The sequence below is a fragment of the Erinaceus europaeus genome, chromosome 6 (genome assembly GCF_950295315.1).
Source record: "Erinaceus europaeus chromosome 6, mEriEur2.1, whole genome shotgun sequence".
Lineage (NCBI taxonomy): Eukaryota > Metazoa > Chordata > Mammalia > Eulipotyphla > Erinaceidae > Erinaceus > Erinaceus europaeus.
This window is the reverse complement of record NC_080167.1, coordinates 41,425,224-41,569,402: the sequence shown is the minus strand read 5'-3', so window position 1 is coordinate 41,569,402 and position 144,179 is coordinate 41,425,224. Positions and strand designations below refer to the sequence as shown.

Here is a 144,179-nt window from a genome sequence, read left to right as displayed (position 1 = left end):
AAACAAAATATTTTTTATTTATTTCATGTTATTTTTTTCTATTGTTGCTAGTGTTATGCCCAGATTTTTAGATCCCATTCCCGCAGAGAGGAGGCCAGAATCAGATATAAAAAGCAAAGAGCCTTTATTGAAGCAAGCTTAAGCCTGGGCTACATGCACTTCCCAATAGTGGCATGTGAGCCCTGAAATAATGTAAACAGGTTCTTTTTATACATGTTAGGAAGTGGGGTGTGTGTGGTCAGTTACAGAGTTCACTTAAAGTTCAGATCAGTTTGTCAGGGAGGTCTGGGACCACAGTCCTTGTCAGGGGGGGTCTGTGACACAGTCCTTGATCATACTTAATCTTTTGCTGGTTAAACATATTTTGGGTACTGAGGTTGCCATGACCCCAGTTTGCAGAATAACTGCTGACTAACACAGTGTTGTTTGTTCAAGGATATGGTGCAGCTGTATTGCATCTGTAATTACTAAGTTTTAATATGGAGGGAACCCAAGGACAATATGGAGTAACTGGCCCTCACAGCTAGGGTTTCATCACTGAGAAGTTATTTTTTTCCCAGTAGTGGAGTGGGGGTGGGGCGGTGGGGTCAGGCTTGAACTTCCATCATATGCATAGCAAAATGGGCATGCTCTCCAGTGAGCTATTCTAAAAGTCCTTGATTTATTTTATTTTTAGTATTTTTTAATTTTTAAAAATTTATTTCTTTATTGGGGAATTAATGTTTTACATTCAACAGTAAATACAATAGTTGGTACATGCATAACATTCCCCAGTTTCCCATTTAACAATAAAACCCCCACTATGTCATTTATCGTCCTTCATGGACCGGTATTCTCCCCACCCACCCACCCACCCACCCCAGAGTCTTTTACTTGGGTGCAATACGCCAATTCCATTTCAGGTTCTACTTGTGTTTTCTTTTCTGATCTTGTTTTTCAACTTCTGCCTGAGAGTGAGATCATCCCATAGTCATCCTTCTGTTTCTGACTTATTTCACTCAACATGATTTTTTCAAGGTCCATCCAAGATTGGCTGAAAACGGTGAAGTCACCATTTTTTTTTACAGCTGAGTAGTATTCCATTGTGTATATATACCACAACTTGCTCAGCCACTCATCTGTTGTTGGACACCTGGGTTGCTTCCAGGTTTTGGCTATAACAAATTGTGCTGCCAAGAACATATGTGTACACAGATCTTCAGGAATTTTCCATCTATTCCCATTTTTTGTAGTGTTTTGATCATAAAGGGGTGTTGTATTTTGTCAAAGGCTTTCTCTGCATCTATTGATATGACCATGTGGTTTTTGGTCTTGCTTTTGTTGATGTGGTGGATCACATTGATTGATTTACATATATTAAACCAACCTTGCATGCCTGGGATAAACCCCACTTGGTCATGATGAACAATCTTTTTGATATACTGTTGTTTCCAGTTGGCTAGAATTTTGTTCAATATTTTCGCATCTATGTTCATCAGAGATATTGGTCTGTAGTTTTCTTTTTTTGGTTGTGTCCCTGTCTGCTTTTGGTATCAGGGTGATGTTGGCTTCATAGAAGCTGGCAGGGAGTATTCCAGTGTCTTCAATCTTCTGGAAGACTTTTAAAAGTAGAGGTATTAGTTCTTCTTTGAAGGTTTTGTAGAATTCATTTGTAAAACCATCTGGTGCAGGACTTTTATTTTTGGGGAAATTTTTGATAACTGTTTCAATTTCATTAGCTATGATGGGCCTGTTCATGTTATCCACTTCCTCTTTACTTAGTTTTGGAAATTGGTAGGTATCTAGGAAATCGTCCATTTCTTCCAGGTTCTCTAGCTTGGTGGCATATAGTTGTTCATAGAAGCCTCGCATGATATGTTGAATTTCTGTGGTGTCTGTTGTGATAGCTCCTCTTTCATTTAGTATCCGATTTATTTGGGTCTTCTCCCTTTTTTGTTTTGTGAGTCTGGCTAAAGGTTTGTTGATTTTGTTTACTCTTTCGAAGAACCAACATTTACTTTCGTTGATCTTTTGTATGGTTTTCCTATTCTCAATGTTATTTACTTCTGCCCTAACTTTAGTGATTTCTGACCTCCTCGTTGCTTTATGGTTCCTTTGTTGTTCTTCTTCTAGGTCTTTAAGATGTGCAATCAGGCTGTTTATTTGTGCTTTTTCTTATTTCCTAATGTGTGCTTGTATAGCTATGAACTTCCCTCTTAGGACTGCTTTAGCTGTGTCCCAAATATTTTGATAGCTTGTGTCTTCATTTTCATTGAACTCTCGAAACATTTTGATTTCTTCCTTGATTTCCTCTTTGACCCAGAAGTTGTTAAGAAGTGTACTGTTGAGCTTCCACATTTTGGGACTATTACTAATCTTTTGTTGATTGCTAAGTGTTAGTTTAATTCCACTGTGGTCTGAGAAGATGCTTGGGATGATTTCAGTGCTCTTGAATTGGCTGATGCTGTCTTTGTGGCCTAACATATGGTCTATCCTTGAGAATGACCCAGGTGGATTTGAGTAAAATGTGTATTCCAGTTTCTTGGGATGAATGACTCTGAAAATGTCCAATAGTTCTAGTTTATCTATCTCTTCATTTAGTTCCCTTATGTCTGTATTGATTTTCTGCCTGGATGATCTGTCAAGTTGAGAGAGTGGGATGTTGAAGTCCCCTACTATGATTGTGTTGCTGTTAATATATTGCTGTAGCTCTTTCAATAGAAGTTTGATGTATTTAGATGGCTTCTCATTGGGTGCATACATGTTAATAATTGTTAAGTCCTCTTGATTGACTGATCCTCTGAGCATTAAGTAGTGTCCATTCCTATCTTTTTTAATCTTATCTATTTTAAAGTCTATCGTGTCAGATATGAGAATAGCTGCTCCTGCCCTTTTTTGTGGGCCATTGGCTTGTATGATAGTTTTCCATCCTTTCACTTTATGTCTGTATTTGTCTTGTTGAGTTAGGTGGGTTTCCTGTAGACAGCATATTGTTGGGTTGTGTTTTCTGATCCATATTCCTACTCTGTGTCTTTTAATAGGTGAATTCAGGCCATTGATATTTATTGATATCAAAGATTGAAGATATGCCATTCTTGTAGAGTTTTAGAGTGTTTTGATATATGTCCTATTTGTGGTGGTCTGGTTGTTTATAGGAGACCTTTCAGAACTTCTTTCAGGGCAGGCTTGGTGATGGTTGATTCCTTCAACTGTTGCTTGTCTGAGAAGGTTTTGATGCCTCCATCTAGTCTGAATGACAGTCTAGCAGGATATAGTATTCTTGGCTGAAAGCCTTTCTCATTGAGCACTCAATAGCTATCTTGCCATTCTCTTCTGGCCTGTAGTGTTTGTATGGAGACGTCTGCTGCTAATCTTATGGGTTTTCCTTTGTAGGTGACTCTTTGTTTTTCTCTTGCAGCCTTAAGGATTCTTTCTTTATCCTTATTCCTTTCCAATCTAAGTATGACATGTCTTGGTGTCTTTAGGTCTGGGTTAATTCTGTTTGGGACCCTCTGTGCTTCTTAAATTTTTATATCTTTGATGTTGTCTAGACTAGAGAAGTTTTCATCTACTATGGCCTGGAGAATGCTCTCTTCCTGTCCTTCTCTTTCTTCCTCTGGTATGCCAGTAATGTGTATATTGTTTCTTTTGAAGTCATCCCATAGGACTCTGTTGTTGTTTTCAGCATCTCTTAATCTCTTTTTGAGATCTCTTACTTCTTTTTTAGTTGTCTCTAATTCATTCTCAATCTTGCTAATTCTGTCTTCAGCCTCATTGATTCTATTCTCTCTGCCCTCTACTGTTTTCTGGAGTTCATCTATTTTGTTGCCCTGCTCTGATACTCTTTTAGCTTGTTCAGCTAGTTGCATTCTTAGCTCAGCGATTTCAGCTTTCAGCTCTCTAATAACCATGAGATAATTAGTATTTTCTTCCATATTCTCATTTGTTGTTCCTGCATTTCTGATTATAGTTTTTTCAAATTCTTTACTCACTCCTGTTATTATTTCCTTAGCTAATGTTTGGATGTTGAACTCATTGTTTTGTGCTTCACCCTCTGGAGGACTTTTAGCTGGACTCTTGTCCTGGTTTGATTCTCCAATATTTTTTCTTGTTGTTTTAACCATTTTATATATTATGTTATGAGTTCCCTTTATCAGTACTTTTCATATTATTGATCACTATTGCTTGGATTGACTTGTGTCTAAGTAAGTTAATTAAAGGATTCACAGTGGTGGAAGTTAACAGTTATTTTTATCCCTGAGTTGGAGCTCAGTGTGTAAAAGCCTCTTTCTTTTTTTTTTTTCCTTCCCTGTCGGCTATGGGAGCCTGAGGGCTTTTAAACTATCAATAGACTTCTTAGCTTAATCACTGATTCCTGACCAAGAGATAAAGCAGGGTGTGGCAGAGATAATCCAGTGGTTATGCAAAGAGACTTTCACAGCCCCTCAGCTATGCCACCGAGGTATAGGTCTTCTGATTTTCCTGGTTAGATCTCTGTCCCCTGGTGTCCCTTCCTGTCGCTGCTCCAGATTCTGAGGGTAGTAGCAATGAAGACTCAGAGTTACACTTGGTGAGTCTCTGGGGAGTCCTCTCCTCCCTTCAGCTGTCCCCTTGTTGGTGGAGCAGACTGGAGGTGTTGTCTCAACTGATAGACTGCTGAACTGTTAGCAGTCACTTAATCTCTCCTTAGTCCCCTCTCTCCTCTCTGTCACCAGCCACACGTGTTTGTACTTACCGGTGATTTACTGGGTTCCTGTGGTCATTCTAGTCCTGTCTTGTTTCAGTCCCGGGTGGTCTCCTTTGGTATTCCTAGTTGATCCGGGAGAGGAGAGGAGAGGAGAGAAAGCGATCTGCTGCTCGTAGCTCCGCTTCCGGAAGTTGAATCCCAATTTATTTTATTTTTAAAATAATTATTTTTTTATTTTTATGAGAGAGAGAGAGAGAGAGCGAGAGAGAGAGAAAGAGAGAGTGAAAGAGAGACATTAGTAGACTGCTCTGCTCAGTTCTGGCATATGGTGTTGCCAGGGATTGAACCTGTGACCACCAAAACTCTCACGCTTAAGTATCTCCCCAGCCCTATTTATACATTTAAAACATTTATTTCTGTGGTCTGGGAGGCGGGGTAGTAGATAGAGCATTGGACTCTCAAGCATGGGGTCCTGAGTTCAATCCCCAGCAGCACATGTACCAGAGTGATGTCTGTTTTTTTCTCTCTCTTCTTTCTCATGAATAAATAAATTCTTTAAAAAAATTATTTTTATTAAGGTTAAATTGGCTATATTGGGTTGTTGGAAAAACCATGATGCATTTTTGGTTTTCTATCCAAAAACATGTCATAACTTTCCCAACAATCCAATATATACACATATAAACACATACACACACATACACGTTTTGGGGTACAATTTCACCTCTCCAAATTTTGTGTTCTTTTGCCGACTCCTCACCAAGGAACCTTCCTCCACAGTCCATTTCTCCTCTTTCACACAAACGTGCATACTTAATTTTGCATCAGAATCTGAGGGCTTATTATTTTATTTTATCTTCCCTTGTTTCTTTATATCCCACTGATCAGTGAGATCCCCTAGCATTTGCCATTCCTTTTCTGACCTATTTCACTTAGCCTGACTCCCTACAGCACCATCCTTGTTACAGAAAAAGGCAAGACTTAAAAAAAAATTTTTTTTAAGTTTATTTATTTATTTTCTCTTTTGTTGCCCTTGTTTTTTTTTTTTTTTGCTGTAATTATTATTGTTGTTATTGATGTCGTCATTGTTGGATAGGACAGAGAGAAATGAAGAGAGGAGGGGAAGATAGAGGGGGGAGAGAAAGATAGACACCAGCAGACTTGCTTCACCGCCTGTGAAGCGACTCCCCTGCAGGTGGGGAGCTGGGGCTCGAACTGGGATCCTTACGCTGGTCCTTGTGCTTTGCGCCATGTGCACTTAACCCACTGCGCTACCGCCTGACTCCCTAGACTTTTCTCTTGTGGCTGAGCAGCATATCATTGTGTCCATGTAGACCACAGCTCCAATAGCCATTCATCTATCTTTGCACACTGGAGTTGTATCTATTGGCACTTGACTGATGTAAGTGGTGCTGCAATGAACACACATGTGCATACACCTTTTTGGATTAGTGTCTTCATGTTCTTTTTTCCTTTTCCTTCCTTCTTTCGTTCATTTCTTCCTTTCTCCCTCCCTCTCTGCCTTCCTCTCCCCATCTGTCTTTGCTCCCTTCCTTTCTTTCTCTTTCTCTCTGATTCTTTCTCTCCTTCTCCCACTTTTTTTTTTTTGCCTCCAGGGTTATTGCTGGGGCTTGGTGCCTGCACCATGAATCCACCGCTCCTGGAGGCTATTTTTTCCCCTTTTGTTGCCCTTGTTGTTTTATCATTGTTGTTATTGTTGTCATTGTTGTTGGATAGGACAGAGATAAATCGAGAGAGGAAAGGAAGACAGAGATGGGGAGAGAAAGATAGACACCTGCAGACCTGTGTCACCACTTGCAAAGCAACCCCCCTGCAGATGGGTTGCTGTGGGCTCAAACCAGGATCCTTACGCTGGTCCTTGTACTTTGTGACATGTACACTTAACTCGCTGAGCTACTGCCTGGCCTCCTCTGTGTTTAATTAATTAATTAATTAATTAATGAGACAGATAGGAGAGAGAAAGAACCAGACATTCTGGTACATGTACTGCTGGGAATTGAACTTAGGACCTCATAGTTAAGAGTGCAATGCCTCATCCATTGCGCCACCTCCCAGACCACTGTTTTTAATTTCTATTTTATTTGGCCAAACAGATACAAATTGAGAGGGAAGGGGGAGATAGAGATGGAGATGGAGAGAGAAAAAGAGACATCAATAGCACTGCTTCACCACTCTTGAAGCTTAGAAAGCAGGTGGGGAGCCGAGGCTCAAACCCAGGTCATTCTGCATGGTATGTGTATGTTTAAGTGGGTGTATAACCACTCAACTCCCTATGTCTTCATGTTCTTTAGATATGTATCTAAAGATAATTACTGGGTCATATGGTACAGCTACTATTATTTAATCTTATTTGACAGGATGAAGAGAAATTGAGGGGAGGGACAGAGAGAGAAGAGACACGTATGGTACTGACTCTTGAAACTCCCCCCCTGCAGGTAGGAACTGGGAACTTGAACTTGGGTCCTTGGATACAGAGTAGCATTGTGCACTGAACCAGTTGTGCCATTGCCCAGACTCCTATAACTTTTTATATTTTGAGAAATATTCATATTCTGCAAGTCTGCAGTCTCAACAACAGTATAAGAAGTTATTTTTCTCCACACCCTGGCAAGCACTTGGGTTTATATCAACCATTTTCACAGGTTTGAGGTGATACCTCACTGCTGACGTAATTTGCATTTTCCTGATAGTAAGTTGTGTTGAGTGTGTGTCTTCATGTGTGCTGTACGTCTCTTGAGTGAGTGTGCTCACTTTTGCTCCCCATTCTTTGATGTGCTCTTTTTTTTTTTGATTGTTGAGTTTTGTGAGTTCCCTGTGTTGTATATTAGCCCTTTGTCAGCTATATTTTGGATTATATGTGAATATATATGTGAAATATATATGTGAAAAAATATATATGTGAAGCTTTATCCAGACCCTCAGGGCTGGGCGAATAGCATAATGGTTATGCAAAAAAGACTTTCAGGCCTGAGACATCAAAGGTACCAGGTTCAATCCCCAGTGCCACCATAAGTCGGAGCTGAACAGTGTTCTGGTAATAAATAAATAAATATTAAATAAATACTATTTGAGGGGCTCTCAGTTCCACTTCATTGATTGGTGTATCTAAAAACTTCTAGTCTTATTGAAAAAATGTCTACACAAGGCCATCATCTCTATTTTGAAGTACTTGGTTACCTCAGTCTCAGAAGGGGTCAGGGGTTGGACCCCTGGTAGAGCACCAACTTGCTATGAATGACGTCCTTGGTTTGAGCCCTTGGCACCACATGGGGCACCATAGTTGACACCAAGGGAGCCCCATGGACGCTGGAGTGTCTTGTGGTGTCTCCCTCCTCTCTCTGTCTCTCTCTCTCTTTTTTTTTTTTTTTGCCTCCAGGGTTATTGCTGGGGCTCGGTGCCTGCACCACGAATCCACTGATCCTGGAGGTCATTTTTCCCCCTTTGTTGCCCTTGTTGTTTTATCATTGTTGTGGTTATTATTGTTGTTGTTGTTGCTGTCGTCGTTGTTGGATAGAACAGAGAGAAATGGAGAGAGGAGGGGAGACAGAGCAGGGGAGAGAAAGATAGACACCTGCAGATCTGCTTCACCACTAGTGAAGTGAATCCCCTACAGGTGGGGAGCAGGTGCTCGAACCAGCATCCTTATACCGGTCCTTGTGCTTCACACCACGTGCGCTTAACCCACTGCGCTACTGCCCCACTCCCTCCCCTCTCTATCTTTAAAATAATAATAATAAAAGTAAAGAAGGACCAGCAGAATAGTTCACTTGGATAATGCACTGCTTTGCCATGTGCACAGTCCAGATTCTAGCCTGGCCCCCATTGTATGGAAGGATGTTTTTGTGCTCAGGTCACCTGTATATAATAAAATTAAAAATTAAAGAATGAAAAACTGGGCAGGGAAGATCACCCAGCGGAACTGCATGTGTGCCAGCTCCCCAAGTTCATTCTTTAGCATTTTGATGAAAAAAAAGAAAGAAGAATTTTTTTAAAAAAAATAATTTTTATGTATTTACTTAGTCCCTTTTGTTACCCTTGTTGTAATTATTGATGTCATTGTTGTTGGATAGGACAGAGAGAAATGGAGAGAGGAGGGGAAGATAGAGAGGGAGAGAGAAAGATAGACACCTGCAGACCTGCTTCACTGCCTGTGAAGCGACTCCCTTGCAGGTGGGGAGCCCGGGGCTCGAACCGGGATCCTTACGCCACTCCTTGCACTTTATGCTATGTGAGCTTAACCCACTGCGCTACCGCCCGACTCCCAGAAGAAATGTTTTGTTCCAGATTAATAGCACTGATAGCACTAGTTGACACTTATGGGACATACATTGTGTGCCAGACTCTGTTCCAACACTTTTGTGAATCACTTCACCCATTAGTCCCCATGGTTCAGGAGCTGTCTTTACTGGCTTTGTGTTAGAAAAGGTAAACAGAGGGCAGAAATGGCAGCATGTAGCTGGGAACCCAACAGGAAGAAGCAGGGGAAAAACCAAGGAAGGAAAACAGACCATGAAAATCCATTTTACCCTACTAACCTCCTGTTTTTAAGACTTCACTTGTCTAGACATAAGATCAAAGAAATAGAATAATGGCCCTGACATGTACAGGCCTCAAGCCCACATTTCATGCCCTTAAAACAATCCTGTTGTCTCACATAGAAGCACTATGCTAATGATAGTAGCCAGAGTGAAGGGATGTCTGCATTTCACAGGAACTCCCAAATATATAGCTGACAAAGGGCTAATATACAACACAGGGAACTCACATATATATTCCCCTTCTTGCTGATAAATAAGGACCTCCCAGTCCTCCACACACAAAGCACAGAGACCTACTGCTGCTCCACGGGGTTCAGGTCTCCGCCCCCCCCCCCCCCACACACACACAATCACTCACGCTGCTTCTTTCTTCAATAAACATATCTATAGCACAAATATCTATAACCCATGTCTGAAATTTTTCCTCTTTTTTTGCCTCCAATGTTATTGCTGGGGCTCAGTGCCAGCACTAGGCATTCACTGGTCCTGACAGCCATTTCTCCCCCCCCCCCCATTCAGTAGGACAGAAAGAAATTTAAAGGGGGAGGGAGACAGAGAGGGAGAAAGACACCTGCAGACCTGCTTCGCTTCTTGTGAAGTATCCCTGTTGCAGATAGGGAGTGGGGCTTTGAACACGGGTCCTTGAGCATAGTCCCAGTCTGCACTTAACTGGGTACACCACTGCTCAGCTCCCCCATCCTCCATCATGATTGTGGGTAGGGAGCTAGCTGGCTATAAGCCTAGGCAAAATGAAGAAATTCAGATGTGCTGTGATGTGAATTATTGACCAAGCAGGGGGAGGATACGACTTTGGGATCCCAGTGAGCTAACCCAGTAATGAGGGAGAGACTCATTTGGCTGCCGGAAACTGGGTGTGGTGATTAGATTCTGAACCCCAGCAATTCTAGCCAGAACAGTGTGGTAGGTAGCTCCCCCCCACCCCCCACCCCCCAGTCTGTGCTCAGCCACCACAGTCTCAGGCTATTAAACTCAGCAGCTCAGCGGGCAGAGGGGATGCTGTGAGCTGGGCAAATGCTTTGCGATCACACTGGCTTCCAGGACACCACCAAGTTCCCTCCTTCACAAGGGAAAGAAGGTTCCACACACTTCCGAGTATGTGGGTTGTCAAGGACAGTGAGCTTTTTTTTTTTTTCCTGATGGGCAATTAAATGATTTGTAGGTCAGGTTGATCCTTCTATAGCCTGTTGGTAAGCGTTGTTAGGGCTGGTTCATAGTCACCTTTGCACAGGGGATGGTATGTCCATACCACTGTGGTCTGACCCCTCAGGTGCTACCTCACGTGATTAATGAGGGATTTCTTTTTTTTAAATATTTATTTATTATTCCCTTTTGTTGCCCTTCTTCTTTTTTATTGTTGTTGTAGTTGTTATTATTGGATAGGACAGAGAGAAATGGAGAGAAAGAGAGACATCTGCAGACCTACCTCACTGCCTGTGAAGCGACTAACCTGCAGGTGGGGAGCCCAGGACTTGAACTGGGATCCTTATGCCAGTCCTTGCACTTTGCGCCACATGTGCTTAACCCGCTGCACTACCGTCTGACTCCCTAATGAGGGCTTTCTAGTCTTACTGGTCAGACTCCATCTGTAAAGCTCTAGGAATTATTCAGTTTAGAGCTTCTGAGGTCTCTATTTGCTCAGATTTATGGAATTTTACCCTACACCTTTATAGGTTGGTATTCAGCAATCTCTCATGGGGACTCTGATGGAGAATTCTGGATCTTCTTTTCTATGGCTGAGGTAACAACTCTGCTCCACAATTTGTAACATCTTCTGACTTTCCAAACTGGGATTTAAAAAATTTTTTTATTGCCACTAGGATTATCGCTGGAGCTTGGTGTTTGCACAATGAATCAGCAGCTCCTGGTGGCCACTTCTCCATATATATATATTTCTTTTTTTTTTATTTGCTAGGACAGATGGAAAGTGAAAGGGGAGGGGAAGATAGACATGGAGAAAGAGAGACACCTGCAGTACTTGTTTCACTACTTGTGAAGCTTCTGCCCTGCATGTAGGGAGAGGGAACTTGAACCCGGGTCCTCACACATGGTAATGTTGTGTGCCTAAACTTCAATTTCTATCTTTTTTAACTTGGCAATTTGTGCTTTGATTGGGACCCTTCTCCCAACAGGACACTTCTCCTGTCTGGAATTTCAGATGGTACTTTCAAGCACAAAGTCAAGACAAATGGTCCCTCACTTGAGCCCTGATTCAATGTTTCTATAAGCTGAGACAAGCAGGCAGGGTCATTTATTGTCCTTGGTCTTTCTTTCCCTCTGCCCCCCCTCCCCTTAACCCATTCTTCTGAAAACCAGGAGTTTTTTTTTTTCCCTCTATTGGGGGGATTGATGGTTTATTTATTTATTTTTATTAGTGATTTAATATTGATCTACAAAATTACATGTCAACAGGGCTATAATACAACACTGTTCCCACCACTAGAGTTCTGAATCCCTGATCCCTCCATTGCAAACCACTGTGGTTCTCCCAAGGTTGCAGACATGGGTTGACTATCATATCTACAACTGTCTAGAGTTGTGTATATTCCCCCTTTCCCTTCCAGGTCTAGTCCTCTCTTCTCCAAGCCACTTATTGCTACATCCAATTTTCCCTCCCATTTTCCTCTTCTCTCTTGATGGAGCTGGAGTTCAGAGCCCACTTGCCCTTTTCCTATCCCTTTTCCCCCACTGGGAGTATGGATCAAAATTGTTTGTGGGGGTACAGAAGGTGAGAGGTCTGGCTTCTGTAATTGCTTCGCTGCTAGAATATGGGCATTGGCAGGTAGATCCATATCCCCAGCCTGTTTCTATCTTTCCCTAATGGACCAGAGCTCTGGAGAGGTGAGGTTCCAGGGCACATTGGTGAGGTCATCTGCTCAGAGAAGTCAGGATGACATCATGGTAGCATCTGCAACTTGGTGTCTGGAAGGTGGCAGGACATAAAGTGAGACAAAAAGGTTAATGAACAGGAAACAAAAAGTAGGAACAGGGAGTTGGGCGGTAGTGCAGCGGGTTAAATGCAGGTGGCGCAAAGTGCAAGGACCGGCGTAAGGATCCTGGTTTAAGCCCCAGGCTCCCCACCTGCAGGGGAGTCACTTCACAAGGGGTGAAGCAGGTCTGCAGGTGTCTTTCTCTCCCCCTCTCTGTCTTCCCCTCCTCTCTCCATTTCTCTCTGTCCTATCCAAAAACAATGACATCAATAACAACAATAATAACTACAACAATAAAACAACAAGGGCAACAAAAGGGAATAAATAATTTTTTTTTTTTTTTTTAAAAAGTAGGAACAGAGCAGAAAGCTAGGAAGTCCATTTTAGGCATGTTTCTAGGGGACCACAACTATGGTAGTTTTCTTGAGTTTGATATCTAGCATGAAGCTGGATAAAAATATTCTCTGAGAAAATGGTGTCAGAGTAGAGAAAAGGGCTAGAAAGTTGGATTAGGGCAGTGAGTAGCTCTCATTCTTGAAAAAATTCTGTGGATACAACTAACTACTTACCTCTATCCACCTGACCCAAGGCATATATATATAGCACCAGAAGGGATTAATGCTTTACAGTCAACAGTAAAATACAGTAGTTTGTACATGAGTAACATTTCTCATTTTTCCCCATTCAACCCCCTATAAATTCTCATATGTCATCATGTTCCAGGACCTATAACCTTGGTTTACAAAACTATAAATGTTTTAGAATTATAATTTCACACCTCTTCAAAATATGCTGCTACATTACACAAGCCACCAAAGCGCCAATAGATATTGGTATTCCACCAAAGTCCACTGGACACTGTCTAAAGTATTGCATTTTTTAATAGCTTTACTCCGTTAGTATTAACTTACTTATCTGTTTATTTACCCACTTTTATTGCTGCCAGGGCTATTGCTAGTGCTCGCAAGTGCCTGAACTGTGAATCTACCTTTCCCAGTGACCGTTTTTTATTTCTATTTTTAATAGATAGGACAGAGAAACATTGAGGGAGGAGGGGAGACAGAGAGGGAGAAAAGAAGGAAGACACCTGTAGACCTGCTTCACTGTTCACGAAGTGTGCCCTATGCAGACAAGGAATGGGGGTTCAAACCTGGGTCCTTGTGAATGGCTCTTTATTTCTTTGGATTCTCTTATGACTTTGCTCAATGTTCCTCTGACTTTGTTGAAGTTTTCTTGGTTGAGTTGAACTTCCTGTTTAATTGGATATCCTTGAACTAGAGTTTTGATGTCCTTTTTTAGGAATTTCATATACTTTATTGAATTTGGTATTTTCTTCCAGTTGCTGCCTTAGTGCAACAGTATGGAAAATTTCCTCTGTCTTCCTATTATGTCTGTGAATCTAGGTCTGGGAGTAAGTGATGGGGAATGGGCTCTGTGTTAGCACCTGGTTAGTGACCAGAAGCTTAAGCTTGAGAGTGCTTGCAGTCACTTAACTGCTGTGTGCAGTGATTCAGGCCTAATGTGCAGTGGGGAACCTCAGCCTAGACGGTGACAGTGATGCACATCCTTTGGGTCTGGCAGGGAGAAGATACTGACAGGTTGTTAGCTGGCAAGAAATCAGAATCTTTCCCCAGGTCCATTACTATGGAATTTGAATTCCAATGTGGTAGCCACAAGAGTTCCTGAAGACAACCATTGGGATTAGGGAGGGTTGTCACTGCAATATAGCTTCTAAATTAAAAAAAATTTTTTTTGTACTGTAGAGTTGTAGAAACAGAATTGGGTTGCTGGGATTTCAGTTTAGTCATCCTCCTCATCAGATTAAATTTCTGCACCCTATGAATCTCTTTTGCATGTGGTAGTTGGGCTTGCTATATTTTTATGTTTAGGTTCCTGATTATTTGAAAATCTGTTTTGCTTTATATCTTAATGCTTTTTCAGCCATAAAGTTCCAGCTGCTACCATGACACCAACCTGACTTCCCTGGGCAAATGACCTCATCAATCTCCCTAGAGCCCTGCCCCACTATAGAAAGAGTGAGACAGGCTGGGAGTATAAATTGACCTGTCAACACCCATGTTCAGCAGAGAAGCAATTACAGAAGCCCAGACTTTCCACTTTCTGCACCCCATAATGTCCCTTGGTCATACTCCTAGAGGGATAAAGAATAGGAGAGTTTTCAAGGGAGGGGATGGGATACAGAGTTCTGGTGGTGGGAAGTGTGTGGAATTGTACCCCTCTTATCCTGTTATCTTGTCAATGTTTCCATTTTATAAATAAATTAAAAATATTTTGAGTAAATTAAAAAAAAAAGCGAAAATATAGTTGCCATAGTACTAGCACAAAGCCCTAGCAATAAAAAAAAAAAAAAAAAAAGATTGACCTTTTTGTTGTAGAAACTGTTTCCACAGAGGAGTCCCCCCCCCCCCCCCCATGTACTGTTCTGTTTCACATCTTGCTGATTAATGATTACCATGTCTCAGGTCACTGTCCCCCTGTTCTTTCATAGGAAATCAGGAGATTTCAGATGTGGCTTCTTCACAGAATCAGAGCAGCTTCATGCTGACCCTTGGTTTACACATTTACAGTGAAGATGGTAGGGGCCAATGAAATAACCACTTGGATAGTGTGCTGCTTTGCCAGGGGTGTGACTCAGGTTCAAGCTGACCCCCAATAGCACTGAAAGAAGCTCCCATGCTGTGGTCTCTTTCACACTCTCCCTGCTTCTCTGTTACTATCTGAAAAGAAGGTACAATGAAGATGGTTGATTTTAGGATTCGACTTCTGGAGGCGGAGCTACGAGCAGCAGATCACTTTCTCTCCTCTCCTCTCCTCTCCTCTCCTCTCCTCTCCTCTCCTCTCCTCTCCTCTCCTCTCCTCTCCTCTCCTCTCCTCTCCTCTCCTCTCCTCTCCTCTCCTCTCCTCTCCTCTCCTCTCCTCTCCTCTCCTCTCCTCTCCCGGATCAACTAGGAATACCAAAGGAGACCACCCGGACCAAAACAAGACAGGACTAGAATGACCACAGAAACCCAGTAAATCACCCGTGAGTACAAACACGCATGGCTGGTTACAGAGAGGAGAGAGGAGCCTAAAGAGAGACTAAGTGACTGCTAACAGTTCAACAGTTTGTCAGTGGAGACACCACCTCCAGTCTGCTCCACCAACAAGGGGACAGCTGAAGGGAGGAAAGGACTCCCCAGAGACTCACCAAGTGCAACTCTGAGTCTCCATTGCTACTACCCTCAGAATCTGGAGCAGCAACAGGGAGGGACACCAGGGTACAGAGATCTAACCGGGAAACTCAGGAGAAGACCTATACCTCGGTGGCATAGCTGAGGGGCTGTGAAAGTCTCTTTGCATAACCACTGGATTATCTCTGCCACACCCTGCTTTATCTCTTGGTCAGGAGTCAGTGATTAAGCTAAGAAGCCTATTGATAGTTTAAAAGCCCTCAGGCTCCCATAGCCTACAGGGAAAAAAAAAAAAAGGTTTTTACACCACTGAACTCCAACTCAGGGATTGAAAAAACTGTTAACTTATATAAAATGGTTAAAACAACAAGAAAAAATATTGGAGACTCGAACCAGGACAAGAGTCCAGCTAAAAGTCCTCCAGAGGGTGAAGCACAAAACAACGAGTTCAACATCCAAACATTAGCTAAGGAAATAATAACAGGAGTGAGTAAAGAATTTGAAAAAATTGTAATCAGAAATGCAGGAACAACAAATGAGAATATGGAAGAAAATTCTAATTATCTCATGGTTATTAGAGAGCTGAAAGCTGAAATCGCCGAGCTAAGAAGGCAACTAGCTGAACAAGCTAAAACAGTATCAGAGCAGGGCAACAAAATAGATGAACTCCAAAAAGCAGTAGAGGGCAGAGAGAATAGAATCAATGAGGCTGAAGACAGAATTAGCAAGATTCAGAATGAATTAGAGACAACTAAAAAAGAAGTAAGAGATCTCAAAAAGAGATTAAGAGATGCTGAAGATGGTTGATTTTAGTTTTTTGGTGTCAGACTGTATAAATTACCTGTAATATGTTTTAATCAGGGGAGGGGATGGGATACGAAGATCTGTTGGTGGGAATTGTGTGGAGTTGTACTCCTCTTATCCTATGGTTTTGACGGTGTTTCCTTTTTATAAATAAATAAATAAATAAATAAATGACTATCAATCACTAAAAATATGTTTTAATCAGATATTTGTTTCTCAAGCTTATTAAAAATATCTACTTATTAATAAGAGAGATAACTAGAGCATTACTCGGGCATGTGTAATGCCCAGGATTGAACTTGGGACCTCATATTTTTAAGTCCAACACTAGCCACTTACTGGGTTGCTCAAGCCTTTTTTTTGTTGTTGTTTTTGAGTTTTTTCTTTTTTATGTTTTTATATTCCAGAATTACATGTCGACAGGGGTTTGAATCCACACCATTCCCACCACCAGAGTTCTGAATCTTCACTCTCCCCACTGCAATCCACCACAGTTCCCCTAAAGTTGTAGACATGGACCAACCATCTTCTCTACAACTATCTTTCCATATTTATACAAAGTTGTTCCATTCTTTTCCTGATTCAATCCTCTCTTTCTCTCTAAACCACTCATGACATCATAACTACCTCCATATGTCCCTCTCCTTTTCCTTCTCTCTCTCTGGGTGCTGAGGGAGCTGGAGTGCAGAGTCCTCTTATCTTCATCCTATCACTTCTCCCCCACTGGGAGTATGGATCAAGGTTGTTTATGGGGAGCAGAAGGCAGGAGTTCTGGCTTCTGTAGCTGCTTCTTTTTTTTTTTTTTTTTTTTTTTTTTGGGAGCCTGTAGCTGCTTCTTTGCTGAGCATGAGTGCTGACAGGTCGATCCATACTCCTAGCCTGTTTCTGTCTTTCCCTAGTGGACCAGAGCTCTGGAGATGTGAGGGTCCAGGACACATTGGTGAAGTTGTCTGCCAAGAGAAGTCGGGGTGGAGTCATGGTAACATCTGTAACTTGGTGTTTGGAGGGTGGCATGACCTAAGTTGAGACAAGATGGTTAATCAACAGGAACCAGAAAGTAGGATCAGAGCAGATGAGCTTAGTAATTTTAGAGTAGAAGAAAGCTAGGAGAACCATTTTAGGCATGTTTCTGGGGGCATACAACTATATTACTTTTGCTTGAGTTTGATAGCTAGCCTGAGGTTGGATGAGAATATTGTCTGAGAGAATGATGTCAGAGTGGAGAAAAGGGCTAGAAAGTTGGATTAGGGAAGGGAATAGCTCCCATTCTTATAAAAAAAAACACTTTGTGCCAGACGACCCCACCAATGTGTCCTGGAGCCCCACTTCCTCAGAGCCCTGCCCCACTAGGGAAAGAGAGAGACAGGCTGGAAGTATGGATCGACCTGTCAATGCCCATGTTCAGCGGGGAAGCAACTACAGAAGCCGGACCTTCCACCTTCTGCATCCCTCAATGACCTTGGGTCCATACTCTCAGAGGGTTAAAGAACAGGAAAGCTATCAGGGGAGGGGATGGGATACAGAGTTCTGGTGGTGGGAATTGTGTGGAGTTGTACCCCTCTTATCCTAAGGTTTTTGTCAGTGTTTCTTTTTTATAAATAAAATTATATTAAAAATAACAAAACAGAATTAAAAAATTTGTGGCTAATATTAACTACCTACCTCCATCCACCTGCTCCAGGGCCCACATGTAAATGCATGTTTATATTTAGCGCCAGAACCTGTGCAACCTCTAAGTCCCTATTGGTCTGAGCTTATAGCTCATGGTCACATCTGGGGAACATTGCAGGCTGCACTCATTTCAGGACTAGTGTTTTCCAAGTGGTAGGATACATCCAGCCTCCCTTCAGAGACTGCTCAAACCTATTTTTGTAAGTTGTATTTTTGTAGGAATTTATTGATTTTTATCTTATTTTTTCAAAAATAGTAAGGGAATATATATATATATATATATATATATATATATCCAGAAAAATGCAAAGAAGAACCACAACTATATGCCAATTTAGAGTGGAAAACATTAAGCAGTTAGTATCAAGTACTGGCAAGGATATGCGCAGTGGAAACAGAAAAATGCTGGTGGGAGTGTAGAGTGTTACAGCCATTTTGGAAAACGAATTGGATTTCCTAGGGTTGACAAGATGAAGCAGGGACTTCAGATAATTTTTTAAAGATTCACTTGGTTACTTATTGACATGTTTATTTACTTATTATGAGAGTAAGAGACCACAGCACCACTCATCTCTGGCACTTGCTGTGCTGGGGATTGCTCCTCAAGTCTCTGGGGCCTCAGACTTGCCAGTTCTATAATCTCACAGACTGAACTAGCCTCCTGGTCCAGATGATGTGTTTAAAAACTATCTTTAGCAGAAGGAGGGCCTTTGATTTTTTTTTTCTATCACACATTTGGGAGAAAAAGGAAAAAGAATCCTCTCCAACCTTCATGAATAATGAGATGTCATTTTCCACATTATAATTACATCAGTGAATTATCAGATTAGACAAGCAGGTGAAGGGAGGTTTCTTTGGGAGGCAATTTTCACATGGTGATTATTTTCACAGGATGTGGCAATAATTTCTAAACTCACAGGACTCTCAGAAAATCCTGCTGCTCAACTTGAGCTGTAAACATCGAATGATACTCCCAGGTGTTCACTTAACATGAGAACCAGACAGTCTACTGGAAGTTCTTTCTCTTCCCTCCTTCCTTCCTTCCTTCCTTCCTCCCTCCCTCCCTCCCTCCCTCCCTTCTTTCCTTCCTTTTTCTCCTTTTTTTTAAAAATATTTTTTTATATTTTATTTTCCCTTTTGTTGCCCTTGTTGTTTTACTGTTGTAGTTATTATTGTTGTTATTGATGTCGTTGTTGTTGGATAGGACAGAGAGCAATGGAGAGAGGAGGGGAAGACAGAGAGGGGGAGAGAGAGATAGACACCTGCAGACCTGCTTCATTGCCTGTGAAGTGACTCCCCTGCAGGTGGGGAGCCGGGGGCTCGAATCAGGATCCTTACGCAGGTCCTTGCACTTTGCGCCACGTGCGCTTAACCCGCTGTGCTACCACCCAACTCCCTTAAAAATAATTTTTAATTTTTATTTATTGGATAGAGACAGCCAGAAATCAAGAGGGAAGGGGGTGATAGGGAGAGAGACAGAGAGACACCTGCAGCACTGCTTCACCACTCGCAAAGCTTTCCCCCTGCAGGTGGGGACTGGGGGCTTGAACCCAAGTCCTTGGGCATTATAATAAGTGAGCTCAACCAGGTGCACAACCACCCGACCCCCTTTTCCTCCTTCTTGTCCTCTTTCTCCCCCGTCCTCATTCTGGGGCTTTACTGCTCTGGGATGATTTTTTTCAGATAGATAAATAGATAAGACAGACCGATAGACAGACAGATAGGGACAGAGACCACTGCACCGAAGCTTATTTCAATGTGGTGGGAGCCAGTCTCAAACCTGGATGGCAAACATGGCAAAGCCACACACTGTCCAAGTGAGCTATTTCACACCCCCAACCTAGGAGCTCTCTGAACCATGTGATCGAGACGTGATGGAGGCTTCTCCCACATGCATGGCCAGTAGTCCCCCTCCTTGAGCTCACCCAGTTGCCTCAACAGAACCAGAGATGCTTCTTCAACTCTTAGGGCTTGGAAAATGACAAGGTTTTGGCAGCTCTGTGTCCGGAACTGGAGCCAGAAAGTAACATGTACGCATAATTTTTATACACTCTCACAAATTCCACTATCCCAACCTACAGACTCACTTGGCTGTCGGCTCACAGTGTCTGTCCCTGTCACTCTAGGAAAGGACTCCTGCTTTTATCAAGGGCTAATTCCTCCCTGGTCACTGAGTTCTAAGATCTTCCTCTTCTCAGGGACTTAGCTCGAACCTCATTTCCCCTCTTACGTGCAATAGCAGTTTCTCTGTCACCACTGGCTCTTCCCTGTTGATGGCAAACCGATTCCCAGGCTTCTCAGCTGAAACCAGAAAGCAGGTCTGGATAACAACCCTTTATTTCTTATAGGGAATAGAGGTTCTTTGTCACAACAAACCTTGGTGTTCTCTCTCTTGTTCAATTTTTAAAAAATCATATCTCTATTGTGATATGTGTGTATGTATGTATATATGAAAGGTTATATGGGATATCCATGGACAGTTTAAACAGCATAAAATGAGGGACTGGGTAGTAGCTTACTTGGTACAAAGTACATGTTACCAGATGCAAGGACACAAGTTCAAGCCCCTAGTCCCCTTCTGCAGGGAGCAAGCTTCACGAGCGGTGAATCAATGCTGTCAGTGTTTCTTTTTCTTCCTGCCTCTCCCTCTCTAAAAAAAATTGCTGCCAGGAGTGGTGGCACTGAGTCCCAGCAATAACCCTGGTGACAAAAACCAAACCAAACCAAACTAAACTAAACCAAACCAAACCAAACCAAACCAAACCAAACCAAACCAAACCAAACCAAACCAAACCAAACCAACTAAACATTACTAAACCAAATAACCAAATAACTTCAAATAACCAAACCAAACCAACATTACTAAACCTACCAGTCATCTTAGAAAGACAGAATCTGGGAGTGGGGCGGTAGTGCAGCAGGTTCATCGCATGTGGCGCAAAGTGCAAGGACCGGAGTAAGGATCCTGGTTTGAGCCCCGGCTCCCCACCTGCAGGGGAGTCGCTTCAAAGGCAGTGAAGCAGGTCTGCAGGTGTCTATCTTTCTCTCCCCCCTCAGTCTTCCCCTCCTCCATTTCTCTGTCCTATCTAACAACAACAACATCAGTAACAACAACAATAAAAAGACAACAAGGGCAACAAAAGGGAAAATAAATAAATAAAATTACAAAAATAGAAAAGAATCTGAAGAGGTCCTACAAGAGGGCCTGCAAGCTCCCCACTCATTTCCTCTCCTCCCACCGCAGAGTCCTCATCCATAACGGTGTGCTAACATTTCCTTTTTTTTTTTTTTTTTTTTTTTTGTGTGTGTGTGTCCTTGACATCCTCCTAAGCATTCCTGACAACATATTATTTGGTTTTGCGTATTTTCAAACTTCAAATAACCAGAATCACATTACGTAAGTTCTGTGATTTCTCAAAATTCTGTATTAGATTTTTTAAAAAAGCTTCATTTATACTAACATGAGTAATTATCATTCATTCATTTTCACTTCTGTGTAGTTGTCTGTTGTGTACCAGTTTTTTTTTTTTGCCTCCAGGGTTATTGTTGGGGCTCTGTGCCTGCACTACGAATCCACTCCTCCTGGTGGCCATCTTTTCCCTATAGTTGTTGTTGGGTAGGAAGGAGAGAAATTGAGAGAGGAGGGGAAGATAGAGAGGGGAGAGAAAGATAAGACACCTACAGACCTGCTTCACTGCTTGTGAAGTGACCCACCTTCAGGTGGGGAGCTGGGGACTCAAACCGGGATCCTTGTGTCAGACTTTGTGCTACAAACTGTGAGCTTTATCTGGTATGCCACCAAGCCCCCACAATTTTATTTACATATTGTACTTTTAGCGGGCATTCGGGCAGTCCATTTATCACTGTCATGAACAATTCTCTGACTATTATAATACACATCTCCTGCTATGGGTATAAGGATTTCTCTAGGATGTAAGGAATTTCTAGGTTTTCAGGCTGTGTGTGTCCAACTTTATTAATGTAGGGAAAACAATGTATACTTCTTATTACCTTCTTCTGAATAGAATCCTATTCAGTCTACTTTCCACTGGCTAATCAAACACAGCTCTACTGGTTATTTTCTTATAATGAAATTTTAGAGCCTGGTCTTGAAAACCATTTTTTAATAACCTAAGGAGTTGAAGAGCTGAAAATTGTGCCCTGTTCCCTCACAGTTGTTGGGAGGGGTTAACACTCAACATCACAAAAGTGGTTCAAAGAATGATGTGGTTAAGGCTTTTATTTTTTAAAAATATTTTATTTGTTTATTAATGAGAGGGATAGGAGGAAAGAGAGGAAGAACCAGATTATCACTCTGGTACATGTGCTGCTGGGGATTGAACTCAGGACCTCATGCTTGAGAGTCCAACGCCTTATCCACTGTGCCACCTCCCAGACCACAGGGTAAGACTTTTCAATGGGGGCTGGATAGTGTACTGCTTTGTATGGTCTCTCTTTCTGACTCCGTTTCTATGTAAAAGACAACAACAGAGCTTCCGGGTTGAACACATCCATATGCCAAGAAGGTGATGAAGGTCAAGGTTAAGGGACCCTCGGTCAGATCTGGATTCAGAGTCCAGAGTGTTAAGCATTACACCATGGGACCACCCCAGGTCAGATCTTTTAGTTAACTAGAACCTGAGAGTGTTTTTTTGAGTTCTGTCAGCAACTCTAGCACATTAACGGAGTCTGAGGAGAAGTCACGGGAACATTTGGTCTGTAAGCAAATTGGACAGTTGTTAGTAACTGGCAGTCTGCTCTGAGGTGAGGAGATTGCGGGCCTGAGCTCAGCCTATGAGTCCTGGTTGGTCGCAGTAGAGTTATGTTCAGTTTCTGGACACCAGAGGCACCATGGAGAACTGCTAGTTGTGGGGACTTCCGACCTCCCACTGGGTGACCAGGAGTGTTAGATGTGAAACATTCTGTGAGGAAATCAAAGGAGGAACTGAGGAGGAAGGACTGGGATTTCCCCTCAAGTCCAGAGGTCAACTGCTGAAAAGTGGTTCCACAGTTTCAGTTCAACACAGTGAAGTTCTCAAGTGAAATGGGGTGGGGGTGGGGGCATGTAGATGTACAATTTGAAGAGAAAAAAAGTGTGACGTATGGCCTGGGAGTAATGGGAAACTGCTATTTATTTTTAATTTTAAAAATGATTTATTCATTTATTTATTCCATTATGGTTGTAGTTATTATTGTTGTTAACTGATGTCATCATTGTTGAATAGGACAGAGAGAAATAGAGAGAGGAGGGGACGACAGAGAGGGGGAGAAAAAGATAAGACACCTGCAGACCTGCTTCACCGCTTGTAAAGTGACTCCCCTGCAGATGGGGAGCCGGGGGCTCGAACAGGGATCCTTACCCTGGTCCTTGCGCTTTGTGCCACCTGCACTTAAACCACCGTGATGATCAAGGGACAGAGAGGCACACTCAGGAGTAGAGGACTCTGAGAAGGAACTGATTCAACAGCCAACCAAATAATTCAGGCTGGGTGAGAACAGAAATGGAGGTGGGCAAGGCTGAGACATTAGCAAGGTTAAGTGCTTCACTTAATATGCTTAGGAAGCCTTTTTTTTTTTTCCTCTTCTTTTCTTTCCACCAGGGTTATCACTGGGGTTCAAAATACCTACACAGCTCCACTGTTCCCAGTGGTCATTTTTTCTTTTTTGATACAGAGGGCAAGAGACAGAGGGGGGGGAGAGAGACAGAGAGAGAGAGAGAAGGAAAGACATAACAGCACTGCTCCACAGCTCCCCAAATTTCCCTCCTGCAAGCATTCCCAGGTGGTGAGTGGGAGCTCAATCCTGGGTCCCCCTGTATGGTAACGTCTATGCCCTAGCATGTGAGCCACCTGTCACCTGCTACCCCCAGAATCTTATATATATATATTTTTTGCCTACAGGGGCTCGGTGTCTGCACCATGAATCCACTGCTCCTGGAGGCCATTTATTTCCCATTTTGTTGCCCTTGTTGTAGTTGTCATTGTTGTCATAGCTGTTGTTGCTGCTGGATAGAACAGAGAAATGGAGAGAGGAGGGGAAGACGGGAGAGAAAGACACCTGCAGACCTGCTTCACCGCTTGCAAAGCAACCTCCCTGCAGGTGGGGAGCTGGGGGCTCGAACAGGGATCTTACTCCGGCCCTTAAGCTTTGCGCCACGTGCGCTCAACCCACTGCGCTGCTGCCCAGCCCCCCACCATCCAGCTGCCCCCCTGCCCTGAATCTTTTTTAAAAGATCAATCTCATTTATTTCACATGAGAGACAGACAGACAGACTATGGGGGCTTGTGTCTTCACAGACTGGGAACTTCAGTGGGCATGCTGGGAGGGCAGTCAGTCAGGGTAAGCAGGAAGACTGAGATGACGGCATGGCTAGGGAAGCCGGGGCTGAGGACTTGCTGGAGGCTGACTGGGAGGCCTGAACTTCCAGTCATAAATAAGGAGCATCGGTGTGGGATTAGCCTGGCGCTCTCTCATAGGGAAGCGGTGACTGTTTAAATAGCAGTCCAGGTGCATAGCTGGGAGGGGGAGCAGTGGATGAAATGACCTCCAGCCTGAGGTCCCGAGTTTGATTCCTGGCACTGTATGTGCCAGAGTGATGCTCTGGTTCTTTCTCTTAAATAAATAAATAAAATGTAGTAAAATAAATGTTTTTAAAATAGTCTAGACTTTTTCAGTGCCTAGATCAGGGGATTTTATTTAGGTTAAGGGCCCCCATGAGCAACTCCATAGGGTTCAAGCTTATGTGCAGTATCACTGGAGCACTTCTGAGTTTTTATTATTCTTTATGTTGCCACAAGGGGTATCACTGGGCTTATATATGCACTATTACTCCACCACTCCTGGTGGCCATTTTTTTTCCTTTTAAAAAGAATTTCTATTTTATTTCATAGGACAGAGAGAAATTGAGAGAGGGAGAGACAGAGAGGGAGAGAAGATAAGACAGTTAGTTGCAGACCTGCTTCACTGCTTGGGAAGCGTCCCTCCTGTAGGTGGGGGCCGGGGGCTTGAACCTAGGTTGCATAGAAATGTCTATGCTCAACTGGGTGTGCCACTGCCTGGCTCTTCTGACTTATTTAAAAGGTCTTAAATCCAGGGAAAAAGTTTTTTTTAAAGATTTTATTTATTTATTGATGAGAAAGATAGGAGGAGAGAGAGAACCAGTTATCACTCTGGTACATGTGCTGCCGGAGCTTGAACTCAGGACCTCACGCTTGAGAGTCAAGCGCTTTACCCACTGTGCCACCTCCTGGACCACAATCCAGGAATATTTTAGAAAATCACATTGCTATGAAATCTGGGCAGGGATTCAGTGACCAGATCCTTGTGTCTAGGTTGCTGGATAGAGTGCTCTCTTCTAAAAATTCTTATTTCTCCTTCCCCTCTCTTCCTTTCTTGCTAAGACTTTGTGCCTGCGTGATTCTACCACTCCTCGTCAGTTTGTTTAATCCCCCTTCCAGATAAAGGGTGAGAGACAAGAGAGGGCCAGCGAAATAGCTCACTTGATAGTGTGCTGCTTCACCAAGTGTACAACCCAGGTTTGAGTCTGGCCCCCAACTGTACCGGAGGAGCTCCGATACTGTGTAGTCTTTTCTCCTCTCTTCGAGAGAATACCACAGCATGACTCTACCACTCGTGAAGCTTCCCTTGTCATGATGCTCCCATGGGGTAGCTGGGGGCCTGCACCCAGGTCCTTGAGCATGGTAATGTGTGCTGTGCTAAGTGAACTACCCTCTGCCCAATGGAATTCTCATTGAGCTGGTTCTTGGGGGGCAGAGGAAAGTGTAGGGCTTCTCAAACTTGATGTGTGAATCCTCAGAGGATCTAGTGAAACTGCTGATTCTGACTCAGCAGATCTGGGGTGGGCCAGGGAGTATCCACTGCAGAAGAGTGGAACCCCTCAGCGGAAGGAGAAAGGGTGGGTGGCAGGCCAGCTTCACCGCTGTGCTTTCTCTACGCCATCGGTGAGGTCCTGGGCTCATAACTACTCAGTTGTCTTTGTTTGAAGCCGGAATAATGTCAGAGGATGTTGTGATGGTGAATGAATGAAGTGCTCAAAGCCCATGCTATCGAGAATCATGTCAAAGGCTATTGGGATAGACAAGTGAAGTGTCCTAAGGAGCACACAGCAGGAGCACAGGCAGAGGGACCCCTGAGACTAAGAAGGGAAACACAAAGCAAACACTGGACTGGGCTCAGTGTTTTACACCAAAGCAAAGGACTCTGGGGAGGGAATGAAAGGGAGTCAGTTGGGGTCCTGGTGCATGATGACCTAAGTTGGGGGTGAAAGTGTTTTGCAAACACCTATCATGGGGAGATGAGAAATTGTACCCATGTGCCAACAACTGTACTGTAAGCCAGCCCCTCCTGATAAAATGAGCAAAAACAAATAAACTCCTTTCCTTTGTCTTGTCTAGAGAACCCGCCATCATTCCAGACTTAAAATGATGGCAAATGTGGATCAATACCTGCCAGGCGTCACTGACAGGCCTGTCTGTGGTGCTTGTCTTCTGATCCCAAGGGGAGAAAGTGGAAAGTTCCTAAGTGTTTACATCTATCCTGGACTGAGGCAAGTCTGCAAGTCCTGCTTCCTTGGGCTCCCCTCTCCTCCTCCCTTTCATTCTCTCTTACTTTTCTTCCTTTCTTCTGTTTAAAAAATATGAATGAGAGAGAACACAAGAATACAAGAGCATCACTCAGGCACACATGAGGCTGGGGATCAAACTCAGGATGTCATGCTTTTGGGTCCAATATGTCATCCACTGAACTACCTCCAGGTCTACTCCTTAGTCCTTGTTTTGTGATGGGAAAAGCCCAGCCCCTACTTGGCCAGCCACACTGAGGGGTCCAAGGTTGACTGAACTGCCCTATGCAAACTGTGTTCTTTCCCCAAGGTAGAGCAGGTTTCCAGTGCCCTCTCCCTCCTGTCAAGGAAGCTGGCTTGGTTTGATAGCTTTACTCCTGAGTCCGCCTCTCGGCCAGGCTCTATCATCTGTTGAGGCAAGTGGCTCCCTCTGCACTGTACTTGAGGACACTAAACCCCAGAGATTACTCATAGTTAGGAGTCTGGAGGTAACCAGCCTCATAGCAAGTTTCCCCAGTGTCTGGGAAGTAGCTGCATGCCTCTGATTTTACCTCTTGGAAAACCTAACAAGAAACTACAATTCTTGCAAAGATGATGAACACAGCAATGAGATAGCACTTTACACCAATGAGAATGTTATAAAAACTAGAAAGGACAGAAACAAGTGTTGGTGATGATGATGAAGATGATGAAGATGATGATGTGTGTGTGTCTGTGTGTAAATGAACCCTTCCACACTGCTGGTGGGAATACAAATTGGTCCAATCCCAGTGGAAAATAGATTTCTCAGGACACTAGAAATGGATCTTCTGTTTAACCAAGCAATTGCTCTCCTGGGAATGTATCCTAAGGAAACAAAACCACTTATCCATAGAGGTCTATGTACACTTGTTCACAGCAACACTATTTGTAATAGCCCAAATCTGGAAGCAACCCAGAGGCTCAATGACAGATGAGTGGCCAAGAAAGTGGTAGTAAATATACACAATGGAATACTACTCAGCTATTAAAAATGAAGCCACCTCCTTTGCTTAGATAGCGTTTGAAGGAATCACATTGAGATAAGCCAAAATTAAAAGTACAAATACCAGATGATTTCACTTACAGGTAAAACAGAAACAAGGACAGAAGAAAGAAGACACACAGTCCAGTATATCGCACCAAAGCAAAAGACTCTAGGGATGGAGGGGAATGGAGGGGTGGCAAAGGTATTAGGTGTCCTGGTGTATGATGGTGAAAATGGACCTAGGCTGGAGATGTTTTTTTTTTACTTTTATAAATTCTTATTTATTATTGGATAGAGACAAAGAAAAATTGAGAGGGGCAGGAGAGACAGAGGGAAAGAGACAGAGAGACACCTGTAACCCTATTTCACCATTTGCAGGTGGGGACCAGAGGCTTGCACCCGGTTCCCTGCCCATTATAACGTGTGTGCTTAACCAGGTGTGCCACCACCTGGCCCTGAGTTTTGCAGACACCTATCACTAGGAAATGAGAAACTGCATCCATGTGTCAACAACTGTACTGTAAACCACTAAGCCATCAAGCCCCCAGTAAAATGACTTAAAAGATTTTTTTTGCACAGATGTCTGAAAACCTAGAGCAAGGCTACTGAGTGCTAAGAACTTCAGCAGGAGGTAGGGGTCATCGTCCTCCAGTGCACTTGGCATCCTTTCTATAGGTTGTAGCAGCTGCTTTACAGGTTGTCATTTGGGAACAACATGCTAGTTTACTAGGAATCTACTTGGATGGGGGGAAGGAGCCCCAGCTTTCTTGCCTTTTTCCTTTTCTTTTTCTTGCCTCCAGGGTTACCGCTGGGGCTTGGTGCCTGCACTATGAATCCACTGCTCCTGGAGGCTATTTTTTCCCTTTTGTTGCTTATCATTATTGTTGTTGGACAGAACAGAGAGAAATCGAGGGGGAGAAGAGAGAGGAGGGAGAGGAAGATAAGACACCTGCAGGCTTGCTTCACCGCTGTGAGGCAACCCCCCTGCAGGTGGGGACCTGGGGGCTCGAACCGGGATTCTTATGCTGATCCTAGTGCTCAGTGCCATGTGTGCTTAACCCGCTGTGCTACCGCCCGGCCCCTTTCTTGTCTTTGAGTTTAGCTCATTTTTACTTCACAGAGTGGATAGGTATTGACAGACCACTAAAACCCATCCTTATCAAGAATACCTAGCATTTAAATACCTATTTGTAAGACAAAGATTTTTAAAATTTTTTAAATTTATTATTGGAGACAGCGAGAAGTCGAGAAGGGAGGGGGAGATAGAGGGAGAGAGACAGAGAGACACTGCAACACTGCTTCACTACTCATGAAGCTTTCCCCATGCAGGTGGGGACCAGGGGCTTGAACCTGGATCCTTGTGCACTGTAATGTGTGCACTTAACCAGGTGCGCCACCGTCTTGGCCCCGTCAAAAGATTTTTATGATCTAAACTGGAGTATGTTCTAGACTCTAATAAACTACAGATTTGAAATCATATTATACTTACACAGTAATTGTACCTACTTATCAAAACTACTAGTATATGGGGAAAACCCAATATAGTTATTTAAAAAAAATATTTATTCCCTTTTGTTGCCCTTGTTGTTTTATTGTTGTTGTTATTATTGTTATCGTTGTTGTTGGATAGGAGAGAAATGGAAAGAGGAGGGGAAGAGAGAGGGGGGAGAGAAAGAGAGACACCAGCAGACCTGCTTCACCACTTGTGAAGTGACTCCCCTGCAGGTTGAGGAGCTGGGGGCTTGAACCGGGATACTTACGCTGGTCCTTGCATTGTGTGACAATAGTTATTTTTATTGCTGGTGTATCCCACTATATATTTTTATTGCTAGTGAATACCTAAGTCAGTTATCGGTGTGCAATAAAATAAATGAATAAAAATATGTAAGAAAAGTACAGAAATTGGTAAGGTATTATTTGACTGGGTGAAAAACAAAAACAGTGGAGGAGAAAGGAGATGGGTCTGGCTGGAAGTGCCCAGTAAACTGAACAGGAAGAAAAGCCCCAGTCACCCAGGTTCCTCATTTATTTATTTATTTATTTACTGCTCAGCTCTGGCTTATGGTGGTATGGAGGACTGAATGTGGGACTTTGGAGCCTCAGGTACGAAAATCTTCTTGCATAACAATTATGTTGTCTCCCCCGCCCCCAGACTCCGTTTCTGGAAGGTTCAAGATGGGGTGTAATGCTTGTGTGCACAGGGGGATCATTCCTCCACAGCTCTCTCCCAGGTTTTATAAACAGCCTCCCCTCTCCACCTCCCCAACACAAACACATGACAGTCACGGTCTCCTGGAGGTCAGAAAGCACAATAAACCATCTTATAAAAGTATCTTTTTAATAAATTGATGTATTTCAATGTTGTTAACATGATAGCCCAATGCTATATCAAGGTAGCAAAAGTGAAGATTCCCGGTGTATGTGTGTATATATACATATACATATATATATATATGTATACACACATGTACACACACACACATATATATATATATAAACACTATGAATGACAGTACATTTGCATTCAACGTCACAGGAAATTCTCTTCAGGTTTATGAAGATTCTTCGACAGCAGGTAACACCTTTCAGACAGTGAAGATGTGTTTGCATTGACGGAGCAGAAGACAAAAGTCTAATTGTTGAGATGGACTCTAAAACTATACTAAAGAGGAGATACAATGGCAGTAAGGTCAAAACTCAAGTCTGTTAAACTTAGTCATGGAAAGAAAACAGAGCAAGTTATCAAAGTGACAAAGTATCTTACAGGAACGGAGCCATAAAGAAGACAGAGATAAGAACCCTGAAACAGTGAATGTGTTTCTACCCGTTTGGGGATGGAAAGAAGCCATGGGTAGAGAGAGTCCCACAGCTGTCTCTAGTTTTGAATTCCTTCCTGTTCACAATGCTAGTAACTGGCGGAAAACACGAATCCCTGCTTTGTACAAATGCTGGTGAAGGTTAACTTGCACTACTGCTGCGGGTCAGAGCAAGAGTTGGCTGGATTTCAGACAGTTAAGTGGAGGCTCTCTCTATGGTGGCCTTGTAGAGGCCACTTTCCAAAGGTGGGGATGGGTGGGGTTGGAAACAAAAAGACAACCCACGGGCATTTAAAACAAACAAGAGAAACCGGTAGCATCTGACCTTCTAAGAAGTGTATTATTATTGCCCAACTCACCATGTTCACTTGGTTAACATGACAGAGGACACCTGACTTTATCAGATCACATCTGACTGTAGTAACTGGAGTTTTAATCTAGGATTTTTCTTAACAGAAATCAGGCTGGGAACAAAGTTCCTTTCCTCCACAGATGAAGAAAAGCTGGCTAAATACCAGTTACTGAAATCCACTTTCAATTTTGAATTGTGGAGAAGGGACTTGATGAGATTTTTCTATAGAAATTTTATTTCTCAACCTGCAGACAAACATATGTCCAGAAATTTCTCCGCTTAATATTAGCATGACAATAGGTTGCAGGCCACTGTTTATTTCTACTAATATTCTTTATACTATTTAAAAACCCCAAATGCCGCAAATAAAAATACAACAAAATCTGTGCTGAGGTGTCAGATTCTGGTTTAAGTACAGTAGAATGTTCCTGAATATTCACCAAGAATTATCTAACTAGTGGCCATTCTTTATGTCTCAGTAGCTCAAGTTTGTATTTCAATCAATTAGAAGAAACTGCAACCTACCACATTATTTAAAAACAAAAAAACCAAGCAAAGTATACCAAACTCTTCTCACTAATTTGGGTTTTGTCTTCTTCTAGTGAACAAATTCACTGCTTAGAGTCTCAGTGTTTTATTCTAAATCTCATTTTGGAATCTTAACCAAATCCAGTTTTCATAAAGATAATAATACATTCCTTTTTCCTCCCCTTTCTTTCTCCTGTCACATCTCTTAAAATAAGTGCTCTGCCCTTCCAGAGAATTTAGAATAAACTGCAAAGGTTTCCCTCTTCAGAAACAGAACAGTCAAAAGCACGCATTTGGTTAAGTGGCTTCATTTTCCTCAGGTCAATGCTTATAACCTGAGGTTTATTTTCCCCATTAGCAGGGTGTGCTTGAGTTGATATAAAGAATCAAAACCAGCTTATGGAAAAATTTTAAAATGTCTCTTACTAAAAGATTATGTCTTTAGAAAGAGCAATTCCAAATAATCCAGTCTAGAAGTTTAAATAAAAGTAGATGACTTTAAAACTAACTAACTATATATATATATATATATATATATATATATATCTGAAGTCACTGCCTTGGATAATTTATACACTGCATCCAATATTGTATGGAGGACATTCATTCTTAAGGCAGAAAAATTGAATTTAACATGTAATGTAATGACTTGGCTCTTACATCCAAGGGTCAAACTGGGAGTAGACGTAAGCAGGTTCCTTGCTAATGAGGACTTATCTGTGGTGACAATTCCATTCTTAGAGTATGTTATGGAGGAGACATACATTTGAGAGAACAGAAATGGTTGAACTTTTTGACACACAGTGATGATTTTTCAACAACGGGTCAATAAGATGAGGCTTTCTTTTATGAGGTGAAACTACTCCCATAACCAAACTAACAAACCCTGACATACTCTTTCTGATATGGTACATAAAATGTTTCAAATATTGGAGGATTACCTTTTTGGAGTGCTGTTACTTTAGATTCTAGTTTTCATGGTCCAGTATAAAAGGTAGCCCGAACAGTTAAAGGCAGTTGAATGTCAACTCATACTGCTACTCAGAGGATTGCTACCCCTTAGGAAATTTCCTTGCCCATCAACAAAACCCTGTGTGGGGAGGATATCAACATGTATTAAAATAAAAATGAACCCTCCTCCGAACATATGTGCAAAAACACTTGTCAGTTACTAGCAAAAAATGTCTTTAAGGAAACTCATCTTGATTACAGGATCAGAGGCCTTGAAAGCAGAGAGCCATAGGGGTGGTACCACCCAATGGAGGGGGAGGGCAGATAAGTGGTAAAGCAACCGTTCAAGGAGAGCCTTGGCGGATGTGCTACCCAGGATGAAAGCTGCTAGAGGAACTAGGCCCAGAGGTGGGCTGCCTCATGTACACCAAGGCCCCAAGCCCCCTGAGTTCAGTACAGGCCTCTTCCCCTCTGCATCCTGATGCCAAAACTGGAAACCAAATCCAAGCCAATTCAAACCTGGCTGACTCTCTAGCAGGTGGTGGTGACTTTAACTGTGTGCCTACTTCTTAGTTCTGCCATAGCTCTGGCAATCGTCAGCGTGTACAAAGATTACCTGCCTACTGTTTGAAGACATGAAGGTTTTCTTCTTTCACGGTGGCAGGAGTCCATGCAGAATCTGTAAACAGCGATACAAAAATCTGTAAACATAACTTAACCATTTGTAGAAAACAGAAGGAAATCCAAATTTACAAGTGGGTAAAAAAACAGAGGGCAGCTTCATACAAAGTTCTCCCTCCTGCGCCAAGTGATTTTTTTCTGTTTGTTTTTTGTTTTTCTGATTACAAATATAATCCTGAGCTGAAAAACTGGGACTTGGGGGAGAGCCATCTTTGCATACAAAATATCCAAAGGATGTTTATTCTTTTTTTTTAAACTTTTCTGTCGTGATAGTCAATTGCCGGTGACAGTTCTGAGTCCATGACTTTGGAGACGTTTACAGTTTGGTGTGGCGGCCTGGCCGGGAGCCAGCAGCGGCACTGCCCATAGAGGCTGACGCAGCTGCATCCTCGGCTTCCTCCAGTTCATCCTGCAGCTCCTGGCTGACACTGGACTGCAGGGCTGCCGGAGTGAGCCACTCCTTCGGGAGGCAACTCTGGAGAAAGGGTATGCAGGAACTGAAGTAGGCCAGGCGATTGATCCAGCGCGGAATCTCTTTCCCACAAAGAATCTACAGTGAGGAAACAGGGCTGTGTATTAGGCCAGAGGGGTTAGGGCTATCTGGTGGGCTGCAAAGGAGAAATGGAGAATGGGGTGGGTGATGGGCAAAGCCACCAAACACTTAGGAGTCCTTGGGGTCTTTGCCATCAAGCGGCTCCCTAAGTCAGGAGCCTGGGGTCCACAGTGTCTGCTTTATTCCTTCCTTCCTACAAGGTTCTTGAGAGCTTTGTCAACTCGTTCACTTTTCACATCTGCAAAAGCAAGCTAATCTCATATGGCTTCTTTCTTTCTTTGATCCCTGCAACTGCTTTTAAGAGACATGTAAAAGTACTTTGAACAACACGGAAGAAAAGATTCTTATGGAGGTATTATGAGAATAACAGAATCTTCAGGCTACTGAAAAAGTCAACCTTGGGTATTTTTCTACATATATACATATATATATATATATATATATATATATATATATATATATTTCCTATTCACAGATTCTTTATTTCTCTCAGATCTCTACAATCCTCCTTTTCCCACCTTGCATTTCACCCCTTTATTTCTGCCCTTGACCCACTTTTTCCAAAGAGCTCAAATGGGTCCTTAAAGAAGCATCTCCCTAGATCATGTTCTGACAGAGTAACTTCATTGCGGGGGGGTGGGGTGGGGGGGGGAGGCATTGCAATCAGAACAAGGCCCGAATGACTCCCTGAGGCAGAACAGAGGTGCCAGGAGGACGTCTTCCCAGCCAGCTATGGACTGCTTTTCATCCATTCAAATCCTAAGAATCAAGTTTTTATTTTTTTATTTTTTATGAAATGCTGTGCCAGGGAATGAACCTAGTGACACCACTGAACCACCTCTACAACCCAATTTACATATATATTTAAGAGCAGTGGGATGGAGAAGAAGAGACACACCAAAGTACACCACCACCGTCCATGATACTCTCATGAGGTGCCAGGGATAAAATCCAGGGTGGGTATCAAACACGATAAGGAATATGCTCTAAGCACTGAGCACCCTGGAACTCCCAGACTTTACTCTTTATTCTTTCCCCTCACCCCCGACACATACCTTCTACAGATAAAATGGATAGCTGATAATAGGTAACTGAGACCAGGCTCTACTGTCATGTCAAGGGTTCTGATCATGTTAGTAGAAATACCATCCCAACTAGAAATTACTGTGCAAAGAAGTTTCAAGGCAGGGAAGAAAGCATAATGGTTATACAAAAGGCTTTCAAGCCTGAGGCCTCAAGGTCCCAGGTTCAATCTAGGCTTCACTATAAGCCAGAACTGAACAGTGTTCTGGTAAAACAAACAAACAAACAAACAACAAACACACACACACACACATTTTTCTTCTTGGGAAAGACACTATCTTAAACTGGCACCTGTAATTAAGCAATGTGACTTTCCTCCATAAGACTCAGCTCTGTACTTTCACTGTTACATCTTCTTTACATACTAAGGCTGTCTTAACCACAGGGCAAGTCAGACATCTCACCTGAGTGAATGTGTGTGTGCGCGTGTGTGTTCGCATGCATGAGCGATGTGTTTTGACCACTTTGATTATCTAGTCTGGTATACAAGATGACAGACAGTATTTAAAAATATTTGTAGGTCATCAAAATAGCTCACTAGATAGTGGGCTGATCTGCTGTGCGTGATCCAGGTGTGAGCCCAAGTCTCACCACAATGAAAGGAGCTTGAGCGCTGTGGTCTCTTTCACTTTCCCCACCTCTGTCTCTATTAAAATACAATAACTGAAGGATGTGTGTATGAATTAGCTCTAAGGGAAACCTGAGCAGTGACCTTATGGTACCATTCCTATCTGCTCTACTCTAAAAACTAGGCATGGACTACACAGTATTTTAAATCTAAAACATGTTAAGGGATAAAGTTAGCCAATGAGATGGTGACTAGGGCTATTAAATGAATTTAATAGCTACTACTGACTATGCAACAGCATTTTCCTTCCTTCCTTCTTCCTGGTTTTATTTAACAATCTTCCTTTTTCCATATATCCAAGTACTTCACAGAGCTGACCTCATCCCAGTCCCTGAGAGTGTGGCCTCACCAGACTAAGGCAGAGTCCTACAAACTATATCCACTCACTAGTACAGATAAAATTTTAATGGAACGGAGTCACACCTATTATTACTCCACAAATCTAAAATATTTATCTAGTAGAAGGTCCATTCTGAAAAGTGTGCCAATATCTGGTGAAGCCAATGCCTTTTAAACTTTGAATCAAGATCTATTAGGTCATTTAGCATTATAACTGGTTTCTAGATAGGAGGTAACTGTTACACTTGTTTGACTTGCTTATATGTATACAGACATATGCATTGAGTTATGATATAAAATATTTCTGAGAAATATTACATGTGTACAAACTACTGTATTTTACTGTCTACTGTAAATAATCTCAATAAAGAAAAAAAATCTGGGGCTGGGTGGTGGCACACCTGGTTGAGAACACATGTTGCAATACTTAAGAACCAGGGTTTGCGCCCCCAGTCCCCAAGTGGTGAAGCAGTGCTGCAGGTGTCACTCTGTCTCTTTCCCTCTCTGTCTCCTCCTTCTTCTCGACTTCTGGCTGTCTCTATCCAATAAATAAATAAGTAAATAAAATATTATTGTAGGTAGTGGTCAAAAAACATTTGAGGGTAGAGTGGGCACACAGCACAGTGACTATGCAAGACTTTTATGCCTGAGGCTCTGAGCTCCCAAGTTCAGTCCCTGGCACTACTATAAGTTAGAACTGAGCAGTGTTTTGAAACAAACAAAGAAAACATAGTAGTTCATATAGCAAATTACTTTGTATTTAAACTGTAAACCAGTCATCCATCTTCTAGGAATCTATCCTGGAGACTGGCAAAATATGAAAAGGGTTATACACTGCATTGCACATTATAGCACTTTCTAAAGTAGTGATAGGTAACTTAAGATGTTATCAATATGAAATTGGCTAAATAAATCTTGGTATGTACATATGAGGAAGACTTCAGCTTTGAAAAGAGGACTTATCTCTATATACAACCACAGAATAAACTCTAGAATGTATTGTTAAAAAAATGCAGAGGAAAAAATGTATTTATAGGTTGCTTCCCCAAATATAATGGTGAATAGGGACAGAGTAACTTCTATTTCCATTCCAAGGAAGGAAACTATAGAAGGAAGGAAGGAAGGACTCAATAGTCCTGAGCAATTATGAGATCTGATTAGGTTCCCTAAGGCATGCTTGAATTTATTTATTTTTAAATGTTTATTTATTCCCTTTTGTTGTCCTTGTTTTTTTATTATTATAGTTATTATTGATGTCGTCGTCGTTGGTGGATAGGACAGAGAGAAATGAGAGGAGGGGAAGACAGAGAGGGGGAGAGAAAGATAGACACCTGCAGACCTGCTTCACTGCTTGTGAAGCGACTTCCCTGCAGGTGGGGAGCCGGGGGCTAGAACCGGCTCCTTATGCCGGTCCTTGTGCTTTGTGTCACGTACGTTTAACCTGCTGTGCTACCTTCCGACTCCCAGCATACTTGAATTTCCTTTTCGCCCAACCTGTTTACTGCTTGTAGAATTTTGGGAATTCACGAACTGTCTTTCATATTGTCCTCTCTGTTCAAACTACCAGCATTTCTGCTAATATAACATACACACACACACACACACACACACACACACACACACACACGCACGCACGCCTCCCATGCAATGCCACATGGTTTCTTCACAGACCTTTCCTGAACAATTGCACCTCTCTTCCTCATTTCCGGGTGAGATGTAAAAATCTGTAGCTTGAATTTGAAGTAAAAATATTATTATGAACCTGGAAAAGTCTCAGCTGATCACTGGGAAAAACAAATCTCAGTACTATCACCAATTCAGTACCACTATCAACCCTAACGCCCCAAATTAAAGAGGTTTCAAAATACTTCCTATCAGAAGGAAATAGTTCTGGATTATGAAATAATCTCAAGAAGCAGGGAGACAAACTTCAAGTATTTACTTCAGTCCTTTGAGGGTCCTGGTTTGAGCTACTTAAAACAAATTCCAGGAATCATAAAGGCTTGTTTTAGAAAGTCGGGTGGCTAGCTCCTTAAGTTTACACACAAACCTTCTTTATCTGGTCTAAGGCTTCAATTGAGGCACAGTGTAACTCTGGCCAGCAAATTCAAATTGACCTGATTTTCAGGGTTGAGGCAACACTGTGATTGTCAGAGAGCACACAAAAGAAGCCAAATCCTAGAAGGTACACAGAGTACCTCTGGACACTACTACAATGGTATCAGGGTTTCTCAAATAGGACACAAACAGTCTGTTTGGCAGTACAGATTAGAAGAGTCCCCAAAGCGAACAATGAAACCTAACACAGGCTGAACATCTGTATCCTCTCAAAAATTTATGCTGAAACCCTGACCCCAGTGTGATGGGATTTTGGAGATGGAGCGTTTGGGAGGTGACTAGGACATGAGTGGGACTAATATCTATATGAATGAGGTCTTTGAGAGTCCTTACTCCTTGCACTGTTAAGAGATAGCAAGAAGAGTGTCTATAAGCCCTCATCAGATACTGAAATCTGTTAATGATCCTGGACTTCCCAGCTTCCAGAACAGTGAGAAATTTTAGTTGACAGTGCTACAATAGTTTGTTATAGTAGCTCAAATGGATCAAGACAGGCCACTCCTGCCTTAGGGTTTCCCAAATGGTATGAGGAATTCATTGGCTCCTGGTTTCAGAGGGGCTACTTGAAGACAGCTCGTGACAGTTCTGTCTGTCCCTAACCCCAGGTTATCTGCTTCACAGTTTGGAAGGCCTCTGCTCATGTCCTGCATGGAAGTGCAGGGCTTGAGGCCACCCTCCGCTGACTGAGGACACTGTCACTGTGATCACAGGCCCCGCAGCCTATCTAAATTCAGTAGGTGGAGCAGCCTGAGCAGAAAGCAACTCCTTCCTCCCTTTTTTGGCCTCCAGGTTTTATTGCTGGGGCTTGGTGCCAGCACTACAAATCCATCACTCCTGGCGGCCATATTTTCCCCTTTTTCCCTTCTATATTATTCAATAGGATGGAGAGAATTTTAGAGAGGAGAGGGAGCCAAAGACAAAGAAAAGGAGAAAGATGTAGACCTGTTTTACCACTTGTGAAGCACCCCTGTTGCAGATGGGAAACGGGGGCTTGAACCTGGGTCCTTGTACATAGTAATCTGTGCACCACCACCCAGTCCTGCAACACTTTTCTTTAAGGAAAGGGTAGTCTTGAAAAATAAAGTTTATCAATGCCATCTCCCTGCTTTCTGTCCTTCTTGTGAGCTATGGTTTTGTTTTTATAAGCTTAGAGTTCCTTTGTGAGAACTTTGGTGATTATCATTGGGTGGGTGGGGCACAGAACTTTGGTGGTGGGTGAGGTGTGGAACTATATCCTGTAATTTTATACTACTGTAAACCACTATTAACCTCAAATTAAAAACAAAGGCTTACAAATCAAATCAAATCAGTGTGTCCAGAGCTGGCAAAAAAGCTCACTTAGTGACTAAGCCTTATCACAATCCAAGTTCAAGCCTGGTGCTGGTGTCTTTAACTTGCACTCTCTTACCTTTCTATCTCTAAAATAATAAATAAATTCACGGAAAATAATAAATACAGCATGTCAAACTTAGCAGCCACATTACATCTACAGAAGCCAGAACTCCTACCTTCTGCTCCCCATAAACAACCTTGATTCATACTCCCAGCGAGGGAGAAGTGATAGGATGAAGGTAAGAGGACTCTGAACTCCATCACCCAGAGAGAGAGCAGGAAAAGGAGAGGGACATATGAAGGTAGTTATGATGTCATGAGTGGCTTAGAGGGAAAGAGAGGACTGAATCAGAAAAAGAAGGGGAAGTTACGTATAAGTGTGGACAGACAGTTGTAGAAAAGATGGTTGGCCCATCTTCTATGACCTTAGGGGAACTGTGGTGGATTGCAGAGAGAAAGTGAAGATTCAACTCTGGTGGTAGGAATGGTGTGGATTCAAACCCCTGTCGACATGTAATTCTGTAATATAAAAATAAATAAATAAATAAGAAATTGAGGGAGGAGGGGAAGACAACAGAGGGGGAGAAAGAGACACACACAGACCTGCTTCACTGCTTGTGAAATGACCCCTCCCTCCCTCCCCCCCGCAGGTAGGGTGCTGAGGACTCAAGCTGGGATCCTTGCCCCGTCCTTGTACTTCGTATTATATGCAGTTAACTAGGTGCACTACGGCCTGGCCCCAGCCTCCCCCAGTCCCCCCCCCAAAAAAAACCCAAACAAACCACAATTCAATTCCTAAAGTCATTAAGTGAACTGCAAGGAAATGTTCCCAAGAAGGAGTTGAGAGTCAGATGTGTCCCTAGGGAGTGCAGAGGATACAGTCCAGGTGATGTGCTCTCCCCAGCTGATTACGAATGAGTTAGCCTCTGTGTTAGAAATACAGAGCTGATCAGTAGCTCACTTGCAGGTGATTCCATCTGGCAAAAGGCCCCCTTTCTGGGGTTACCTGCAAATAGTCTATGTGTTCAGTCAACATCTATGTGGTGTCAGTCAAAGGCCGCACAGATGGATATCTTACCTCTGCAGCGGTCTCCAAATAGGCATCCTATTCCCAGGACCTATACCTGCTTTTGGGTTAGCCCAGTGCATAGCAGACAATGTCAGGTATTCTCTCAAGTGTCAAGTTCAGTCAGTGAGCATCTTGAATTCAAGATTTCAAAAACAACCCAAGGGTTTTTCTCTGGCAGCAGTGAAACTGACGCAGGGTCAGACAGGCACAATTTTAAGTTCAAATGAAAAGCAGGCTTTTCTAAGACACCCCCCCCCCCCACTTTTGTAGCCAAGGCTTTGCTGGGATTTCAGACCTGCCTGATTCTACTGCTCCCAATGAATTCTTTTTCTTTCACTTTTCTAGACAGAGGAGGAGAGATGCTTTCTCTCTGCATAGTGCTTCCTACCATATGATGGCTGGGGTTTGAACCCTGGGCATGGGAAAGTACACACGTTACTATAAGGTGACTACCCCTGTCCCCACCGTTGTTTTTTAAAGTTGCCTTTATACTAACAGAGCTATTTATTTATTTATTTATTTATTTATTTACTTACTTACTTATTAACTTATTACCAGAGCACTCACTGATCAGATCTGGCTTGTGGTGGTGCAGGGGACTGAACCAGAGACTTTTTGAAGCCTCAGCCACAAAGTTTTTTTTTTTTTTTTTTTTTTTTGCCTCATAACCATTATGCTGTCCTCCCTGTCCCCCCCTAAAATATTTTATTATTTATTTTGGATAGAGAGAGAGAGAGAGAGAGAGAAAGAAAATGAGAGGAAAGGGGGAGATAGAGACACTTGCAGCACTGCTTCATTGCTTGTGAAGCTTGCCCCCAGTAGGTGAGGGGGCCCTGGGCCCTGAACCTGGTTCCCTGCTTATGGTGTGATGTGTATTCTTACTGGGCACACCACAGTCAAGCATCCCACTCCTTTTTACAAATTTTTATTGTATATATTTATCTGGTTGTCAGAAAAGTCATGACATTTTTCTATGCAAAAATGCATCGTGACTTTTCTGACAACCCAATATTTATTGATTTATTTTGGATAGAGATAGGGAGAAATTGTGAGGGAAGGAGAGACAGACAGGGAGACACCTGCTTTACCACTCATGAAGCTTTCCCCCTGGAGATAACCCCCACCCCACCCCCTTTAAAAAAAAAGACCCACTCAAATGTATCCATTCAAACACGCACAGCAGGCTGGTGTCTACTGGCTAGACATTTGATTTTATGAGAAACGACCAACTTTTTTTTTTTTGCCTCCAGGTTTATTACTGGGGCTCAGTGCCAGCACTACAAACCCACTGCTCCTGGAGGTTATTTTTCCCATTTTTGTTGCCCTTGTTGTGGTTGTTATTGTTGGATAGGACAGAGAGAAATCGAGAGAGGAGAGGAAGACACAGGGGGAAGAGACCTGTAGACCTGCTTTACCGCTTGCAAAGTGACCCCCCCCCCCACCAACACACACAGGTGAGGAGCTAGGGGCTCAAACAGGGATCCTTAAGCAGGTCCTTGTGCTTTGCACCATGTGCACTTAACCCGCTGTACTACTGCCCAGCCCTCTTGGCCAACTTTTTAAAACCACTGACAACAGAGATTTTCTTTCAATAGTCAAAGGATTTAAACTTCTGCCCACTCAAGGCAGCAAAAGCAAAAAAAAAAAAAAAAAAAAAACCTTGGGTCAAACTAACACTTTTTCCCTGCAGCACTCCCTGAGATGAACTCTGCATCATTTATGAAATTATAAGCACAGAACATCTGAAATGGATTTCTACTGCATTCCCATCAGTGTAACCACAAAATACAAAGCTCCCTTTCTTTTTCTTATTGTAAATATATACTCCAACTCCTAGCAGTAAGTATAGCATTTACAGGTTTACTATAACAGTTATCTGGGGAGATTCTAGCTGGGTTGGAACAGGATGCACATGGCTGGGGTAGGAGGAAGAGATAACCATTTTCCCTCCCACATGAAGGAAGAGCAATGAAAAGTCTTTGGTTCATCCAAAACTCAACTTTGGCAATCCTGGCTACACTTCCTCCCTCATCACAGTAGCAGGCAAGACCAAAGCAGGGGATTCAGTGAATCAGCTCCCCTGGAATTTGATCTAACATTTTAAATTCCATAGGTAACTCTCACAAAGCCAATAGCTCTATTGCTACCTTTCATCATGGCTAATCACCCAGGTTCTAATGGTTTGCCACACCCACAATTCTTTCTTTTCTCAGATAAAAGGCCCTTTTGTCAAGACAGAGAGTCACGATGATCCTAGCAAATCCCACTTCCGATGAGTATGTCTGGGGTACAGGCAAACAAGCCAGGTTTAATGATTTCCTAGGACACAGTCATAAGCATGGTTTTATCAGAGCAAAAGATACAAAACAAAAGCAGCAAGGGGAGAAAAGGTGCCTGGGGTAAAATATAAGAAACAGGGAACAAACTTAAAAAAAATTTTTTTTCTGGTAAAAATATATTTTCTATACTACTGTTCTTTTTTTCTGGAAAAGATTTTATTTATTTATTAGTGAGAAATAGGAGGAGAGAGAAAGAGCCAGACATCACTCTGGTACATGTGCTTCCAGGGATTGAACTCGGGACCTTATGCTTGAGAGCCCAATGCTATATCTACTGTGCCATCTCCTGGGCCACAGGAACAAACTTTCAAGGGTCCTCTCTTATCCCAGTGGAGTTACACAGGACAAGCATAACGGCACATGTGAAAGGTAGCAACACACGCTTGCCAGAAAGCTTACTTTATTTTTTATATTTATTTGTAAATATAAAACCTGTTCAGTTCAGGTTTATAGTGGTGTTGAGGACTGAACCTGGGACATGAGAGCCTCAGGCATGAAAGTATTTTTGCATAGCCACTATGCTATCACCCCAACCCAGAAAGCTTACTTTAGACTCAGTGTGCAAGGTTTTTGCTAGTCACACAGGCACCCCCTGCTTAGAGTGCACTAAAGGGCCATCATTCTATAGATCTTTGAATCCACAAATATGATTCTATGGTCAAGAAAGGCAGAACTCAGAAAACTGACGAGGTCATGTTTATAGCACTGATACATGTAGAGAGCAGCTTATGCATAACTTACGCAACTTACATCTTCATAGGAGTCGGGGGTGAGTGGTTGAGTGCACAAGTTACACAGGAGTCACTTGGGGACCATGTTAAAATGAATGTTCTGATTCTGTCTATCTGGGGTAGAGATGCTGGATATATTATAAATCTCTATGCAATGCTAATGATGCTGCTGGTCCTCAAAACATTTTTCTGGAGGGTGGGGAGTTTCCTGACCACTATTTTATGGAAGCCAGAAGAGAAATTAAAAGGATTAGGCAGCAGTGCGTTAGTACCCGGGAGGTTACATCCCTTTCACAACTCTTCACACTTTCTGTATTACTTGGTGTTGTCAGTGTAACCATCTGCTAATAGTCAGAAAGCTGGGAGGCTATTTCATGTGCTGCTTAATTCTTTGGACATTATTTTCTGGCAAATCTTTCTCTTTGCTCCATCAATTTGGAATCTAGTTCTAGTCTTCTGCTTAAGATTTATGACAAGAAATTATTTATTAATAAGTAAGACAAGGGTAAAATTTACTAAGTAATTTTTTAAAATAAATCTTTAAAAATTTTTATTCATTTTATTTTAATGAGAGAGTACTGCAAAGAGAAAGACCAGAGAACTGCTCAGCTCTGGCTGATATAGTGGTGCTGGGGACTGAACCGAGACTTTAGAGCCTTAGACATGGATGAGAATCTTTTGTATAACCATTAGGCTGTCTCCCCAGGCCAGTAAAAGTTATCTTAAGGGCCAAAAAGTACAAGTTGTATATGCATTAAATTTTAAAAATATTTTATTTATTTGTTAATGAGGAAGATAGGAGGAGAGAGAAAGAACCAGGCATCACTCTGGCACATGTGCTGCCAGGGATAGAACTCACGACCTCATGCTTGAGAGTCCAAAGCCTATCACTGCACCACCTCCTGGACCACTGCATTACATTTTTTTTAAATGAAAGTTTCAGACTAATATGAAGAACAGACTAAGAAGGGACAATTATTTGCACTCACTCTCTACCTACTGAAGTCACAGATTAAATTTTTTAAATTGTGCTGATTTGAAGTTACCATCTCATAGAAGAATGATTTTTATAAAACACAACATATCAGGAAAAAAAAAAAGTAAGTACAGCTAGGTAGCAATTAACTAGTAAATGTTATTTACCTCTGATAAAGCTGAAGAAAAGTGATTGCAGTTTTTATGCATCAAATGATAAGCATTGCCTTTGTATTCTTTTCCCAGTTCTTCTACAATTTTTTCTATATCATCTTCTAGGAAGTCAGTACTCCCTAAAACAACAGCTTCTCTTAAAGAACAAAAAGAAGAAGACAAAAAAAGGAAGTAACATAGCTGTGTGGGTTTTAGGTACTTTCAAAAGTATGTAACAAGACTTTTAAAAAGTTTTTGAGATATTTTGATTTTTTAACTTTCTGCAATATTAAATATTTAAGTATATGACTTCTAAATAGTACAAATGCTAAATAATAAGTTCACAAACACTATGTTAAAAGGTAATGCCAGTTATTATTATTTTTTGCAATGACTGCCTTGGTAGTTACATTATCAGAGAAACAGATTTATACTGCAAATATTCTTGCTTAAACTTGCCATCACATGGCTGCTCACACATACCTAGAAAAAAAGTTCAAGTTACCTGCTGCTGTGAGATGAAGTGTCCAACAATTAAAAGTTTAAAAACCATTTCAAGTCCTCTAAAGCCCCAACAAATTAACAAATGAAACCTTGGAAATGCAATAAACACTGAGAGCATATACAAATTAAGCATATAAAAAAAAAAGTTGGGAGTCGGGTGGCAGTGCAGTGGGTTAAGCGCAGGTGGCACACGAAGTGCAAGGACTGGTGTAAGGATCCCGGTTCCAGTCCCCGGCTCCCCACCTGCAGGGGATTCGCTTCACAGGCGGTGAAGCAGGTCTGCAGGTGTCTATCTTTCTCTCCCCCTCACTGTCTTCCCTTCCTCTCCCCATTTCTCTCTGTCCTATCCAACAACGACGACATCAGTAATAACTATAACAATAAAACAACAAGGGCAACAAAAAGGGAATAAACAAATAAATAGATATTAAAAAAAAAAGCTGGGGACTGGTGATGGTGCACCTGGTTGAGTACACAATGTATCATGTTCAAGGACCCAGGTTCAAGACCCTGGTCCCTGTCTGCAGAAGGGAAGCTTCATGAGGAGTGAAACAGTGCTGCAGGTGTCTCTCTGTCCCCCCTCTCCTCTTGATTTCTCTCTGCCTCTATCCAATAAATAATAAGTACTTAAAAATTTTTTTTTGAAATTACTTTGAAAACTTTTTGTATAGTGTTCGAACATAGGAACAGATTGAAGACAGCACAGTAGCAATTCTTTGATGTTTCATAATGAGAATCTAATAGAATCATGAACTTAGTAGTGATAAAAATGATTGGCACTATACTAAATTTCAATATTATAACTGCACTTCCTGTTTTTCACTTTGCAAGTTAACTATTATGGACCCATGTTTCTTTAAAGCTCTCTGAAATTAAAAATTTAAATATCAATTTAAATACAAACCTTAATTACCACCACCCCCTGCTAATCAACTGCTTATACTTATTTCTTATTTAAAAATAGTGTCCCTTTCACCTGGAAAATTAAGAGACTAAGTAGTACCAGGTAGACACAATAAAATTTCCTTTATCGCTCCCCACATAAGAGGTGGAAGGGAAGTAATCATTAGAAGTGAACATTTTAAGAACAGCACTTGAGCCATACAGTAACAGCATCTTTAAAGTAGACAAACTTATATTGGTTTTGAATAAAAGAAGTAGGATAGGTTATTTCAGGAACCATATCTGGCATATTTCTATTTTTTCATAAAAGATTAAATTTGTTTTTAAAATAAAATACTGGCAACTAAAATAATGTTTAAGAAAATCTTTAACTCCCTGAATGAATGAATTATATTATTATAGAATGAATTCTGTATGCCTGAAAACAATTTTGGCACCTATGACTACATTAAAAAAAAAAAAAAAAGGAAGAAAGAAAGACAGAGAGAGAACTGTCCTTCCTACTTACTTAAATTTAAATGTTTCTCCCAATTCAGAAGCATTTCCAGGGGAAATTTCAAATATTCCAGAAAAGGGGTAAGGATGGCCACCATAAGCAAATTCTGAAAAGAGAAAATGTATAATTTTTAGTATTTATAGCAATTTAACCAGAATGCTGAATTAGCTTTCAGAAATGATACAAATTGTCAGATTAGTAATGCTTTCACAAACATTTTATTCAACTATTACTGGTATAGAACAATTGATGTGAAGAAGACCCAAGACTACTGGGCTGTTAGAAAAGTCATGATGTACTTTTTCTATGTTTCTCAAAGGTCATTTATTTGTATTAAGAACAAAGACCAATCAGTGATATATTGCCCATTTTGTTCAATAACCTGCCCATCTTTCTGTGTCATAATTCCTCGTTTAAAAGAAGGACCCAACTTTATCAGTGAAAAACTGAACATGGTGCTGACTTACAGCTTCATCTGAATTTAACATCTCATTCCATCCAAGCTCCAATAATTTTTTCTGGGTGATCAAACTTTTGTGTGGTGTTGAGTTGTCTTGATGGAATACAACTCTTTGATGATTAATGATCTTTGGGCATTTTTGGATAATGGAATAATTCAAACTGTCCAACTGCCAACAGTATACATTCAAATCATTTGGTCCCTTGGTAGGAGCTTGTAAAACATGACACCTTTGGGAGGTAGCACAGTGGATAAAGCATTGGACCCTCAAGCATGAGGTCCTGAGTTCAATCCCCAGTAACATGTACCAGAGTGATGTCTGATTCTTTCTCATTAACAAATAAAATTAAAAAAAAAAAAATCCCACCACACCAAGACCATAATCTCCCTCTGATTTTGATGTCTGCTTTTGATGTCCTTTGAGGTGAAACATCACATTGGGTCCAAAATGTAAAGAATTCACTTCTCATCAGCAGTTACCAGTCACTGCAAAAAGGGGAAGTTCTCCTTACATTTTATGAGTATATTGCAGGTGTTTACACTTGCTGTCAAATGAACTTCTTAGAGTTCATGAGCAACTCAAACATTAAGCTTGCTTCCATATTCCTGCTTCTTCAGGTGGTCGTGAATGACTGAATGGTGGATGGTCACCGTTTCTTAGGTCTCTAGTAACCTATAACGTGGATCTGACTCAATCAATTATTTTGTTATCAACCATGGTGGGCTTCCCTGACCAAGCAGCATCACTGAGATAAAAATAACCAGCACATAGGGGCCAGGCGGTGGTGTACCTGGCTAAACACACACATTAAGTGCACAGGGGCTCTGGTTCAAGCCCCTGGTCCCCACCTGTAGGGGGAAAACTTCTTAAGTGGTGAGACAGGGCTGCAGGTATCTCTCCTCCATCCCCCACCTCCTTTCTCAGTTTCTCTCTATCTAATAAATAAATAAATAAATAAATAAATAATAAATGTTTTAAAAAAAAAAACCAGCACAGAATTCCCTGAACCACCACTGCCGGTACTGATGTACATGTAGAGCACTGCCACCGCAAACTTTAGGAACTTTTCACAACCCTGACTCGAGTTCTTCCCATTACAGAAGTAGAAGAGTAAAATATGATGAAAACAGAAAATATGATGAAAACAGAGTTTGGTCTTCTAGCTTCAACTTGTAAAATCTTCAAAACTTAACCAAATCGCTCAGTTTTTTATTTTTTGAATGAAACTACAACTGTCATTTCTCATGACATAGCAATAACATAGATTCAAAGGACTTCATTATTTCCAAAATGAACTAGTGGCACTTGTTGTAAAAAAATGTATTGTGACTTTTATAAAAAATAAAAAAATAAAGACTTTTCTGACTAACCAATATAATAATGAAAAACACTCAAAGGTAACTCTGATTTATTTTTAAAATGTTTTAAATCAAGAGGGAAGGGAGAATTAGAGAAGAAGAGAGACAAAGAGACAGCTGTAGCACTGCTTTACCCACTCATGAAGCTTCCTCTGTGGGTCTTGAACTTGGGTCCTTGCTCATGGCAACACATGCACCCAACCAGATGCTCCACCACCCACCTCCTCTTACTTCTTTATTTGCTTTGTTTATATCAAAGAGGAGTGTGGCTAATACTCAATGGGAAATAAGGCCTCTCTGAATCTCCATCATGCCAGATTAAGGTATACAATGTTTTGCTACTTTCTAAATTAAAGTGAGCAAATTAAAAACCTACACTTTTTAAAGAATGGTCTAATGAGTTTTCGTGGTTCCTGGTATGAAAAACTTTGGTTCACCTTTGAATAAGAATAAAACATCAGTAAACTCCAAAAAATGAACTGAACCCTACTCTCTCCAATAGATAAATCTCTTTTTAAAATTTTTTTTGGGGGTAGTTGTTTATTTGTTTGTGTTGTTTTGCTATCACCGGGACTTCACTGCTCTAGCATGTTTTTCAGAGAAAGAAACAACCAGAACATTACCCTACCATAAATAATGCGGTGGCTTCATGCTTGCAAGCCACGAGCTCTACCGACTGTACCACCTGACTTTCTGTACCACCAACCCTTTCTGACTTCTTATTTCTCCTGATATCCATCATAACTTTTGTGGGTGTAAGAATCACTTTGGTTCCTATTACTATTATTTTTATTTGCAAGTTCATTTATTTTAGTTCTGTATTCCACAAATGAGTGAAACCATCTGATAATTGTATTTCACAAGGCATAGTCATGTCCAGGTCATCCATTTTATCTCAATACAAAGTCCTCTTTTTTAAAGCCTGAGTAGTATCCCACTGACACATATATACCCCATCATTTCATCTTCTTTTTAAAAATATTTACTTATTTATTCCTTTCTGTTGCCCTTGTTGTTTTACTGTTGTAATTATTATTGTTGTTGGTGTCGTCATTGTTGGATAGGACAGAGAGAAATGGAGAGAGGAGGGGAAGACAGAGAGGGGGAGAGAAAGACACCTGCAGACCTGCTTCACTGCCTGTGAAGTGACTCCCCTGCAGGTGGGGAGCTGGAGGCTTGAACCGGTATCCATACGCCACCGGTCCTTGCACTTTGCGCCACGCGTGCTTAACCCACTGCACTATCACCTGACTTCCCCCATTATTTCTTTATTGAGTCATCTGTTGATGGGCATTTAAGTTAATTACAAAATTTGGCTGCTGTGAATAGTGCAGCTATGAACATGTATATAAATGTATATACATGTATATACATCCTTTTGGATCCCAAAGGTATGAAAACATTAAAAGGAGTGGATTATTTTGCACAAAGGATAAAAATTAGAACAAAATAAAAAAGCTACTGAAAACAGTTAGTTGGTTTAAGTGACTGTCATGCTTACAAATAATAAAATGTAATAAAAAATAAGTCTGAGTTAGGGGGGTGGGTGGTGGTGTGTGTGGTTGAGCACGCACGTTACAGTGCACAAGGATACAGGTTCAATTCCCTTGACCCCAACTGCATGAGGAAAGCTTCACAGGTGGTGAAGTGGGTCTGCTGGTGTCTCTCTCCTTCTCTATCTCCCTGTTCTTTCTCAACTTACTATATCTGCTTAGTGATATTTTTAGATTTTGTAACTATACCAATACAACTCTACAAAAACAAAATTTTTTGTTTTATTTTTTTTTAATTTTTTTTAATTGGGTAATTAATGTTTTACATTCAACAGTAAGTACAATAGTTTGTACATTTATAATATTCCCCAGTTTCCCATATAACAATACAACCCCCACTATGTCCTCTGAATCCTTCTTGGACCTGTATTCTCCCCACCCACCCACCCACCCCAGAGTCTTTTACTTTGGTGCGATACGCCAATTCCATTTCAGGTTCTACTTGTGTTTTCTTTCTGATCTTGTTTTTCAACTTCGACCTGAGAGTGAGATCATCCCATATTCATCCTTCTGTTTCTGACTTATTTCACTCAACATGATTTTTTCAAGGTCCATCCAAGATCGGCTGAAAACGGTGAAGTCACCATTTTTTATAGCTGAGTAGTATTCCATTGTGTATATAGACCACAACTTGCTCAGCCACTCATCTGTTGTTGGACACCTGGGTTGCTTCCAGGTTTTGGCTATTACAAATTGTGCTGCCAAGAACATATGTGTACACAGATCTTTTTGGATGGATATGTTGGGTTCTTTAGGATATATCCCCAGGAGAGGAATTGCAGGATCATAGGGTAGGTCCATTTCTAGCCTTCGGAGAGTTCTCCAGACTGTTCTCCACAGAGGTTGGACCAATTGACATTCCCACCAGCAGTGCAGGAGGGTTCCTTTAACCCCACAACCTCTCCAGCATTTGCTGCTGTTACCTTTTCTGATGTATGACATTCTCATAGGAGTGAAGTGGTATCTCATTGTTGTCTTTATTTGCATTTCTCTGACAATCAGAGACTTGGAACATTTTTTCATGTGTTTCTCGGCCTTTTGGATCTCTTTGTGGTGAATATTCTGTCCAAGTCCTCCCCCCATTTTTGGATGGGGTTATTTGTTGTCTTGTTGTTGAGTCTGGCGAGCTCTTTATATATGTTTATTACTGAAATTCCCTCCCTCAGGAAATCAGTATTTTCTAGCACCAATGTTTTTCCAAACAAAACTTTTTTTTTTTGCTACCAGAATTATCAGTGGGGCTGAGCTTGGTGCCTGCAAGACAGACCTACTGCTCCCAGAAGTTTTTTTTTTTTTTTTTTTTCATCCTCATCCCCCTTTCTTTTGATAGGACAGAGAAAATTTGAAGTACGGGATGGGGGAGACACCTGCAGTACTATTAGACTGTTCTTGAAGCATCCCCCCGCAAGTGAGAGTGTAGAGGCCTGAACATAGTAGTAACATGTGTACTCAACCAGATGTGCCACTATCTGGCCCCCTCAAAATGACTTAAAGTAGGAGTAAAGAACCAGCTATCACTTTAGTACATGTATTGCCATGGACTGAACTCAGGACCTCATGCTTGAGAGTCCAATGCTTCAACCACTGTGCTACCTCCCGAACCACTCAAAATGACTTTTTTTTTTTTCACAAGTGGTGAAGCAGGGCTGCAGGTATCTCTCTTCCTTTCTATCCTCCACCCCCTCAATTTATGGCTGTCTCTATCCAATAGATAACGATTTAAAAAAAAAGAATGCCAATAGATACCCAAGCAAAATTGTGATGGTATATAACAATCTCAGAATGAAAAAAAAAATTTTTTTTACAAAGTATTTAGAATAAAAGGTAATTAAATGCACATCCACTGGTGTAGTCTGAGCACCTTTCCCCCAAATAGAAACAAAAAATTGAATTTTCTTCTAATCTTGGCAGTACTATATATTAATGGCTTAAAACAGAAGAGTGACAGCTGTGATTCTGTAACTCCTTTCAAAAAGGGAAGAAAAAAATCTTCAGAAAATAAATTTCAGCAGTTTATATACATACCTCTGCCATATACTTCAATTCCTGAATGAAAAACTCCAATTCCAATGGATGAGGTGTATTCGTTCATCCAGTACTAGGGGGAAAAAAGAAAATTCAGATTGTTTGTTCATTTATAGTTCAACTTCACAACACTGGAAGTTATCACTGTCCAAATTCTTCATTGCAAACTTAGACCTTTCTTAGTAGCTTTCATTTTTTGGATCTGAAACTCCCATGATAATATCCCATTTTTTCTAATCTCCTTGCCTCTGCTTGTTCCACATTTCCTGTAGAAAATTTTTTTCCTGTGTCAAAGTGAATCATCTTAATGTGTGTACAAGCACATTGTCTAAGGTCTAGAACACATGATATACAATCTGGCCAGGGTGGGAAAAACAAAACAACCACATATCATGTTTAATGCTTTCATAACTAGTTCCTTTCTACTGTAAGATTTTCCTTTTGGGGTTGGGTGGTGGTACATCCAGTAAAGTATAGTTATCACAAGCAAAGACCCACCTGCAGGGGAGAAGCTTCACAAATGGTGGAACAGTTTTGCAGGTCTTTCTCCCCCCACCCTCACCTCCATCAGGAAAAAAAAAAAAAAGAGGCCATCAATCAGGAGCTGTGGAGCCATCATGTAGGCACCAAGCCCCAACAATGACCCTAGTGGCAAAAACAAAACAAAACACAAAACCCCACCAACTTTCATTTTCTACTGAGCTCTCTGAGGCAAGGACATTTTGTTGTTGTTTCAAAAAACATTTATGTCCTGGTACGGTTCAAAGCTTTATCATGATAGGAAATATGAGGATTAAGTGTTAGAACAAACTCCTTATCACAGTCATGAAGAGAAACTTCCAGAAAATGTGATGTCTTGAGCTGGGTCTTTCTTTAGGAACAAAATGAGATTTCCCCTGGTACAAAATTTGAGGGGAGGGGTTTGGTAGGAAGGAATGGGAAGAAATTCCAGGAAGAGGAAAGAAGATGCACACAGGTAAGAGGCTATGAAATGATAGGCAGAACTGGGAACAGGGCTGGTTGAAAGGGTGGAATGGTTATTTCTAGAAGAATGTAAATGAGTCAACAGCTCATTAGACAAAGAACATTTAATAGTGTTATAAAACAATTACATTTCCCAAGCTAAAGTATTGATAGTTTAAATATCTTAGGTTTATTCAATTTCTAACTTGGTTCCAGGTCAACAGTCAAGTTTCTTCAAGACCTGGGGAAAATTGTATTTTCATACATTGCTGGAGAAAGCACAAACGATAAGTTGTTTTACCCTGATACCCCCATGCCCCACCTCAAAGTACAGTTAAAAAAGGAAAAAGTATTTGAAAAAAGAACTAAGAACATTCTTAGCTGAGTATCAAAACAGTCACACCAAAACTATTACAAGAACAAATCTGTGTTTACTTATAACTTTGGTATAAAATAGAGGTGGTATTTAAAATTAATGATAAAGAAGGTATTAGAAGATGTTTATATGATCTGTTGCACCAAAGTAAAATACTCTGGGATGGGGGGGGGGGCGCTCAGGTCCTGGAACATGATAGCAGAGGAGGATCTATGTATTGCTATGTAGAAATGCTATCCATGTACAAACTATTGTATTTTACTGTCAACTGTAAACCATGAATCCCCCAATAAAGAAATTTTAAAAAGATGTTTACAAAAATATGTGTAAAATGCATTAAATGTATCTAAAAAACTAATCACATATTGGAAATGAAGTAGACTTGAATAATTGTATGTGAGAAAAGCCAATCTAAAATGTGCTGAATTTTCACTTGGAAACATCTATATGAATTCATTCTTTTATTTTTAAAAACAATAGAGAGACCCAAGCATTTTTGAAGGTTTAAACATTTTCAAAATATACAGTTTGGAGGAGCTAAAGAGAAGCTCTAGCTCTCGTCCTCATTTAACAGAAGAAAGGCCTTTTCCTGTTTCTTGCTATCCACCTACTTTCTCCCCTTTTCATAGAAATAGAAAACAGGACAAGGCGATCACACAAGTGTGCATCAAAATTCTTTGTGTGCCAGGGGTTTGTGCCTGGAAAAATTTCACTATTTCTTGGCAGTTTTCGATGTTTTATTTTAAAATTGGGGGGAAAGGAGAGGAGAGAAAAGAAAGAAGACAGATACAGAGAGGAGACTCACTGTAACACCTGCCATGCAAAGCACTTCCATGTGCTGGGGGCTTGAACCTGGGTCTCTGCACATGGTAAAACTATATGCTCGACCAGGCCCCAGAAAAGTTTTTTTTTTTTTTTTTTAAAACAATCATGAAACTAAAGGCTAGAATAGTGCAGATGAAGAGTGTTAACTCTTTTTTCAGCCACCAGGTTCCAGATGCCTAGCATGATGCCAAACAGAATTCCCTGGACAGACGACTGACCCCATCAATGTGTCCTGGAGCTCTGTTTCCCCAGAGCCCTACCCTACTAAGGAAAGAGAAAGGCAGACTGGGAGTATGGATCAACCAGTCAACACCCATGTTCAGCAGGGAAGCAATTACAGAAGTCAGACCTTCCACCTTCTGCATCCCACAATTATCTTGGGTCCATACTCCCAGAGAGTTAAAAACAGGAAAGCTATCAGGGGAAGGGATTGGATACCGAGTTCTGGTGGTGGGAATTGTGTGGAGTTGTACCCCTCTTATCTTATGGTTTAGTCAATGTTTCCTTTTTATAAATAAATAAATAAATAAATAAATATAGAAAAAAGTATTTTTTAAAGTTTTTTTTCAAATATTTATTTCCTTTAGTTGCCCTTGTTTTATTGTTGTAGTTATTATTGATGTCATCATTGTTGAATAGGACAGAGAGAAATGGCGAGAGGAGGGGAGGGCAAGGGGGGGAGAGAAAGACAGACACCTGTAGACCTGCTTCACCGCTTATGAAGCAACTCTCCTGCAGGTGGGGAGCCAGGGGCTTGAACCCGGATCCTTACACCAGTCCTTGTGCTTAACCCGCTGCACTACCGCCCAACTCCCTAAAAGTATTTTTATAATAAGTCTCCACTTGGAAGAAAGAGACCTTGAGTTCCATGCCCAGCACCCCAAGCACCAGAGTGATGCTCTGATGTTCTCTCTTCTCCCCCTAGCTTGTGTTAGTAAATAAATAAAATCTTTACAAAAACAAAGGGTATCCCAATGTTTTATTAAGAGATGAGAAAGGTTTTCACAGGAAAAAAAAAATACACACAAATAGTGACTTTTGGCTAAAGGATAAATCAGGGTAACAACAGGAACTGTTACTTGTCAGCATGCAGATCATGAACCCCTCAAGTCCCATTTTCTGCCCTTTCAAAACTGAAAATATCTCCTCCGTGTTTAGAATTCCTCTATGCCTCCTGAGCACATACTGTACTACTTTAGCCTGGAAATTCCTGTACTTGAGATTTATCATTCTAAAAAAAAAAAAAGGGTATGCTTTGATACATTTTATATATTGGAAAATCTGAAAATTAAAAAAAAAAATTTTAAACAAGAGAAAAGTACGAGCTCAAATTTGGCCAGCCCCTTGTAGTTCACTACAATGAGATCTGGCCTATATAGGGTTTCTAAAGAGTTCTTGAGACACTACAATGAAAAATAAATACCTGATAGCCTTGCAAGTGGTAGTGTTATCTTCGCTCTCCCAAGGAAAGTTGGACAAGCAGGTCAAGTGTTTTTGCTCAACGTTATAGGAGCCCACAGGTTACTAGCAAAAGGATTTTTCAACTTAGAAATATTCCTTAGGGTATAGCAGCAGAAGCCTATTCCCCCCCTCTAATATTATTTATTTTTAAAATTCAATCCCCAAAGGCTCTGCATCAATATCCTGTGCCAGGCAGAAATCATGAGGTTGGTGCTTTGTAGTCACTGTTACCAGCAATAATGAGAAACCCAGTGACTCTCGGCTTTTAATTTTTCTTTTTATTTTCTGCCCCTTGAAAGACAAACTTAAGAGTAATGTCTTTGTGAGATTACAATGACTCTATGAACAGATATCTCTACTGGCGTCACAAGGCTTAAGAGGAATTACAAGGAGTATTGTGAACAACTGTGTGCCCACAAATTAGATAACGGAGATGAGACAGACAAAATCTTGGGAAGACACAAACTACCAAAATTGATTCAAGAAGAAATAGAAAATCCGAATGTGTCTGTGATGAATGAGAATGAAAGATAATCTTCTCCAAATGACAGAGGAAAAGGGTCCACTTTCCAGCTCATCCTTTGAGTACGGTATTCAATTCATTTATGTCAACAGTCCAAAGCTAACCTCACTCTTACGATTTCTAATCAGGGCAAATTTAAGGGAGAGAGAAGTAGAAATAGGGCCAGCACCCACTCCACTGTGGAAGCTTCAGTGCTTTGGTCTCTTTCATGGTCTCTGCCTATCTGCACTCTGTGGAAGAAGAAAGAAGGAAGAAGGATATATCTCCAGGAGAGGAATTGCAGGGGCATAGGGTAGGTCCATTTCTAGCCTTCTGAGAGTTCTCCTAACTGTTCTCCACAGAGGTTGGACCAATTGACATTCCCAGCAGCAGTGCAGGAGGGTTCCTTTGACCCCACACCCTCTCCAGCATTTGCTGCTGTTCCCTTTTCTGATGTATGACATTCTCACATGAGTGAAGTGGTGTCTCACTGTCTTTATTTGCATTTCTCTGACAATCAAAGACTTGGAGCATTTTTTCATGTGTTTCTCATCCTTTTGGATCTCTTCTGTGGTGAATATTCTGTTCATGTCCTCTCTCCATGAGGTGGACATTGGTGCTTTGTAGTCACTGTTACCAGCAATAATGAGAAACCCAGTGATTCTCGGCTTTTAATTTTTCTTTGTATTTTCTGCCCCTTGAAAGAAAAACTTAAGAGTAATGTCTTTGTGAGATTACAATGACTCTATGAACAGATATTATTAAAACTAGACTGAGTTTGGATGGGGCCATTTGTTTTCTTATTGTTGAGTTTGCTAAGCTCTTTATATATTTTGGTCATTAAACTCTTGTCTGATGTATGGCATGTAAAGATCTTCTCCCATTCTGTGAGGCATCTCTCTGTTTGGGTAGTGGTTTCTTTTGCTGTGCAGAAGCTTTTTAATTTGATGTAGTCCCATAGGTTTATACTTGCCTTAGTCTTCTTTGTAATTGCATTAGTTTCATTGAAGATGCCTTTAAAATGTATGTGGAAAAGAGTTCTGCCAATATTTTCCTCTAAGTATCTGATAGTTTCTGGTCTAACAGCCAAGTCTTTGATCCACTTAGAATTTCCTTTTGTATTTGGTGAAATATAGTGGTTCAGTTTCATTCTTCTGCATATTTCAACCCATTTTTTCCAACATCATTTGTTGAAGAGACTCTGCTTTCCCCATTTAATAGTCTGGGTACCTTTGTCAAAGATTAGATGTCCATAGATGTGAATATCATCTCTTCTGTTGAAATGAATTTTATCACAGTATACATCCTGTAACTTTAGTTAGTACTCTGTTGATGGGCATTCAGGCTGCTTCCGCTCTGGCTACTGTGAATAATGCAGCTTTGAACATAGGAGTGTATATATCCCTTTGAATTAGTGTTTTCAAGACCATTGGATAAATGCTCAAGATGGGTACTGCTAGATCCTAACAAATTTCCATTTTTATTTAGGGGCTCTCCATACAGTCTTCCAAAGGGGCTACACCAGTTTGTGTTCTGTAACGCAGTAGCTTTTTCTACACAACCTTGCCAACCCATGAATTCCTGCTCTGTTGATGTACGCTACTCTTACAGGTGCAAAGTAGAATCTCAGTGTAGTTTTAATGTGCATTTCTGTCATCTTAAGTGCAGCAAGCAGTTCTTTTGGCTCAGTGCCTCCTGCACAACCAATCTAATGCTCTGGACAGCCATTTTTTTCCTCCTTTCTTTTTTATTTGATAGGATAAAGAGAAATTGAGAGGGATGGGGAGGTAGAGAGGAAGAAAGACACCTGCAGCACTGCTTCACTACTTACAAAACTTCTCTCCTGCAGGCAGAGACTAGGGAACTGAACCTGGGTCCTTGTAGCATGATAATATGTGTGCTCTGATGGTACACCACTATTCAGCCTCTGGTTTTGATGCATAGAAGCTTTTTCGTTTTAAGTAGCACCAACTCTTTAGTCTTGTTTTCATTTTGCATGCAATTAGGGATACATTTAGCAAGATTACTTAACTTTTAATTAAAGCTATAAAACATTACTAAAGGCACTTAAAATCCTAAATACAGTTCATGCTCACAGCTCAAAGGGAATAGTGTTAAGATGGCAATATTCAAACACTAAAAGGACATTATAATCCTTGATTTTTTTCTTCTTTTTCTTTCTGATAGTGATACTAGAAAACCCAAGAGGTCCATAACAACTAAAACAATCTTGAAAAACTAGACACACAACTACTACCTGATCAAAATTTGTGCTGGGGAGAGAACAGCATAATGGTTCTGTGAAAAACTTGCATGCCTGAGGCTCCATGACCCCAGGTTTAATACTCAGCACAAGAAATCAGAGCTGAGCAGTGCTCTGGCCTCTCTCTCTGTCTCTTTGTGAATCTCTCTCTCATAAAATTAAATTACATTAAAAAATAAAAGAACGGTAGATTTAAAAATGCATAACAGTGGCATAAAGACTGACACGGGGTCGGGTGGTGGCGCACCTGGTTAAGCACACATGTTACAGTGCTCAAGGACCTGGGTTCAAGACCCTGGTCCCCACCTGCAGGGGGAAAGCTTTGCGAGTGGTGAAGCAGGGCTACAGGTGTCTATCTCCCCCTCCTCTCAATTTCTGGCTGTCTCTATCCAATAAATAAAGATTAAAAAAAAAAAAAAAGACTACACAGATCGAGCTGACTAAATAGCTCACCTGTGAGGACATGCGTGGGAGACAGATTTGAGCTTGCTGCCCATAATGCTGATGGTGTCTTTCCCCTCTCTCACTTTGTCTCTCTATAACTGAAAAAGTAGGTCCTGAGTGATGATACACACACAAAAAATAGGGTGGTGGTGGTGGATTGAAGACCAACACAGGTAGATCAGTTGAATGGAATCTGGTTCAGGAATAAGCTTAGATACTGCCAATTCATCCTTGAAAACAGTGCCAAGATAACAGAGTGGGAAAATCAAAAATCTTTAAGTAGGTTACATCTTAAACTACAGACAATATTCCCACTCCAGATAGTAACCTTCAAAAGTATGTAGAGGGAGTCAGGCGGTAGGTAGCACAGCAGGTTAAGCGCAGGTGGCGTAAAGCAGAAGGACCGGCATAAGGATTCCATTTCAAGCCCCTGGCTCCCCATCTGCAGGGGAGTTGCTACACAGGCGGTGAAGCAGGTCTGCACGTGTCTTATGTTTCTCTCCCCCCGTCTTCCCCTCCTCTCTCCATTTCTCTCTGTCCTATCCAACAATGACAACATCAATAACAACAACAATAATAACTATAACAATAAAAAAACAAGGTCAACAAAAAGGAAAATGAATAATTTTTTTTAAAAAAAGTATGTAGAATATAGAATGGTAATACATCAACAGAAGATATGACTAAATTCTGACTAGCCATCCCTTCAATATTATCAGTAGCACATTTTTAAAGGACTGTTTAGAATTTACATTATGGGGAGTTGGGCGGTAGTTTAGTGGTTAAGCACACGTGGTGCAAAGTGCAAGGACTGGCTTAAGGATCCCGGTTCCAGCCCCCGGCTCCCCACCTGCAGGGGAGTCGTTTCACAGGCAGTGAAGCCGGTCTGCAGGTGTCTGTCTTTCTCTCCCCTTCTCTGTCTTCCCCTCCTCTCTCCATTTCTCTCTGTCCTATCCAATAACGACAACAGCAACAATAAAGCAACAAGGGCAACAAAGGGAAAATAAATAAATAAAATAAAAAATTATATAAATAATTTACATTATGTAAATTATTACATAATTACATTACAGAATTATGTATTACATTATGTAAATTATTACATTATTACAATATTACATTAATTGGTTTTCTTTGATATGACTAGTTTTTTCTGGATGCATTCAGATGAAGGATAAATCTTCCATGGAGAGATGGTCAGAGAGAGAAGCCCTCCAAATATTTCTGCTCCTGTGAGGGCTTCCTAGCTCTATTATTAGAGACCATGCCTGGAAGGCTCTGACTTTAGACACTGGGCAGGCTGCCTGTGGAAGACAGGTGTTTAATTCAAGGTCAGCATGCCTTGTTGAATCCTTCTGCCTCAAAGTCCTGCCAGGGCTATGCAGACAATGCAGAAGGGGAAGGGGAGGGGGAGGGGGAGGGGGAGGGGAGGGGAGGGAGAGGGAGGGGGCGGGGAGGGGGAGGAGGAGGAGAAGGAGAAGAAAGGTCTATGAAGAAGAAGGAGGAGGAGGAGGAGGAGGAGAAGAAAGGTCTATCTATTCATTAATGAGAGAGATAAACAGAACCAGAGCATCACTGTTACATATGAGATGTCAGGGATTGAACATAGGACTTCAACCTTGAGATTTCAATGCTGTATCCATTGTACCACTTCCCAGGTTGCAATGGTGCCTATTTCAAATGTAAATTTAATGAGATGATTGTAAACAAAGCAAACAAAAAAAGCATAAGAGGATTGAGTTTTCAACTGATTTCAGCTGTGGAATGCCCCTCAATGACTTACTGTTGCTAGTTCACATTGAAATAATTTGCTACTGTCTAAAGATTTTGGAAATGATCATTAGTTTTTCTCTAACTTGGCTTTCCATTTTTGTTATTATTTTTTATTGTTAATTATTAGCTATCACCAAAACTTACTTCATATGGCATCTCTGGAGTAAAAAAATGTCCTTTTAAAGCTTAACAGAGCTTCTCAAATTTACTATGTGGAAAGCCACAATTGTAGAATACCATAAAACACTGATGTCTTCTAGCAGAAAATAGATTGTAAATATGCAAAGTGAAATAACAGCCAAAAATGTGTATCCATGAAAAACAAACAAGCTGCTGAATTAGATATGACTGGATGTTAACAAGATTTCTGTTAATTTTTGTTGGCTATGTCTTCACTGATTTTGTTGTCTAAATAGAAGCAGATGTCAAAAGTTTTAAATTGTATACTTAGGAAAAAAATGGGTAAACCAGGACAATTTTATCCAGAAGCCTAGTTTTTATTTGAAGAAAAACTCGCCCCCCTACCCCAACATGGTTCAAAGTGTTCAACTAGCATCCAGGAGACTAGTTTCATCATTACTGCTCCAGAACAACAACTGAAGTTGGGATGAACAGTCACAGATGATGATATAGGTCATTCTTGCAGAAAAAGATGATCCTACAAAGGCCATGCTATGTGAGAGAGGCAGGAGAAAGATCATTAGACAGATCCAATAAAGCAGCCTATTAAAATTTACCCAGTGGTGGCGATTAATGAGAAGTCAGATGTTTTCGTTTGAAAGTTAATTTACAGTCCAATTCTTAAGTCCTAATAGACCAAATGAAAAACAGTAAACCAACCAGATGCTACCACAAAAGTTCTCAAGTCATAAAATAACAGCATTTCCCAGTCAACCACTGATCTAAATAATCTATATGAGGCAATCATTTGATCAACCTATACTACCTTTAGGGTAAGATGGGAAAGACCAGAATGATGTTTCTCTATTCCAGTTTAGGTTAGAAGAGTATTTCTGGGAGTCAGGCGGTAGCGCAGCAGGGTAAGTGCACGTGGCACCAAGCGCAAGGACCGTCCCGGTTCCCCAGCTCCCCACCTACAGGGGAGTCACTTCACAAGCGGTGAAGCAGGTCTGTAGGTGTCTATCTTTCTCTCCATTTCCCTCTGGCCTATCCAACAATGACGACAACAATAACTACAACAACAACAAAAAAATCAACTAGGGCAACAAAAGGGAATAAATAAATAAATATTAAAAAAAAAAAAAAGAAGAGTATTTCTTAGGAGTCAGGCAGTAGCACAGCGGGTTAAGTGCACATGGAGCAAAGCACAAGGAACTGGCATAAGGATCCCGGTTTGAGCCCCTGGCTCCCCACCTGCAGGGGAGTCGCTTCACAGGTGAAGCAATTGTGCAGGTGTCTATCTTTCTCTTCCCCCCTCTGTCTTCCCTAGTCTCTCCATTTCTCTCTGTCCTATCCAACGATGATGACATCAACAATAACTACAACAATAAAACAAGGGCAACAAAAGGGAATAAATAAATAAATAAATAAAAGAGTATTTCTTTTATTATTTCAGAAATAACTACTTGGATGAAAAAAGACTAACTCAAGTATTACAACTAATATAGGCTGGGCATTTGAATATAAGGAAAACAGACATTAAGAGTCAGAATCCTGTGGCCTTTGATGCTGATTTCTTCACATATTTATAACCCAACTTGGAATCTAATTTGTTGCAAATATCCGAAATCTATAATAACTCGATTTAAATTCTAGCCGCTCTCTTTACTAGTTCTGTGACCTGAGGAAAAGATACTTATTCTCTCTTACTTAGCTATAAAGTGAGGATAGTAAGTAGTATCTACCACAGGGCTGTTGTAAAAAGATAAATAATAAATTAACACATGTACTTGGAAAAGTTCTTGATATCTAAGTTAGTAGTGTACACACATGTACTCCTTCTCCTTATACTTTTGTTGTAAATATTGGAAAAGATTGTATGCATGTGTAAATAAACATCAGTTCTGTTCTCAGAATTTTTAAGTCTTTGGAGTTGATGTCATATTACCAAAAACAGATACTCACTAAACTGAATAGCAATGACAGAATTAATTTGACTCTACTTACAGACTCCCATGAGCAATTATTTGTATTCTGGAGAAGTACAGATTTGAGTAAAAGGTATCTGTTAATAAGACAATGGTGTGATGGGATGCCTATATATGAGAGACACAGCACTGAGGACTGGAGAGTCATATTTCACTTCAGTGCTAGTACTTCAGAGTCCTGTACTTTCTAAGTCTATGGAGATAAAGTACACAGAAGAGGGCCAATGAAAGACCACTACACACTTTATTCCATATGAAACCAATCAGTGTCACTAAAGTTTGGAAGGCTTTTCAAATCATTCTTAAATGTTGATATCATTAAAGGCAAGAGGAATAATTCTTAGAAAGATTATCATCTTAAAATGTAAGGTAATAAATAAGGACAGTAATTCTTGAGCTCAGTCTTGGCCTGAGGTCTTAAATTAGTCCAAATTATTCCATTTATCATTTTAAAGTATTATTTCTAGAAGTAAATTGACCATGTTACATTAGTTACATATTAAAATGCCAAATTAGCAGCCTGGGAGATAGCACAGAGTGAGTCAAGTGCCTGAGTTTTATGCATGAAGTCCTCAGTAAAAACCTTAGCATCACATATGCCAGACTAATGCTCTGGTTCTCTCTTCCCCAGCTCCATTAATAAATGAATAAATAAATCTTTCAAATGTTAAACTGGGGCCAGGAACAAAGACCGAGGTTCAAGCCCCTGCCTCCACTTACAGTGGTCTTTCTCCATCTTTATTTCACCTTCCATCTCAGTTTTTCCATCTCTAATTCAATAAACAAAATATAAAACAACAAAATGTTAAATTATTCTAATAGAGAATTTTCATTAAACTTCAACTTAACCAGTAATTTGTCTCGTCAATTCAATTAAGTTCAATGCTTCCTGTTTGGAAGTAAGAACAAAAGATAAATGTTTGAGTCTGGAACTTAAAACACTTAGCACAGCCACTTAAGACCTGGGTCTGATTTCCTTAAAAGGCAGCATAAAGGGGACTGGGTGGTGGTATAGCAGGTTAAGCACACATGGTGCAAAGCGCAAGGACCAGCATAAGGATCCTGGTTTAAGCTCCCAGCTCTCCACCTCTCTCCATTTCTCTCTGTCCTATCCAACAACGACAGCAGTGGCAACAACAACGATAAAAAAGGGCAACAAAAAGGAAAAATAACCTCCAGGAGCCGTGTAGGCACTGAGGCCCACTGATAACCCTGGAGGCAAAAAGAGAGAGAGAGAGAGAGAGAGAGAGAGAGTATAGAACAAGCTGAGTAAATGCAAAGCATTACTATGCCCCCTTGACAAACACTAGAGCCAGTGCTTATATGGATTAGAGCAAGTATTTTACTTACTCCCTATAAAAACGCTTAGGTAACAGAGATGACAGTGGTCTTCCCTTTAGAATGTTTTCAGTTCTTGCTTCTGACATGTAGACTATATCAGATTTATATTCTTGGCAAATATCTCTTATCAGGTATTTACTTTAGTTTTATCTATGGCGGGTGGCGCAAATATTCTGAGAAAAACCTCAAAACTTCTTTTAAAAGACTTACTTGTACTAAACTATTCCCTCACCCATTTGGCTTTACACTGCATGAGGCCTGAGAACTGAGTTTTAATGCTGTATTCCTCCATGTTGATTGGTGTATTATACCTGGCAGACCAGTCTCAAATACTTGAGTTGAAATGTAGCAAGGAGGCTGTAACATTTTCCCCATGCTCTATTCTTAAACAGAGCATCTCCATTCTTTCATCCAATCAACAAATATTTTTTAAAGATTTATTTTGGATAGAGACTAAGAGAAAGTGAGAGGGATGGAGAATATGGAGAGGGAGTGAAACTGAGAGACACCTGCAGCACTGCTTATGAAGCTTCTCCCTGCAGGTGGGGGCCTGGGGCTTGAACTGGGGTCCTTGTGCAGTGTTAATGTATGTGCTAAACCAGGTGCGCCAACAACCGGTCCCTTCCAACAAATGTTTACCTAACACAATGTGCTGAGTGCAATATAGAAGTGGGCATAATGAAGTTCTTGTTTTCATGGAGTGGTACCTTTGATTTCTTCTTTCTTTTCTGAATAGAGATAGGAAGAAACTGAGAGGGAAAGGGGGAGACAATGAAAGAGAAAGAGAAACACCTGCAGTGCTGCTTCACCACTTGAGAGCCTCCTCTCCCCAAGTCCTGGAAAAAGAAGACTGGGACCTTCAACCTAGGTTCTCGCTCATGACACCGTGAGTGCTCTACTGGATGTGCCACCACCAAACCTGAGTGGTATCTTTTAATTTGCAGGTTAAAACTCATTGGAGACTAATAAGCTGGGGGCCTGCGGTAGCACACTGGGTTAAGTGCACACAGCGCAAAGTGCAAGGACCTGCGCAAGGCTCTCAGTTAGAGCTCCTGGCTCAACACATGCAGAGGGGTCGCCTTGCAAGCAGTGAAGCAGATCTGCCGATGTCTATCTTTCTCTCTCCCTCTCTGTCTTCCCCATATCTCCATTTCTTTCTGTCCTAAACAATAAACTGGAAGAATTGGCCTCCTGAACAGTGGATTCGTAGTGCCTGCCGGTACCCAGCCCCAGCGCCAGCGATTACTCTAGCGGCAAAACCAAACCAAATAAAAAAACTAAACTCATTTCTGTACACTGTGTCATCATTATTTAAATGAATGAAATGTAATGGACTTCATAGAACTTATGAGAGGACATCAAACAAAGTAAAGTGTTTCCTGAACATCTGGTTCCAGTTATGTGTGTGTATAATGGGTATAAAACGGATTTCTTAGTGGTGTGCAGTGAAACTGAGAAACATTATTCTAACAGGCTTCTAACTCACATTTCAGTATAAATCTTTTTAAGTTTACATACCATAGAAGCTATAAAGAAAGCACAGACAACTTAGACTGAATAAAATGAGTGGACTTTCTGTGCCAGAGACTGCACTAGACATTGGAGATACACTGATTAATTCACTGCCTGTAAGAAACACATTAAAAATGTGAACAATTAATCACAATGTTAAAAAAGGAAATACGTGCATATTTGGTAAATGAATAACTCATTTTTAGATGTCTGCTGAAGCATTCTCCTTTATTCTGTCATTCAGAATGATAACAGTCTGTGTAAGTTATGCAAATCACTTTAGGGATGTTCAGACAAGTAATTTGTCCAAGGTCAAGCTACTAATGAGTAGCTAAGCTATAAGTACAGCCCAAGATTCTTAGCCTTTCCCTACTGCCTTTCCTTGTCATATGACTCTAATTCCTAATAAGCATTTTCATGTAGCCTGGGTTTTCTTAAAATGCATCCCAGATAAATCATTTGAAAATTTATTTTGAAGGCTGGGTATATATGGTGGTAGAACAAAAGACTTGCATGCGAGGTCCCGAGTTTGATCCCTGACATCACCAAAGCTGAATAGTTCATGCTCTGGTCAGAAGTGTGTGTGTGTGTGGGGAATGTGGGGGAGAAAGAGACAGAAAAGATCTATTTTTCTTATTGTGAATAATTTCAGACTATGAAGAAAATCTTTACTATTATTATCACTTTACCTTATTTATGGTAACCATATACCATCATAAGTAAAAAGGAATAACTATCACTACTGTTGATTTAAATGCTGTATAATTTGCCTGTCTTGTAGGCATACATCCGTTTCTTGCATTTTATGTTACTGTGCTCCATAAGTACTTTTCTTTTTCCAACTAGAAGATTTATGGCAAAAACATTACAATGTGGCAGTGGTGTAGATGATGGTTAGCATTTTATTTTTATCAAGGAGGTATTTAAAAAAATAATTTAACAGACTAACCACTGGCTGCATATGTATTTGTAATTTCAGATCTAAAACTGATAAAAAGCCTCCATATACAATAAGTGCTCAGTTTAGATCATTAAGAAGTACTTGGAAACTGCTAGTTTTGTCTTTTTTTTTTTTTTTTAATAAGTTTTTATTTGGGTTGTTAAAGGAGAGAGATTGGGGATCTAGTACGATATGATAGACTAGGATGATGATTTGGTGGTAGTTAGACACCTATCTTGGGGAACGTGGAAATGTTTTTCTGTGACAACATCAAGCCTGAATACCCATCATTTCTTCAGTAAAATGATCCAGGGGTGTGGTCAAGAAGTAACAATGACAAAATGTCCACCACACACTGTGGCCTTACCCAAACCAGACCTGAGTAACAGTTTAAGACTCTCCATGCCTTCACCACCTGCCTACTGAACAGAAGAAACGACACTGAACATGGGGGGGGGGGGGAACATGGAAAAGAACACAAAGGTTCAACATCACATGGATTTGGAAGATATGTCTGAGTTTGAATTCAGAAAGCTAATTATGAAAGCAATTCAAGACTCCTGCTATAACATAAAGATGCAAATTAACCTAAAGATCTCTTCACCAATGGAGTAAAAAATTCACAAAGAGAACTGAGAAAGGAAATCTTAGAGTTAAAGGAAACTTTTGACAGCACTAAGGTGTATATAAGAGGTTTTGTATCCAGAATTAATCAGCTTAAGGATACAATAGCAGGACTAGAGGATAAAACCATTACAATCTCAGAGTACAAAGCTGCTGAAGAAATAATTAATGAAAAATGAAGCAATTCTCTGTTAAGTAGCAGACTCCATCAGAAGAAAAAGAAATGTGAAAGTTACTGGGGTGACTGAGCATGAAGAGAAAGAAAAGCAGAGAGCATAATCAAATAAATTATTGCGGAAAACTTTCCACACCTGGGAAATGGTCAAAATATAGATCTAAGAGGAAGCTGAATGGAAACCAAAATTAATGAACACCAAACAGCTAACGCCAAGACATCTAACAGTAACACTTTCCAAAAGTAAGTACAAGGAAGAAATATGGGATACTAACACCAGATTTCTCAATACAAACCCAAGAAGCAAGAAGGGAATGGAATGATATTTTTACAGTATTAAGAGATAAAAATTATAAGCCATGAGTACCCTACCCTGTGCCAAATTATCTTTTAAGTATAAAGGAAAAACCAAATGCTTCCTAACATATAGAAACTAAAGGAATTCACCACCAATCCTGTCTTACAACAACTACTGAGAGGAATTCTACAGCAAAAGAACTAAAGGAACTCTTACTCCAAATGAGATGATATGTGGTAGAATATAAATGGGAACTCAAAAGGAGCAAAGGAAAAAGGAGGGAAGAAAAGGACAGAGTGACATGAACAATGTTAGTGAACCAAGGCTAACTATCAAAGACCTAGACATCAGAACAGGAAGTCTAAAATTTCACTCTTTGCTTCACCTCCACTGGAAGTAGAAGGAAGTGTTGGGTGGGATAGGTCAGGAATAGAGGAAGGAATACTGGATGACTTCACATGTAGGTATAACTTGGGAGACAGAGAAGGGGGTTTGGGGCTCCTAGATGGGGGTGGGGGGTACATAAGAGAATGTAGCAGACTCCTGTTACACAGAATCATGAAACCATACATATGTATATGCAAATGTGCTGTATTTCACTATCCCCCAATAAAAAATGATATTGAAGTTGAAAAATAAGCTAAGTATTTTAATAAAATAGGTTTTGTTTCTGAAGAAACCTTGGTTTACATACCTATATTTTAGAAGTGTAATTTATTACCTCCTCTAAATTTGACTCCACTCCCACCAGATTACCAACACCCGCCCCAATCAAAGTCCAGGGGGTCTCTTTCTCTCCCCCCCCAATCTCCTTTGCTAACCTCAGTTCCGCATTTTGAGTCCACAGTCTTCATTGGGCTTTATTTGTGTTTTTTTGTTTATTTACCCACGTATAAATGAAGCTATTCTATATTTTCATTTTATATATGTCTCTTTGGTGTGTGCAACTTATTAGGTTCAAATCCAGCTCCCATCTCACTGAAGGAAGCTTTGTGCTGTGGCCTCTTTTACATTTATCTATTCATCTTAAATTGCCACTAGGGTTATCCCTGGGCTCAGTGGCTGCATGATGAATCTACTGTTCTCAGTGGCCATTCCCCACACTCCTTTATTTGACAGGACTGAGGGAAATTGCAAGGGGAGGGGGAAATAAAAGGGGGAGAGAGACAAGAGACACCTGTAGTTCCCCTCTACAGGTGGGGAGAAGCGACTCAAACCCAAGTCCTGTGCACAATAACAAGTGTGTTTAGCCAGGTGTGTCACTGGCCATCTCCTCTTTTACTCTGTCTATATGGGAAGAAAGGAAGGGGAGGGGAAGGGAGGGGAGGGGAAGGGAGGGGAGAAGAGAGGGGAGGGGAGGGAGAGGAAGGGAGGGGAGGGGAGGGGAAGGGAGGGGGAGGGAGGGGAAGGGAGGGGAGAAGAGAGGGGAAGGGAGGGGGAGGGAGGGGAAGGGAGGGGAGAAGAGAGGGGAAGGAAGGGGAAGGGAGGGGAGGGGGCGGGAGGGGAAGGGAGGGGAAGGGAGGGGAAGGGAGGGGAAGGAAAACAAGTACCTTTAGTGTTTCTTATGTCTGGTTTAGTGGTAATTAACTTCTTTGGCTTGTCTGGAAAGCTTTTTACTCCTTTGAAACTGAATGATAACCTAACAAGAACAATATATTCTTGAGTAAACTTAATATATCCAGCCAGTCCTTTCTAGCTCTGAGTTTCTATGAATAAATCAGTTGATAATCTTGTAGGAATTCCTTTATAGGTGACATCCTGCTTTTTCTCTAGTAACCTTTATAATCCTTGTCTTTGATCTTTGTCATTTTAATCATACTGTGCCTTGGTGAAATTAGGTTTGGGGTCATCTTTTTTGGGCTTCTTTGAGCTTTCTAGATCTCAGCGTCTCCTTTAATTTGGGGAAAATTCTCAGTGAATACTTATTTAAATATGAATTCTATACCTTATCCTCTTTCTCTTCTTGTACCCTAATGATGTAAATGTTGTTGTTCTCGATGTTATCCCATAGTTCTCTTATATTCATTTGTTTTTATTTATTTATTTTTCTTCCTGGCTTCTCTACCTTATCTTCCCATTCTCCACTTTGACTTTTGCAGGTTTTACCCTCTGCTGTGGTTTGTTTTTGCTCACTATACTCTTCGTTCCTCTGAACAATGAATTTTTTCTCTTATTTCCCTCCCTCATCATTTCTCAAAATTGTTGTAGTCCTCTCCCACAGATCCTCCCAATTTGGTGAGCATCCACTGAACTGTAGCTTTGAAGCCTCCCTCATGTTAGATGTTTTTCTGTCTTTCCATTCTGCTTCTTCCTAAAGAACAAGGCCAGTGGTCTGTTTGGGCAGGTCTGAACAGTGACCAAGAATTCATACTTACAAGAACCTGGCAAAGACTTTATTGCTAAGGTTCTACAAACCAGAAGTTTGAAGTTGCAAGTGAATTACAAACTGGTGGGAGGATTCTGATTGGCATGGTATGTTTCTCAATGCTCAATGGTCCCATCCCCAGAGTCTCATTGCTGTAAGGACTTAGTTCTGTAGTGTCTGTCTTCAATTGCCTGCAACTGTCACATGGTTTATAGTTCTTTGTTTCCCTCTTGCTTCTATATGTTGCAGAGTTATGGTCACGGGTTTGTTTTTGTTTTTTGCCTCCAGGGTTATTGCTGGGGCTCGGTGCCAGCACTATTAATCCACCATTCCAGGAGGCCATTTTTTCCCCATTTTGTTGCCCTTGTTGTAGTTACTGTTGCCACTGATGATGTTGTTTTTGGATAGGACAGAGAGAAATGGAGAAAGGAGGGGAAGACAGAGAGGGAGAAAGATAGACACCTACAGATCTGTTTCACCACTTGTGAAGTGAACACCCCCCTGCAGGTAGGGAGCTGGGGGCTCGAAGAGGGATCCTTACTCTAGTCCTTGCGCACTTAACCTGTTGCGCTACTGCCCGCCCTGCCAGTCATAGAGTTTTAACTGGGTAATAGACATTCAGAGAGGTAGACAGGCAACAAAGGCGGCAGGGGTCAGACTACAGTGAGCAGTAGCAATAGGGGCACTGACAGAAGTGGTAGGAGCCTGGCCAAGCCAGTTGGGTGGCTACAATGGAGGCAGGCAGATCAGAAGGCAGTAGTGGCAGAGGTCTGGCTGGGGCGAGCAGCAGAGAAGCAGTAGCCTGCTAGACTGAGTGGGTGTTAGAGCTGAGAGCCTACTAGGGCAGATGGTTGACCTTGTGGAACCAAAGTGACTATCTTTGGTAAGATCATCTGTCCTGTGCTCTGGGTTTTTTCTATTATTTATTCAAACTCCAAGCTTGTTTCTATGCTGGTTTTCCCATGGATGTTTTTGCTGTGGTGGCAATGAAAGCAAAAAGGATCAGCTAGTCTGTGGCTACTATCTTGGCTGGCATAAGAAGATATTTTGTTTTAATTTGCTTGGTATTTACTTATTTATTATTATTATTATTTTTAAAGATTTTATTTATTTATGAGAAAGATAGGAGGAGAGAGAAAGAACCAAACACCACTCTGGCACATGTGCTGCCGGGGATCAAACTCGGGACCTCATGCTTGAGAGTCCAAAGCTTTACCACTGCGTCACCTCCTGGACCACTTATTATTTTTTAATGAAAGAAAGACATAGAGGAAAAGATACACAGAGAGAGACAGAGACAGAGATCAGGGCACTGTTCAATTCTGGTTTATGGTGGTACTAGGAATTGAAGCTGAGACCCCAGAACCTCAGGGATGAAAATCTTTTGCATAACTATTATGTTGTCTCCTCAGTCCAAAAAAATATTTTAAAGTTTAGAAATAAAAATCTTAAAATTATTTATTTATTGGATAGAGACTGACATTGAGAATGGAAGGGGGAGGCTGAAAAGAGAGAGAGACATTTGTATCACTGTTTCAATGCTTCCCCACTGCAGGTGGGAACTCAGGGCTTGAATGTGGATCCTTGTGCATGGTAACAGTTCAACTGGGTGCACTTGTGACCCAGCAAAATGAATATACATTTTTTTTTTAAAGATACAGTGCTACAACACACTTAACAAATTCATGGCAAAGCAGTGGGAAATCAAAATACTCTTGTGATTCACTCCTATATTTATTAAAGTGATTTAGAACCAAAGCCGGAATATCTCCAAGGTGTGCCTATATTAATTTAGTAATATAGAGACTTCATATTCTGGATTTTATAACCAGAAGAAGGAAATCTAGAATATTTTCCTTTAGGAAACAAGATTTTCAACCAGACAACTCCTTCGTATTCAGAAGACTAGAATACATATAACAGATCACATTGAGAAATCATGGAGATAATTAACATGTCAAATAAGGATTGTTGTCACTATGGTACATTTATTCAAGATACATGCCAGTAAAGACATCAAATTCTCTATGTAGCAGTCATGTTAACATATTGCTGCACAATTACCTATATGTAGAATTACACTATAGTACATAATCAAATGTAAGTACATTTGTTTATCTTAAAGTAGCCACAAATGGTGACTTACAATGCTATAGAAGTTTTGGAATTCATGTTAGAACATCCAACAATTTGCTTCTATTGCTTCAATTTAGGTAATACTTGGTTCTTTGTTATATAACACTCCTTTAAATAAAGTGAGGAAATTTCTTAAAATTGAGTTACAACTGTTTAAAGTATACAAATAAGAACTCACTTAGCTCATTTAGTTTTTTTTAAAAATATTTTATTTATTTATTTATTCCCTTTTGTTGCCCTTGTTGTTTTATTGTTGTAGTTATTATTGTTGTTGTCATTGTTGGATAGGACAGAGAGAAATGGAGAGAGGAGGGGAAGACAGAGAGGAGGAGAGAAAGATAGACACCTGCAGACCTGCTTCACTGCCTGTGAAGGGACTCCCCTGCAGGTGGGGAGCCGGGGTTCGAACCGGGATCCTTATGCTGGTCCTTGTGCTTTGCGCCACCTGCGCTTAACCCGCTGCGCTACAGCCCGACTGCCACTCATTTAGTTTTTAAAATCTTCCAAATAGCAACACTAGCAATAACAACAGCTAACACTTTTTAGTGCTTATCCTTTGCTGGATTCTTACTATGTACATCTTAAATTGACTAATGAGTCCTACAATAACCCTATGATTTATATGTATCATTACCATTTTAGAAAGAAACAGAAGTAGAAAAGTGAAGGAACTTTCCCAGGGTCACACACTAAGAGGCAGGGGATAATAAACTAATTGTTGTCTGATTAGTATCCTAGGACAAGGACAAAACAAAGCATCACACTATTTGTTAAAGTAGATTCCTGACAGCAGATTTCACCTAGAAGAGATTAAGTATAGTTTCTTGCTGCCCCTGCCTCAGGCCTGTCTCTTTCTCACATCAAAATTCTTATTCCGAGCCAGTATGGATGGTTTGGGACTCTGACTAGCCACCAACTTGTTAGGGAGATCCATAATGATACAAAGAGGTCCCATGCAGAGCGCACTGAAACACAGACACACTTACTTCTGCGCACCAGTATGCTTCTATCTCCTCCTACAAGGAGCATTGATGGACAATATGATGGGAGATGTCAAGTCCTAGGGGAACTTCAGCTGAGTTTAACAAACCCATTTAGGTAATTACTATATGCCAAGCTCTGGAAATAAAAACACAAGGCAGGGAGTCCGGCGGTAGCACAGTGGGTTAAGCACAGGTGGTGCAAAGCAGAAGGATCCCAGTTCGAGCCCCCAGCTCCCCACCTGCAGGGGAGTCGCTTCACAGGTAGTGAAGCAGGTCTGCAGGTGGCTACCTTTCTCTCCCCCCATCTCCCCCTCCTCTCTCCATTTGTCTTTGTCCTATCCAACAACAACAACAATAATAACTACAACAATAAAACAACAAGGGCAACAAAAGGGAATAAATAAATAGTAAAAAAAAAAAAAACGAAAACAAAAAACAAGGCATTGTTGCTGGCTTCAAGCTCATGGTGGAACAAAGGAAGTTCAAAATCTATGCTGCTGTATTGTCTGATACCCACAAATAAATAGCATCGGGTTAGAAAAAATAGGGATTGGGAAAAAAAAAACTACCTTTTTTTGGGAAAGTATTTATTTAGTACTTACTATCAGAGACCAGAGCACTACTGCTCAGTATTTGGCACAAAATGGTACTGGGGACTAAACTCGTGGTCTCTGGCAAAGTCTGTGCTCTAACAGGCTAAGATAGCTCCCTAGCAACAAAATATCACAGTTCTTGCCTCCTTTCTTGTTTTAGTTTTATCTTTTGTTGTCACTGAGTATTTCCACTCCTGGCCAACTTTTATTTTTTATAGAGACAGGCATTCAGAGATATCTATCTAGAGAGCATGATGGAATTTAGGGAGGGGTGGAGATTAGGACAAATAAATACACATGGCATATTATTTTAAAGGGGGAGTAAGTGAAGAATGACAGGCAACAGAAAACGAAAAACTGCTAGCTCTTACTGTCAGAAGACTCAATATTGTATATCTATCAAGCTTTCCCAAGAATTACTCCTAATTTAATGCCATTATCTTAAATTGGTTCTAAATCTTATTTGAGAAATCAATGTATGAAAAAAAAGACATAGCCAGCTATCAAAACACCCTAGGACGCCATAATTAAACATATGATAAAGGTACAAGAAGAGGCAACTAAGCAAATGAGTAATATCAAGTGGTAAGTAGGGGCCAGATGGTGGCTCACCTGGTAGAATGCCTGGTAGTTAGCAACAAGTGGGAGGAGTTGGGTTCAAGGTCCTGGTCCCCAACTCATGAGCGATGGGGCAACACTGCATGCGTCTCTCATGTAGAGTGTGTGTGCCCTCTATTTCTGTCACACTCTATCAAAGAGAGAGATGGAGACACACAGAGAGACAAAGAGAGAACGCAAGTGCACACTGATTATACAAAAAGGCATTCGTGCCCGAGACTCTGTGGGCTCAGGTTTAGTCCCCAGCACCACCATAAGTCAGAGCAAGCAGCATGCAGTAGCCCATGGACAATCAGGTGTGAGGTCCTAAATTGGCTCTCTCATAAATTTTCTGAAGAGAAGCATATAAATTATTCCTTTAATTTTTAACTCTGGGAAAGACTTTCTAAGGTTGACATGAAACTGAAAGGTCATAAAACAGTAACCATCTTAGCCACATATAATTAAGATGGCTAGCTTTTTAATTTATTTACTATCTTTCATAATTCATGTTTAGTCTTGCTCACATTTTATAACTCTCTGACATATCTCACATGGACTACATTTTCTTTTTTTATTTCAATTCTTATTATCTTTATCTTTATCTTATTATCTTTACTTATCTATTGGCTAGACAGTCAGAGAATCAGGAGGGAAGGGGGTGACAGGAAGAGAGACAGAGAAACTTGCAACACTGCTTCACCACTTGCAAAGCTTTCCTCCCTGCAAATGGGGACCAGGGCTTGAACCGGGTCCTAGTGCAATGTAATGTGCTCTCAACTAGGTGCACAGTCACCTGATCCTTGGGACTACATTTTGACATACTGTTTCTCCTCTAGATCAAAATTCATTCCAACAGAATGTTTATACTTGCATAAAATTTTTACATATACACCTTTTAATATTTATTTCCTTTTGTTGCCCTTGTTTTTTTATTGTTGTAGTTGTTGTTATTGATGTCGTTGTTGGATAGGACAGAGAGAAATGGAGAGAGGAGGGGAAGACAGAGAGGGGAAGAGAAAGACAGACACCTGCAGACCCGCTTCACCACTTGTGAAGCGACTCCCCTGCAGGTGGGGAGGCGGGGGCATGAACTGGGATCCTTACGCCAGTCCTTGCGCTTTGCGCCACACGCACTTAACTTGCTGTGCTACCTACCGCCTGACTCCCTCATAGACACTTTAATACAATTTTGCAACACAGCAAGAATCAACTATATCTATTGACTGTAGGATACAGGATGATTTAATCTCCTGCCTCTCACCCAAGGTTTGGTCAATTTAATCTGAGACTTTTTTTTTTTTTGCCTCCAGGGTTATTGCTGGGGCTTGATGCCTGCACTATGAATCCACTGCTCCAGGAGGCCATTTTTCCCCTTGTTGTTTACCATTGTTATTGCTGTCATTGCTGGATAGGACAGAGAGAAATGGAGAGGAGGGGAAGACAGGGGGAAAGAGAGACACCTACAGACCTGCTTCACTGCTTTTGAAGCGACACGGTAGGGAGCAGGGGGCTTGAACTGGGATCCTTATGTAGGCCCTTGTGTTTTGCACCATGTGTGCTTAACCTATGGCGCTATCACCCCCCTGAGACTTTTTTATAAACATGATGGCTTTTTTTTTTTATGCCCCCAGGGTTATCACTGGGGCTCGGTGCCTGCACTATGAATCCACTGCTCCTGGAGGCTAATTTTCCCATTTTGTTGCCCTTATTACCTTTGTTGTCATTATGATTGTTGTCATTTTGTCGCTGTTGCTGGATAGGAGAGAAATCGAGAGAGGAGGGGAGACAGAAAGGGGGGAGAGAGAGATAAGAAACCTGCAGACCCTGCAGGTGAGGAGCCGGGGACTCGAAACAGGATCCTTATGCCAGTCCTTGTGCTTTGTGCCATGTGCGCTTAACCCGCTGCGCTACCGCCCGACCCCCATGATGGCTCTTTGTAAGAGTAATTGTGGATAACGACACCTTTAAATCATCTGTATAGGGGGATCAGGTGGTGGCACATCCATCCAGCAGAGTGCACATACTACACAAGTGCTAGGACTGGTGCCCCCTTCGTGCTACTATGCGCAAAGACCTGGGTTCCTTGGGGAAGTTCCTGGGGGAAACTTCATAAGCAGTCAAGTAGCCTGTGGGGGTCTCTCTCTCTCTCTCTCTCCCTTTCTCTCTCTCTCCCTCTCCCTCTCTCTGTCTCCCTAACCCTCTCAATTTCTCTTTGTCCTATCAAATGAAAGAAATAAAATAAATCATATGTATAGCGGCCTGGGAGGTGGCATTGTGAACAGAGCTTTGGATTTTAAATCATGAAGTCCAGAGTTCAGTCATTGGTGTCATGTGAGCGAGAGTAATATTCTAGTTCTTTCTATCCTTCCGTCTCGTGCCCATAAACCTTAATAAAATAATGAATCATATGTACAAGTGAATTTAGCTATGTCAACTGAGTGCTGATGTCCATGGCTTTCTCCTTTTACACTGGAACCATCTTAAGCTCTTCAGTCACCTTCTGTCTCCCCACAGGTACCTTACTGTGCCTTACTGCTTGCGAATGGCAACTTGAAATCCTAAGATTCATTCATAAATGTTTTCCCTTTCACTGTTCTATAGATAATGCTTCATTTTATTTAGGCTTTCATGTCATGAAAGTAGAAGGCTAGTCTTTGACAAGTAAGTTTTTGAACTGTGCCTATAAAAATTGTTTTGTTTTATCCTTAAAACTTAAAAGTAAAGGGTTGGGAGCCAGCATAATGGTTCTGCAAAAGATGTTCATGCCTGAGGCTCTGAGGTCACAGGTTCAACTTCCAACACCACCACAAGTCAGAGCTGAGCAGTACTCTGGTTGTTAAAAAATAAATAAGTGAGGGGGCCGAGTGGTAGAGCAGTGGGTTAAGTGCACATGGCACAAAGCGCAAGGACTGGCGTAAGGATTCCAGTTTGAGCTCCTGGCTCCCTACTGGCAGGGGGTTCGCTTCACAAGCGGTGAAGCAGGTCTGAAGATGTCTATCTTTCTCTCCCTCCTGTGTCTTCCCCATCTCTCTCAATTTCTGTCTTATCCAACAACAACAACAGCTATAACAACAATAACAATAACAACCACAGCAAGGGCAACAAAAATGGGAAAAATAGCCTCAAGGAGAAGTGGATTCATAGTGCAGGCACCAAGACCCAGCAATAACCCTGGAGACTAAATAAATAAATAAATATTTGAAAGTTAAACCGGGCTTTGATTTAGTGTTCCCAATTTAATTCTGCCTAGTGCTTGATTTTTTGATATTGGCACTGACCTTTCAACTAAGGGTTCTGAGAGACTTACTAAATGTCACAATTTTTCTCTTTAGCTTTCAATCTTGTGTGCACCAAGGCTTGCTGCAGTTTCACATTAGGCAATAGTGCTGTTTACCTTTGAGGACTCTATCCTACTCTCAAGATAGTTCCTTCTTTGGTAATGCCTGCTCTATTTTCAATGACCCTCATGAATCTGTGGAGGACATCAATCAGAAATTCAGGCATGACTTCCCCTCCCCCATACATGAACTTAGGGAAAAGTATGGGGCCTGATTTAACCTTTGTACTTGCTTATCCTCTGCCTGGAACATTCTTTCCTTAGATCCTACACAGTGTATAACTTCCCTATCCCACAGCAGGGATGCCTCTTCTTGGTGAAGGTTTTCAAAGAGTAGTTCTCTATGTGAAATTGTAGCAGCGACTGACTATGCTACCCTTACCTCCTCTATCTTTCCCATTTCCTTAAAGTTCAACTCCCGGCATCCCATGTGCTAAGAGTGATGCTTCAGTTCTCTCTCCCTCTCCCATTAACACATAAATAGGTCTTGTGGAAAAGAAAGGGGGGCGGGGGGGAATTCTGAACCTTGAGAACACTATGCAAAGTGAAATAAGCCAGTAAAAAAGGCCAAAGAACATATAGTTTCATTTACATGTAACATCTGACCAAAATAGAAAGTAGGATAGTGGTAACTATCCAGGTTAAAGGGAAGAGAAAATGGGACTTTGTTAATGGGTATAGTTTCAGCTTTGCAAGATGAAAAGCTCTGAAGACTGGCTGTACAACAATGTAAATATACACGGAACCACACAGCTAAAACTAAGACAGTGAGTTTTATGTATACTTTACACAATTTAGAAAACTCCAAAAGACAAAAACATTTTCAGAGCTTTACAATGTACTCCAGGAAAAGGAAATTATAACAGCCAAGAGAACGTTTAATAACAAATGGAAACTAGCCCTTAGTCAAGAGTTACTGTGAAATCATACTAACTAAAAATCGTGTGACAATGACACTAGAATGAACAATTCTGTATGGGCTAGAATGTAGTGTCATAAAGATTATGGGGGTTGGGTGGTGGCACACACAGGTTACAATGTTACAATGCACAAGGACCCAGGTTCAAGCCCCACCTGCAGGGGGAAAGCTTCAGGAGTGGTGAAGCAGGGCTGCTGGTGTCTGTCTATCACCTTCCCTCTCCATTTCTGGCTGTCTCTATCCTATAGATAAAGATAATAATTTTTTTTAATTTATAAAAAAAAGAAAGATATCACACTTTAGAGTCTCCTGCTTTCGAATAACAGGGAGTCTATCAGTTCACTTTTTAGCCATATACCAAAATACCTTCCAAAGAAATTGAAACGAAGTTATTTCCATGTATCTCATTTCCCTTTATTGTTTTTGTCTTATAATTTAAGATTATGTTGGCAGTCTTCCTTTTACATTCCATTAATCAACTGGGTGACATCTGAACAAAAACACTGATTTAGAATTTAAATCATTTTGTAGAAAATCTGATGGTCAACAGTTGTGGGGGATCCATTTAATAAAAAAGCCACTTAGAAAGGAGGCACTTCATAATATTTAACTTAACAGGTTTCATTAAATTCTGCTTTGTTAACTTTATCCATCATTATAATTATGGCCCTGGAACTCTGTATGTGATATACTATAGCAGGTCCTCGAATAACGATGTCATTTCATCATAGTACTGATGAAAACAACTGATTCCCAGATGGGACCCTGGTGTGTAGTATTTATACCTTCTCTGTTTGCATGGGTCTCCTCCCACATCCCAAAGATAACCACATGGAGTTTACTGGCTTGTCTACACTGTACCAGTCTGATTAGAGATGGTGGTGGTATGTGTGTATGTCCCTTTTCCCCCGTGCCCCCCAGTGATGGAATATTCTGTGGTGGAGAGAGCCTGGTCTTGTTCACAGCTGGTTTACACTTTAAGCTCTGAACTGTCGGGAAATATTCCACCCACTAACCCTCTACTGGGAATTGGAATAAATGAATCTGAATGAAAGAGTAATACAAATAAATGGTTAGAAGTGCTTTATGCCTTCTGGACAAGCTTGTCCAATGTTTTTGTAGCCAGAAACAGGCTGTAGGCACCTAGCTCTTGTTAGCCAGCCTACTATAAACTGGTCTTGTTATACACTGTTTTGTTTATTTCTGTTTGCAAGATCTTGAACATCTGGATATTTGCCAGTCATTACACTTTGTATTTTGGGATAGGGAGAGAGCATAATGGTTATGCCAAGACTTTCATGCCTGAGGTTGAGGTCCCTCAGTACCACTGAAAGCCAGACTGTATAGTGGTCTGGTATCTGTCTCTCTCTCTGATTAAAATAAATTAAAATATTAAAAAAATGTATTTTAACATTTAAAAATTTCCATTTTAAATTAGTAGGTTACTATTTATTCCACATTAAGTCTGCTACTATGGAACACTGAACACCACTAAGTTTATAAAATATTTGCTAGACTGTGTAGTAGGTAGAAAGACTCCTTATGAGGCATAACACCTTGTCTCCAGAGCCTATGAATATGTTACCTTAAGTGGCAAAGGGGTTTTGCAGATACAATTAATAATACAGACCTTGAGATACGAGAGTATTCTGAAACATTCTCATGGGTCCCATCTAATCACAAAAGCCCTTAAAAGCAGAGAATGCTCTCTGGATAAAGGGAGAACAAAAAAATGGCAGAAGAGGAGTCAGAACATGTAAAATGATAGTTTGAAGATGTAGGGTACAAATGAGGACTTCAAGAAGCTTCAAGCAGGTAGAAGAGGCTCCAGTTCTCAGCCAGCAAAGAATGGGATCTCAGCCCTACAACTGGAAGCAACTTAACTCTGGTAAGAATTTAATGAGCAGGAGTCGGCCGGTAGCACAATGGGTTAAGTGCACATGGCGCAAAGTGGTAAGGACTGGCTTAATTATCCTGGTTCCAGCCCCTGGCTCCCCACCTGCAGGGGAGTCACTTCACAGGTGGTGAAGCAGGTCTGCAGGTGTCTTGTCTTTCTCTCCCCGTCTTCCCCTCCTCTCTCCATTTCTCTCTGTTCTCTCCAACAATGACAGCATCAATAATAATAACTACAACAAAAAACAAGGGCAACAAAAGGAAATAAATAAATGTTAAAAAAAAATTAATGAGCTTGGAAGCCGATTGCCCAGTCTGTATAGGCTGGCTGATACCTTAACCACAGCCTGTGAGATCTGAGACAGAGAAATAAACCTAGGTCACCTGAACTACAGAAACATTCTGTGCCGAGTGGCAGAAAGAGCATAGCTCATGGAATACAGCTGGTACAAAGAACATTAAGACTAATTCTGTATTATCTATGTAAAAGTTCAGGAACTGAAGATGTTTTCAGAAAGAGGATCATGCAGTGTGACAAAGATCCAACTCTTTTTTTTTTTTTTTTTGCCTCCAGAATTATTGCTGGGGCTCAGTATCTGCACTACGAATGCATTACGAATCCACTGCTCCTGGAGGCCATTTTTTCCTTTTTGTTGCCCTTGTTGTTTATCCGTGTTGTTGTTACTATTATTGTTGTTATTGTTGTTGGATAGGACAGAGAGAAATAGAGAGAGGAGGGGAAGACAGAGAGGGAGAGAGAAAGATAGACATCTGCAGACCTGCTTCACCGCCTATGAAACGACTCCTCTGCAGGTGGGGAGCCAGGGGCCCGAACCAGGATCCTTCTGCTGGTCCTTGTGCTTTGTGCCACCTGTGCTTAATCTGCTGTGCTATTACCCAGGCCCCAAAGATGCAACTTTTAAATGGCCAGGAGATAGTTCATACTGTAGTAGAGTGTGCACACTACTAAGTGTGGGGTCTTGGGTTTGGGTCCTGGTACCACATGAGATCATCATGGTCAGTGCCAGGGAAGCTCTGTGGATGGTGGAGTGGCATTATGGTTTCCTCTCCTCTCTCTTTCTCTCTAAAGTGAAGAATGAAAACACTGGCCCAGGAAGCTTGCTCAGCAGCAGTACTGAGAGAGGTCCTGAATTCTTTCCCCCAGCACATTAAAAAAAAAAACAAAAAAAAAAAACAAACTTCAAAAAGATAGACTAAAAATATTTCCTCAGTCTAGTCCCAATGTTAAAAACGTGTCAAAAAGAATTTCTATGTGCTCTCCCTCTCTTCATCTGATAACCCTAATCCAGCAAAGCTAAAATCCAGCAACAGATTAAGTAAAAGTTCGAGGGGATGGGAGTAGGAATATGTATTTGGCACAAAGAGAAGGGGGGGGTCAGAGAGCTTTTTTTTCATGCCATTTAAATGCTGACATCATTCCTAACAAAATGCTGTTACATTACTATTTACTTACAGAAGACCTTTTCTAGAAATTGGTGACAGTATGATGACATCAAGGAATGCACAGTCTAGTAGAACACTCAACACTATGTAGATAGTGACTGAATTTTATATAAATGGGATTCACCCAATATATACTTTTAGGACTGAGTTTTTCCCCTGAAATTATGAAATTATACTGTTGCATGTCACAGCAGTCCAAACTACTTAAGCTGCGGAGATCCAATGCTAACAGATGCCTCCCTTATTCACTACTGTTCATTCCAGAACCGGGGCTCTTCTTTAAATAAAGTTTTACATAGTGGATTTTAAATCCAAATCCTGAAACCCGAGTTAATAATAAACAGAATCATCTGGGAGGAAGGGGGATGCGGAGATGATACACTTTTCTTATAAAGTACTTATTAACTAGCAAAATCCCAGGTCAGACTATTAAAAGAGCAGTAGTGTGCTTTGGGAAAGAGGTAGCATCATAGGATCTTTGCGTATCCGGTGATGCTCTGTTTTATAATCTGGGGGCTGATGACTTGTGAGTTTATTTCTGAAGCTAGAAAGCCAACTTGGAGCTCACCTATACATGCCTTGTGCTTATCAGAACTTAGACACAGTGACTGAGGCACAGAGACAGCATACTTGACCCTTGAACAAAATGAACTTGAACTGAAAGGGTTCACATATGGATTTATTATTATTATTTCTATTAGCTTTATTTATTGGATAGAAACAGCCAGAAGTTAAGAGGGAGGGGGAGGGAGAGAGGGAGAGAAACAGAGAGACACCTACAGCATTGCTTCACCACTTGCATAGCTTTCCGTCTGTTGAACCCGGGTACTTGCACATTGCAACATGTGTGCTCAACCAGTTGCACGACCAACTGGCCCTTGGATTTTTTTTTTTTTAATATAGTATAAACTTTACAGAAAGCACTGGACTTTCAGGTATGGGTTCCTGGGAGGTCAATACCTGGCATCACATATGCTAGAGTGATGCTCTGGTCCTCTCCCTCCTTTCCCCCATTAATAAAATAAATATTTTTGTAAAAAGATTGGTTTGGTAATAGAAGGGAGGACAGACTAAATTGACTGTCAGACTGAGACTAGAATAAGGCAATTAAATCATACAAATAGGGACATTAAGGCCTTGTACTTAAGAAGCAATGGTGATAATGTGGCTACGGTAGCCAATTTAAAGAATATTTACAAAGGAAAATAGGTGGACATAATAGATTTTCAGCTGTCATTTCCAATTTCCTGTCTGCTTAACTCATAAATACTACAGTAGAAAAATCAGGTAAACTCTACTATCTCACATTCAACATAGTGTAAGGAGTGAGTTCTGAACAAACAACAAATTCCTGGGAAAGGAGACGGCTTTGGCAAAGTCTTTCCTTTCTATCAAGAGGAGAGTCAAAATTTAGAAATACTCCAAGTAAGCAACAGATGAACGGTTAATGAAACTGGTATATAGGGACCGGATGATGGCGCACGTGCTTGGGTGCACATGTTACAATGCACAAGGACCCAGGTTCGAGCCCCCGGTCCCCACCTGCTGGGGGAAAGCTTTGCAAGTGGTGAAGCAGGGCTGCAGGTGTCTCTCTGTCTCTCTATTACCCCCTTCCCTCTCAATTTTTAGCTGTCTCTATCTCATAAGTAAATAAAGATAATTTTTTAAAAAAGAAAGAAAGAAACTGGTATATTTACACACAACATAATACTACTTAGGTGTGAGAATTTTGCCTTTTGCTCCAACATGGATGAAATTAGAGGGGATTGTGATGAATGCAATAAACCAGAAAGAGAAGGATGAATACAAAGCAAGAGATAATGCAGGGTGAAACCTCAATGGACTGTGGTCTGTTGTGCTAGACCTGGGAAGTCAGAAGGTAGAGAAGGAGCAGTAAGGGGAGATTGGGACCTAAGGCCCTTTGGAGAAGGAGAATGATGAGCTGGTAGAAGGTGAGATATTTCCACGGTTGGACAGTATGGAATTATACTGTGACAACAACAATCTTGTAAATCAACATTTTCTCAAAAAAAGTGCTATCAGCTTGAAGAAAAAGTCAACACATTCTCACCAACACACAAGCTTACAAAATTTAGATTTCTTTGAGATAAAACTCTCTTAAGAGAAGTTCTGATAAGCACAAGGCTTGTATAGGTGAGGTCCAAGTTGGCTTTCTAGCTTGATGATCTTCAGAAATAAACTCTCAAATCATCACCCCCAGATTATAAAATAGAGCATCACTGGATACTCAAAGATCCTACAATGCTACCTCTTTCCCAAAGCACACTACTGCTCTAACACCATAAAACAGTTCAACCTGGAATAGAACTCTATATAAATGGGACTCATCCAATATACACTTTTAGGACTGCGTTTTTCCTCCAAAATTATATTGTTGCATGTCACAATAGTCTAAACTGCTTAAGCTGCAGAGATCCAATGCTAACAGATGCCTCCCTTATTCACTACTGCTTGTTCCAGAACTGGGGCTCTTCTTTAAATAAAGTTTTACATAGTGGATTTTAAATCCAAATCCAGAAGCCTGAGTTAATAATAAACAGAATCATCTGGGAGGAAGGGAGAGGAGATGATATACTTTTTTTTATAAAGTACTTATTAACAACTAGCAAAATAGGGTACTTTTGTTTTTAAATATTTATTCCCTTTTGTTGCCCTTATTGTTTTATTGCTGTAGTTGTTATTGTTGTTGGAGAGCACAGACAGAAATGGAGAGAGGAGGGGAAGAGAGAGAGGAGGAGAGAAAGAGAGACACCTGCAGACCTGCTTCACCACCTGTGAAGGGACTCCCCTGCAGGTGAGGAACCGGGATCCTTACACCGGTCCTTGAGCTTTCTGCCACCTGCGCTTAACCCGCTACACTACAGTCCGACTCCCAATAGGGTACTTTTTTTTTTTTTTTAATAGCAAATACAGCACTCTAAATGCTTGGAAGGCTTACTGAAAAGCATTTTGACAGAGATGAACTATAAGTGGATTAAGCAGTAACTCAAGTCAAGGCATACATGTCACAGCACAGAATTCTGATTTACCTATTTTTTCCAGTGCAGTTAGTAGTGACCACTCTGACCCCATCAGTCTCTGACTTCAATAGTTATGTTAACATCTCCAATCTGCCTCCAACTGGTCATACTTTCCCCCAAGAGACAATCTATTGTATGACTGATAGTTTCTCATGTCTCAGAGCAGCTGTTTTTTCTATTTTTTCCCAAACATTAAGTGTTATCAGATTAAAGTAAAAGAAAAAAGAAACATTTGCCTCAAGCTCAAGAACAAGTAAACAAAACCAAAAGGAAGACAGAAAACTACCTTTAAAATACTGCATTTTCACCAGGTTGTTTATTTTCCTCTTGTGCAATGAATGGCATTTTCGTTAAAAAGAACAGAAAAAGGAAAAAAAAAGAGAGAGAGAGAGGCAAGTACGCAGAGAAAGGCTCTCCTCACCTTTGCCTTCTTTCACATCAGGTGACTCTGTTTGGTACTATGACAGTCATTTTACAACTATAAAGGGGCTAGCCAAGAACAAAAGCCACTGCTGAGGATGGCAGTGTTACGACTGGGAAGACTTGGTCCGTGATGACCCAGCTCAGCTGCTAAACTCAGAGACTACTTCGTTCTGAACCAAAGTTCCCTTCCAGTTCAAGGATCTGCTACACAAGCTCTGGTGCTTTCAGACAGAATCAGTCAAACTAAAGAAACTTGGTACTTGACTATGAGAGTTCATAATTCTTTATAAGAAAGAATTTAAGGGGACTGGTAGCTCAGCAAGTTAAGTGCACGTGGCACGAAGCGCAAGGACTGGTGTAAGGATCTCGGTTCGAGTCCCTGGCTCCCTACCTGCAGAGGTGTCACTTCATAAGCAGTGAAGCAAGTCTGCAGGTGTCTTTCTCTCCCCCTCTCTGTCTTCCCCTCCTCTCTCAATTTCTCTCTGTCCTATCCAACAATCATGACAACAAAAATAACTACAATACAAAAACAAGGGCAACAAAAGGGAATAAACAAATGAATATTAAAAAAAAAAAAGAATTTGGGGCCAGGCGGTGGTGCACCTGGTTAAGCGCACACATTACAATGTGCAAGGATCTGGGTTCAAGCCCCTGGTCCCCACCTGCAGGGAAAAAGCTTCATGAGTGGTGAAGCAGGTCTGCAGGTGTCTCTCTGTCTCTCTCCTGCACTATTTTCCCCTCCCTTCAAAATTTCTCTCTGTCTTTATTCAAAATAAATAAAGAGTTAAAAAAATTGCGCAAAGCACAAGGACCGGCATAAGGATCCCGGTTCGAACCCAGCTCCCCACTTGCAGGGGAGTCACTTCACAGGTGGTGAAGCAGGTCTGCAGGTGTCTATCTTTCTCTCCTCCTCTCTGTCTTCCCCTCCTCTCTCTATTTCTCTCTGTCCTATCCAACAGTGACAACAACAATAATAATAACTACAACAATAAAACAACAAGGGCAACAAAAGGGAATAAATAAATAAATATTTATAAAAAAAGATAAAATTATAACACAAGAGGTTTGGAGGAAGGGATTGGATGTCAGGCAGAATAAGGGAGAAGGGTCTGAGGTGGGGAAAGGAGAAACTTTTGCTGATTTAAAGGTATCGTAGAATAATAAAGACAAAGAAATAATTTCCATTTGCCTAGAACTCATTAAAAAAGTCTTGAGTTAGATCTACAGATGTTTGGGGAGTCACATCCTATCACACTTGCATGACTGCATACTTTCTTAAAGAAGAGTTTAATGAAGTCAGGGACACCAGACTGGGAGAGACAGCTAACAGTTATGCAAAGGAATTTCATGCCAGAGGCTCTGAAGCTCCAGGTTCCATCTCCTGCACCATCATAAACCAGTGCTCTAGTAGGAAAAAAAAAAAATGAAATTCAGGTAAAAATTCCTTTATTTGAATAGTTCTAAAAAGGACTTTTTTGGGGGAGTCGGGCGGTAGCACAGTGGGTTAAGTGCACGTGGTGTGAAGAGCAAGGACTGTCCTGAGGATTCCAGTTCAAGCCCCCGGCTCCCCACCTGCAGGGGAGTTGCTTCACAGGTGGTGAAGCAGGTCTGCAGGTGTCTATCCTCCTCTCTGTCTTCCCATCGTCTCTCCATTTCTCTCTGTGCTATCTAACAACGATGACATCAATAACAACAATAACTACAACAACAATAAAAAAACAAGAGCAACAAAAGGGAAATTGGATAAATATTAAAAGAAAAAAAAGACTGCTTTGAGTAACTGAATCATCAGATCTAAAAAAAAAGGGGGACTTTTTTTTTTTTAAAGCAGAGCACTGCTCAGCTCTGGCTGATAGTGGTGTGGGGGAATAAGGGTTCCTTTTCTTTGAAATTTTTATTTATTTATTTTGGATAGAGACAGAGAGATTGAGAGGGAACAGGGAGCTGCACTGCTCTGCAACACTGCCCAGATCCATTTTAATACTTTCTCTTTTAAAACTATTTTATTTGTTATTTATTGGATAGAGATGGAGAGAACTTAGGTGGAACACCTGGTTAAGTGCACACATTACAGTACACAAGGACTCAGGTTCAAGCCCCTGGTCCCTACCTACCCACAGGGGGGAAGCTTCAGGAGTGGTGAAGCAGGTCTGCAGGTGTCTCTATCTATTCCTCCCCTCTCAATTTCTCTCTATCCAATAAACAATAAATAAACAATTATATAAAAACCAAGACAGAAATTGAGGGAGCTTTAGAAAGGGAGAGAGAGAAACCTGCTACACCACTTGTGAAGGCTTGAAGTTGGTTCTTTGGCTCACTGATGTGCGCCCACCCCACTGTGTCCCTCAAAGGGCTTCTTTTCTTTCTCTCTGTCTCTGTCTCTGATTTAGGTTTATTTATGGGCAGAGTGGCAAAGAGGGAGAGAAGCTTAGCATCACGTTGGCATATGTGCTACTAGGGATTGAACTCAGGACCTCATGCTTGAGGGTCCAACACTTAATCCACTTCCTGGGCCACTTCTTTTTAAGATTATGAAGATGTATAGATATTATTTAAAAACTTAAAAAAAAACAGCTATAGGGTGAGCCTACAAACATCATGTGATTATCCCTATTGTAAAAAATTTATAGTCAAAATAACCTGAAAAGTACAAAATTTGGATCTACAAGTGAAGACTTCTGCTAATGTGACTACACCGACCAGATATTGTCCTGGAACTGAAACTAATCAGAACCACCTATGTCAATCTGAAGCAAGTGAACAACCTCATTCCTGAGACTCAGAGATAACTCTAGGCCGTGTTTTATCGGTAGTAGCTTACCCCACAGTATACAGAGGCAGATAATCACTGAGAAGGCAGCAAGCAATAATCTAGCTGTTTATGTAAGACTAAGTAACCTTGTGAAGATTATATTGTTCCTCCACAAGAAGTACAGTGACTTGGGTGCCTTTGTATGGACAAAAAAAGAAATGATCATCAGTCTCCCAGCCTAACAAGCAAGAAAAATACAGCTGGGGCTGGAGAAGGTTATGGCCTGACAGTACAGGGTACACAAAGAGGTCCTTGTAAACAGAGGCTATACAGGTTGATTTTCATGTTTACAAAGTCTCTCAGTAGCTGATGTACTGATAGGAGATCTGCATCAGTGATTAACAGGAAGTTCTACCCAAGAGAAAAGAAAAGAAAAAAAAAAAAAAGGAATGTACACATGACACCAAAGAAAAATGTTTCCAAACCCCAGAACTGGCTTGAGAAAAATGAGTATAATAGGTAGAAATGTGTGCCTCAACCCATCAGAACTATTGACTGCTCTCATTCACCAAGACAACTTTAAACTCTCCCTAAGCCTCAGTACTGCTCCGTCCTTCACCCAAGTCTCAAAGACATAGTCAAGCTTTCTGTGTTAGTTCACTTTGTGCATCCTACATTGTTATACTGGACCGGCTGATATCTAGCTCCTAATCTCCCACTCCTATTCTTCTACACATGATTAGCCTCTGGCTAGAGAGGCAAAGAGAGGTCTGTTACACATTTTACCAATCTTTCAAGTTTCTTTCTCTTTTTTTTGGCTGGAATTTTGTGCCTGTATGATTCCACCACTCCTGGAGGATTCCACCAGGACAAAAAAAAAGAGAGAGAGGGAGAGAGACAGTCACTACAGCACTGTTCCACCTTCTTTCTTATGAAGCTTCCCCCCTTGTGAGGCGCTCCTATGTGGTGGTCAGGGGATCGAACCCCAGTGCTGATGCATGGTAAAGTGTGTGTTCCACCTAACCTCCCACCCCCTTTAAATTCCTTTATCTTTGAACATTCCTTGGTCCTACAACCTCAGGTACTGGTTATGGCTTCTTCTTTAAATTTCTGTCTTTCCTTATTAAAATCCTGCTGTCCTATTTTGTGAGTTGTTACTATTGTACCTCTTCTATGGCAGTCTAAATTCCTGAAAGTTGATTCACTTAAAGTGGCTGCTTCAGGATCAAAATTAAATAGGTGTAGGTTGCTGAGCTGGTGACATAAAAGTCACAGGTTTAAAGTCCTCAAAAGAACATATAAGGAGGGCTGGGGAGACAGACAGCATAATGGTTATGAAGAGACTTTCATGCCTGAGGCTCCAAGGTCTCAGATTCGATCCCCAGCACCATCATAAGCCAGGGCTGAGCAGTGCTCTGGTGTCTCTCTCTCTCTCTCTCTCTCTCTCTCTCTCTCTATATATATATATATATATATAATTAAATAAAATTTATTTTAAAAAGAATATAGAAGAAGTTTATTAGACATTTACTACTCTGATATATACCCCTCTGTTCCTGTGGATAGGAAAAAGCAATATATAAGTGGTAACTATGGAAATTGCTGTGTAAAAAAATAACGAATCAGACTATGGTCTAGAAATTCTTTTTTTTTTTTCTTTTGTATTACTTTTATTTATTTGATAGAGACAGACAAGAGGGAAGGGAGTAGCAGAGGGAGAATGACAAGATGCCTGTAGCACTGCTTCACTAATGGCAAAGCTTTCCGCCTGCAGGTGGGGACCGGAGGCTCCACAGTAACACGTATGTCACTACCCCGCCCATCTAGAAGTTCTAGAGGACATTTTCAACCATTTGGGCAGGTTTAATTTACCATTTTTATCTACCTGCTTATTCTACCTACCCACTTAACAAAAGTGAGATAAGGAGTGAGATCTTTGTTAGTTAGCTAAGGGTTGAATATCTTCCAACAGACTCTTCCCTCTAGAGTACACTACTTTGAATATCATCTCTTAAAAACGAATGGACATAAAAGTTTATTCCAACCCCGGGAAGAGTAGTGAACATGTCGCATGGATTAAACTGTACCGCATCATTGATATTTTCTGAGTAAGGTGGCTACCATTTCTAGCTGGAATAAGTAAACTTAAAAATTAAATCTGAATCAGACTCTTTGAAAGCTATGTTATAAACCAGAATGATGTTAATAAGTATGTTTTACAAAATTAAACCTGATTCTGACAGTAAGAGATTAAACAGTCTGGAGATTAAACATCAATCATGACGTTCATGATCCAAAGAATTCCTACAGTGTTAAACTCATCGTCTGCCAAAGAATGCGGTTTTAGTGTTACTTTTATTGAAAAGATAAAACTTTTTCTCTTCCCCTGCCTTCACGGGTAACTTGAAGGCTTTGAGACTGTGGGCACTGTGTAATTCTAGTTTACAGAGTCCAGAAGAAAAGGCATACACACTGTGTTCCCCAGAACTGAATACAGCCTGAGGGACGCTTTGTAATAGCCCATGAACAGGAAAACAAATTCAGGTTGGGGGGGGGGGGGTGCACAGAAACTGCAAAAGACCAATTAAAAAAAAATGTCTTGAAAAAAATAAAGGTATCCAACCCAATACAAATAGGTCGAGCGATCTCTTCATCAGTGACCGAGGCCAAAGGGCCATGTGAATTTCCTAGGAGCTCTAGTTCTCCTTCCCTTTCTATCCAGCCCCACTCTTCCTCGGAATGTCAGTCATCTACATTCACCAGAACTCAACTCCAGGCAGCTCTGCAGCCTCCAGTCACAACTCCCAGATAAGGCGCAGGCCCTAAATTTACCCCAGAATACGCACGGCACAGCTTAGAAACTTACAAAGCCAGGAAATTAAAAGTTTAGACTGAGCACCACATTCCTAACTTCGCCGTCCAGTATCTCTAGTTGTCTGCATCTGTGAATCCGAAACGATAATCCTGGGGCCTCTTCCGCGGGTCAACACAATTTAGGGGAAAATCTTCCCCCGGCCCCCCCCCCCCCAAAAAAAAATTGCAGAGCGAGGTAGAGTCCTCCACCAAGAACCAGAACTCCCAAACGGAAGCGCACACGGCCCGGCAGCATTTAACTACTCGGGCAATTCTCCTGCGACTCTGACAGCGAAGTCAGTCCCCGGGCCGAGCCGGCGCTCGGAGCACCACGAAGGGGATGACATAACAAACAAGTTCTCCCATCCCGGCTCTGGCCCGGGGCACGTCGGATACCTGTTGCATCACCTGGAGAGGGGCCTTCAGAAGCTGGGGAAAGGGCATTACCCTGCACCTCTGTAAATAATTCTGCTGGGTTGCTTTCTCAAAAATTACATACGGCCTCATTCATTTTAATGAGGCGGCCTTGGAGGCCAGCTCGTGTCGCCTCCCGCTCGCCTCTGAGGAGGTCCCGGCACGGGCACGACCGTCGTGGACTTTCCGGGACTTGGAGGAGGCCTGGGAGTTTCTCAGACTTGGATGAAGAGGGAGCGAGGTGGCGGCGCTCGGGACGCGGGCAGCCCCGGGGTCCCGGCGGAGGGGAGGAGTCGGACCCGCGACTCGGGAGCTAGGGACGCGGCTCCCCGGTGCGGGGGCCGAGCCCGGGTCAAGGCCGGGGGCACCGGGGGTGCGTCGACCCGAGCGTCGGCCGAAGCCCCTGGGCTGGGCTGGGCGGCACTAACTCGCGCACCGACGGGTGCGAGGCTTCATTAAAAATTAAAATAAAAAAACCATCCCGCTCCCCTCCCCCCAACGCCCAGCAAACTACGCTGGAGGCGGAGACGCGAGGCAGGCAGCGCGGGGGGCCGGGGGCCGGCAGGGCCGCACTCACCATGTCGTACACGTTGAGCACCACCAACTGATTAGCCCCCATCCTCCTCCCCGCGGCCACCGCCTCGTCCTGCTGCCGCTCCGTCTCCGCGGGGCCGAGGCCGCTCCCACCCCCGCGGGCGCCTCTGCGGGCAGAGCGGGGCGCTAAGCACACAGGCCGGCCCGCGGCGGCCGGGGCGGGAGCATCGGGGAGCCGGGCCGCTCCGGGGCGCAACCGACAGGACCCTCCGCGCCGACGGCGCCGCACCGGTGGCGAGCCCGCTCCGGCTCAGGCGCCTCCCCTAGGCGGCAGACACGTGGGGGAAGGCGGGGCCTGCGAGAGGGGCGGGCGCCCGGAGCCCCGGGGGCGGAGCCGGCCCGGCGCGGGGCTGGGCCCGCCTGCGCTCTAGCTCCGCCGATGCCGCTCCTCCTCGGGACCTAAAATGGCGCAGGCCCTGCTCCGCTCTAGCCCGAAGGAGCGGGATTCCAGAAAGACTACAGTTCCCAGCATGCAGCGCAGCGAGGCGTCCCCTGTTGCTGTTTGAAGCGCAGAGGCGGAGCTTCGACTACGGGGATAGTCGCGGAGGGTTTTCAACCGCCGACTACAACTCCCAACATGCTGCGGGGATTCCTAAGCTTAACAGACCAGATCGTCCCCGACACTACACTTCCCAGCTGGCAGTGCTTTGTATCCAAGCCCCATTTTTTGCAGTCCGCCCTTGGCCAGCTTCACCTTCAACCCATCTTCGCCAGTGCTGCCGCTGCCGTTAGCTGAGCTTGCTGAAAGCCAAAGAAATATGACGAAGGACCAAAGTGATGACCCTGTTTTCCAAAGCCTCTCACTTTTTTTTTTTCTTGCAAAGGAAGAAGTGGAGAAAATATAGTCTCCACTATATTTGGATTGGTGGGGGTTGAATTTTTATGTTTTCTGAAACTGTCCTGCTGAGATCAGAAGCGTGTGCGGTTCTCATTAACAACCGTAGGGCGCAGGAAATGCACTTGCACAGATATCTTTTGTGTGGCTGCCATATGTTAGGCACTGTGGACCGTGGGGAGTAAAGTGATTAAACTGGGACAGAAAAACCAAATATCGGCGTTAGGTGCTTTGTAGATTATTAAAATAGGACGCAGTGACTGAGTGTAATCTCACGTTGGCTGCAGCAGGAAGGTCTCTGACAACCGGAGGTTTAAACTGAATTATGAGTGACAAAAAGCCAGCTTTGTAAATATCTGGGGACAGGTATCCAACTAAAAGGGAACAACAAACAAAGTTAATTGATTCAGCCAATTAGGAAACTAGCTCAAGTGCACGCTACTAGGTGGCTTTAATAGTGGGAATAGGAAGGGAGATAAATACTGTACAGATTTTGAATAGTAGTTGATAGAACTTACTAGTGAGTGAGATGTTGAATTTTTTTTAAAAGCCATTAAAGAATAACGCCTAGAATTTTGACTTGGAAAAATGCATAATGGTGTCATTTATAAAGTATGAAAAGTAGAACATGTTGGAACGGAAATAAGAGTCAGTTTGTTTCTACTTCTTTGGAGATAATGTACACGTCCTTGTAGACATTCATGAGCTATAAGGTTGGCTTTTGGATAAACTAGAGCCTTGGGACTGCATGGGGGACCCAGGAAAATGTACAGTTAGAAAGAAAAGGACCAAAAGACAAAAGCTTTGGGACTTTATCATTTAGAGGTCAAAGGAGAGGAGGAATGGAACCATTGAGACAGGAGAAAGTGGTAACATGAAAGCCACAAGACTATCAGAGTCAGCAAAATAGAGGTTACTTCTGCCTTCAGCTGGAGCAGTCTTAACAGGAGAAGTGGGTCAAAAGAGCATCTGGAGTGGTTTGGGGAGCAACTAAGGCTGGAGAGTTAGCATAGTGATTATGCAAAGGACTTTCATGCCTGAAGCTTCTAAGGTCCCAAATTCAATCCCTGGCACCCCAAAAGCCACAGTTGAGCAGTGTCCTGCTCTGCTAAGTAAATATCAAAGTGGTGAGATACGGCTAATTTTTTTAAAAAATATTTTTTCCGGAGTCGGGCGGTATTGCAGCAGGTTAAGTGCAGGTGGCGCAAAGCACAAGGACCGGCTCAAGGATCTTGGTTGAAGCCCCAGCTCCCCACCTGCAGATGAAGCAGGTCTGCAGGTGTCTGTCTTTCTCTCCTCCTCTCTGTCTTCCCTTCCTTTCTCCATTTCTCTCTGTGCTATCCAACAACGACATCATCATCAACAACAATAACAACAACAATAAACGGGCAATAAAAGGGAATAAATATTTTAAATATATATTTTCAATATTCTTTTATTTTAAAGCTTTGTTATTTTTTCTTTTTAAAATTTTTTTTATTTATAAAATGGAAATATTGACAAGGCCATAGTATAAGAGGGGTACAATTCCATACAATTCCTACCACCAGAATTTCCTATCCAATTCCCTTTACTTTTTTTTTTTTTTTTTTTTTTTTTTGCCTTCAGGGTATATTGCTGGGGCTCTGTGCCTGCACTACGAATTCACTGCTCCTGGAAGCTATTTTTCCCATTTTTGTTGCCCTTGTTTTTTGTTATTGTTATTGTTGCCACTGCTGCTGTTGTTGGCTAGAACAGAGAAATAGAGGAGAGAGGAGGAGAGAAAGATAGACACCTGCAGACCTGCTTCACCGCTTGTGAAGCTACCGCCCTGCAGGTGGGGAGCTGGGTGCTCGAACCGGTATCCGTATGCCAGTCCTTGTGCTTAGCGCCATGTACATGATTAACTCGCTGAGCTACTGCCCGACCTACAAGTTTTCCTATTCTTTATCCCTCTGGGAGTATGGACCCAGGATCATTATGTGTGTGTGGAAGGTGGAAGATCTGGTTTTGTAATTGCTTCACCGCTGAACATGGGCATTGGCAACCTGTCTCTCAGTCTGTCTCTCTCTTTCCCTAGCAGGGCTTTACCACTCTGGGCTTATTATTTATTTACTATTATTCATTATTATTTTTTTAATTTTCTTTCTCAGAGGCAAGAGGCAGAAGGAAAGATATCATAGCAACAGAGATTCCTCCAGTGAGGTGGTGGTCAGACCCAAAGCTGGGCCATACACAAGGCAAAGCAATCACATTATCCAGGTGAGCTAGTTTGCTGACCCATTGTGGAAGCCATTAGTGAGAATTCGATGATACAGGAGAGAGGGAAATCTACAAGGATAAAATAAGGAGAATTGGAGTACACACTGGAAGGGGTTGGCCTTTAATGAAGGGGTGCTTTACCCACAGTGTAGGTAACCACAATATATAAGGTTAATACAGGTGACAAGTGAAAAAAAGATATATATATATATATGTATATATATATATATATTGCCTCCAGGGTTATTGCTGGGGCTCATTGCCTGAACCATGAATCCACTGCTCCCAGAGGCTATTTTCCCCCCTTTTGTCGCCCTTGTTGTTGTAGGCTTGTTGTGATTATTATTGTTATTGTTGATGTCATTCGTTGTTGGATAGGACAGCGAGAAATCGAGAGAGGAGGGAAAGACAGAGAGGGGGAGAGAAAGACAGACACCTGCATACCTGCTTCAACACTTATGAAGTGACCCCCCCCTGCAAGTGGGGAGCTGGGGCTCGAACCAGGTTCCTTATGCCGGTCTTTGTGCTTTGCGCCACCTGTGCTTAACCAGCTGTGCCACCACTTGACCCCCCAAAAAATATTTTTTAAAATATATATTGTGATATTGTGACACAACTGTTGGTAAAGAAAACAAAATTAAAACTTTTTTTTAAAAGATCTGTAAAAAAAAAGATCTGTTAGCCAGTGGGGTGGGTGGGGAGTATATCTCTCAAATCCCCCCCCACACACACACACACCATGGAAGGAACAGAGCAGATGTTAGTTTCTCAAATCATTTCCAGTTCTTTCTCCCTCCCTCCTTTTTTTTTTTTTTTTTTTTTAACTGTCTCTAGGGTTATGAATCCACTGTTCCTGGTGGCTGTTTTTTCAACTTTATTGGATAGGACAGAGAAATTGAGAGAGGAGGGGAAGATAGAGAGGGGGAGAGAAACAAAAACACCTGCAGACCCACTTCAACACTTGTGAAGTGACCTCCCCCTGCGGGTGAGGAACCAAGGGCTCAAACTGGGATCCTTACACTGGTCTGTGCCTCCCTCCCTTCTTGATGTCTCTAATTAGATAGTTTTTCTCTCCTCCGTCTACATCAGGTTGTAAGCATCAGTCATGTGTTAAAATTCCATTCTGAGAGCTGGGTGATGGTGAACACACATGTTACAATAAGCAAAGACCCAGGTTCAATACCCCAGTCTCCATCTGCAGGAGGGAAGCTTCTTGAGTGGTGGAGCAGTAAGTGCTATAGGTGTCTTTCTCCCTCTTCCTTCTCAATTTCTCTGTTTATATCCAATAAATAAATTATATATATATATATATATATATATATATATATATATATATATTCCATTCTGTGAAGCAAAGTGTTTCTTTTCAGAAATAAATGTCTTAATGGTAAATTTTTGTTCCCTTCCAGGTGCCAATAGATAAACTAGAACTCCTTTGTGAACAGTGAACTAGAGTTCTGTTCTCTTCCCAGCACTAATAGGTTTTTTTTTTTTTTTTTAAATATTATTAATCAGAAAGATAGGAGGAGAGAGAAAGAACCAGCCATCACTCTGGTACATGTGCTGCCGGGGATTGAATTCAGGACCTCACGCTTGAGAGTCCAATGCTTTATCCACTGCACCACCTCCCGGACCACACTAATAGGTATTTAAATTGAGTTCTTCTCTCAACAATAAAAGTATTTACATTAGAGTTCTTGTGGTCTAGGAGATGGCATGGTGGATAAGTCATTGGACTCTCAAGAATGAGGTCCTGAGGTCAATCCCTGGGCAGCATATGTACTAGAGTTATATCTGGTTCTTTTTTTCTCTCTTTCCTCCTTTCTCATTAATAAATAAAAACTTAAAAAAATAAAAATAAGCTAGAGTTCTGCTGGTACTCGCGTGGGGGACCTCTCAGCAGGGGAAAGTCGATACTGGCCTTTTGTGCTAACTCTAGTTAGTGACTAACAACAAGAAAAGACCACGAGACCACTTGGTTGCAAATGATCTGTTTATTGTACAGAAGGCAAGGTTTAAATAGCAGAAGGGAACAAAGGACATTTTTCACATGTGACAATAATGATGGGTTTTGAAGGTCAGAACCCTCATGGTGAAGGGTCTGAGGAATGAGGAGAATTGATAGGGGTAGAGGAGAGTTCAGGAATGATTAGTGGCTATTGGGTAAGAGAGTCAATTACCTGAAGGTATTTAGAAAAACATGTTAATTATACCAGCAAGGGAGAAGCAGGTAGAGAGGAGCCTTGAAGGCAGAGAGATAAGATGGAGGAGTTATGATCAAGGAATGAGAGAGTGTTAAGGAAATAGAAAGGAGAGGCTTTTGGTCAAGGCAGAATATTGATATATGGAGTATAGTTTGTATGTGATCAAAGCAGGTGAACTTATAGTGAACTTTAAGCTGGCAAACCATTTGGTTTATAACAAGGGGATGAGGTAAGTGTTAGGGGGTATAGGTTCTTGTGATGTTCGGGAGACTGACAAGGGGAAACTGAGTCAGGAAAGCTTTTCTCCTCCATGCTCAATCCTTAAAACGGAGAGAATGACAGGTGAGGTATCTTTTCAGACCTCCATCTTTTTTCTTCAAATATTTATTTATTTATTCTCTTTTGTTGCCCTTGTTGTTTTATTGTTATGGCTATTACTGTTGTCATTGTTGTTGGAAAGGACAGAGAGAAATGGAGAGAGGAGGGAGAGAGAAAGATACCTGCAAACCTGCTTAACCAACTGTGAAGCTACTCCCCTGCAGGGAGTACTCCCCCAAGGGCTTGAACCAGGATCCTTACTCCGGTCCTTGTGCTTTGCGACACCTGCGCTTAACCTGCTGTGCTACAGCCCGACTCCCTAGACCTCCATCTTTATGATGGGAGTTTCCCCATGCTCTACCATGCTCTCACAATATCCCCCGCAGAATTCTTAAAGATGAGTGTTTAATGGTTAAGTATTCCGCTGTTAGCACTAATGGGTATAAATTAAAACTTTCTTCACAATAATTGATGCAAACTATAGCTTAAACGTAAAATTTATATATATAATTTGTTTTGGATAAAGACGGGGAGAAATTGTAGAAGAGGGAGATAGGGAAGAAGAGAGGGAAATAGACACCTGCACTGTTTCACCACTCATGAAAACCCCTCCTCTCCCCCGCAGAGGGGGACTGGGGGCTTGAACTTGGATCCTTTCTCACTGTAATGTGTGCTTTCAACCAGGTGCACAACTGCCTGGCCCCAAAAGTTTCTATCTTAACAATATGTATGTTAACTAGAATTTCTCAATATTTTTTAACTCTTATTGCTCCTCTTACACAAGCATAGCATAGATGATTGAAAAGGTAAATGCAGAGGGAGTTGGGCAGTAGAGCAGCAGGTTAAGTGCAGGTGGCACAAAGTGCAAGGACCAGTGTAAGGATCCCCGGTGCCGACTTCCCACTGGAGTCACTCCACAAGCGGTGAAGCAGGTCTGCAGGTGTCTATCTTTCACTCCCCCTCTCTGTCTTCTCCTCCTCCTCTCCATTTTTCTCTGTTCTATCTAACAACAGCGACATCAATAACAACAACAATGACAATAAAAGGGAATAAATATATATATATATATATATATTTTGGGAATAAATTTTTTTTAAAAAAAAAGATAAATGAAGACAAGTTAGAAATTTTTGGTTAGGAGAAAAAGGCTATTCTTTTTCTGATTTGCTCAGTTATGTGGGAGGGTGTTCATTGGCAAGTGAGAAGGAATGGATAGGGTGTGTCAGTTTGGGGGGAAAAGGCATAAAATAGGAAAGACAAATATACTGGGGAAATATGTTTGAACTGCGAAGCAGTGTGGAGTAACAGTAGACTGTTATTTGACTTGTGGAAAAAATTCAGAAATTGTGTGTGTGTGTGTGAGAGAGAGAGAGAGAGAGAGAGAGAAAGTGTGTGTGTGTATGTGAGAGAGAGAGAGGGAGTGTGTGTGTGTGTGTGTGTGTGTGTGTGTGTTAGCTGCTTTGCTTCCCTTTCCACTAACATTTTTCTCCACCTAATCCAAGCTGGGGGGGGGGGGGGGCTGGAGGAACTACCTGTTATCACCCCTTTTAGTCCTAGCTGTATTATTGAGGGTTCAAATTGCTGCTTCATAGCTCGCTTTCTCTCTCTCTCTCTCTGAAAGAGACCACTTTAAAAAAATATTTACTTATTTATTCCTTCTTGTTGCCTTTGTTTTATTGTTGTAGTTATTGTTGTTGTTGATGTCATCGTTGTTGGATAGGACAGAGAGAAATGGAGAGAGGAGGGGAAGACAGAGGGGGAGAGAAAGACACCTGCAGAGCTGCTTCACCGCTTGTGAAGTGACTCCCCTGCAGGTGGGGAGCCAGGGGCTCGAACTGGGATCCTTACGCCAGTCCTTGCACTTTGCACCACCTGCGCTTAACCCACTGTGTTACTGTCCGACTCCCAAGAGACCACTTTCTTCAGTATGATGGGGGCCATCTCGGACCTGGGCTGCACACATGTCAAAACAGGCACACCATCCAAGTGACCTATTTTGCGTACACTGATGCTTCACTTCAGTTACTCTACACGTTCCCTTTGCCTTCTGTGACTTCTCACATGATGCTGAAAAGTCTGATGCCCCCATCTCCTGCCCCTTTCCTTCGTAATCTACAGCTTTGTGGGCATGCATATCAGATCTAACTGTTTCCTGTTGTTGCTATAAAGACTGGCCCCAAATTTAGTGTTTTAGAGCGTTACAATGGGTGAAATAGTTCATTGGATACTGCTCTGCTTTGCCAGATTTAAACCTAGGTTTGATTCCACCTTCCCATGATGAAGAAGGTTTGAGTGCTATAGTCTCTTTTACTCTCTGCCTCTAAAAAAAAAAGAAGAAGAAAAAAGAAAAAAAAGGAAGAGAAAAAGGGCTGGGCAATCCCTAGCACACATATTGCCCAGATTCAAGACCTCAGTTTCCACCTGTAAGAAGATTTCATAAGCAGTAGAGCAGGGTTACAGATACCTTGTTCTTTTTTTTTTTAATATTTTATTTATTTATTCATGAGAAAGATAGGAAGAGAGAGAAAGAACCAGATATCACTCTGGTACATGTGCTGTGGGGGATTGAACTCAGGACCTCATGCTTGAGAGTCCAATGCTTTATCCACTGCACTACCTCCCGGACCACCAGATACCTTGTTCTATCTGTCTCCTCTCTCCCTCTCTTCTCTGTAACTATTAAAAAATATATATATACCGCCTCTGGAGATGGTGAACTCATTGTGGTGAGGCTCATGCACTGAGCCCCAGCAATAACCCGAGTGGAAGAAAAACAAACAAACAAAAGCACAACTATGCTAATCTAGAGGTCAAAAGGTCCCTGGGTTAAAATGTAGGACTAGGACTTTGGGCGAATCCAGGAGAAAATCTGCTATCCTAACTTTTTAACCTGCTGGGGGCTGCCCTCATATTTTGACTCAGAGTCCTATCACCCTTACCTCTGTTGCCATTGTCCTAACTTCCCTGACTCTTCTGTTTCCCTCTTTCACTTAAAACAGAGGTGGGGGTGGCACAGTGGATAAAGCATTGGACTTTCAAGCATGAAGTCCCAAGTTCAACCCCCAGCAGCACATGTTCCAGAATGACATCTGGTTCTTTCTCTCTATCTCCTCCTGTCTTTGTCATTAATAAATAAATAAAATCTTAAAAATAAAAAAAAAACAGGTGGGGAATGTCCAGTCTATGGATCACATATGGCCCATGAAATGATTTGGAATGGCTGTGCCGAGGCAGCCACAAGTGGAACTCGAAATTCAGTAATTCTAGGAGCTTTTCTCATAGCAATATTGCCCTCCACATACACTTTAAAAAATTTATTTAGATAGAGAGTGAGGCAGAGAGATAGTCTCTACCACAGCACCAAAGCTTCCTCCAATGTGGTGGGGACCAGGCTGAAACCTTGGTTAAGTGCACACATTACAAAGTGCAAAGACCCAGGTTCAAGCTCCTGGTCTCCACCTGCAGAGGGAAAGCTTCAGGAGTGGTGAGGCAGGGCTGTATCTCTCTTTTTCTCTGTCTGTCTCTCCCTCCCCTCTCATTTTCTCTCTGTCTCTGTCCAATAATAAAATTTTAAAAAATTGCTTTAGGTAAGATGTCCATTTTAACAATGTTTATTCTTCCAATCCACAAACACGAGCTATCCTTGCATTTCTTTGTATCTTATTTTAACAGTGTCTTATAGTTTTTACCACAAAGGCCTTTTTGCTAAATTCTACCCCCAGATATTTTATCTTTTTTGGTGCAATTGTAAAAAGAGTATCTCCTTGATTTCCTTTTCATCTGGCTTATTAATAAATATGTGACAGATCTAGGTACATTGCATCCTGCCATTTTGTGAACTCACTGAGTATTTGCAATAGTTTTTTTTTTTTTTTTGGTGGAGTGTTTAAGGTTTTTAATGTGCCATTTGTAAATAGTGATGGCTTCATTTCTCTTTCAGTTTGAATTACTTTTATATCTTTTTTTCTTGCCTGGTTACTCTAGCTAGGACCCCAAGTATATGTTGAACAGTAATATCCTGATGGCATTCTTCAAAGAAATGGCATAGGGAGATAGCTTAATGATTCTACAAAAAGAATTTCTTGTTGTCTGGGAGGTGGCGCAGTGATAAAGCTTTGGACTCTTAAGCATGAGGTCCTGAGTTCGATCCCTGGCAGTATATGTGCCAGAGTGATGTCTGGTTCTTTCTCTCTCCTCCTGCCTTTCTCATAAATAAATAAAATCTTTAAAAAAAAAAGAAATAATTTCGTGGTCCAGGAGGTGGCACAGTGGATAAAGCATCGGACTCTCAAGCATGAGGTCCTGAGTTCAATCCCTGGCAGCACATGTACCAGAGTGATGTCTGACTCTTTCTTCTCCTATGTCTCTCATTAATAAATAAATAAAATCTTAAATTAAAAAAAGACAACTTGTGCAATAGTAACAAGGTTTTTTTTTTAAAAAGAATTTCTTGGGAGTCGGGCGGTAGCTCAGTGGGTTAAGTGCACATAGTGCAAAGCACATAGACTGGAGTAAGGATCCTGGTTTGAGCCCCCGGCTCTCCACCTGCAGGAAAAGTCGATTCACAAGTGGTGAAGCAGGTTTGCAGGTGTCTTACCTTTCTCTCTCCTCTCTGTCTTCCCTTCCTCTCTCCATTTCTCTCTGTTCTATCCAACAATGACAACAACAATAACTACAACAATAAAACAACAAGGGCAACAAAAGGGAATAAATAAATAAGAGAATTTCTTGCCTGAGGCAACAAAGGTCCCAGACTTAATTCCAGCACCACCTTCAATTAGAGCTGAGCAGTGCTTTGGTAGAAGGAAAGAGGGGTCAGGCAGTGGTGCACTTCATTAATCACATGTTACCATACCTAAGGACCAGGGTTTGAGCTCCCACTCCCCACTTGCAGGAGGAACCCTTCACAAGTGGTAGAGCAGATCTGCAGACGTCGTTCTTTATCCCTCTGTTTCTGCACCCCATTTTAATTTCTCTCTTTCCTATCAAATCAAATTAGAATGAAAAGAAAAGTCCACTGAAAGTGGTGGATTCATAGTGCTGGCACCAAACCCCAGCAATAACCCTGGTGACAATTAAAAATATATTAATAAAAAATAAATAAATAAATAAATAAAGAAGGAAAGAAGAAAAAATAGAGACAATTCAGATATTTGAATGGAAAGGCTGTGAATAAGGAAAGCAATTATAAGAGAAAAGAAAAATGGAGGTGTCGGGAGTCAGGCGGTAGCAATCCTAGGGAGTCGGGCGGTAGCACAGCGGGCAAAGCACAAGGACCAATGTAAGGATCCCGGTTCAAGACCCCGGCTCCCCACCTGCAGGGGAGTCACTTCACAGGCGGTGAAGCAGGTCTGCAGGTGTCTTTCTCTCCCCTTCTTTATCTCCCCCCTCATCTCTACATTTCTCTCTGTCCTATCTAACAACAACAACAACAATAATAATAACTACAACAACAATGAAAAACAACAAGGGCAACAAAAAGGGAAAATAAATAAATCTTTAAAAAAAAAAAGAAAAATGGAGGTGTCATACTCCCCGACTTCAAACTATACCACAAAGCAACAGTAGTTAAAGTAGTATAGTAGTAGAACAAAAACAAGCACTTGGATGTGTGGGATACAGTAGAAAATTCAGTAATAGACCCACATGTATATGGACATCTAGTTTATGAGAAAGGAGTTAAATTTAGACAATAAGGAAAAGAGAACCTCTTCAACAAATAGTATTGGGAAAACTAGACAACCACATGTTAAAAAAATTTAAATGGATTAAGGACTTGGCTATTAACTTGAAACTATGAAATATGTAGATGAAAACAGATGATACACTCTAAGACCTTAATATAGAGTTTTTTAATTTAATTTTTTTACCAGAGCACTGCTCAATTCTGGTTTATGGTAGTACATGGGATTGAACCTGGGACTTTGGAACCTCAAGCATGAGACTTTCTTTCTTTCTTTCTTTCTTTCTTTCTTTCTTTCTTTCTTTCTTTCTTTTTCTTTTTAATATTTATTTATGTTCCCCTTGTTTTTCATTGTTGTTATAGTTATTGTTGTTATTAATGTAGTCATTGTTAGGACAGAGAGAAATGGAGAGAGGAGGGGAAGATAGAGATGGGGAGAGAAAGATAGACACCTGCAGACCTGCTTCACCGCCTGTGAAGTGACTCCCCGGCAGGTGGGGAGTCGGGGCTCCAACTCAGATCCTTATGCGGGTCCTTGCGCTTTGTGCCACGTGCGCTTAACCCGCTGTGCTACCACCGGACTCCTGCGAGTTTCTTTTTTTCTTTTTTGCCTCCAGGGTTATTGCTGGGGCTCAGTGCCTGCACCATGAATCCACCGCTCCTGAAGGCCATTTTCCCCCACTTTCATTGCCCTTGTTGTGGTTATTATTGTTGATGTAGTTCGTTGTTGGATAGGATAGAGAGAAATGGAGAGAGGAGGGGAAGACAGAGAAGGGGAGACAGAAAAGGGGAGAGAAAGACAGATACCTGAAGACCTTTTTTTAAATTTATTTCTTTACTGGGGAATTAATGTTTTACATTCAACAGTAAATACAATAGTTTGTACATGCATAACATTCCCCAGTTTCCCATTTAACAATAAAACGCCCACTATGTTATTTTCGTCCTTCATGGACCTGTATTCTCCCCACCCACCCACCCACCCCGGAGTCTTTTACTTGGGGGCAATATGCCAATTCCATTTCAGGTTCTACTTGTGTTTTCTTTTCTGATCTTGTTTTTCAACTTCTGCCTGAGAGTGAGATCATCCCATAGTCATCCTTCTGTTTCTGACTTATTTCACTCAACATGATTTTTTCAAGGTCCATCCAAGATTGGCTGAAAACGGTGAAGTCACCATTTTTTTTACAGCTGAGTAGTATTCCATTGTGTATATATACCACAACTTGCTCAGCCACTCATCTGTTGTTGGACACCTGGGTTGCTTCCAGGTTTTGGCTATAACAAATTGTGCTGCCAAGAACATATGTGTACACAGATCTTTTTGGATGGATGTGTTGGGTTCCTTAGGATATATCCCCAGGAGAGGGATTGCAGAGTCATAAGGTAGGTCCATTTCTAGCTTTCTGAGAGTTCTCCAGACTGTTCTCCACAGAGGTTGGACCAATTGACATTCCCACCAGCAGTGCAGGAGGGTTCCTTTGACCCCACACTCTCTCCAGCATTTGCTGCTATTACCTTTTCTGATGTATGACATTCTCACAGGAGTGAAGTGATATCTCATTGTTGTCTTTATTTGCATTTCTCTGACAATCAGAGACTTGGAGCATTTTTTCATGTGTTTCTCAGCCTTTTGGATCTCTTCTGTGGTGAATATTCTGTCCAAGTCCTCCCCCCATTTTTGGATGGGGTTATTTGTTGTCTTGTTGTTGAGTCTGGCAAGCTCTTTATATATGTTGGTTATAAAACTCTTATCTGATGTATGACATGTAAAGATCTTCTCCCATTCTGTGAGGGGTCTCTTGGTGTGGGTAGTGGTTTCTTTTGCTGTGAAGAAGCTTTTTAATTTGATGTAGTCCGGTAGGTTTATACTTTCCTTAGTCTTCATTGTAATTGGATTTGTTTCATTGAAAATGTCTTTAAAATTTATGCAGAAAAGAGTTCTGCCAATATTTTCCTCTAAGTATCTGATAGTTTGTGGTCTAACATCCAAGTCCTTGATCCACTTGGAATTTACTTTTGTATTTGGTGAAATAGAGTGATTCAGTTTCATTCTTCTGCATGTTTCAACCCATTGTTTCCAACACCATTTGTTGAAGAGACTCTGCTTTCCCCATGTAATGGTCTGGGCCCCTTTGTCAAAGATTAGATGTCCATAGGTGTGGGGCCTCACTTCTGGGCTCTCAATTCTATTCCACTGGTCAGTGTGTCTATTCATGTTCCAGTACCAAGCAATTTTGATGACAATGGCCCTATAATACAGTTTGAGATCTGGGAGTGTGATGCCTCCAGTTCTGTTCTTTTTTCTCAAGATTGTTTTGGCAATTCTAGGTCTTTTCTGGTTCCAGATAAACATTTGTAGCATATTTTCTATTCTCCTAAAAAATGTGCTTGGGAGGAGTCGGGCTGTAGCGCAGTGGGTTAACCGTAGGTGGCGCAAAGCGCAAAGACCAGAGTAAGGATCCCGGTTTGAGCCCCCAGCTCCCCACCTGAAGGGGAGTTGCTTCACAAGTGGTGAAGCAGGTCTGCAGGTGTCTATCTTTCTCTCCCTCTCTCTGTCTTCCCCCATCTCTTTCCATTTCTCTGTCCTATTCAACAACGACGACAACAACAATAACTCCAACAAGAAAACAACAAGGGCAAAAAAAGGGGATAAATAAATAAAATAAATATTAAAAAAAAACTTTTAAAAAATGTGCTTGGGATCTTGATGGGGATAACATTAAATTTGTAGATGGCTCTGGGTAATATATTCATTTTGATGATGTTAATTCTTCCAACCCATGAACATCGAATATCTTTCCACTTCTTTGTGTCTTTTTCAGTTTCTTTGAGTAGTGACTCGTAATTTTCGGTATACAAGTCTTTCACTTCTTTGGTTAGGTTTATCCTAGATATTTTATTGGTTTTGTTGCTATAGTAAAAGGAATTGATTTCTGGATTTCAGTTTCTTCTATCTTAGTGTTTGCATAGAGGAATGCCACTGACTTTTGAATGTTAATTTGTAGCCTGACACCTTACTGTATTGCCTGATGATTTCCAAAAGCTTCTTGCTGGATTCCTTAGGTTTTTCCATGTATACTATCATGTCATCTGCAAATAAGGAGAGTTTGACTTCTTCTCTTCCAATCTGTATCCCTTGAATTCCTTGCTCCTGCCTGATTGCTATGGCAAGACCTTCCAACACTATGTTGAATAGTAATGGTGATAGTGGGCAGCCCTGTCTAGTACCTGATCTGAGGGGAAATGCTTCCAGTTTTTCACCATTGAGTATGATGTTGGCTGTAGGTTTGCTATATATAGACTCCACTATCTTCAGGAATTTTCCATCTATTCCCATTTTTTGTAGTGTTTTGATCATAAAGGGATGTTGTATTTTGTCAAAGGCTTTCTCTGCATCTATTGATATGACCATGTGGTTTTTGGTCTTGCTTTTGTTGATGTGGTGGATCACATTAATTGGTTTACGTATATTAAACCAACCTTGCATGCCTGGGATAAACCTCACTTGGTCATGATGAACAATCTTTTTGATATACTGTTGTTATCCGGTTGGCTAGAATTTTGTTCAATATTTTAGCATCTATTGAACCGGGATTCTTACACAGGTCCCTGCTCTTTGCCTCAAGTGCGCTTAACATACTGCCCACCGCCGGACTCTCCTCCCGTGCGTTTCTTTTGTATAACCATTATGCTATCTCTTTGCTCTCTCACCCCATCCAAGAGGTGTTATTTGGAGATTCAACCCCATTGGCAAGGGAATTTGAAGATAGAGTTAAAAAATAGGACACCGAATCAACAGAACAAAACAAACAAAAACCCTTTATATATTGAAAGAAACTACCACAAAAATAAAAGAGCAACCTAGGAATTAGGAGACAATATTTATTTGTTTATTTATTTATTTATTACTGGATAGAGACAGAGAGAAATTAAGACAGTGGAGAATTGAAGTCTTCCTCTTGCAGGTGGAAAACAGGGGCTTGAACCTGGGCCCTTGTGCACTGTAATGTGTGCATTTAACTGGTGCACCACCAGCTGGCCCCAGATGATATTTGTACATTGTATATCTGATGAGGTATCAATATTTAAACTATATAAAGAAATCATATAACTCAACAACAAAAACCAAGCAGCCAATGACAAATAAAGAGACTTCTTAAGCTGTTGGTAATTGGACCAGTTTGTTGGCCTGGCGGTGAAATGTGATTGACTATTGATCAATCTTTGCTTGTATGGTTGCATGTAGCTGCTCAGGTGAGCACTGCTACTCCCTCCCTGGAATGGGTGGGTGAACAATTCAAGTGAAGTTGATTGGCAGCACATGGCATGGAGGATTTGTCTGGATAGCTGAATGACGGATCTACTATGAGGTTTGTCTCAGAATGCTTTTTTAAGAGGTTTTCCATCATTTTTCTCCAGAGCCTAACCCTAAAATGGAAGTTAAGGATATTATGCTGAGGGAAATAAGCCAGAGAGAAGGAAAAAAATAGCATATAATATCACTTAATGAAGAATCTAAGAAACTAGATTAAAATTAAATACAGAAACTCTCATGTCTGTGGGCATTGGATTCTCAACCATGAGGTTCTGAGTTCCGTCCCCAGGAGCACATGTACCAGAGTGATGTCTGCGTCTTTCTCTCTGTCTGTCTTTCTCATGAATAAATAAATTCTTTAAAAAAAAAAAAGAGTCGGGTGGGCAGTGGGTTAAGCGCACCTGGCACAAAGCGCAAGGACCCGCGGTAGGATACCGGTTCCAACCCCCCCCCAGGGGAGTCACTTCACAGGCGGTGAAGCAGGTCTGCAGGTGTCTTATCTTTCTCTCCTCCTCTGTGTCTTCCCTTCCTCTCTCCATTTCTCTCTGTCCTATCCAACAATGACGACATCAATAACAACAATAATAATACAACAAGGACAACAAAAAGGAATAAATAAATTTTAAAAAAATTAAAAAGAAAGAAAAGAAACCCTCATGTCTGAGGGTCCCCTGCACGACCATAAGCCAGAGCTAAGCAGTGTTTTGGTCTTGTTCTCTGTGTCTTCCTTTCTCTCTCTTTCTCTCTCAATATGTATATCATTAGAACAAATTAATGAGAGGGATAGGAGGAGAGAAATAAAACAGGACATCACTCTGGTACATGCCTGCTGGGGTTCAAACTCAGACCTCATATTTGAGAGTCCAGCATGTTAGCCAATGTGCTGGATTTCCTGCTGAAGGATTTTAACCCTACAGTGATCCCCTTCTCTGATGGAACATCAATTTTCCCTAATATCAACTTAGTTCTACCAGTATTCCTCTGGATCTTTCTTACCTCTACCTCCAGTTTTTTGCTTCCAGTCACAGAAAAAAAAAAGAAAAAAAGAAGAGTGAGAGGTGTGTGGGAGAGGAGCTAGCATAGTGTTATACAAGATTTTCATGTCTGAGCTACTGAGCTTTCAGGTTCAATCCCCAGCATTACCATAAGCCAGAGCTGAGCAGTGCTATGGATAAAAAGAAAAAGCTAGAAAGAAAGGGAGAAAGGAAAAGATACAATGATATTTGAGCAGATTAAGAAGCTATTTTGAGCATAAGCATTTTAAACTTAAAACTTAAGAGCATCTGGTTTACTATTTATTTTTCATTTTATTGAGGGGGGTTGCAGTACATCTGTTTACATTTGTGTGGGTTCCCCATTATGCATAACATGTGTCTAGTACATATTTTTATACCCCCCCCCAAATCAAGGGCCTCAAACCCTATTTTCCCCCAGACTTCCTATTCCTTTCCCTCCCCAGAGTCCCATACTTGCTGCAGTACCCCTCTCCCAGTCCAAGTTTCATCCTTTGTCCCCCTCTTCCTAACTCTGTCTCCCAAGTTCCACCTACCTGTGGAGTTTTTCCATATTCATCCTTACTTTCTTGACCTGTTTCACCAACAATTTTCCTTCTGTTTTCAGCAAAGGTGAGGCAAAAATTGAAATTTAAGAGTTTTCTTTTCTGGTGTCTAGGTCTTTGATGGTTGGCCTTGGTTTACTTGGTCACACCACTCTGTCCTTTTTGCCCTCCCTTTTCCTATCTGTTTGCTTCTTTTTGTTGCTTTAGTTTGTGCCATGAGCCAAGGCCTTAGCTAAGACTCCCATATAGCTGGTGAGAGGACATTCTGACCATTGGAACTGAGATTACCATCTAGCTGTTTGGAAAGTTGCTCACCCACCTCCCTCCCCCACTACCTTAGCAGAACTTCCTCTTTGTTTGTGCATAAATTGTGGCTGCAAAATAAAAATTTCAGAGCTTTATCAGACCTCCTGTCTTGCTCTCGTTCTTCGCGTCTCTTGTCCCCTCCATTCTCTCGCCCCCTACCCTAGGTTTCCATTGATAACCCCGCAGGCTGGGGCACCTGGCACCCGACGTGGGACCTTTTTGGGTCTGGGGTCCGAGAGAACGTCACTTCCCAGTGGTCGACCACGAAGCATAGGACCGCCACTTCAGAGAAGGAGTGAGTGGAGGTTCGGACAGGATCACCGCTCTAGCCCAGAGTGAGTGAAGATCCGCATGGTGATCGCCGCAGATTCACCGTCTGTGAGATTGATCCGTTTTGAGGTAAGAAAGAGCGACGCAATTATGGGACAAGCATTGAGTAAGCATGATTTGTTGCTTAAGGGCCTCAAAGAGTCCCTCAAGACAGGAGGAGTAAGGGTTAAGAAAAAAGATCTCAAGAAGTTTTTTTTTGTGTGTGTGTGTGTGAGTGATGTTTGTCTGTGGTTTCCCTTAGAAGGGACTATTGATGAAAAAAGATGGGCCAGAGTAGGAAACTGTTTAAGAGATAATCTTCTGTTTGTGGGTCTGTCTCTATTCCCATGCCTGATTCAGGAGACCCCACCCCTGAGGCCGCTGCGATCAAAACGGCTCCTGCTAAGTTCCCTCCTGTTAAGATTTACCCCTCTTTGACAACCTTAAGACCCCCCGCCAAAGATGGGCCTGATGATAGTCTTTCTCCTGAAGAGGCCTTATCCCTTGATGAAGAGATGGCCAAATATCATAATCATGACCTGCCACCCCTACACTCTTCTTTGTCCAGACCGCCTCCCTATGCTACCGCCCCTCCATTTTGTGCTCCGGTCCTTGACTTGGCCAATATTACTGACTATACCACCAAGGCTACAACTCAACTAGCACAAAAAACAGCTTCCCTTAAAAAATTAGTAGAAAAAAGAACGAGAGCATTTACAGTTAGTTAAAGAACTGTGGGCTCTTGATTTGGCATTATCTTAAAACTATCCAGCAAAAAAAAAAAAAAAAAAAAATCCAGCTTTTTTCCTCTGGCCACCACCAGAGCTCTCAGAAAGCATTAAACCAATTCTGAGTGAGATCTTATCTGGCTAGCAAGCTATTCTTTAAAGAAAAAAAAGAAATCAATCGAACAAGACATTCTCTCTAACTTAAAAGCTATTAATCAGAGAACCAGTACACACTTTTGATAGAAATTTAATGATTTGTTTCTTTAAAACTGTAAAATGTACCTTAGCCCAAAAAAAGAACTTCCAAAGATTTTTCTCCCGCGTGGCGGTAAACTAAGCCCGCCTGTTCCGTCCGTGCAGCCAATCACGGCACAGAGCTCCTGCTCCACAGATTGGCAAAAACTTCAGTCAATCATCCCCTAAGTCACAAACGCCCCTGGGGGGGGGGGGTGGAGAGGCTGTTAGTTAGAAATCCAAAAGCCGTTTTTCAAAGGGAAAATTTTTCTTTTCACCAAGAATGTCTGTTTTAAGTCTGTGTGCTAACCTTGTTTTCATTAATGTGTGTTAACCCCTAAGTAAGTAAAGTTTGTTTTAAGTTTTAAATAAGATTTAGTTAAGCTAAATGTGGTTTTAAAGATCCTGACTCATAGAGTTGGCACACCTTTACCAAAGTAAAAAAATAGGACAGTTTCGTCCTTCTGATAGCTAATATCAGCATCAATTCATTAGTTAAAAGATTTTCTGAGATCTCTAGGCTTGGTAAAACACCTCTGCAGTCTCTCTCACTCTTGTGAAAATTCTAAATCTTACCAGCACCCCAATACCAACTGCCACTGTTTGTTAATTTGTTAATTCCACGTTTGGACTGGCTTTCTAATAACCCAGTCCGGGTAGAGCAGTGGCCTTGCCAGGAAAAATGGGTTAAACATGATATTCCTGGCCTGATAAAAAATTTTCATTTGGCAGATGTGATTAAGCAAAATTATTTAGTGTAAAATGGTCATCTAAAAGAAATGTTAACAGTAAAAATTTATTTTGATCATTTCAGCTATAAGGTTTATCTTAGCTTTTTAAGTTACCTATCCAAATCAAAGTGAAAGATCAATTAAGTTGTGTACTCACCCTTGTTCATAGCTTCCCTAAGGGTGTGATAGCTTTGTGATAAGCAAAGATCCTAACAAACAAAGTTTAACATTTTACTTAAAATTGTTTAAGTGATTTCAAAAAAAAAAAGTTTCCAACACAGTTATTATGTGGTAACATAAAGGTAAAAATTCAATTGCTAAGACAGCTAAAGATTTAAAGTAAAAGTCTTAAGTATTTAATGTGACAATTCTTCTTCTTCAAATTGATATGCAAATTATCTATGTATTTAACTGAAAAAGTTCCAGCACATTCTGGAGGGCCCCCAAAATGTCCTGTGAACCGTTTTGTGGATATTGGTCCACAGCAAATTTGGCATTTGTCTGACACTAGAGATCTTTTGAAAAGCATTGCCACTAACGTGTGTTAACTCTCTAAGTAATTAGAGTTTGTTAAAGTTTAAAGAAAAATTTAGTTAAACTAAATTGGGTTTAGAGATCCTGGTTATGGAAATTGCTACAGGAGGTTAAAAAGATAACTTTTAAATTTATGCTCTTTAAAATTCAAAGAGAGCCTCTTAAAATTAGATATCACACACTGAAGATGTGTCTAGATCTTGACTGTGATAGGTAAAAAAAAAGGTTTTGAAATACTTTCTCAACTAAACAGGCAAAACTGCCTTGGGTTAGTAAAAGATAACACAATGGTTATGTTAATTATTTACATGCCAGAGGCTTTTGCTCTGATAAATAAGGTTTAATTTAAGTAAGATATGTAGAAAAAAATTTTTTTTCCAAATAAAACTTATCAAACAAATATGGGTCGGCCTAATGTAGAGCTGTATAGATGTTTTACCTAACCTTTTTACATTTTATTCAAGAAGTATGCCCCTGATTTCCCTGAGAAAAAACTCTAGATATTAAAACATAGGAGAGACTAGGTAAAAAGTTAAGAGAGTTTTATGTCTGATATAGACAAAAATGCTCTGGTTAAAACTTTTATTTTAAAACTTGTTAGGAGATTTTTTATCTTCCTCATGAGTTAGTTACTTGTGCTTTTACAGTGACTTACTCCTTTTGATAAAGTTGTTACTGAGATAACTCCCCTATTTAGAAAGACTACAAAAATCATTATCAAATAATTGGCTTTTGAGAGTACAGATTCTACATGTCAAACTTTAATCAGTTCTTTTAGAGAGTAAAAAATTATCTGGCTTGTTTTAAGACACTGTCAGAGGTTTATTCTTGATAAATTAAGGTAATACATGGTCCTTCTGGTCTGATAGATTTGTTTTGGCAAATCCTGATTTAACAAAATTAGTATTTTGAACATTTAAGCTATGAGATTTTATTTTAGCCTTTTAAGTTGCTATATTAGAGTTCTAAGGAGCAAAATCTATTAAGAGTTTTATATCTATGCTTACTCATGATATCTTTGTGATGAGTAAAGATCTTAGTAAACTAAGTTATAATAGTGTGCTTAAACTGTCTAATCAGTTTAAAATAATGCAAAAAAATGGTAAACATTTTTTCATGTCAACACATTAGGTATTGACTTTCTATAACATATTGGTATATTTTAATAAAGAGCCTTCTAAAATCATATAAAAAAACTCAAGCCAATTCTAACCATTAGATCATCAATTAACTTCGTACAAGTTCTCTCCCTAAGTAAATAATTATAGGTACATCTATCTGTACATGAAGAACTGACTGCTCATATGGTAAGATTTAAAACTAAACATTTTTCTTTTTTTATTTAGGGATGTATGATGACTCCTAAAGTCACTCACATCCTAAAATTTTTCTCATTTCTTTACAAGCCTCTTAAAATTTTAATGCTTGACCTGCCATAGTGAGAACACTTTACTGGCTCCTGCATTGTTTAATTAAGATTCTGCTATTCAGACTTTTAAGATTAATCCCCATTGATAAAAGCCAATGCTTCCTGACAGATTGATGTAATTCACCTGCCCATGTTTAGTAAACAAAAACTTTTTTTTTCTCAGTATTTTTTCCAAATTTATGTGGGCTACAGCTCAAACAAGAAAAAGCTCAAAAACCTTAGGAGCCATATGCTCTGTTTTGCTTCAATAGACATCCAATCCATGTATTTTTGTTTCCTTTAGAACATTAAAAGCTCAATAAATAAATAAAAAAGAAGGGGAATGCACCCCCCAGTATTCAGTTGGCTAAAGTGTCAATGAAGTAACTATACTAAGCCTTTTTAATATTTACAAAAATTAGAATTGTCCATTTATTGTATCTCATTGACAAAGCCACCCACTTTTCCAGTCATAGAGACATATATATTTTTTCTTTTTTCCTTTTTCAACACAGGATGTCCGTGTTTGTTTTCCTTTTATTATGGTGGATGACAGTATTGCTCTTGCAAAATCCACAGAGTCCCTGTTGGCAAGTCCTTACCACAAAGAACGCCATGGCAGTATATACTCCAGCTAACCTCACCAGCCTATCCAAGTCTTCTCTTTCTGCTGACCTACCACTGCTGACTTCATCCTTACATGTTATTGACTGCTCACTTTTCTCCCAATACTCCTCATGTTCAAGGAACCTCACCTAATGTGTATGCACCTCCTCTGTGTTTTGGTACAACACCACCCTATATTTTCATGTCAATTCTTCTGTACCTGGTCCTTGCCTCCTAGTTTTGCTTGTTCCACAGCTGACCCTCTATGAAGAAGAAAAATTTCATCAGTTGGCGCTGATGACCACCAGATGACCTGACGTGCTGTATTTCTTCCCCTGGATATCACATCCACTGACTGCTTCCCTTAGACTTGCTGGTGGCACGCTAGGACATTTGATGCCCCTTATGGGACCCTTGATTAGTCTTTTGTTAATGATTACCTTGGGACCTTTTATTTTTAATAAGATTACTGGCTTTATAAAACAACAAATTGACTCCTTGGCATTGAAACCCTTACAAATATATTACCACAGACTTGATTTGGCTGACAGAGGCTTGGCTGAACCTGAGGGTGACAGACCTCTTTTAGGAGCTGCATAAAACTCAGATTTATGCACGCCAGCCTTGGCATGGCATGGGCACTGGTAAGAGGTGCAGGGCTAAGCACTGCAGGGGGAGGACCCTATAGTCCGCCTCTGAATCCCCCGTGAAGCAAACCTGATTTGCATGGAGGTTGGTGTTGGTCATCAGAACTCTTCGCCGTGAGTTTTCCTCACCTTAGAAATAGTGGCTCTGCCTCCCCTCCCCAAAAAACACCAAGAGCCGTATGAGATGCAGGAAGATCAGTTCTATATTTACGCCGCGGGAGGAATCAGGTCAATACTTCACCCCTCTGTTTAATGCCCGCTTATCTCTTGATAAGATTCCTAGCTTTTACACTCATTTGCCCGCCTCACTTAAATTGTAAAAAGGGAGGACATGCCGGGAGCCAAGGCCTTAGCTAAGACTCTCATATAGCCGGTGAGAGGACATTCCGACCATTGGAACTGAGATTACCATCTAGCTGTTTGGAAAGTTGCTCACCCACCTCCCTCCCTCACTACCTTAGCAGAACTTCCTCTTTGTTTGTGCATAAATTGTGGCTGCAAAATAAAATTTTCAGAGCTTGATCAGACCTCCTGTCTTGCTCTCGTTCTTCGCGTCTCTTGTCCCCTCCATTCTCTTGCCCCCTACCCTAGGTTTCCATCGATAACCCTGCAGGCCAGGGCAAGTTTGAGTTCCCACTTATATTTTACCACAGATGATCTCATTTGGTGTTAGAGTGTCTTCATTTCTTTTCTTGTAGGACTCCTTTCAATAGTGGAAACAGTTGACAGGCAGGGTCATTGGTGGTGAATTCCTTCCATTTCTGTATGTTTGAGGAGCATTTGATTTCTCCTTCCAACTTGAAGGATAATTTGGCAGGATACAGTATGCCTGGTTGATAATTATTACCCCTTCATATTGTAAAAATGTCATTCCATTCCATTCTTGCTTTCCAGGTTTGTGTTGAGAATTCTGGTAATAGCCTGGTGGCGACAGCCTCTGTATGTCAGCTTCTTCCTTTCCCTTGCAGCTTGCAATATTTCTTCCTTGCCCTTACTTTTGGACAGTGTTACTGTGATATTTCTTGGGGTTGTTGGTTTAAGGTTCAGTCGCTTTGGCTGTCTTTCAGCGTCCACCATATAGTTTTGACCATTATCTAGATGTGGAAATTCCCCGCAATCATTTCTCTGAATATGGTCTCTGCTCCTTTCTCTTTCTCTTTGTCTTCAGGGACCCCTGAAACTGTCATATTCTTCCTTCTGATGGAGTCTGCTAACTCACAGAGGATTGCTTCATTTTTCATAACCTTTTCTTCTTCAACTTCTTTGTTCTCCGAAACTGTGGGGTTTTGCCTTTCTAGTTTTTTATTCTATCCTCAAGTTGGTTTATTCTGGATACAAGACCTCTCAGGTAGGCTCTTGTGGGGCATTAAACAAGCTCCCTCTGCTCCATGCTGCATTGCTGATAGTATGGCCTATTTACATAATAATAATTTTGCCTGATCTATCTTCTGTTTATTTTGAGACCCGCCCTGCCAGCAGAGCACATTCATCCCACCAGTTAAAACCCTAGCAACCATTGCTATGGAAGCTTTCTACCTTCCCACTTTTTTTTCTCCACCCCCTTTCCCAGCCATCTCTGTCCAGCCATCTCTGTCCCGACTTGCCTCTCCGGGTTTTATCCTATAAAGCCACTTCTGTTTCTGGTTTCTCTCTCTTCCTCTCTTTTCTCTCACATGTCCTGGCCTGGAGAAGGGCTGGTGCCACAGAGCGGAAGGTGGCCATTGTGGTTTGGTGCCACGTGGCTTAACCCACTGTGCACACACTGGACTCTGGGGTGTTCCCATGTGAATAAACAATTGTATTACCAGGCTGCTACAAGTTCCTGGATCCTCTCTCCTGCGAAACTCGCCTGGCAGGCTCTTGTGTTGTCAAAGTTATCTTTTAGCTCCAGTACTTCTTTCTTTTTTATTTCTTTATTGGGGAATTAATGTTTTACATTCAACAGTAAATACAATAGTTTGTACATGCATAACATTCCCCAGTTTCCCATTTAACAATACAACCCCCACTATGTCCTCTGTCATCCTTCATGGACCTGTATTCTCCCCACCCACCCCAGAGTTTTTTACTTTGGTGCAATATGCCAATTCCATTTCAGGTTCTACTTGTGTTTTCTTTTCTGATCTTGTTTTTCAACTTCTGCCTGAGAGTGAGATCATCCCATAGTCATCCTTCTGTTTCTGACTTATTTCACTCAACATGATTTTTTCAAGGTCCATCCAAGATTGGCTGAAAACGGTGAAGTCACCATTTTTTTTTATAGCTGAGTAGTATTCCATTGTGTATATACAACACAACTTGCTCAGCCACTCATCTGTTGTTGGACACCTGGGTTGCTTCCAGGTTTTGGCTATTACAAATTGTGCTGCCAAGAACATATGTGTACACAGATCTTTTTGAATGGATGTGTTGAGTTCCTTAGGATATATCCCCAGGAGAGGAACTGCAGGGTCATAGGGTAGGTCCATTTCTAGCCTTCTGAGAGTTCTCCAGACTGTTCTCCACAGAGGTTGGACCAATTGACATTCCCACCAGCAGTGTAGGAGGGTTCCTTTGACCCCACACCCTCTCCAGCATTTGCTGCTATTACCTTTTCTGATGTATGGCATTCTCACAAGAGTGAAGTGGTATCTTGTTGTTGTCTTTATTTGCATTTCTCTGACAATCAGAGACTTGGAGCATTTTTTCATGTGTTTCTCAGCCTTTTGGATCTCTTCTGTGGTGAATATTCTGTCCATGTCCTCCCCCCATTTTTGGATGGGGTTATTTGTTGTCTTGTTGTTGAGTTTGGCAAGCTCTTTATATATGTTGGTTATTAAACTCTTACCTGATGTATGGCATGTAAAGATCTCCCATTCTGTGAGGGGTCTCTTGGTGTGGGTAGTGGTTTCTTTTGCTGTGAAGAAGCTTTTTAATTTGATGTAGTCCAATAGGTTTATACTTTCCTTAGTCTTCTTTGTAATTGGATTCGTTTAATTGAAAATGTCTTTAAAATGTATGCGGAAAAGAGTTCTGCCAATATTTTCCTCTAAGTATCTGATAGTTTGTGGTCTAACATCCAAGTCCTTGATCCACTTGGAATTTACTTTTGTATTTGGTGAAATACAGTGATTCAGTTTCATTCTTCTGCATGTTTCAACCCATTGTTTCCAACACCATTTGTTGAAGAGACTCTGCTTTCCCCATGTAATGGTCTGGGCCCCTTTGTCAAAGATTAGATGTCCATAGGTGTGGGGCCTCACTTCTGGTCTCTCAATTCTATTCCACTGGTCAGTGTGTCTATTCATGTTCCAGTACCAAGCAGTTTTGATGACAATGGCCCTATAATACAGTTTGAGATCTGGGAGTGTGATGTGTTGTTAAAATTTCGGAGGCTCCAGCTGGGTTAGCTAGCTTCACGGGCGGGTAACAGAGATGACCAGAGACATACGGCTGGGCAGGGAAGCTGTATTTCTTTATTCAGGAACAACGATTCATAAACTAAGACAAACTAATCACCAAACAGAACTCTGCTGTCTCTTTGCGGTGGTGCAAGCACTCTCTCTCACTCTGCCACTCTCCAACTCTGGAACTCTCGAACTCTGTCAGGGTTCCTTGGGGCGGGGCCAAGCGGGCCCGTGAAACTAACTGGACTGATCCAATTCTCTTGGCAGGGGAGAACTAGAACAACCCAATGTAAAGCATACAACAATTTTCCCTTTTCTTTTTAACTAAATGACTATAGTATCAAGGGTGTGGGGTGAACAGAAACATATATCATACAGGCATTTTTAAAAAAGAAACTGGTACAAACATGGAGAAACATGCAAGCAAGTAACAAGAACCAGTGTGCTGCCAAGGGAAGGCCTGAGGGGGGCATTTTTGCCTCTGTGGGCAAAATTTTATCAGCTTAAAAAAACATTTCTTGCCTCTGGGGGGTGTACTTTCTTGCCTCTGGGGGGCGTACTTTCTCGACGGGCATTTGCATGGGGGCGGGGAACGGCCTAGAGTCCCAAAGGCAGCTGGCTGCAATTTACTTACTATGAAACAAAACTTGTTATTAGTATATCCACTGCAGGATCCAACGTTCCTAATAGAGAAGTAATTTGAGACTTTTACATATCAACAACGTCTTTTTAACCTTTTGTTACACCCATTCAAGATGGAGACACACCCTAGTTGTACTCAGGAAAGGAAACCTCAGGCATGAGAATAATTAGCATAGCCATTGTGCGATCTACCATTTCTAATAGAGAAGGTAATGGAGAGTTTTACATATCAACAAGTCTATTTAACATTTTGTTTAGACCAACTTAGTTAAAATATATTGATTGTTAACTAATTTTTACCTCAGACTTTAAATGTAAGTTAATTTTATCTTTATGAGAATTACGTTGAAAAGCTTTTTCATTTAACTTTGTCTAGTAAGAATTTAGCCTTAAAGTTACTGTTTACCAAACTTTAAACATACACATAAACATGGTCATTAATACACAAGGAGAGAAACCTTTGTTACGAAGACATGTCATTTAAAACACGAATTTAAATCTGTACTGTCTTAGTTGTTGGGGGGGTGCGTTGTCCAGTGGTGGTCTCTTGGGCAGCTTCACTTCTAGGAATTGCAGGTTGCAATCTCTGCACAAATCTCTGCGTACTCCAACTTGTCTGCCTTCAGACCGGACCGGCAGCTGGAGATCTCGTGTGCCCAGTTTCGGCAGGGAGCCCGGGGGTCCGGGAGGTCCAGGATCATCCCAGAATTCATAGCAAGAGGGCAGGCGGGCCAGCTTTGTAGAAGGCGTGGGCCTAGGTGCCCTGTTCACAGTGGCTGAGCAGTGTGGAGGGATCACACGTCCAATGCCCTGCGCCACGCGGTGGAGAGCCGGCTCCTGTGGGCTGGCCTGCATGCTGGCATTGGGCTCCTGCGTGCTGGCATCGGGCTCCTGCATGTTGGCATCGGGCTCCTGTGTGGTGGCATCGGGCTCCTGCGTGCTGGCGTCGGGCTCCTGTGTGGTGGCATCAGGCTCTTGCGTGGTGGCGTCGGGCTCCTGCGTGGTGGCATCAGGCTCCTGCGTGCTGGCATCGGGCTCCTGCGTGGTGGCATCGGGCTCCTGCGTGGTGGCATCGGGCTCCTGCGTGGTGGCATCAGGCTCTTGCATGGTGGCATCGGGCTCCTGTATGGAGGCATCGGGCTCCTGCGTGCTGGCGTCAGCTTCCTGCGGGCTGCGGGGCTGTGGGGCTGCGGGCGTGGTGCACAGGGTTGTCTGGGCACAGCCGGCTGGCTGGCTGTTTAACCAGGTGGAAATAGCAGCTCCGCGCCTCGCCTCCCGCCCGCTGGCTATTCCCGCTGGCTGTTCTGAGTTCGCCCGAGCGAGTGGAAACCACAGAGTGGTCCAGAGATAAATAAATGTTCCAGAAACAGCAAAACAGTCTCGTGAAGAAAGAGCAGAGGCCTTTGGAGATCTCTTCACAAGCAGAAGAGAAGGCCATAGTGCATAGGTAGCCAAATTGTCTTTACTTATCTGAGAGATGCGCAGGGCAGGTCCACGTGGGTGCCATTTGTTGTTAAAATTCGTAGGCTCCAGCTGGCCGGGCTAGCTTCACTGGCGGGTAACAGAGACGCGGAGACAACGGCTCGGCAGGGAAGCTGTATTTCTTTATTCAGGAACAACAATCCATAAACTAAACCAAACTAATCACCAAACAGAACTCTGCTGTCTCTTTGCGGCGGCGCAAGCACTCTCTCTTACTCTGGAACTCAGGAACCCTGGAACTCTGTAACTCTGGAACCCTGTCCCTCTCTCGGGGTTCCTCTGGGCGGGGCCAAGCAGGCCCGTGAAACTAACAGGACTGATCCAATTCTCTTGGCGGGGGAGAACTAGAACCCAATGTAAAGCATACAACAGTGATGCCTCCGGTTCTGTTCTTTTTTCTCAAGATTGTTTTGGCAATTCTTTGTCTTTTCTGGTTCCAGATAAACATTTGTAGCATTTGTTCTATTCTCCTGAAAAATGTGGTTGGGCTCTTGATGGGGATAGCATTAAATTTGTAGATGGCTCTGGGTAGTATATTCATTTTGGTGATGTTAATTCTTCCAACCCATGAACATGGAATATCTTTCCACTTCTTTGTGGCTTTTTCAATTTCTTTGAGTAGTGACTCATAATTTTCAGTATACAAGTCTTTCACTTCTTTGGTTAGATTTACTCCTAGATATTTTATTGTTTTTGTTGCAGCAAGAAGCTTTTGGAAATCATCAGGAAATACTGTAAAGTGTCAGGCTACAAAATTAACATTCAAAAGTCAGTGGCATTCCTCTATGCAAACACTAGAAGAAATGAAATCCAGAAATCAATTCCTTTTACTATAGCAACAAAAACAATAAAATCAGCTCTAGTATTTCTTCTCAGAGCTCTCTTGGTGAAATTATTATTATGATTATTATTGTTGTTGTTGTTATTTTACCGAAGCACTGCTCAGCTCTAGCTTATGGTGTAGGGGATTGAACCTGGTGCTTTGGAGCCTCAGGAGAGTCTCTTGGCATACCATTCTGCTATCTACCCTCACATGAAATTCTTAATTCTTTGGTGAATAGGTCTCAAGATTCCTTAATTTGTATTTGTATATTATGATTACAGTCCTGAATTATCTTCATTATTAGATTTCTGAAATCATATTCAGACATGTTTTCATAATCCTTATGGAGATTAATATTTTTCCCTATGCTTTTGTTGGGTGTGGTTTCTGCTGTTCAATAGGCAAGTGGTGTTATGGTTGTGTTTGTGTGTTGTTGTGGCTGGGGAGTAGGGTCTTCCCTGTTTATTTAGGTTCATTTGGGGTAAACCCTCAGTGGGACATTTCCCATTGATTCAATATGGTTTCCCACAGCTTCTTTTTCCACTCCTTTTCTGAACTGTTATCCACAGCTTGGGATCTTGCTGTGCCTGCCTTTCTCAGGTGGTACTGTGGTCTCTGGCTGACCTGCTGTGCATTTTCTCTTGTGCTGCTGCCCGACACTCAGTATCTACAAATCAAGACAGTTGCCCCAGCCAGGCTGTGGTGCACCCAGCTAAGTGTACATAGTATTAAGTGCAAGGACTCACGAAGGATCTATGTTTGAGCCCCAGCTCTCCACCTGCAGGAGGGGGATGCTTCACAAGTGGCAAAGCAGGTCTGCAGGTGTCTTTCTCCTTCTCTATCTCCCCCTCCTCTCTCAATTTCTTTCTGTCCTATCCAATAAAATGGAAAAAATGGCCACCAGGAGCAGTGGATTCCTAGTGCTGGCACTGAGTCTCAGTGATAATCCTGGAGGCAAAAAAAAAAAAAAAAAAAAGAAATGGGATGGTTCGTTCCCCCACTGTGGCTGTAGCTCAAGAACTGAGCTGCCTCTGCCCACTATTTTCCACATGTCTGTTGGTGTGCATCTGATCCTCAGACTTTGTAGGCTGTGCTATGAGATTCTGGTTTGTTTGTTTTTTCATAATATTTTTGTTCCCCCCACCCCGTATTTTCTTTTGGTTCCTATTACTCTTAAGCCACACCTTATTTATTTAATTATACAGAGGCAGAGGGAGAGTGAAAGAGATCACAGCACCAAAGCTTCCTTTAATGCATTGGGGGCCAGGCATGAACCTGAGTTTTGTGCACATGGCAAAGCAGAACACTATCCAAGTGAGCCCATCTGCTTGTTTTCAATGTAATACATTTTCTCTCATATATGATTACCATTATAAAATGTTCTGGTGTGGTCTGGGAGGTGGTGCAGTGGGTAAGTGTTGGACTCTCAAACATAAGGTGCCAAGTTTGATCCCCAGCATCGCATATGCTAGGGTAATTCTCTGGTTTTCTCTGTGTTAATTAATAAATTCATAAAAATGAAAGAAAAGAGTCCAACACATATCATGCAGGCATGGAGCCCTGGTAGTCTTCCACCCAAAGGAGAATATTTTCTAGCATCTGCTTAAGATAGATCACTTAAATTCACACACAGTGTCTTGTATAGAGGAAGTAAGTTTTCACATGAAAAATATCATGCAAAATAATGTTTGGTACACTTCAGCATTTTTGAAATTTTAATTTTTAGGAAGAATTTTAATAGTTAAATTTTTTATTTAAGAAAAACTATACAGTACTATACAGAATATCTTAAGTATAAAAACATTCAGTATTGATTTCATAACATACAGCATATATGAACATTTATCCATTTGCAGATAATTCAAGAACAGTTTTCATATCTTGAATTTGATGACACCATGGGTTTAAGCTAATTATTTCTGGGCCAAACCCAATCTCAATATAAGGGTATGTATTCACAATAAATAAACATTTATTTTTCTTACTGACTCTGTTTTCTTTCGTTCCTGTGAGGTGGGTTATAAATATATTTTCTATAAATCATCATATAGTGGAAGTAGCTCAAAAACAGAATAGTGAAGAACAGTAGGATTATAATAAAGAGCACAGAAGCAACCATGTAGGCATTAGGACTGCAACAAGAAAAAAAATAGTATTAGAAGTTATCGTTGGTTGTTAATTCATCTAGTCAAACTAATGTTGATTTCTAGCTACCCCATTGACAGAGGACAGAAATAAATAAGACATCTTTTCTACCCTCAAGATGTGTACTTAGTTGTTTGAAGCTGACTAGGCAGGAAACTAGTGTGAGAAATATAATGTGAGTAGAAAGTAGGACATATTCTGGGAGGCGGGCATCGTGGAAGACTTTTTAGCAGGAGTTTGCTAGATATGAATGGAATTAGTGGAATCACTATTGGTAGTAGATAAAATGTTTTTGAGAAGAAAAGGACATTAAGGTGGGCACAAGATTTTAGGCTACCAGCAGTATCTATGCAAAGGCATGGTAAGCTTGAGAAAACTTTAAGGTCACTCCCCTAGATAGTCTGAATTAAAATTGGTTCAGGTGTTAGGTTGAGTGGTATGAGATGGAGAGTGAAAGGTGGTTAGAGATGAGAAAGGCAACTTATTTTTTTGCCTCCAGGGTTATCACTGGGGCTTGGTGCATACACTATGAGTCTACTGCTCCTGGTGGCTATTTTTTCCATTTTATTGGATAGGACAGAGAAATTGATAGAGGAAGAGAAGATAGAGCCCCTGGCTCCCCACCTGCAGGGGGAGGGTCGCGTCATAGATGGTGAAGCAAGTCTGCAGGTGTCTATCTTCCTCTCTCTGTGTGTCTTCCCCTCCTCTCTTGATTTCTCTCTGTCCTATTTAACAACAACAGTAATAACAACAACGGAAAAAATGGCCTCCAGGAGCAGTGGATTCATAGTGCAAGCACTGAGTCCCAGTGATAACCGTGGAAGCAAAAGAAAAAAAAAGATGGTTCTGAATTTAGTAAGGCAAAGAAAGAATGAAAAGAAAGCATGAATGTGGAGACAGAAAGACCAGTTAGGAAGTCCTTGCAATAATGTGAGTATGAGGAGGTTCATTATGAAGTCTGTGGCTGAAGAAATAAAGAGAGGTTAATAGATCTAAGATGAATTAAGAAGTTTGACTATATAGATCTCATGATTATTAAGAGCTGTTGGGGGGTTGAGAAATACAATGAAGTAAAGGACATCTTGCAAGCTTTATGATTAGGTAACTGTGAAGAGGGTATCACCAGTTACTGGTATAGGAAACTCTGAGGGAAGAACACTTTATTGAGAGTGTATATGAATATGGTTGGACATTCTGAATTTGAGGCACCTGAAGGTCTACTAGCAATGTGTGTATACACAATTTATTAGACGCTACTTTGAATTTGGTGCCTCTTTGCATGGGCACTTTTTTTTTTTTTTTTTTTAACCTCTAGGGTTATTGCTGAGGCTTGGTGCCTGCAGTAAGAAGCCACTGCTCCTGGAGGTTATTTTTTCCCCTTTTGTTGCCCTTGTTGCTTATTGTTGTTGTTATTGCTGTCATTGTTGTTAGATACAGAGAAATCAAGAGAGGAGGGGAAGACAAAGAGGAGGACAGAAAGACAGACACCTGCAGACACGACCCGCCTGCATGTGGGGAGTCAAGAGGCTCAAACCAGGATCTTCACACCAAGTCCTTGTACTTTGCGTCATGTGCGCTTAACCTGCTGTGCTACTGCCTGGCCTCCTGCATGGGCACTTCTCATTAGAGCAGGTTTATTTCTATTTTAGTTTAGTTTTGGAAAGAGACAGAAAGAAATGGAGAGAGGTGAGAGAGACACTTGCAGTGCTGTTTCACCACTCATAAAGCTTCCCCCTTCTGCAGAGTGGGAACCAGGGGCTTGAACCCAAGTCCTTGAGCATGGTAATGTGTGTGCTCAGCTGGGTGTGCACACCTGGCGAAGTGCACATTACCATGCACAAGTATCTGGGTTCAAGCCCCTGGCCCCCACCTACAGGGAGAAAATTTCATCTCTCTCTCTCTTTTATATTTATTTATTTTCCCTTTTGTTGCCCTTGTTTTTTTATTGTTGTTGTCATTATTATTGTTGTTAGGACAGAGAAAAATGAAGAGAGGAGGGGAAGACAGAGAGGTAGAGAGAAAGACATCTACAGCCCTGCTTCACAGCCTGTGAAGCGACGCTCCTACAGGCGCAGAGCCAGGGGCTAGAACCCAGATCCTTACACAGGTCCTTCTGCTCTGTGCCACGTGCGCTTTACCTGCTGCGCTACCGCCCGACTCCCTCTCTCTCTGTGTGTCTATTTCCTTTCCTTCCAATTTCTGTCTGCCCTATCAAGTAAAATAAACAAACAATTAAGTGATATTATAAAATAAATGAAGAGATTAAGTAGACTGTGGAATATGTAATGATGTACTGGGGCTGGATATATGATTTGAAAATCATGTCTACATAGTTACTAATTAAAATTATTTGTATGGGTGAACTTGCCAGAATGAGAATCTTTTTTTTTTTTAGTTTTTAAAATTAATTAATTTATTTATTCTCTTTTGTTGCCCTTGTTGCAGAATGAGAATCTTATAAGGACTGAGCTCTGAGGGAAGGCAAGGTATAATAGTTGGTAAAGGCTCCTTATACTAGAAGATGGTAAAATTGGAAGCTTCTGAAATCCTTCTCCCAGAGATATACTGATTCTACTGCTAGATACAGAACAATTCCCTCTGAAAAGAATCCAAAAATCTAACTGAGTAGCTCCCGCACATTGGGTGGACAAGGAAAAAAAAAAAACCTTTCACATTGAAAGAGGTGGGAAATACAATCTCTCCTTAAACCCTACCCCTAGTACAGTCAATATAATGAGTTAGGGGTAGGAAGGGGAAGCTCAGAAGACAGCCTCTTCTTGAAAATGAAAAGGGGTGGGGGTTAGCTGGGCGGGGGTAGTGCAGTGGGATAAGTGCATCCTTGGACCGGCATAAGAATCCAAGCACAAGGACCCGGGTAAGAATCCAAGTGCAAGGACCGGCGTAAGAATCCTGGTTTGAGCCCCCAGCTCCCCACCTGCAGGGAGGTTGCATGGCGCAAAGCGCAAGGACCGAGTAAGAATCTGGGTTCGAGCCCCAGCTCCCCACCTGCAGGGAGGTGAAGCTGGTATGTGTCTTTCTTTTCTCCTCTCTGTCTTCCCCTCCTCTCTCTGTTGTCTCTCTGTCCTATTCAACAACAACAACAGCTATAACTAACAACCACAACAAGGGCAACAAAATGGGAAAAATAGCCTCCAGGAGCAGTGGATTCGTAGTGCTGGCACCGAGCCCCAGCGATAACCCTGGAGGCAAAAAGAAAAAAAAAAAAAAGAAAAATCAAAAGGGTTTCTATTCCAATCTTGAAAGAGTTCTACCCAAGGCACAGGTCACTGAAATACCTAGCTCTAAAAATCAGCTGCACGCTAGATATGAAATAGTGATCCCCCCCTTCCCCCACCAAGAGAACAGGGCTACTTATCAAGACCCTAGAGAGTTAAGGTGACTTGATATTGACAAGCTGAGTTAGGAAAAAGTAACTCTCTTGCTCTATATGCAGAATTTATTTTGCAGGCTAGGGAGACAGCACAATGGTTATAAAGAGTCTTTCATGCCTGAGGGCTGAGTAATGCTCTGGAAACTTTTTTTTTTTTTTTTTTTTTCAATACCAGATCTCCAAGGAAAGTGGAACTGAGCCCTGGGAAGTGCTGTTAGAGTTTCCCGGATGCATCAGAATGATGACCAGTGGTCCAAGGCTGACTTGAGTAGCAGAGGCATAGCCACTGTCTCTTAATCCCCACCATTGAAGCTGACCGTTTAATTGGGGTTAAAGGACACAGCTGATGGGAACAGAGTGGCTGTTGAGGGGATTGGTAAAACAGTGGACCCTCGCTGCAGAAGCAATTCTAAGAAATTCTGTGCTATTGTTTCCCAGTTAGTTTCTATCATTTGGGAATACAGATTTTACAGATGTTTTTTTAAAAATCCAATTTAAAGGCTTATGAAAAGCCAGTGACTTTGTAATGCACAGTTTACACAAAATTCTGCTTTTTAGAATTAATTTTTTATACCTCAGACAATAATGATTTGTATAATAGACCCCACCCTTCCACCCCCACCCCCAGCACCAATAAACCCTGATTATACCCTCTTTCCCTGGTCATTACCTGGGAAACACACCATAAGTCTCCACTGCAAATATCACTGATAGATTACAGAAACTGTGAATTAGAAAAATTAAAGATTAAATTAAGTACAATATCATTTTTGAAACTCCTTCCACCTCTCTATAGTAATGATGAAATACTGTCTAATTTCAGTCAAGGTGTTATTTTCTTGACAAGGGACAGAATACATTCATTTACTTCACAGCTGTGATGATATCTCTCCCCCTCTCTCCTTGATAGGACAGAGAGAAATTGAGAGGGGAGGGGAAGGCAAAGAGGGAGAAAAGAGACAACTGTAGTACTTGTTTCACTGCTCATGAAGCATCCTCTCCTGCAGGTGGGGAGCGGGGCCACAAACCTGGGTCTTTCTGCATAGCTACGTATGCAGTTAACCAAGTGCACCACTGCCTGGCCTCTGATTTATCTCTGTGATTTTAAACAAGGCTTTTTTTTTTTTTAAATTTATTATCTTTATTTATTTATTTATTGAATAGGGACAGCCAAAAATTGAGAGGGGGAGGGAAGCTAGAGAGGGAAAGAGACAGAGAGACACCTGCAGACTTGCTTCGCCACTCGCAAAGCTATCCCCCCTGCAGGTGGGGACTAGGGGCTCAAACCGGGTCTTTGTGCACTGTAGCATGTGCGCTCAACCAGGTGTGCCACCACCCGACCCCTAAACAAGGTTTTTCAAAGTTTGTCAGCATGACCTTATTGTCCTATAAGCTTTATGTAATTTTGCCAGTGATTCCTCTGGCACTAGAAATAATTGCATTACTCATAATTAACAACAAATATTGATAGAAACAATAAATGTCTACTATTTATTGACTACTAAATGGCTAATATTTAGTACCAGAAATTGTATCAAGTGCTTTACATTCATTATCTTTTTATTATTTACTTTAAATATATTTTGATTTATTAATGAGGTTGTGGGGAATACAAAAGTTTGGACAGAGCTAGGACTGGTACACTAGAGCCTATTATGGATACTTGATATAACATAGCCATGCTAAGAACACTAGAGCTTAAAGTATGGAGAAGTATTATCATTTAGCATATTGCTTGGAATGAGGCTGGATATAGGTAAATAAACATTAATGTGATTTCATCTACCTTCATGTGGGAAAAGACAGAAAATAGGAACCTGAATGCTTTGAGTATTTGTTATATACCTAGGAAAGTTAGAGATTTGGGGTCTAGGAACTTTATCTAATATTCCAAACACCGTAAGACTGGCACTATTGACTCATTTAACAGATAAAGAAATAGATTCCATGAAACCAGGCACCTTCCTTAAATTTGTTGAGCTACTAGTGGTAAAATTAGGCTTAAAATAGCTTCTCAACTATCACATCAGGGTGTGGAACTGGCTTGTAAATATGATTCACAGACAACAATAAAAGGAATATATCGAAAATACCAAGCAGTGTACACACCTGTCATAGGAATTTGCCTAGCAAAGTAGCTATGGGGAGCCCTGGTTTTTGAAGGCTTGCATTGCTGTATTTCAGTTTTGTGAAAGGTTCCATTCGTCTTTGTTGTCATGAATGGAGAGAAATGAGACAGCATTTTTGCTGTCTCAGCAAGTGAGAGTATCCATCAGTGTGTGTCTAGGGGCAGTCATTCCAGAGACAACACCATCTCTAGAATGTCCTCCTTCCCCAGAATGACTTTGTTCAGGTATGTACTTATAGCATATCATTCTGATTTTTACTCATCTCTGAATGCCTAAACTAGGGAAGAGGTTTTTCTCTGTCTTTTTTTTTTTTTTAGTCCAGAGCACTTCTCACCTATGGTTTATGATGGAACTGGAGATCTGAGTATAGGACCTCGGAGCCTTAGGTATGAAAGTCCTTTGCATAACCTTTATGCTACCCTCTGGCTAATTTCAAATTGAAGAAACAATATTTATTCCAAAAACCTTTTTTTTTCTCTAATTACTTTGCCAGCAATTACTTAGAGTGCCATTGTAGCTTATTTTAATTAATTAATTAATTATTATCATTATTATTATTCCTCATGTCTCTTTACTAAGCTTATTTGTTGGGAAAACATGATTAATTACACCTGTTACTTGTCAGAGCCAATAAAGAGGAAGGCAGGGCCACGTGGGCATGATTAGCAGACAAACAACAAAGGAGGGAGGGAAGGATCCTAAGAATGTAAGAGCTGAAGAACTATTTAAAAGGTGATTTTGCAGGAAGCAGCTTGCTGTTGGCATCCACTGGCTGGGGAAGCAGAGTTCTCTGGGAACTCAAGCCCTTGGGAAGTTGATTGCTAGAGAATGGACTTAATGACAAGATAACTCATCCCACATAGCTGCTGCTATGATTTGTACTTTCACCTATGAGTACAATGTAGTTTTATTTATCATCCCAAAAACCTCAACAGTAAGCTTCCAAGAACCCAATAAAACCACCATTTTTACTATCCTAACTGACACTGGTTTTGTTGGTTTGTTTGTTTGTTTTAATATTGATTTCCATTCCATACAACTGTAAAGATCTCCTTTAGTAAACTCTTTTCAGAATGTAATTATGAATAGATATTTAAATGATGTTTAACTTTAAATCTTATCTTCTAAACTCACAGGACATTCACAGTGTATGCTATAAAAATGAAAAATGTGTTTTAATGACACTGGGTAACAGTAAATCAGTGAAATAAAAATTTAATTTGGGGGATATAATGTTAAATAAAAATAACTACTATTATTATTTTACCAGAGCACTGCTCAGTTTTGGCTTATGGTATTGCTGGGGATTGAACCTGGGACCTCAGAGCCCCAGACATGAAAATTTCTTTGCATAACCATTATGCTGTCTCCCCTAATGTTAAATTATAATAAAACATCTACAGGGATGCAGAGATCACATAGGCTCCTAAGTTGAATATGGGCCCCAGATCACATCAAGTCGATGGGGTTTATAGTCAACAATATTTATACACATTTCCCATATTTGGGAGCTACTCTCTTCCTTGATTCAGCTTTCTGGTCCTTTTTACAGCCATGACATCATCTCCCCAGACAATAACTAGGATCCACCTGCATTTTAGGCTCCAGATTTCAGGCTCAGGGAAAAAACAAACAAACAAATACCTAGTATAGCCACAGGCCCTTTGGAATATAAATAAAATATGCCTACTAGCTGTCTACAAAACAGAGACCCCCCCACCAACTCTTCATCTGCACTATTCCAGCCTTTAGGTTCATGATTGGTCAGTAATTTGTTTGGCATATATATATATGCCAAATATATATATATATATTTCCCCTTTTGTTGCCCTTGATGTCATTGTTGTTAGGACAGAGAGAAATGGAGAGAGGAGGGGAAGACAGAGAGGGGGAGAGAAAGATAGACACCTGCAGACCTGCTTTACCTCCAGTGAAGTGACTCCCCTGTAGTCGGGGAGCTGGGGGCTTGAACCGGGATCCTTAAGCCGGTCCTTGTGCTCAACCCACTGCGCTACCACCCGACTCCCAATTTGTTTGGCTTTGTATGTTAACTCTTGTCAACCACCAGGTTCCAGATGCTAGCAGGATGCCAACCAGATTTCCCTGGACAGAAAACCTCACCAATGTGTCCTGGAGCTCCTATTTCCTAAAGCCCTTCCCCACTAGGGAAAGAGAGAGACAGGCTGGGAGTATGGATTGACCTGTTAACACCCATGTTCAGTGGGGAAGCAATTACAGAAGCCAGACCTTCAACCTTCTGCATCCCACAATGACCTTGGGCCCATATTCCCAGAAGGTTAAAGAATAGGAAAGCTATCAGGGGAGGGGATGGGATACGGAGTTCTGGTGGTGGGAATTGTATGGAGTTGTACCCCTCTTATCCTATGGTTTTGTCAGTGTTTCCTTTTTATAAATAAAAATATATATAATAAAGCAATATTTACCTGTAATTTGGATCCAGGATCTTCACACGAAACACATACAGCCCAATGTGGTCTGTGGGCCACACTAAGTGATTATTGTTACTACTGTTTATTATTTCATATGGTTGGTGTAAGTTTCCTGGTTTTCCAAAAATGTAAGAAAAACAGGGCTTATAGTTCTGACAGGAAGCAAAGACAAAAACAGGAAGCAAAGACAAAAACATTAAGATTGTTTTTTCACTTGAAGAGTTCAGTTTGTAGTCTCATACATTACTTAAGCACATGTGGTGCCAGGGACCTCACTGCGGACCTTAAGCTTCCCAGCCCTATAGCTTTATCTCTGTGCCACCTTGCAGGTTATACCAATCCTTATATCAATTGACCCATTTTAGCTGTGGATGTGACTCAGCTGACCCCTCTCCTCATGTGACTTGGTTGCATGGTGTCCAATACAGTTGCTTGATTCTCCTCTTTTGTGGATTATTTTAATTTTTCTTTTTTTGTCTCTTTTTTAATTAAAATTTTTTTATTGTCTTTATTTATTTATTGGATAGAGACAGCCAGAAATCGAGAGGGAAGGGGGAGGTAGGGACAGAGACAGAGAGATACCTGCAAATTTGCTTCACCACTCACAAAGCTTTCCTCCTGCAGATGGGAACTGGGGGCTTGAACCCAGGTCCTTGAACATTGTAACATGTGCGCTCAGCCAGGTGCACCACCACCCAGCCTCCCCTTTCTTTTAAGTATTGTTCCACCACTCATGAAGCATCTTCCCTGCAGAAGGAGATTGGGGACTTGAAACTGGGTCCTTGTGCATGGTGACAGGTGCACTCAAGTGCACTGGTTGGCCTCCTGATTGCTCTTAAAAAATTTTTTTTTGTCCTTTCTCACTTTCTTAATTTCTAAACATTGGGATGACCCAAGATTGATTGGTTTTTGATTGATCAGACTGAGAGAAAGTGAGAATTAAGGGGAGAGAGAGAGAGAGAGAGACCGACCGAGAGAGAGACCTGCGGCACTGTTTCACTGCTCACAAAACTTTCCCCCTGCAACTGGGGATTGGGGGCTTGAACCTGGGTCCTTGCACATGGTAATGAGTATGCTTAACTGAATGTACCACAGCCCCTCCTCCTAGAATGATCCAAGTTTCAGAACTTTCTTTTTTTCTTTCTTTCTTTCTTTTTTTTTTTTTTTTTTTTTTGCCTCCAGGGTTATTGCTGGGTCACTATGAATCCACTGCTCCTGGAGGCTATTTTTTTTTTTATTGGCTAGGACAGAGAGAAATTGAGTGAAGAGGAGGAGATAGGGAGAGAAAAATATAGACATCTGCAGACCTGCTTCACCGCTTGTGAAGCAACCCACCCCCTGCAGGTGGGGAGCTGGAGGCTCTAACTGGGATCCTTATGTGGGTCCTTACGTGGGTCCTTGCACTTTATGCCATGTGCGCTTAACCCACTGCACTACCACCCGACTCCCACTTTCAATTTTATTTTTTTTTTAAAAGATTGTATTTAAAAAAAAAAAGATTTATTTATTTCAGTGAAAGATACACAGAGAAAGAGAGATCCCAGAGCTGTGCTGAGGATTGAACCTGGGATCTCAGAACCTCAGGGATGAAAGTCTTTTTGCATAATCATGATACTGTCTCCCTAACATTTGTGTTATGTAAATATTTCTATCAGGAGCTCCTAATTTTCTTTCTTTTTTTAAAAAAAGATTCTATTTATTTATTAATGAGAAAGATAGGAGTAGAGCCAGACTTCACTCTGGTACAAGTGCTGCCAGGGATTGAACTCAGGACCTCATGCTTGAGAGTCTAGTTCCTTAGCCACTGAGCCACCTCCTGGATCACAGGAGCTCCTAATTTTCATACGGGGTATGTATATATATATATATATATATATATATATATATATATATATATTTTTTTTTTTTTCTTTAAAGATAGAGACAGAGTGTCAGAGAGGCAGAGAGAGAGAGAGAGAGAGAGAGAGAGAGAGAGAGATTGACTGACTGACTACAGGATCAAAAGTTCCTCCAATGCGAGGGTGTGGGGTCAAAGGAACCCTCCTGCACTGCTGGTGGGAATGTCAATTGGTCCAACCACTGTGGAGAACAGTCTGGAGAACTCTCAGAAGGCTAGAAATGGACCTACCCTATGATCCTGCAATTCCTCTCCTGGGGATATATCCTAAGGAACCCAACACATCCATCCAAAAAGATCTGTGTACACATATGTTCTTGGCAGCACAATTTGTAATAGCCTAAACCTGGAAGCAACCCAGGTGTCCAACAACAGATGAGTGGCTGAGCAAGTTGTGGTATATATACACAATGGAATACTACTCAGCTGTAAAAAATGGTGACTTCACCGTTTTCAGCCGATCTTGGATGGACCTTGAAAAAATCATGTTGAGTGAAATAAGTCAGAAACAGAAGGATGACTATGGGATGATCTCACTCTCAGGCAGAAGTTGAAAAACAAGATCAGAAAAGAAAACACAAGTAGAACCTGAAATGGAATTGGCGTATTGCACCAAAGTAAGACTCTGGGGTGGGTGGGTGGGGAGAATACAGGCCCATGAAGGATGATAAATGACATAGTGGGTGTTGTATTGTTAAATGGGAAACTGGGGAATGTTATGCATGTACAAACTATTCAAACTATTGTATTTACTGTTGAATGTAAAACATTAATTCCCCAATAAAGAAATAAATTAAAAAAAAAAGTCCCTCCAATGCAATCAGGATCAAGCTCCCAGGTCTCTCATATGACAAAGCAGCACACCATGAGCTATTTTATTGCCCCTATATATTAAATTTTATTTTCCTTTTATGTACACCTATTTGGCAATCTGGTGAAGGCCATGAATAATTACTACAAAATATAAGATAAACTAGTTATAAGAATTATAATTGTAATTGTTAAAAATGTTAAAACATATATATGGAAATATATTACATACTTGGTATGACCAAGTCTGATATATATTTTACCAGAGCTTTGGCTTATGGTGGTGCGGGGAATTGAACCTGGGACCTTGGAGCCTCAGGCATGAGAGTATTTGCATAACTATTATGCTAACTATCTGCAACCTGATATTTGGTTTTTTTTTATAATCACTTTAGTGGGGCAATAATGACTTATAAGACAGATGTCACATGTGTATAGATTCTTCTTTTATATATATATATATATACATATATATAGTAAGAGACAGAGAGAGATAGAGAGGCACCACAGCACCAAAGCTTCCTTCAAAGCAGCGGGAGCTTGAGTTGAACGCAGCAAAGCAGCACACCATCCAAATGAGCTATTTTTCCAGCCTGTGTAGTTTCTTAACTCCCTGTGAAAGGTGTTTGTGCAGCACACCCGCCAGCAGCTGCCGTCTTCCTCCTCCACCATGTTGCACTGTTTCCTCAATCCCCTTTCAGCCCCTTCCCGATTACCCCTTTAGGATCCTGATTCTGCTGCAACAGACTACAGCTAGTCTGTTTCACCTTGCCTTTTAAAAAAAAAAAAAATATATATATATATATATATATATATATATTTGCTTCTGCAGATAATATTGAATAGCAGATCTGGTGCTAGGTTTAATAATTAACATACACACACATGCACACACACATATATATATATTTGTAAAGTACATTTATTGGATAAAAGTGAAGCTGGGGAAGAGGTATTGGAGAATTTAGGAAGGAAAAAAGTATACAACAACTATTAATTAGAAGGGAAAGGCCAAATGGATTAGGGAAACACAGTTATGCTTATTGGACAGTATCATGGGGACCATGTACATTGAGGAATTATAGTGGAACTAACTAGCAGGGCTGTGTTTTTCTTTGACCACAGTCAGGTACTAAGGCAGATGGATGAATTTCACCATGAACATGGACATTTAGCTACACAAACATGAAAAAACTCTCAACTCTATCTCTATCAGGACCCAGAGAGAGAAGAGGAAAAAGGGAGGGACATTTGGATGTAGTAATAGGTGCATGTGTGACTTGGAAAGGAAGAGAAGATGGGACCATGGGGGGGGGGGAGGCAAATATATACAGATAGAGATAGTTGTACAAATAATAATTAACACATACCTGCAGCCTTGGGAGAATTGCTATCGCTTACAATGGAGGGAATCTCCCTGACACCTACCTTCCATGTTCTTCATATATTTAATACTTTGAAAACAGATTTCCAGCAGAGAACATGAAAGCAAAATTATCATAACACAGTGACAACAGGAGCAAAAACAAAAATGACTAGGAACCTGTTTCAAATCATAAACGAATGTAGTAGAAAAATAGGATTTAATTTACAAAACCAAATTTAAATCCCAGAGTGTTTCCACCATACTTTTGTAAATACAGAAATGCCAAAATAGTTACTGAAGAAACAACTAGAGGATAGAGAAGACAGCATAATGGTTATGCAAGAGATTTTGATGCCTGAGGCTCCCAAAGTCTCGGGTTCAGTCCCTCGCATCCACCACACACCAGAGTTGAGCATTGCTCTAGGAAAAACAATCAAACAAAACAATTTGCAAGGTCATGTTTATCTTACCTCAGGGCCCCAGACTTCATCTAATGACAGGTTCTGGTTTTGCTCAGTCATAGACTGCCAGGACTGGGCTTCATTTAAGCAACCACTCTGTCAAAATATTTTATATGCATTTGATGAGGTATTTAGACATGTGTAGACCTGTGTAGACATGTATGTAGACATGTGGCATTGCACTCCCCAAATGTAGACAGCATTGCAGCCCAGTGGTAAGTGAATAAAATGCTACTTAAAAGGGCCTGGGTGGTGGTGCACCTAGTTGAATGCACACATTACAGAGCTGAAGTACCTGGGTTCAAATCCCCGGCCCTCATCTGCAAGGGGGGGGGGAGGGAAGAAGTTTGCAGGTGTCTCTCTTTATCTTTATCTTCCTCTTCCCTCTTGATTTCTCTTTTGTTTGAATCCAAAATAAATATAATAAATAAATAAATAAATATTTTTTAAAAAGAATCAGATGGTATACATTTAAAAAATTAACCAAACAGGCATATATGTGGGTGTTGGATAGTGATGAAAGTAGTTGAACACACAGATTAACATACTGAAGGACCCTGGTTCAAGCCCCCAGTGCCCACCTGCACTGGGAGGAAGCCTGACAAGTGGCAAAACAGTGATGCAGGTGCCTTTCTCTTTACCTCCCCTTCCCCTTTCAATTTCTTTCTCTCTGTAAATAAAGAATTAAAAAACACTCCTAAGTTTTTACTATATTTTCACGCTATTGAAGATTACTTACTTTTCTTAAAATAATTTAAATACTTGGTAGTACACAGAAAAGTTGGCTTTTGTATGTTGAATATGTATGGAGAGAACATTTAATTTTTGTTTAGGGACAGAATATTCACCAAAGAAGAGATCCAAAAGACCAACAAACAGATGAAAAATGCTCTAAGCTAAAGGTATCTTAGGGACAACATTGCCTTTTGCCTGGTGTACATTTGTTAAATAGAATTGAGAGTCCAGTAATAAGTCCTCACACCTATGGACATCTAGACTTTGACAAAGGTGCCTAAACTAATAAATGGGGAAAAGAGTATTTCTGTTTATTTTTTAAGATGTTTATTTATTTTTTTTATGAGAGAGAAGAGGAAGACAGAGAACCAGAGTATCACTTGGGCTCACACACATTGAACAGATTGAACTCAGGACCTTGTGCTTGAGAGTTCAGTGCTTTATTCACTCTTGGTCTTGGAGAGAACTTTATTCCTCAAATCATTTAAAAAAAAAAAAAATTTATTGGGAGTTGGGTGGTAGCGCAGTGAGTTAAGCACAGGCGGCACAAAGCACAAGGACCGGTGTAAGGATCCCGGTTCGAGCCTCCAGCTCCCCATCTACAACAATGAAACAACAAGGACAACAAAAGGAAATAAATAAATAAATAAATAAATTTAAAAAAATCTAAAAAAAATTAAATATATATATATATTTATTTCCTTTTTGTTGCCCTTGTTTTTATTGTTGTTGTAGTTATTATTGTTGTTCTTATTATTGATGGTGTCGTTGTTGGATAGGACAGAGAGAAATGGAGAGAGGAAGGGAAGACAGAGAGGGGGAGAGAAAGACAGACATCTGCAGACCTGCTTCACTGCCTGTGAAGCGACTCCCCTGAAATGGGGAGCCGGGGACTTGAACCGGGATCCTTGCGCTTTGTGCCACGTGCACTTAACCCGCTGTGCTACCGCCCGACTCCCCCTCAAATCATTTTTATTGGGAGAAATAATGGTTTACAGGATAATTGTTAACACATGGGTACAATTTCTTTCTTTTTTTTTTTTTATGGGTACAATTCCTTACCTTTTCACGGTACATGTCTGCATGCCATGTCTTAGTCCCATCTATGTCCTTTTCCACCACCATGAACTGGGTCCTTGGGCTCTCTACTGCCTCCCCCCCCAACCTCTGCCTTTGCTTTGCTGGAATACACCACACTCAATCCAAGTTTCACCTTGTGTTTTCTCTTTCTTTTCCTGTTCATTTCTTTTTATGTTTTCTTTGTTAAATGTTTTCCAAATAATTTTACTGGGAGGGGGTTAATGGTTTACAGCACAGTTGTTGTTGAGACATAGGTACAGTTTCTCATACTCCTGTAATAAGTATCTGCAAAACACTCTTACCCCCACATTAAGCCCTTTGTGGTTTCCATTTCTTCCTTTCTGTTTCTACCAGTAAGTGAAATCATCTGGTACTTATCCTTCTTCTTCTGGCTTATCTCACTTAACATGATTCATTTAAATTCCATTCAAGATGCAGGAAAGGAGATAACTTCATCATTTTTAACAGCAGAGTAGTATAGCATTGTGTATGTATACCACAATTTTCTTAGCAACTCATCTGTTGTTGCAAATAGTGCTGCTATGAATATAGGTACACATAGATCTCTTCTGATAGATATTTTTGTATTATTTGGGTAAAACTCTAGGAGAGGAACTGCTGAATCATAGGGTAGGTTTATTTCTCATGCTTTAAGAAATATCCAGACTGTTTTACACAGGGATTGAATCAATTTATACTCTTATTAGCAGTGTAAAGTGTTCCCCCCACAGCCTTACCAACACTTGTTTCTGTCCTTTGAGTATCTTTTTTTCATATGTCTATGATCCCTTTGGTGAAGAATCTGCCAGTATTCTCTTGGTTTTTTTTTCTCTTTTTTCCCTTTTCCTCCAGGGTTATCACTGGGGCTTGATGCCTGCACTATAAATCCACTGCTCCAGGAGGTCATTTTTTTCATTTTTTTATTGGGTAGGACAGTGAGAAATTGAGAGAGGAGGGGAAAATAGAGAGGGGGAGAGGAAGACAGACACTTGCAGACCTGCTTCACTACTTGTGAAGTGACCCCTCTGCAGGAGGGGAGCGGGGGGCTCAAACTGGGATCCTTGTGCGGTTTCTTGTGCTTCCTACTATGTGCACTTAACTGGGTGTGCCACTGCCTGGCCTCTTCTCTTGCTATTTTTAATGGTATTTTAATTTTGTTGAGTTTTATGAGCTCTTTAGATATTTTGGTTATGAGATTTTTCTCCTATTCTGTAGGGTGTCTTTTTGATTTGGTGATATTTCCTTTTGGCTTATGTCAACAAAACAGAAAATGATAGGTGTTGGCTAGGATGTGGAGAAAAAGGAACCCCACTACACTGCTGGTGAGATTGCAAACTGGTACAGCCTCTTTGGAAGACTGTATGGAGAGTCCTTAAACAAATAAAAATACAGTTATCTTATAATCCAGCAATACCACTCAGGCATTTATCTAAAGAACATGCAAACACTAATTTGAAGGGACATATGCACCTCTACATTCATTGCTGCATTATTCACAGTAGCCAAAGAGTGGAAGCAGCCTAAATGCCCATCAAGAGATGACTGGATAAAGAAGTTATGGGGTATATACTCCATGAAATACTACTCTGCAGTCAAAAAATATATTGTGTCCTTTGGGACAAAATGGATGAAACTGGAGGTAATCATGCTTATCTGTAAAGAGATGAAAGACAACTACTGGATGGTTCCATTCATATGTGGAATTCAGAGAACTAATACACATGGACTTGAAAACAAACAAAACAAAACAAAAACAAACAAAGAAGAAACCAAGCAAGCCAACTGGTTCTAAGACTACGAGAACTATGCTAGTTATCTCTGGGATGTGGGAGCGTGGGTATACAACTTTTATTTTAGAAAAAGTCATTCCTGGCTTTGTTTATGCATCAGATCTCTGAAGAATCTCAGAAATTAATGTTTGGTAATTTCCTCCTCCTCTTTTTCTGCTGTTGTTGTCATTACTGGTGCTTTATGTTCCAGACTTTTCCAGATAAAGAGGGAGACACAGACAAAGAAGCAGAGGAGAGAGAGAGTAATAGGACAGATGATCTACATCTGACTGGGTCAATTTTCCATGGATACTTAATATATCTGATTAAAATAGACATGACAGATCAGACTGAATTCTATTAAAATTAAAGGATTTCACACCTGTGCCATAGTATAATTATAGCTATAATCATTTCTGCCATGTATTTCCCACACTACAACTGAAGCTTCTTCCACTTCTGTGGGGTTCAGGCTCAAACCTGGGTTATACACATGGCAAAGTAGAACACTATTCAAGTGAGCTAGTTTATCAGCTTTGTCTGGTAATTTCTTTTTTTTAAAATTTTTATTTATTTATTTTCTGTTTTGTTGCCTTCTTATTGTTGTTGTAGTAGTTATTATTGTTGTTGTATTGATGTCGTTGTTGTTGCATAGGACAGAGAGAAATAGAGAGAGGGAGAGAAAGATAGACACCTGCTTCACCGCCTGTGAAGGGACTTCCCTCCAAGTGAGGAGCTGGAGGCTCGAACCGGGATCCTTCTTGCTAGTTCTTAAGCTTTGCGCCATGTGCGCTTAACCCGCTGTGCTACCACCTGACTTCCTGTCTGGTAATTTCTAAAGAGGTGACATCATGGTATAGGAGGTCCTCAGGGGAAGAATACACCATATGGTGGTGATTAAGAATGGTAAGGCCTTTTGATTGGGTCATTTGTGCAAAGTGAAAGGGGAGTTGAGCACAGGACTGGGATAAGGATCCCAGTTTGAGCCCTGGCTCCCCACCTGCAGGGGAGTCGCTTCACAGGTGCTGAAGCAGGTCTGCAGGTGTCTAACTTTCTCTCGAGCCCCTCTCTGTCTCCCCTTTCTCTTTCCATTTTTCTCCTATCTAACAATGCCAATATCAATAACAACAACAGTAATAACTACAACAGGGGCCAGGTGTTGGTGCACCTGGTTGAGCGCACATGTTGCAATGCTCAAAGACCCAGGATCGAGCCCCTGGTCCACACCTGCAGGGGGAAAGCTTTGCAAGTGGTAAAGCAGTGCTGCAGGCGTCTCCCTGTGTCTTTCCCTCTTGTTTTCCCCTTCCTCTAGACCTCAGGCTATCTGTACTAAATAAAAAAACTAAACTAAACTAAAATAAAATAAAAATAACTACAACAACAATAAAAAAGGGTAACAAAAGGGAAAATCAATAAATATTTTTTTAAAAAGTGAAAGGATAGAATGAAGGGGATTCACTGAAGAGGCTGAGATTAATGACCATGGAAGTTGGAGAAACAGTAGAAACTGGTGGGGACGGTGAAGTAAGGCCAGCAGGTCAAATGATACAAAGAAGTGAGGTGAAGTCTGAAGAGTGTCTGATTGTAGAAATATGATGAAAGCTTAAAAGCCACAGGCAGACCCACAAACAATCAGACATTTAATACAAGGTGAAGAAAGAACTGCACATGTAATTTATATGTATAATTGTATATAACTATATATAATTGTATATACAAACTATATACTTTGTGTACACATAAATGTACATGTATATAAACTGAACTTAATTATATCTATAGTAATATGTATATACAATTGTAAAAGTACATCACACTTCTGCACATTTCATTTTGTTTTTCTATCTCCTTTCCATCTCTTATATGGCAATAACTTTAAAAAATTTGTATTAGCGACTTACAAAATTATCAGCTAATAAACCATCCCATTCCCCACCACCAGAGTTCTGTGACCCCATTCATCTCAGTGGAAACTGCAATAGTTCTCCCATGGCCATAGATATAGGTTGACTTTATATCTATCTGTCTATATCTACATTTGTGACAATACCTTTTTCATAAGTGAATTTTAGCATATGGTTTACACCTTAATTATTCTGAGAGTGAGACCATAGTACTGAAACTTTCTTCAGTGTGTGTGTGTATGTGTGTGTACGTGTGTGTGGCAGGGCAGTGGGAGGGCCAGGCTTGAACTTGGGTTGCACACATGGCAAAGCAGTGCATTATCCAAGTGAGCTAGCTAAACCTGCACAGAGTTAATATGAAGAAAATATGTTGTCTTTTTTTCTGATCTACATCTGACTGGGTCAATTTTCCATGGATACTTAATATATCTGATTAAAATAGACATGACAGATAAGACTGAATTCTATTAAAATTAAAGGATTTCATACCTGTGCCATAGTATAATTATAGCTATAATCATTCCTGCCATGTATTTCCCACAGTATGAAGTTTACTTTGACTTGTTCAAGAAACCCATCTTCATTGTTCCTGAAAGACATAGAAGACATAAATAGTGTATTAATGTAGAATAGAGGTTTCAGAGGCTCAGCTTGAGTCTGATGGACTTTCATTTAAATCTTGTCTTTATCATTTAACAGTTTTTTTCTTTAGATTTTATTTACTGACATGAGAAAGGGGAGAGCCAGAGCATCACTCTGGCCCATGTGATGTGAGTTGAACTCAGAACCTTATGCTCCCAAGTCCAAAACTAGCCACTGCACCACCTCACTTATAGGTCAGTCTCCCTCCCTTCCTCCCTTCCTTTCTTCCTTCCGACTGCTAGAGAAGGAGAGAGACAAAGAGATACTTGCAGCCCTGCTTTACCATTCGTGAAGCTTTCCCCCTGCAGGTGGGGACCGGGGGTTTGAACCTGGATCCTTGTGCACTGTAATGTGTGCGCTCAACCAAGTGTGCCACTGCCTGGCCTCACCATTAAGTTTCTAATGAAATAGTGTCTACTTGAACATATATACCCTCCTCACCTATTTTCTATTACACTTCCCTCACTCACTCCAAAGCTAACCTTATCAAAGTAAGGACTGCAAAAGCTGAATAAGGTCAAGAGACTGGCATACTTTAACGATGACTCTTAAGTAACTATTAGGCCATCCCATCAGCTGGGGCCCTAGTCAGGGAGTCCTGGGATTCCCACACAGACAAGATGGGCCTAGACCTCGAATAAATCCCTCTCTCCATTGTTATAGGACATCTCTATTAGGAACAACACAATAGACCCCTCTGTAGGCCCCCATAGGATCTTGCCCTCAACATGGATCAACAACAGTGAAGAGTGTTCATTCTCTGAAGGGAGGCTGGACAACATACTCTATGTTCCACCTGAGGAAGATGGGTCCTGAAACTGGGGCAACTTGTAACATTCCTACTCATGACCACAGAATGTGAGCTCAGACCTACAGGGATGCAGAGGTCACATAGGCTCCTAAACTGAATATGGGCCCCAGATCATCTCAAATCGATGGGGTTTACAGTCAACAATATTTATACACCTTTCCCATTTGGGAGCTACTCTCTTCCCTGACCCAGCTTTCTGGTTCTTTTTCTAGTCATGACATCATCTCCCCAGACAATAACTTGGGTCCACCTGCATATCAGATGTCAGGCTCAGAAAAACAAACAAACAAACAAAAATCCATTAGTATAGTCATGGGCTCTTTGGAATATAACTAAAATAGGCCTACTATCTATCTACAAAGTGGAGATCCCCAACTCTTCATCTGTACTATTCCATCTTTTAGGTTCATCATTAGTCAACAATTTGTTTGGCTTTATATGTTAACTTTTTTTTTTTTTTTTTTTTTTTTCCCAGAGCACTACTCAGCTCTAGCTTATGGTGGTACAGGGGATTGAAGCTGGGACCTTGGAGCCTCAGGCATGAGAGTCTGTTTGCATAACCATTATGCTATCTACCCCTGCCCATGTTAACTCTTCTTTCAGCCACCAGGTTCTAGATGCTACTGTGATGCCAACTGGACTTCCCTGGGCAGATGACCCCACTTGCTTCCCCAGAGCCCTGCCCCACTAGGAAAGAGAGAGACAGGTTGGGAGTATGGATCGACCTGTCAACACCCATGTTCAATGGGGAAGCAATTACAGAAGCCAGACCTTCCATCTTCTGCACCCCATATTGGCCATGGGTCCATACTCCCAGAGGATTAAAGAATAGGAAAGCTATCAGAGGAGGGGATGGGATACAGAGTTCTGGTGGTGGGAATTGTGTGGAGTTGTACCCCTCTTATCCTATGGTTTTGTCAGTGTTTCCTTTTCATAAATAAAAATTATATATGTATATGGCTAGACCCTGATAGTGTCTTCTTATTTAGAGGCCAGGTGACTTTCTAACATGCTGTCTAACTTTCCAGACTCAACGTGTTACCACTCACTTTTGACTATATGAATACAATTATTGCTCTGTTAACACAAATTGAGTAGAAATTGTATATGACTGAAAGTGGCATGAGGCAAGATGGCGACTCAGAGATAACACATGGCCTGAGCACTCCAAGGAGGCTGCTTCAAAACTGGGAAGTTCAGGTGAAGGTAGGAATTCTGGGTCAGTAGCGGGGTAAGGGTGCATTAGGTGGGCAGACAAGAACTACAGAAGAGTCCTATAATTCATATTTGGGCTAGAAAACAGAGGCCGAAAAGTGAAAAAGGAATCAGGGGGATTGGCTGGGAGTTTTCTGTTTTGCTAGTTTCCTACCCCCACACCAGCTACTCCTGGTCGGACTCCCTGTGGAGGGAATTTCTTCAGCAAGATTCCTGGATCAGCAGGGGTGTCTTTCAAATGTATGTCATTCAAAAGACATTGAAGGTAGCAGGAACTCTATCTGAGTGACAGAATACCTGACCAATCAGGGCCTCGGTCTTGCCTGTGGTAAGGTACCTGCGTTTTTCTGCTAATGCTTGGGTTTGCCTGTCAGTTACCTCTTATAATTGCTTATTTTTAGCTTGGTTTAGGAAAGAGACGAAGCTGTGTGGAGCCAATCTGTACTGGTTCAATCTGCAGACTGACCGTTAGGGAATTTAATTTAACTTTATTTTATTATCATTATTACTTGTGCTTGTCTCTCTTCCCCTTCTCAAACTTGAGCAAAAATAGCCATTGCTGCTTCACCACTGATAGGTGATTGGGTGTGCTACACATTCTGGGGGGGGACTTGCCCCCCCTTTCTCTACTTCTCTTTTTCTTTCCTTAAAGCTGATCTGAAAAATCTCTTTCCTTTCACTGCTTTTTTTCTCTTTCTTTTTCATTCACTAGCACTTGTTTGTGACTTATCTTGTAGAAGTCTTAGTAGATTCTTCCTTCTCTCCGTGTCTCTCTCCTCTTTCCATCTCTCTCTCTTCCCACTATCTCTAGAATTTATAGTTGACAGCTTATTTTCATACTTGTCTATTCTTACTTTTCCTTGTTTCTTTTCTTTCGTTTTCTTTTTTTCTTTCCCTTTGTATTGTTCATTTTTGTTTTTAGAGTGGAGGTGTTGCTTGAAAGTGGCATGAGAGTGGCTGGGGAGGTGGCTCAGCAGGTAGAGCACAGGTCTTGTATGTGAAGCCCTGGGTTCCATCCTTAACACTCTATGTATT

At 41.2% G+C, this 144,179-nt stretch overlaps 2 protein-coding genes across 4 annotated transcripts in view; both read right to left on the bottom strand.

The window, feature by feature from the left end:
* Window positions 1–30,442: 30,442 nt before the first annotated feature.
* DESI2 (desumoylating isopeptidase 2) lies at window positions 30,443–91,740 on the bottom strand. Of its 3 annotated transcripts, none has more exons than XM_060192076.1 (5): window positions 91,330–91,740; window positions 51,375–51,447; window positions 45,990–46,083; window positions 44,090–44,226; window positions 30,443–33,304 (listed from the first exon to the last, which is right to left on the bottom strand). In XM_060192076.1, the coding sequence occupies exons 2-5, from the start codon at window positions 51,381–51,383 to the stop codon at window positions 33,071–33,073; spliced, it is 474 nt and encodes a 157-aa protein (XP_060048059.1). In that variant the 5' UTR covers window positions 51,384–51,447; window positions 91,330–91,740; the 3' UTR covers window positions 30,443–33,070. The 3 variants fall into 3 exon arrangements, with proteins under 3 accessions (XP_060048059.1, XP_007534678.1, XP_060048058.1); XM_007534616.3 differs by having other exon boundaries at window positions 44,090–44,231; window positions 91,330–91,739; XM_060192075.1 differs by lacking the exon at window positions 44,090–44,226 and having other exon boundaries at window positions 91,330–91,736.
* A 30,373-nt stretch (window positions 91,741–122,113) lies between these two features.
* The window catches only part of CATSPERE (catsper channel auxiliary subunit epsilon), a 129,922-nt gene continuing 107,856 nt past the window's right edge, over window positions 122,114–144,179 (bottom strand). Inside the window, exons 18-22 of the mRNA XM_007534920.2 lie at window positions 140,966–141,065; window positions 134,998–135,084; window positions 130,449–130,606; window positions 126,546–126,599; window positions 122,114–122,471 (exon numbers count right to left, since the gene is read on the bottom strand). Of these exons, the coding sequence (XP_007534982.2) occupies window positions 122,321–122,471; window positions 126,546–126,599; window positions 130,449–130,606; window positions 134,998–135,084; window positions 140,966–141,065 (550 nt within the window). The 3' untranslated portion in view covers window positions 122,114–122,320. The remainder of the gene's footprint in view (window positions 122,472–126,545; window positions 126,600–130,448; window positions 130,607–134,997; window positions 135,085–140,965; window positions 141,066–144,179) is intronic.

Bases quoted from the DNA above. Each gene is read 5' to 3' on its own strand.
- DESI2 (XM_007534616.3), bottom strand. From the start codon at position 91,371: ATGGGGGCTAATCAGTTGGTGGTGCTCAACGTGTACGACATG. The intron at 44,232-45,989 runs GTAAGTAGGAAG...TTGTTCTTTAAG, and splicing joins GGAGAAACATTTAAATTTAA to AGAAGCTGTTGTTTTAGGGA. The intron at 33,305-44,089 runs GTAAATAACATT...TCCTCACTGTAG, and splicing joins TTTCTTCAGCTTTATCAGAG to ATTCTTTGTGGGAAAGAGAT.